The sequence below is a fragment of the Camelus ferus genome, chromosome X (assembly GCF_009834535.1).
Source record: "Camelus ferus isolate YT-003-E chromosome X, BCGSAC_Cfer_1.0, whole genome shotgun sequence".
Lineage (NCBI taxonomy): Eukaryota > Metazoa > Chordata > Mammalia > Artiodactyla > Camelidae > Camelus > Camelus ferus.
Window position 1 is genome coordinate 88,392,410 of NC_045732.1, and position 144,179 is coordinate 88,536,588.

Below are 144,179 nucleotides of genomic sequence, written 5' to 3' on the forward strand. Positions count from 1 at the left end.
GGGAAGGGGAGAACGCCTGCCAGGGTTCCAAACAGGGCGATGTGCCACAAACACCGTATGATGGAAAGCAGGTCTGAGAAGGCCAGGTGACGCTCTAGGGCCAGCTTGGAGTCCCAAGTCCCTCTGGTGCCCGCAGCGAAACAATGAGAGTAATGCCAGTGTTTCCCTCCTCCGAGCCCCGGAGCTGGGCGGTTAGGAGGGTCCTCCAGGCTGCGGGGCGGCAGCGGCGGGGAGGGGGGGGGCGGGGAAGCGGAGGTATCGAGGCAGGAGGGCTCAGTCCGGCTTTGGCCCGCGGGCAGCGGGTCAGGTGGCCGCGAGCAGAAGGCCTGTGACTCGGACATGGGCTTCGGAACAAGTCCCCAGCCGCTCGGTCCCCCGGGACTCGGGCCTCTCACCCCGGAGAAGTTAGCCTTTCCTCTCCGGGTTGGGGGCGGCGGGCAGGCTCACCGCCGCCCGGGAGGAGGGAAGGAGGGAAGGAGGGAAGGAGGGAAGGAGGGAAGGAGGGAGGAGCCCGGCGGGGCGTGTTGCGCGAGGGAGCGCCGCGCGCCCGGTGCGGCCCCCTAGGAAGTGGATTTGGCCGCTCCGGATCCAACCCCGCTTCCAGGTTTTCTCCCGTCCCGGCCCTGCGTGCTCCCGCCCGTCTCCAGCCCCCCCGCCGCCCGCCCCCTCCCCCAGAGTGCCGCCCGCTGGGCCAAGTTTGTCGAGCGTCGCCGCGCACGCCGGCCAGTCAATCAGCGGCGGAGCTGAAGAGGGCATAGCCGTGCGGCCGAGGGCAGAGCGGGCCGAGGGCAGAGCGAGCCGAGCCGAGTCGAGCCAGCGGAGCGGACCAGCGCCGGGCAGCCCGAGCCGCGCGCCGCGAGCGCCCGCCGCCGCCGCCGCCCACGCCCTCCTCGGCCCCTGCGTTGCCTGCCACCTTCCCCTCGCCCCTGTCCCGCCGCCGGCCAGTTCGCCCCGATCGCTGCCCCCGCGGAGCTCCGAGGTCACCGGCCCGCGCCTCCGCTCCCCTGGGCCGCGCACCGCCTCCACGCCCTCCTCCTCCTTCTCCCCCGGCCGGGCGCCTGGCACCGGGAACCGTTGCCTGACGCGCGAGGCCCAGCTCCACTTTTCGCCCCGTGTCTCCTGCTGCTGCTCTCCTCCAACTCCTCCAACTCCCTCGCCCTCTGACTCCGCTCGCGAGCCCCCGACACCGCGCCCGCCCGCCACTTTCCGTCCGGTCCCAAAGGTGGGAGCGCGTCCGCCCTGGCCCGCACCATGGCACGGCTCGGCTTGCCCGCGCTTCTCTGCGCCTTGGCCGCGCTCAGCGCCGCACTGCTGGCTGCAGAGCTCAAGTCGAAAAGTTGCTCGGAAGTGCGACGTCTCTACGTGTCCAAAGGCTTCGACAAGAATGATGCCCCCACGCACGAGATCAACGGTAGGTGGGAGCCCCTGGGAGGCGAGCGCCGGGACCGGCACTCCGGAGAAGGGACCTCGGAACCCCTCGCGTCTCCCGCGCGGGACGCAGGTAGCCGAGAGGGAGAAATGGGCAGGCGCGCCAGAGGGAGCCCAGGCGCAGAGCGTTTACCACGGCCGCGGCTGCCGCCAGTGCGCCGCTGGCGGAGGGGCGCCCGCGAGTTGCCAAGTGCCACTCCCGCGCTCCGCTTCCATCCCCCACCCCCTCCCGCGGTCTCTCCAGTCCCAGGAAGGACTCTGGCCCGCAAAGTGCGTGTCACCGGCTCCCTCGCCTTTTCCGGGTTATACTCCTTACTGGGCTCCCCGCTTTGTTGTGTGGGTGGCGAGCGGCCGGGTGGGGGGTGTGGGGGTCGCCAGTAGGGGTGCCTTCTAGAGCTTGCCAGATTCCGGGCAGCGCAAAACGCAGACCTTGAATTAATGTTTCATTGATCTTTAAAAACCCATTCCCCGTCACTCTCCCACCGCTGACATGGATTAGGAGTTTGAGTGGGTCCAGCGGCTTTAGAAGTCGCCTTTAAAAAGCAAACGACTCTCCACTCCTCCAGATCGTGACTTTTGGGAACTCTCCTGCTTCCCGGAAGGTGTTGGACGAGGAGGGTATTTCCCCCCCTTTTTCTTCTCACCTCACTGTAAGGGTTAATTGCACTTTAAATTACAAACCTTTGAAAGGACTGATTACAGGAAACCCGAATCTCAGTTTGGAGATGGTTATGCAAATGGAGACGACTTAGCCTGTGAAAAAGTTTACCGGATTTCGGCGCTGGGGGTGCGTGGGGTGTTTGTGAAAGCCCTTCTTGGAGCGCTGAGGAGGCAGCTTTGCGGCGGGTGCCCTTCGCCCCTCTTCGCCCGGCGGGCGGTGGTGGCGGGGCGGGTCCCCTCTGGGTTGCACTCACTCATTCGCCAAGGCCAACTGTTGCGCGCAGCCCCGCGGGCCGCGCTGGGGCCAGCGGCGGCGCAGGTAGCCTGTTCGCCCCGAGGGTTCAGAAAGAACCACGAATCTAACTGGCTGGTGGCCAGCATAACCTAACAGAGAAATGAGCGATTCGAACCCCGGGGGCCAAGCCTCCATTCCGAACCTTTCATGGAAGTGAGCAGAGCGCGCCTTTGCCTCGTGGTGTTGGTCACCCGGGTGGGGCGGGCAGGGGGCCGGCAGCCAGCAAAGGAAATAGTGTAATTTCAACCAGGCACTTCCAAAGGCTTAGGAAGACTTGGGGGTCATTTTTTGGAAGGGCTATTAATAACCTTGGAGATTAAGTGCAGTCATCAATTACACATAAATTACAAAGGTAATTGAGGGAAGTTCCCGAGCACTTTCCGAGTGTGACCGGCATCTTTCTAGAAATAGAACCTAAGAAATCATTGGAGCAGCCTCGGAGCCCACGGCACCTTGGCAATTATCGGCTAACTTGCACGTTCCTGATCAGAAACTGTTTGCCCTTGGGCTGTCTGATTTTTGGGGAGCTCCAGTAGGTCTTAAGAGCGGCACGATTTTATTGGTTATAGAGCCTTTAAAAAGCCCTCTTTCTTTCCTCTCTCCCTCCGGGCCCGCCAGAAAAAGTGAAGTGAACCAGCAGCCACTGAAGCTTGGGGGCTCCACAGGTCAGACTTGGGGTCTTTGTGCCCTGCACGGTTTGGGCCAGGGCCAGCAGAGATGATTGGCGTGAAGGTTACAGTTGTCATTCCCACATTTTGAAGGGATAGATGCAGCGCTGCACTTAATGGGGGTGTGACAAGTTTTCATCTTCTACTTCTGCAAACAATATGTGCTTTTGAGGTGGACTGGAGGCATTCATGGAGTGGGTTGTGATATTGCCCTCCTCACTTTCCAGCCTGGCTCTGTGCAGTCTCCTGTCTTCCGATGGCAGGACATCGTCCCCAGCCAGCATCTCAGGAAAAAGGAAGTTTGAAGGGTGCTCAAGGACAGTGCTAGGTGTCCCCTTTGATTGTCATGGTCCCCAGAAAACACCTGAGGAATATTTTGCATCAATGTCTCTCTGGTCATCTTCCTCCCAAAGATAGGAGAATTATTAGTGACCAGCAGCAGGAAATGGAAGCTAATGTGCTCACACCCAAAACATTTTATTCTTTTTGTCTTGTCCTTCATCTCCCTCCCAGGGCTGCTGCTTTTATTTCCCCTTTTGAATGACCTACTGGACTGCATTCTCCTGAGGAACAAAGGAAGTGCCTTTTTAGCTGGAATCCTTGGAAGACCACCAAGGACTTTAGCTCATGCAGTGCAATTTCGCACCACTTTCAACAATAACAAAAATGCATGACTGAATGGCTCAAAAATGTGGAGTGTTAGAGGCATTCATTTGAGTCTAGGACACTGTCACAACACAGACAGACCCAAGTAAATACCTTTAGACGGCCAGTATAGAAACAGGGGTAATCTTTACCATCGCCCTGGCCTCTCCAGATGCATACATTATCCTTGTCTTCCCTGGGCTACAGTCAGATAACTTTGGTCATTTTGGAGAGCATAGTCAATGTGGTGACTTGAATGAGTTAATTGCCAGGTACTTTCCTGGGTGGCGGGGGAAGGGGAGGATGTTTTCTTAAGTGCAGAAACTCCAGGACTGTGTTCCAGGCAAAGGGTCACAGGGTCTGGGTGCCTCGCCCCAGGCTTAGCCCAAGTTTAAGGTTTGACTTCCGACGGCCTTGCACTTGCCTTCTAGAGGTTTGAACAGGCGTTAAGAATACTTCACGCTCTTAAGGGCTCTCAGTCTGTTTAGATCATAATTAAGATAATTTGATGTGCTCTCAAGGGTGTCAGGGAGTACATCATGCTGACAGGGCCTCCAACCGAGGTCCTACATTGCCTGTCCGCTTGACCTCTGTACTTACCAAATAATGGGTAGCCCAGAGGCCATGATCAAAAGGGATCTTTAACACAAAGGATAGGGTTTTGTTCAGCTTTCAATGGGCATAATTTTTGGAGCACCTACTAGGTACAGTATTCTGTGCCCAGCATCTTGGAGGCAGCAAGAAGGACAGAAGAGCCTCTGCCACCGGGACCTTTCCAGGTAGTAGGGAGATAATCTGTGCACACACATGATTGGAATTCAACATGGTGTGTGATAAGTACTATGTGAGTGGTACAGATGAGGAGAGGGAGGTGCCTGGAGAGTTCCCAGGGAGAAGGGATTTGGGACTAGGGTATTCACTCCCTAATGGTAGTTCAGTAGTAAAAATAAATAATATTAATGATAATAAGAAATTGTAAAATCTTACCGTTCTCATTGTGCCTCCCTCCATAAGGCCAGGATAAAGGATATACAACAATTGGCCTTTTATTGCTACTCTAATCTTTGTTTGAAATTGTCTTGCAGGGTGAGGCAATTGGTAAGAAAGCTTCTTAAGCTTGTCAGAGGACCCTTCCACAGTGACATGGAATGATACCAAGGAGAACTTGGCATCATAGTTGCGATTTTGGAGTTTTTATTCTCCTGTTCCCATTTTTGTTCCTGAGCAGTGCACGTGTGAGCATGCACGCAGGCACATGCATACCTCAAAGGATTCTGGGAATCACGGAAACTCTGTTAGGGCTACACGGGAAAACCTGTGTTTTGGAGAGGTAGGAATCCTTTCTGATACTGAGTTAATGATTGCGTGTACGACACAACGTATGGCTTCAAGAACTGTATTCCCTCTTAACCTACTTTCAGTAGATGGGGTGGATTTTGCAGAGAACTGGTAATTTTTCTTTTCTGTTGAAATCATCAGTTTGGCTCCCCGTGTTTAACTTGAGAAGAGGCTCTCACTGAGCCACAGGGCCTGTCGGTATAGAAATCGTCCCATGTGGTATAGGAACTATGCTCAACAAAGAGCTTAGTAAAAGTTCTGGCTTATGCAGCTCAATCTCTAGTTAGAACATACAAATAGAAAATGTTTGATTCAGCATAATTACTATTTTCCTTTTTTATTTGACTCACATTGGGTTGCATGCAATTTCCGGATTAGCTGGAGACTAGAAGAATGAAAAAGGAAGTTTTTTTGTTGTCTCAACAAGGGAAACAACATCAGTGTTAATCTAAATCAGTTGGAAGCGAGTCTCTGGCTCCCCAATAACATTAACTGTTTTAGCACTGAGCTGGTTCCCATATATGTTCAGCAAAAGTGCATTTTGGCCTCATGAGAAGAGCGTGTAGCTGTTAAGTGCCTGCCCTGGGCCTGGTCCTAAATGGATCATCTCATTTAAAGTCCCCAACAACCATGTGAAGTCAGAATAATTACTATTTTCATCATGATCATCCCCATTTTATTGGCAAGGAAACAGTTAAAGGGATTTAGAAGTATATTCATAGTCTCACTGCTAGTGGCTGTTAGAGGTGAAATTTGAACGCAGGTCTTCTCTGACCCAGAGCATAGTCTGTGCTATGTTGTACAGAGAATAAAAAGGTATCTTCCCAACTCCCTTAGAGGCCTGGTTTAGGAGTATAAGCTATGAGAAGACTGGCATCTAACTAGAAAAAGACCATCATCACAGCACCATTCTGATGCTGTGGTAGAAAGATCCAATCATGTCCTTTGCCAGCAGAGGGTTGTACCCAGACAGTCTCATGTTAGCAGTAGAAGAAATATAAATTGTATTTCTTGGGCCATAGGGAGCCGATAATAGTTTCTGAGGAGGGGAAGGTCATTAGTCAAGCTGTTTGGAAGATAACTAGTGGCACTGCAAATTAAGGGTTGGTGAGGCAAAGGAGAGCTGTTGGTCAGGAGGCTGTTTTCAGTAGTTTTACTTGCCTTTGGTCTATTTCCCCCCCCCCCCCCCCGCCTCATTCCATCGGCCTCCTTTCCTTACAGTGGTGCTTTGCATGGAATCTTCATCCCTCTGCTTTGAACTTCCATGGTTCCAAGTATCAAGTGATAGTTTCATTGAGTCACTTCTGAACTTCCCAGGGTTATACGCCCTCTTCTCCTGAATTCCTTGCTTGAGTCAGATCCGTGGTCTTTGCACACAGCTGACTTATTTCATAGTGGTGTGTGCAGGCACGTGTGTGTGTATGTCTTCTTGCCTCAACTGTAAGCAATCTGAGGACAGATGGCAGCTCCTGGTATTTTGTGTGCCCTGTAGTCATAGTACCAAGTGCGATAGCGTGGTGCAGTATTTGTTAAGGAAGTGAGGAGGATGCCCTAGACAATTTTACCGCATTCTCTGACAGGACACCGATGCTATAATGAGATTATGCTGCCTTGATGATAGATTGTCATCTCATGGTCTCTTGGTCTCCTGGGCAGCCTTTGGGTCTAAACATTCTGAAGTGAAATAAATTTCAAGTAAATCTCCTAGAAATGTTGGTATAACTTGGAGAATGTTTTTATTCTTTGGGGGGAGTACTTGCCTTCACCACTTCATTAATAACCGAGTGCTATTGGGATTCTTCAGAAGGATTCTGAATTCTGTTTTTCTTCCTGCCTTGAGGTATACTTCTTAAAGAAACAAACAATTGAGGCTTTTGTGATTAGGCATTTTAGCGCAAATGTAGAAGAGTAATTTAACACATTGGATTCAGCACGTAGAGCTCTTCAGTGCACACCAGTTACCTTTTTAAAAATAAAATCTCAAGTTTTTTTTTACCAAGCTAAAGAACACAGGCTTAAGGATATCAGAATATTTTATATAAGCAGACACGCTAAAATGTGAACAGGTAAAAACTGGCATTTTCAATTCCGCTTGGTTAAACATCTGTTGCTTACTATAGAGAACATGAAAGTGCAGAAAATTCATGAAGCGATTCCATCCTGGAGGTAATTTGAAATATTATATTTAAGTTCTGATGCATTTAAATCAGCAATCTGGTGGGAGCGAGAAATCAAAGAGATCCATCAGCCAGGTATTCAACTTTTGAAAAAGAAACTCTAACAAATGTTAGAAATTAGGGGAAAAAAATTGAATGGAAGAGTTAAAAAAGTCAGTAACCTCCAGGAAGCCTGGAAACTATGTAAAAACATCTTATTGGAAGCCCAGATAAATGTGTGCCAGACATCAAAAAGACCAGCTGCTTGGGGGAAGAAAAAAAGAACCCGGCATGACGAACTGGCAGAGTAAAAGAGGCTGCTTCAGGGAAAAAGGCATCTTTCACAAAACGGAAAGAGTCTAAGGCAGGAGATGAGGGAAGTCCTCGAGGTATGGCAGGGCAGGTACTAACTGGAAATTAAGTGAGCTGAGAGAGAATTGGAGGTGAACCTTGCCAGAGATTGGAAAGAGGAGGGCCCATGAGATGATAACGGTGAAAAGGGTGGGCTGAGTCCAACCTCTCTGAAGAAAAGCAATAGGGCTTCTTGAAGGGGAAACCATGGCTGATGAACCTCCCAGAGTGGAGGGAAAAGAAGCAAGTGGATACAGGGAAACAGACATAACCTCGTTTAGACTTTCAGGAATTAGGCAATGGGATTCCAAGGCAAAGTCTGTTCCGAAAATGCATTTACTTTGAGATGGGTGGGGATGTTGGTTTATTTGAAAAGAGAAAATAATAGTGGGAGAGAGGGATGGGGGAGAGGGAAGAAACCCCCCTGTCCTCAATGGAGTAGTTTACACGGAGAGGCCATGGTTTCTTGGAAGGAGCCCTTCTAGCCTAGCTCTGTGACAGGTGAGAGTTGTCTGCTACCTTTGGTGAGTGAGGTTCTTTCTCCTGTGTTGGAAAAAATGGGGGAGGGGGGTGGCTAGAAGACTGGATTACATCAGGGATTCTCACCTCTAGCTACATGTTACAACCACCTGGAGAGCTTTTAAAATCTACTAATGCCCAGGCACCACCCCAGACCAATTAAATCATACTTTCTGGCAGTGGGGCTAGGTCATGGTAATTTTTTTAAAAGGTCCTAAAAAGTGGTGCTAATGAGCAGCCATGGTTGAGAACCATTGCCCTAGATGATCTCTGAGGTCCCTTCCATCTCTTGAGATTCTGTGATTCTAAATTTCCCAGTGAAATCCACAAAGTGTAATCTCAGAAGAGCTTTAATTTAGACTCGATGCATTCATGTTTTAATTTTGGCCAACGTGGGATGAAGAGGAAGGTCTGTTAAACTTGGAAAAAAATATTTTTTAATCAAGATGCAAGTATATGCCATCACCAGCAATGATTTGCTGAGGGTAGAGAAATAAGACTAGGACCTTGAGTGTACTTTGGAGAGAATTAGAAAGGAATCCAGTCTTGCTGTTGTTTATTGATTAAGTGTCAGTGTGCTAGGTGATATCTCTTCTCTTTCTCTTTATTGGTAAAATAAAAAAAATCTCTTTATCCCTTACTTTAATGTCCTCTTTGCCATGTGTTTATTCTCTTCAAGTATCTTATCAAGAAATAGAAGTACAGTAAATCCCTAGGCTTCTGGCCGGCACAACCATCCAGAACACAGCTGGGAATGTGGAAGTAAGCAGATAAACTAAATGATAGAAGCAGCTGTCATAAATGCATTCTGCTTGGAGAAAAGGCCTTCAGAAATGTTATCATCCGCAATCATTGATTGAATAGCTCTTCTATCAAGAGCAGAATGCTAGGTGCTGGGGATTCAAGGAGTTACTTTAAATCAAGTAACAGAATCAAGCTTTTGAGGCACTTAGATTCAAATTAGGTAGATAACATATGCCTTTAGGAAATATATTGTTTAAATCTTATATACCCCTTTTCAGATCAGCTTTTTTCGTATAGTAATGTGCATTTAAGAAGCTTCCATATATTTTCATGCCCTGATAGATTCCTTTTATAGTGCTGAATAATATTCCATTCCCAGAATGTACAAGAATATATTGTAGCAGTTCACCCACTGAAGGACGCCATGGTTGTTTTTACATTTTGTTAATTATGAATAAATATGTTATAAATAAAAAAATGAGATAGGTAGGATTTAAATGTGAGGTGATAAAAAGCTTAGGTTATCTACCTTTGCCATCCAGGGCTGATTAGAAGCAGCAGGTAGTACTGGCAGGAGAGTGGAGGGGTCAGAAAAAGGGATGATTTTTGAGGCAGACAAGACTTGACACCTGGGAGAAGTGAGGGATGACAGCGTGAAACAGGCTGGGGGCCAGAAGCTGATCAGGAGACCCAGAACTTGCTGATCCTTGGCAGTTTGAGACCTTTTAGGATGGGTTGGCACCTCTGTAACCCTAAAGGGCCCTAGTATATTTCAGAGCAGTATTAAATAATTGCATTTGGTATATTCTGATTTCAAAGTTCAGAAAGTATATTTTGGAAAGAGTGGATGTTATGTGAAATACAAAAATTGCTCTTAAAAGCAAATTACCTTTTTAGAGCATCTACTTTCCCACCAGTGCTGGGCCAATAAGGAGTCAATTCTATGTGTCACTTTGTCCTTTTCTTAAAAAAATAGGTTAAAGGCTGTATATTATTCCTTCAGTGGCTTATTCATGTCAGAGCTTTTGGGTGGTAATTTTGTTCATCTGCACCTTCTAAGTCCTCTAGAACATCCCAGGTAGATTTTGTTCCTACTGTTGTTACTGCCTGCTGTGCTCAGCTTGGGAAACTGTCATTCTGACCTGAAGTCACAAAATGCAAGTGTTGGTTTTTAGTTAGAGGTGACAGGTTTAAATATTTGAATATTGGTTTCTCTTTTAAACATTTACCAAACTCAGTAAATGTATAATCATATTTAAAGAAACACTAGAAGTTAAGGACAGGAGTGCTGTATTCAGAATGAGGACACATTTGATGGTCCTCATCTCTGAACATGTGGCTATTTGAAGCTTTAAAAAAAAAAAAGCCCTTCTCACCTGATCACACCTGATCCAGACAGTGCAGCTCGAGTTTCTATCACACTGCGAGGCACACGCTAGGTGTCTGAGACATGTTTGTGGTTCCAAAATAAGTTCTGGCATGATTTGTGACTTTTGTACTCGTTCTAAGAATGAGTATTTCTATTCATCCCTCCCTTTTTAAGTCAATTAATTTCTTTTCAGCTATTTAATTTATTTTAAAATTTCTAATACATTTCAGTCTCAGATGCCTAAGAAAGGAAAAAAGAAAGTGATTTTTTTCCCCTTTCTTTATTTTTTAATCCTAGACTGTAGTGTTCCTTCCTAGCTTGCTTGGAGGTGGGAGCTAAGTGTTTCATGTGGTTTATTTTAATCCTGGTAGACAAATGGTTACTGCTTCTGCCATTGTCTATTCCAGACATTAACAGGAACTCAGCTCTACCTGCAGATGTGCTTCTAGAAGAAAGAGCCTTTGCTCCTGTTCCTTGCTTTAACCTCTCCACCGGGTGCTTACGGCCCTCCTCTCCAGGAAGCTCAGGCTGGGCTCCAGGCAGGGTTGCTGTCTCTGTCTAGTCTAGCTGAAGGTCACCTGATCCCCCCCCTTATCCCAGCCATTCTTTTCATGCCCGTCCTTTCTTCTGGCAGCTACTTTGTCCATTGGCTGTCACAAGCCTCTGAGCATGACTTCTTTCTTGATGTTGGGCTTCTGTCTACAGGAGCAGACTGGGAAGTGGTTTCTTTTGGACTGCAGAGGTTTCTTTAGTTCTCCAAACCCTTGACGTTGGCATCCCAGCAAGCATTAAACCAGAGAAAAAATTTTTCCCTTCAGTTTTTTTTTTTCGGTTCCACCACATGGTTTGTCTCCATTGAGTTTTCAGTCTGATGTTTGGTTAGAGATGAAAACAAAGCAGTGTGTCCTTGCAAACTGCAGTGTGAAGCGTGTGGTTAACAGTTACTACTTGCAATGGTCCAGTCTGAGTGGGAGTATCATTTTTCTTGGCAGTCACTTCACAGAAAGTCCTGTTTCTTTGGTGCCAGAATAAGCAGTCATTACATTCCTTACAATTTATAGTCAAATTATTATCTACTATTGTTAAAATTGCCTTAATTATAGAATATTTCCCCATGCTAAGATTTTAAAAAGCAAAAATAAGACAGCTTTTCACTGGTGTACTTCAGAAATACTCCTTAAACATCACTGTCTGACTAGGATGTTGGAGGCCATGATAAGGAATGGTTTTTCATGTTTATGGGAAGAATTTTTTTCTAAAGGGTGCAGTGGGTTTGATTTCAACTGAATTTGAACTAAAGGCCCCTAGCTGGCTGGTTGGTTAATACTCTGCCTTATTTATCCCCAATTTGGAACTATTTTTCCCTGCCCCTTCAGGTCCAATGGGCCTGAATACATTCTGGGAAGAAGGCTTTACTGGGAGGTGGGAGGTGGATTGATCATTAAGCCATGTGGCTGTCTTGTATCTTTCAGATGGCCTTGTATCTTTCAGGTTGGAGGGCAAATGAAGAAATCGGGACCTTCCAAAATGACAGATTGTGTCAGTTTTCTTGTGATCTGACCGAAGATTTAGGTGACTGGGTGGGAAATGTTTCTGTGTAGATGCTCTTTCATAATCTCTATCTTTGGGCTCTGCTTTCAAGATGCATCCAAGAATCTGTCCTCTTAAACCACCTCGATAACTACTGTCTTGATCTCATCCCCCATCACCTCTTACCTGGATTATCGCAGTTGCCTCTAACTAGTCTCTGCTCTAGCTCTTGCTCCCTCCCCACCCCCCCCACCAGTCTGCTCCCAGCACATGAGCCAGTGTGACTCTCTTCTGTTAAACCTCCCTCAGATCGTATCACTTCTCTGCTCCGAATGCTCCAGTGAGTCCCCTTGCCACCCACACCGAAAGCCAAAGCTTGAGGCCTTGCAGGATCTGTCTGTTGCCCCCTCCCATGCTAGCCCACAACGACTTCTCTTTTATCGCTCTCCCCCTGCTCTGCCCCTCAGGAAGGACTCTGTCTTTCCTCAAGCACAGCAGGCACGTTGGGGCCTTTGGGCTTATTCTCAGTGCTTGGGACACCGCTCCCAGACAGCAGCATGGCTGGCTCCCTTACAGGTGTCTGGGCTTTGCTTGCCCTTCATCTTCATGGAGAAGCCTCTCGGGACTGCTGTGTAAAATAGACCCCCCGCCCATTCGCTCCATTCTCACAGTCTGACCTGAGGACAGGGACTTTGCCTCTTTTATTCCCTGCCCTATACCCGGCGTCTAGCACAACTGCCTGGAGCTCACAGATGTTTGTTGAATGAATGCACGACCGAGTCCTTGTAAGTAGGGTGCTCTTTACCCTCTGAAAGCGGTTTCCTAACTAAGAGCATCCTACCTGTGAGTGTAAGGCTACCCATTGGAACTTCCATCTGCAGAAAGGGGTGCCTAGGCTGAAGACTCACTCAGCAGCTGTTTACTGAGTGCCTCTGAATTGACAGGCATGGTGCTTGGCCCTGGGGATAAGGTAGCGACCAAAGAGGACATAGGCCCAGCCTTGCGTGCAGGGAGCTCCCAGTCTAAAAGGTGAGGCAGAGACTGACTCAGTAATTCTACAAGTCAGTATTTAGTTAGAATTGTGACAACCCCAAGGAGAAGCCCTCGGTCTTGGGTGAATGACGATTCAAGTGAAGCCTAGTGTTCTAGAACATTTAGACTCCTCATTTTGGCCATGGGGCTCGTCTCATTTCCCAGGAGATGTGCTTTTTACACCATCTCACCCTCCCCACCCCAGTGCAGGTACTTGGATCACAGGGTCTGTTCCTGTCAGTGGGTCCTGGGACGAATTTGGGAGGACTGGTGGAGCAGTGCAGGGGAGATGGGCGTAAGTTAGCAAGGCTTCCATGGAGCATCTTGTCTGGTTATGTACCTTGGTCATCATTTTAGGGGTTGGGCTTATTACATGGGCACCAGAAGATGTACAGTGAACTCTTGTGTCACTCTGCACTGCAATTTTTTGTTTTCGGAGTGTTCTGCAGAGGAACCACCCAGGACTGTTGTACCAAAGCCTCTGGGTTTCTGTGAAAGGTCAGTGTTCACTTTTAGTCTCATAGAGACCACAGGAATACTGGTTTTTCTGAATAGTGAGCGGCTCAAAACAAAGCCCTCTGTAGTTGACTGTTACAGTGGCATTCTGGTTCCGCAGAAATGGACCAGATGCTCCTGCCCCTGCCAGTTGCTAGCAGGATTCCTTCCTCTCTCAGCCTTTACTAAGGGCAACCAAGTGTGCAGGCCTCTGGGACAAGAGGAGGAGACCCTGGCTGTGAGAGGCGAGGGCAAAGGCTGGCCAGGGAGATAGGATTGGAAGCAGATGCAGCCCAAGTGATAAGTGTTCTGGCAGTTATCATCCTAACAGGATGGGAAGGAGCATTCCCTGCCGTTACACTGAGCCCTGGAGGACCAGGTTGTCCCCATTTCGAGAAAGAGGGTTTTTTAGAATTTTATTTGATTTTTTAAAATGGAAATAGGACTGATGGTTTTCAGAATTTTAGATGAATACTGTGGATAAAAATAGGGCCTTATTTTTGTTCATATGTTCAGACATTCCAAGCTCTAATGAGGAACCCTGAGGCTGAGTTAAGTATGGGTGCCACCTTGCATGCTTGGCAGTTTTACCTGAAGGTACATGAGTAGTCATGAGACCCCAGTATTCCCAGTGTCTCCTGGTTACTAACCAGTGGCTTTCACCATCTTCTAACCCAGACCTCTCCTGTTACACCAAGGGCAGACTATATTGTGGTGATAAAGGCTGAAGCCCCTAGCCCCTCTTTTAATACGGTGAACTGACTGCATCTGTAGTAAATGGATGCATGTATTTGTATGCAAGGGCCAAGTCTTGCTTAGATATGCAGATTACAGTGTGCTTTATTTTATATGTGAATTTAAATATGAAGATTTTGGCATATACCGTATTTTAAATAATATAGGCTTGCGCTATCATTATATAAGGATAAGTTGCCTGATTAAACATAGAAATAAGTAATTTGTTTCTCGTCCAATCAAGCAAATGGTCCATACGCGATGACGTACTCATGGTGTGGACAAAGATGTGTGAGTTCATGCCAGGGCAGACCAATCCTTAGCTATCTAAACATAGCTTTAAGTTTAGGGAAAAATGATTAATTGTCTTTGCTTTTATTTTTAAAACAGACACAGCATGTACCATTTTCACTAATAACCTCTTAGCGTGTCTTTGGGAGCCCTGGGATTTTCTTGGTTGCTTTTGAGCTCAAGAATGAAGTAAAAGACACTGAGATTCTGGGATAATGGAGGCTGAGGCTAAGCTTGTTTATCTCTGCTGGGTCTGTAATAAACGGGTTTGCTAAGCAAGTGAATGGTGTAAATATGCTATCAGGAGATGTTTAACACCTGCATAGGGGAAGTGAGTGTTTCCATACACCTCAGAAACAGCCATTTTAATTGGAACCATTGTGTTAAGTACAAATATATCTCTGTTTATTGAAGTAAGGGTCTCTAAGTTGTTTTAAAACTTCCAGCAGGGGAGGGGTGTCACTTTGTGTTTAAAAGTGTTAAGTCCGCGTTTCTTTAAAATATTGTGTAATTCAACCCATATTCCATCCAATTAGTCAAATTTATAGAAGGCATTTCTATAATTGACCATATCAACATGAGAGACTAATGGCAGCTCTGCTGTTAGGGCAGGCTATTTGTTTTCCTTCTTGAAGTCCCAGCAGCTGTTGTAGCCTCATATTTTGCAGAAAAGGAAAAACAACCAAAAAAATTGAGACGTGTTTTTCATGTGAGAGGAATGCAGGCTGATCACTAAGAATAAAGGGAAATGATTGCATTTGGCGCAGTTATTAATTTCAGAAATGTCTTTGAATCTGTGCTATATGCTTGAGTGTTATGCCAGTGCTTTGTGGCTTCCTGGGGTGACATTTAAAAACTGTGAACTTTAACTAGTGTATTTTGCCAAATATAAATTGCCTCTAGTATTAAGTATTTTTCTTAACAAAAATGGGTTGTAAAGGAATTTTTCACCATTTTCAAGTTACTTGATGTGTGATCAAACCTAGTATTTTCATAATAGTGTGTATTCATTCAGTAGTGGACACTCTTGTGGAAGAAACCTTAGCCTCAACTGCAGACAGCTTGCAAGGGACCATTAACATGGCCTTAAAGTATTTCACTTGTGATAGCCATCCTTGAAATGAAGGCAAATTTTGATCATTAATTTAAAAAAGAAAGACTAGCAGGGCATTTTTACTCCATGTAAATGTAAAATGTTGATTTCTGCAGATACCACATAACTGCCGTTATGTTTCTTAGTTGTATTGAATTCTGTCCACCGAAGCAGTTGACTTTGTGCTCTTGTTCCTTTTTAAACAATTTATTATAACCTTGACTAGGCCTTTCTCATCTCCTTTCTCCTCCCTTCCTCTCCTAGTATTTATTTTGTTTAATCAGTCAATATTGATAAATTTTTTTCCACTTAAAAAAAAAACCACCCAAGAAGCTAACATGATTTCATCAGCCCTCTAATTGCTTTACTAATGGAAATCTGTTGGTCCTTTCAACATCAAGGGTGCAGTTTTAAAAGGAGCTAGTGACCGATTCTTCAACCATATGTCTTTAATTTTTAAAAATCTGGCAGGGCCTGAAACTTTGAGAAGTCATGTCATTTTCTTCCAAGGTTTTAAAAATTTAATTGTAATATAAACCCTACCTCTTTCAGATTATTTAAGCCATATTCAATAAGATTCCTAAAAACATAGTGATAATTATTTTAATTACAATAGTAGCATTTACGGAGAGCTCATGATGGGTCTTTTTGGAAAGCGTTATGTAGATTAACCCATTTTATTTTATTTCATTTTATTTTTGGGGCAGGGAGGTAATTAGGTTTATTTATTTATTTTTAATGGAAGTATTGGGGATTGAACCCAGGACCTTGTGCATGCTAAGCATGCACTCTACCACTGACCTATACTTTCACCTTTAGATTAACCCATTTGATATAAACAGGAAATAAAAAGACACATGGTGAAAGGAGAAATGGAATAAGGAATTCCAAAAGCGAGGCTGTGACGGTGAATGGGCCATGGACACTTGACCGGTAGGCTTTCTAGGGAGCGTTTATCTGATGAAAAGGAACCTGACAGTTCTTCAGGCGAGACGTTTTCTTGTTGTTACTAAATCTAGGATTTATTATAGAGATTCTTACAGAAAAGACATTATAAACAGTGTAATAAGCAGTGCCGTCAACATGATTTCATTTCTGGTACTGATCTCCCATAAAAGCCCAAGAAACAACATTCAAGAAATTCAGCCCGGCGTTCAGGTCCCTGGTGTTATCTTCAGCCTAAAGAATTCAACCCTTCCTATCTTTATCGGTAACTGCTTCCTTTCTGTGTATGAATTCATATCTCTGGGTCTCTGAGTCAGAGCTCTCCTGGGAAGTAGCTAACACCACCATGATAACAGCACAAGTCCAGCCACCTACAGTGTTCAGAAACGCAGAGAGAGCTAACACAGGGAGAAGTGAGGGCCTGTGGTCTGAAACCGCTTTCAATCTAGGAATTGAAACCGTTTTGGGGAGTGGGACAGCATCTTTGATTCTTTAGCCATTTTCCTTCCTTCCTGTCCTAACTCGGCCCTCAGGACTTTGTACCTGGCACTCAGAATTGTCAGTGACGTTTGGCTTCCAGAGATTACTGTTTATGGTAGGTTAAATTTTTTCCAGTTGAAAAGATGATATAACAATAACAATAAAGAGTAACTTTAAAAAATATTTTTAAGTTTATTTATTATTGTATTACTTTATTTTGGCTGTGGGGGAGAGGTAATTAGTTTATTTATTTTTAGAGGAGATACTGGGGATTGAACCCAGGACCTCGTACATGCTAAGCATGCACTCTGCCACTTGAGCTAGACCGCCCCTCTTTGAGCTATACCCTCCCCCTAAGAGTAAGTTCTATATCTTTTTCATATCATGTTATATTAAAAATGGCAGATATTGGTATATGCTTCTCTGGTTCTATACAGTTCAGATTTTCAAATGGCTGTGTAATATTCCCTGAAGTTGATATACTATAATCTATTTTATATACCCCATATGGACGTTTAGTTATTTCTGGTGGTTTGTAAATGTGCGTGCTTGTGTGTACTTCATTTTATTTTATTTTTCTTGCCTTTTAAATAATTTTTAATTAAAGCATAAACGATTTATGTATTTGGTTTTGTACTGAGGACAACAGTGATCATTTTCATCCCTATATGTTGGATTTCTGTTGAATATCTTCCTTAAGTTAAATTTTATGTAAGTTTCTGGGTTTTAAACAAAACTTTTGAAGGTTTAAAAAAAGGGGAACAATCCCCTTGTGCCTGGCGGCGGCATACACCAGACTTCTGTGTTCCAGGTACGCAGGGAAAGGAAAGGAGAGGAAATCTGACTTTTAGCCCAGGGAGTTAGTTGGTCAGCAGGAAGAATTCAGTATTTTTTTTTTCCCAGCATTTCCCAGATGCACCCTCTCTCAGCTCCTGCCAGGAACCTGCATGTACTTTGGTTCCTAAAAACCGAGTTCAGCAATATTCCCAGAAACACCCAAACTGTTGGCTGGTGGGCAGGGGATTAAACCCAAAAGCGAAGAAGTTAGTTGAAAGGCAGTGCCTTTTTCTGTGGTTCTTCTGCTCTTTGATTGGAGGCGGGGTTCCTTCCCCACATGTCTGTGTGTCTCACTTTAAAAAAACAAAACAAAGGGGGAGAAAAACCCAAACAAAACCCTTCCTAAAACATTTGTCATTTAAACAGAACTTACTCAAAAGTAGTGTCATTGTTTCTCAGAGGAGTGGCTTGTAAGAACCCTCATTCTCCCTCCTCTCCCAGTTTTTTTTACAATGCAAAGATTTTATGACTATTAGTTGTGAAATGGCTTAATTCAGCTTCTAATTCTTTATGGAAAATAACTTGGCTATGCCTGATGTCCGTCTCTGGTTAAAGGGCGTTTCCTGTGTCATTGGCTTCCACGGTTTGTCTGCTTTCAGCTTTGTGATCTGGAGGGTACAGTCTCGCCTTTTAAATTGTCTGCTTCATCTTTTATCTTTCAACAGGTCCTGGAAAGAAATCATCCAAAGGCTTCTTTCCAGTGTCAGTTTTTGAAAGATCCAAAGGCTGGCTTTATTTTGACAGGTGGCTGGTGAAAGAGGTGCTTACGGGGCGGGGTAGAGGAGGAGGGGCATCTAACGGCAGGGAGAGGAGAGAGGTTAGCTGCTTCTTTGGGGGCTTTCTGACACATGGTGAGTGAGCATTATGCTCTTTTTCCTCAACTAGTCCTTGAAAGAGGACTTTGCCAACAAGACCTCCAGTTGGAAGAGAGCTGTATCCTTAGGACCATTGCTGGGTCTTTGCATTTTACTAGGGCCCCTTCTATGGGGCCAGAATTAGGATCAAGAGAAGATGCAGCTAGGTAGACGAATCTCCTGTGATGATGAACAGGAGTGATACATCATTCAAAAGCTAGGTGTCCTTATGCGGAGGAGCTGTACCTTTGGATCAGCCCCAGAGACCAGGGCAGCGTGGTGTTTCAGAGGGTCCTGGCCACCCTGGTGTTCAGGGAGAGCTCCGGGTAGTCCTGATTGGCTTTAGCCGGGCTTTCTTTAGGGGATAGCACATTGACTGTGGACTGCCTACTGGATAAGTGAGCGCTTCTTTGTTAATAACTGAAGCAACTCCCATTGTCTTTTAACCTTTGATTATTAACAGCTTCCTGAGATGGTCACTTCTAGGGTCCATGGGCCTTTGTGATGTCTTAAAGAGTTAGAGCTGTATCTGTATCCCTTTCAATCATCTGTCCCCGGCTACCCTCACTCCTCATCGCACTCTACCCCCAACTCTTCATCATTTCAGCTTCTCTCTTCTGAGCCTTCAGTTCAGTTTTATAGCTTGTCTCATTTGCACAACCCAGAATTAGACACTCATATTCCAGGTGGTTTGAAAAAAAGTAGACTTTTCTGATTCCCAGGCCCTCCCTAGGTAGGTGAACAATTTTTGGGGGGTACTGTCAACTACAGTATATTTAACGGATTACAGCCTGTTAATGATTAAGAACAAAATGTACAGTATAAACCCATTTAAAGAATTAACCAGTAAAACATCCAAAGCTACGGTAGTACATAACTGAAAGGATTTGGGATCCAGGAGGCTCTTTTCCAGACCTCCTTTTCTTTTTTCTTTTTTTCTGTGGGGGAGGGTAATTAGGTTTACTTACTTACCTGTTAATTTTTTTTTAATGGAGGTGCTGGGGATTGAACCCAGGACCTCATGCATGCTAGTCATGCACTCTGTCACTGAACTATACCTCCGCCCCAGACCCCCTTTTCTTGCTCTAGCCCAATCCTGGTTTTCAGGTGGCCTCTTGGGAGGAAATGGTGGTGATCAGTAAGGGTGAAAGCAGGGAGCAGAAAGTGGTCCACGTTGCCTTTTTGTCCTAGAACGCTGTTGTAACAAAGGCTGCTTGGAAAGAGGGCCATCTGCTGAGGCAGAGAAAGCTTTCTGCCGTGAAGGGGGATGCTTGTTGCATGGTGTTTAAGGAATTCACTGTAAATTACAGAGCCTTGATCTCAAAGAAGATGGCTCAGTCTTCTAAATGAAGGCAGATGCTGGCAGTAACAGCAATAATGACAATTACAATTTGATCGGGGAGGGGTTTTGAGAAAGACAATGTACATAGCTTTTAATTCCTTTTGCTGACTTTTGCAGAAGTTCTCAGCTACTGAGTATGTTACTAGATTTCAATATTTACATTAGACTTGAAACCGACTTGTTTTGTTTTTCCCCTAAGTGGACACAAGCTATAACATGAGCACGTAAACATAGCACTGCCAGGGGGGAGGGAGCCTTCCTCGGACTGGGAGTCAGGAAGCCTGGGCGCTGCTCCCTGCTCAGCCCCCGACCAGCAGGGTGATGGGCATTCAATAAGTCACCATATCGGCCTTGTTCCTGGTGTTCATAAAAGGAGGGCGTTGAACTAGATTATCACGAAGATCCTCTCCAGCTCCGCTAGTCTGCGTTTCACTTCCAAGGCGTTGAGAATTGATGAGATGATCTGGAAAGATAAGAGGAATACAAGGAAAGCCCTCTCCTCATTGCATATGTATTCTTGACTACAATACAACCTTGAAATGAGCAGTTCTGGGTAACTGAGCTTTCTGAATGCTTTTTGTCTCCCTCCTTGCTGTCAGCTGTCATTCTGGACTGCTGTCAGCACGCCCGCTTTTAGCAGCTCCTGTCCCTCCTTCTTGGCTGGTCCCTGTGGCCTGAGAAACCAAAGCACAACTCTCATCCGAATTCTATGCCAAGTCAGCGTACATCAGCTGTGGGGGGGGGGCCCTCTCCTGTGACCCCAGCCTGTGGACTTTGGCTGATTAGAGCCTTTGGGGCTTATTTTTTAGGTTCCAGGTAGGCGATGTGCCAATCTATCCCCTCTTGTCTCAGACTAGACATTAGATAATAAGCACGTTTCTTTTCTACAGTAAGTTGTAAGAGTAGGTGGAGGAGAGAGGCAGTTAGATTGGGGAGGGGGCCAGGGACCCATAGGTATCCCAGGGTCGAGCCAGCTGGCTAGGTGTGTCTCAGAAGATGTGTCATTTGGTAAAAGATCAAAAAAGTGGTTTGGGGTGAAGAGCTTGGCAAAGGAGCTGGTGGAGAAAGTTGGGGTCACACTCGTAGCTTGGATTCTAAAGAGAAACCTGGCCCGGGTGTGCCCCTCTGCTTGAAGTAGGATGCTGGCGAGTTCAAGCTGCCTCTGCCAGTGTGGGTATGTTTCTGGTTGGCTTGTCTGGCTGGTGTCTGGAATGTTGCACATGAGCTTCTGAAAGGCCGACAGGCTGCTCGCTGTGACTCAGTGCATAGTCCCAGAGTGGGAATTTGAACCAAGCTATTCTTCCTTCAGAAAGTTCAATGGCAAGGCCTTCACATCCAGCTTAGCTTCCTTATTCCAAATTTTCTTTCAGTTGCTCCTGCATGAGATATAAGTCAAATGATCAATCACTACATTCAGAATAGTCTCTGGCCATCAGACCAATAGCAGTACGTAACCTGTGATTCAGGACACTGGCCATATTGTGTGTCACAATACAGTCGTCTGGGGTCGATGCCCTCTACCCCCCCACTCCCAATCTTTCTACCTTCCCCGTTTTATGACCCCCTCTTCCCACACCCTGTACTCTTGTCTACATGGAGCGTAGACTGCTCATTCCCCAAGAACAGCTGGGACAGTCACATCTCCTCCTCACCAACCTTTGTATTTGTGTTCTTTCTTCTGCCTAAATTTGCCCCTCCCTATTTCTACCCACTGAGGAGTCTGCTTCTCTCTCAGCTCTTTGCATCCGTTTTCTCTAATACCCGTGGTTGGACATCTCTCCTTCCTCATAGCGTTTTGCTAGGAAAGAATAAGTGGACAAAGGAATTGACATTAGAATAGTGAATTATTCATTCATTTATCCTGTAAGCATTTATTAAACATCATCTGTTCTGCTCAGCTAAGTGGCAGTTACTAGGGATATAAAAATGAATAAGACAGATATAGTCTTAGTACTCAAAGAAATAATCCTCACCTTCTATTAAAATTGACTATTGGTTTTATTACCTCTCCAGATTTGGAAGCTCCCTGCAGTCAGGCATCCTGTCTTGCTCAGCTCTGTAATCTCCCATCACGCCTTGCACACAGTCCCAGGGCCCAACAAATGTTCCTTAGCTTGATTTGAAAAACACCTAATTTTTTTCTCCATTGGAAAAAAAAGAGGGGCCTACATTCTCGGAAGTCCTTTCTAAAGTGTCATCTTTGGTGTGGTGCTTTGATCTAACAACAGCAGGCATGTTAGACTTTGAAGCACATACTTCTCTGGACATCAAGTGGACTAAAGACACAGAGGGTTAAGGCCAGTCACTGCCAGGTTCAGGAAGGGTTTTCTTTTTACTATAAAGCCTCCATAGTGAGGACTGCTGCCCATTTGGACTCCCAGATAAGTGCACATTCCAGCCAGTCACTTGTCTTGTTATGCCCAGAGTCGCTAAAGTGCTTTAGCTGCAAGCCGGTGCACCTGTTGAAAAGATTTGATGCCATCTCCTCAGCTCTAGGAGAGTCCAGCAGTAGGATTGTCCCAGGAAGAATGAGGCTCTTAGACCACACAGCGGTGTCGGAGGAAACAGCTTCCAGTCATCTACTTCTTGAGCTTAAGTCTGGCGTGAAAATAACACAGCTAGGGATCATTTACACTGAGTGTAAATGGATGTTCAAAGTTAGGAACAGAAGGGGAATTCGGTTCCAGCATTTGAGCCCTTCGCATCAGTGCTGCATCGTGTTAGGAAAATGAAGGGCTGCAGCCTCCCAGGTCCTCTGTATCACGTGACTAATCACCAAACATTTCAAAGTATGCTGATGAAATTAAACCCAGCTCTCATTTACAGGAAACCCTGCCTCTCTCTAGTACAAATTATAGACTTATTAGGTTTATCAGGCAATGCCTGTCCTTTAAGTGCTATATAATTATTCCTAAACCTTTCAGGAAAGAATTTGAGAAATAATATTTTAAACCCATAAGCTATAATTCACTAACAAGGTGGAAATCTCATTTAGTCTTCTGTGCTTGCTGGCTGGCGTGCTTATTTATTTATTTAATGTTCAAAAATTTCACCTTGACTCACCAGAATTGCTTGCAGTTCTCTGCTGCTTCCACTCTGGCAGACAACCGTAAATAACAGGGAATTAATATCACTACAGAACGCTTCAGGACAATTATTTGCAGCATATAATTGAAACCCACTGCTGTTTTCATGCCGCATTACTACAATAACAGGAAATGCTGGGAGACCAAGGAGAGGCGTTCAGCCCACCCCAAGGATGACTGTAGCCTTGTGAACTGAGGCTGATGTGTCACGGCCAAGTAAGATTTAGTGGACACACTAGAAAGCAGGCGCCTGTCGGGACACAGCTGATCAGCAGTCATAGGGCAGGTCTGAGCCACCTGTTGGCCAGCGGGGTAGGTACCCCTCCTTTATGTGCTGCAGATTGCAGCTCCTGCAGCCACTGACAGGCTGGGTTGCATGAAGTTTCTTGATTGAACTCTCAGAGGGAGAGACTGGGGCCTTCTGGCTGCTGTCCCCCTCAAGTCCAAAGACAAAATCTGGTCTCTAATGGCCATGAGAATTAGCTTGGGGTCCAGAAGCACTGGGTGGATGAATGCATTTGAGTTTTTTCCCCCTAAAATCTAATTCTGCATAAAATGAGCTCTAGTCTCAAAAACGTAAACTAAACGGACTAGAAACTGGAGGCGGGTGGGGGGAGTCCTTTGTACTCAGAGAATAGGTACTTTTACTTCAAGTGTGTCAGCACGAATTAGGACTATTAATGCTTTAACAACTCTGCTGGTTATTGAGCTGGTCCTTAAAACAAGGGAGGCGAGGGGGGATCTGAATAGACAGATCTCTGACTTAATAGCCACTTCTCAGGTTGTTCTTTAGTCTCTGAGTATATGCACCTGCCTCCCATTTCCATTAACGTCATTAAGAGCTGCAGATCCTGTAGAATACAGGACTATCAGGGTCTTTATTGCTGTTCTTTGAAAGAGAATAAAATCATGTCCCTTTCATTCGCCCTGAAATATTGCGTGTTAAAATTAAGAGCCCTTGTGCTTTGCCCAATTACTTTCCAGATAAAGTTTCTTGATAATGTGCCTAGAAGTAATTTCAATTTAAACAAGCAAATATGTATTCTTTGTTTAAGCATTTTCCAATTCCATTTGTGTCCCTGGTAGAATCCTCTGAAAGAACTGCTTAGATTAAAAACAACAAAAAGCCCCCCCAAAACTCCCCAAAACCAAGTAAAATGGACCCCAGTGTCCTTCCTGCTATTGAACAGCCCACCCCCTCCCCACACAGCCCCCACATAAAACGGGCTGCTACACAAAGAACAAGCATCGGTGCGCTCAGCAAAGCTGAGCTCCCAGTCCTGCCCCTCTGCCAAACCGGTATTATTTTAGGAATGTCCTTTAATTTTAGCATTAGCTTAATAATACGTACACGTAGATAATCCACCCACAAATCAAACATTAGTTTTGGTCCCCCTTGCTTTTTGGGATGTAGAACGTGGGACAGCAGGAGGAGCTCAGCTGTTAGGTGACCTGCATTTTAACTAGTACTGAGGGCCCATTTTGGGATAAGCTTCGGTGAATCTTTTTTTTTTTTCATGAAGGTACTGAAGGATTGAACCCAGGACCTTGTGCGTGTTAAGCACACGCTCTACTGCTGAGCTCTACCCACCCCTGGTTCAATGAATCTTATGTCAACTTCACAAGCATCTTGGAAGAGAATTTTTTTCTTCATTTTTCTGATCAGAAATGGAGCCTGTTTTTCTAACTGTAAAATAGGATACTACATTCAGGGCTTTTGGTGAGGACAAAATAAAATAATTCATGTGAAGAAGCTTTAAGTGTCATATGAATGTGAGGTGATAAATCAAGACAGCTACTTCTGTTATACACATATCCTTTCGAGTAAAAATCCAAACCATTTCAGCCCGATCTTTTGACTGTTCCTGGTGTTTAACAATGGACTTCGTTAGTGTTGCTAACATTTCTCCTAAGAGCAGATCGATTACATTTTTATACTCCTTTACCCCTGACCTGCCACCCCATAAAAACTGATTTGTAAATGTCACTGCAGGTCACTCCGTTTGTAAGCAATACTGAGTCCTTAAACTAAATGCTCTACTATAAAATCAAAAAGGACATGTTCCTCAGAGGCAGAGGCTGTGTTACCCCAAATGCATTTTCTTTATTCACTCGCAAGTTGGAAGGGTGCAGGGAATTGGTAAGGAAGTAATGCTAGGCTCTTGGGGAGGCATCATTGACCTGTGTTAAGATACATGTTACATTTTTAGGTAAACAGATGTGCATTCACTAGGAGTCCTGGCTCTGGGTTCTCTGGCCCTGATCTGAGGTTCCTGTGAGTTCAGAAGGGCTTCTGAGGGGATCTTGAAGGGTGGTGCTTCCGGCAGAATTAGACTATAGTGAGACGGCCTTACGTTTCAAGCTGGGTCCCAGTATTCTTCCTGTTTCATGGGGAGTGAGCGGAATGGAGAATGCTGGCTAGCAAGAGATTTGCTAGGGGTGGAGGGGTGGGTAGGGTTGTTGTATGGCTGTGCCTGAGATATGACATCTGTCCTGGTAGCTTAGGGCCCCTGATTACTCTTAAGATCTTTTTTCTAAATTTAAAAAAAAATTTTTTTTAATTGAAGTATAGTCAGTTTACAGTGTGTTAATTTCTGGTGTAGAGTGTAATGTTTCAGTTTTACATATATATATATATTCCTTTTCATATTCTTTTTCATTAAAGGTTATTACAAGATACTGAATATAGCTCCCTGTGCTCTGCAGTGGGACCTTGTTTATCTCTTTTATATGTAATAGTTAAGATCTTTGATGACACCCTTTTGGGGAGTGATGTCTGACCTGGGACCTTTCAGGGTTCCTGCTTGTACATGTAGTTCAATAGCCCAAGGTCTGAAGCCCTCTGAAGCCTTCTGGAAACGCTCTACATGTGCCAGAGACAAGGCCCAGAGTCTGCTTTTGGCTGGAGCTCACTCCTCCTCAGGTAATTGTGCACCCTTATGTAACCTTTAAACTGAAGACTGAGACATTTATAGCAACCCTAAAGTTCCTCTCATCTCTTCTCTCTTTCTTTCCTCTTTCAAAGTTTGAACTTTGAGATCCTCAGGGGGGAATCCCCCCCCCCTTTTTTTTTTAAGAAATGACTTTAATTCACTGCAGATTTAACAACAGGGTATGGCCCTCCTCCTGGCTTCAGCTGAAGGACATGGCTTTATTTGACAGAGATCCTAGAGACGTATTCACTTAAAAAAAATTGATAGCACGATTCCTTCCAGGCAAAAAGAAAAAAGAAAGATTGTATGGGTCCTTTTCATAAAGGAGTTCAAAATTGTCACAATTAGGCCTTTTTTATTTTGTGCACGGCCATTTGCTGTGGGTAGTCGGGTCCTATGGACGCATTAAAGCGCAATTCTTTGTGCATTTTTAGTTCTCTGAAGAAAATTCTCACGCTGCATTGTCACAATAATAAGCATAAATGTTTTTGAAAGAGCCTTTTAACTTCTGTTTAAGAGCAACTCTTAATATTTTTTAATGGACTTTATTTTTTAGAGCAATTTTAGGTTCACAGGAAATTTGAGCAGAAAGTACAGAGTTCCCATATACCTCCTGCCTCCTCACGTGCACACCCATGGTCAACATCCTGCAGAGTGGTCCATCTGTTACAGTCAATGAGCCTACATTGATATATATCATTTGTACCTGAAGTCCATCCTTTACATTAGGGGTCTTTCTTGGTGTGGTACGTTCTGTGGGTTTTGACAAATGTGTGATGACATGGATCTACTGTTAAAGTATCACACAGAATAGTGTCATTGCCCTAAAAATCCTCTGTGCTCTGCCTATTTAGCCTTCCCTCGTACCCACCGTCCTCCCCCAACCCCTGGCAACCACTGATCTTTTTACTATCTCTAGAGTTGTGCATTTTCCAGGATGTCATATAGTTGGAATCATACAGTATGTAGCCTTTTCAGATTGGCTTCTTTCACTTAGTAATTTGCATTTAAGCTTCCTCCATGTCTTTTCATGACTTGAGAATTCTCATTTCTTTTTAGCACTGAATAATAGTCCATTGTCTGGATGTACCATAGTTTATTTATCCATTCATCTACCAAGGGACACATGGCTGCTTCCAGAATTTGGTAATTATGAATAAAGCTGCTGTAAACATCTGTGTGCAGGTGTTTGTGTGGACATAAGTTTCTAGCTCCTTTGGATAAATACCAAGGAGCATGAGTACGTTCAGTTTTGTAAGAAACTTCCAAACTGTCTTCCAGAGCGGCTGCACCATCTTGCATTCCCACCAGCAATGAAGGAGAGTTTTTTTTCCCACAACCTCATCGGCATTTGCTGTTGTCAGGGTCTTGGATTTTAGCCATTCTAATCAGTGTGTGGTGGTACCTCACTGTTTTAATTTGCCATTCTCCAATGATGACGTGGAACATTTTTTCAAATGCTTTTTTGCCACCTGTGTATCTTCCTTAGTGAGATGTCTACTCAGGTCTTTGCTCAGGTTGTTCATTTTCTTATTAATATTTTTTTCATCCTGCAACAGATGATCATTTGTTCTCATAAATGGCAGCTGGAAATTTTGATTTTGGTTATGTATCATACCTAAGATATGTAGGATTTAAGGCAGATCATGCCTGGTGTATGCTCCCCTGGGCTTGCTGATGCACTTTTGTTAATGTGATGCTGGTGAAAGGGAAAGCAAAGAGTTAGTAATAAACTAAGTGTGTGCAGCTACAGTTAACCTACTGAATGTACAAACTTTGTAGGAAAGTCCAGTCAGTTCTGCTGTAACACAACATACTCATAAAAATCCCTGTGCTGTGGCAGAATCAATGGGGTAAAACCACAGCTCTCATGGGAATATTGGGATTAGGGTACAGCATTAAAAAACTGCACCAGTGGCACATTTAAAAAGCGAGAAACTTAATAAAAACAATAGCATAGTTTTATACATGCTAAATGATTAAGAAATATATGAAAACTACAATAAATACGACACTTTACCTTAAAGAACACCTGAAGTTTGCTTGTGGACACAGGGGTCAGAAGGGTTACAGCCTGTGAGTCACTGTGAAGTGGTAGAAGGAAGGTTATCTGAAATCAGATGGAAAATTAATACTAAATGTGAATGGGTGTGGCTCAACACAGTGAACCCAGGGAGCTGTTGCGGGGGGGGGGGGTGTGTCCATGCACGTGTGCGCATGTGCGCACATTTTGTGGATTTTCCTACATGGTGTGTTTCAGTGGGTTGCCGTTTTCTGCTTTTACCTAGTGTTTCTTGAGGATGAAGTCACGAGTGAGCAGTGTGTGAGCTGTGAAATTTGTATTATGACCAAATTGTTTCCTAAAATATCAATTGCACTGGAAGAAATTCATATTTTCAAAATAAGCATTAGAGCATAGTGGACTATAGTTAGCATCCTTTGTTGCATTCTTGAGTGGGGGCTCCTTGCACCCGCATAGTAGCTGCTCACATGTGACCTCCTTTGTATGTGCTGCCCAGAAGTGCTGCTCCAGCGGGCCCCCCACTGACCCGGGCTCTTATCACTAGTCTGGCCCTCCACAAGGGGCCTCTTGTCCTGCTGGGGAGGGCCAGTTAGCATGCGAACATTTGACTTCTGGTTTCATATTGATGGGAGAGTGCTGGCTTGTTTAAGACCTATGGCTTACTCAAAATTGCTGTGGATGAAGCATTGGCCAGCGCCAAGTGGCAGAAAGGCTTTTCCCTAGAGCCGGTCTAACTAAGGCTGGCTGCATATTTGAGCCCTCAAATGGACTGTCTTCCTAGAGTAATTAAGAGCATATTGAAAGCAGGTCTTCTTTCCAGTCTCTGGCATATATTGTAACAGAACTGTATGCCATCGTGTCTGCATCTCTTTTCTGTGCACTTTCCCCCTTGTGGGTTACAGAAACTGTCTCTTGCTAGGGAAGCTTTCTATCATGTCAAAGAAACTCGTTTTCAAAGGGAAAACAACTCTTTAGAGAGGAATTTATTTTCAAAAATAGACATTCGCATGGCATATAAATATATAGACAAATGCTCTTCCAACAACAAAATGCTGCCCTTCTGTTCTGGGGAATAAATACATTGTTTTCAGTTTGGAGGGAGGGATTCTTTGCAAAATACAAATGCTCTGCTCTATGTGTATTTTCTATAATCCCCCTCACTAAAGATGCTCTGGACTCAGAGTGGCTCTATTGTTCTTGGAAAGCTTTGGGTTTTTCTGTAGGTTGGCTGAGATAGATCCTTAGCCTTAACACTTCTCATGATCTGGGAGCTGCATCAGATTTTTGGGGCTACTGTGCTTGATTGGGAATGGGTGCTTGGAATTAGAATTTGACATTTTCAAAAAGGTATTGTGAAGAAAATCGAGGACTCTCCCATCCCTGAAGCACCATATTTCTTTCTCTGTTTCATTTGCTATTTAGGATCTACAGAAAGTCCTCCTGTTTCAGCACCAATTTTCAAGTGTTATCTCCTTTAATCCTTGCAAAACATTGTAAAATTACTCCCCCCTCCCCCATTTTCCACTTAAGGGAACTGAGACTATTTTTTTTTTTAAATGGAGATACTGGGGATTGAACCCAGGACCTCATGCATGCTAAGTACTCACTCTATCACTGAGTTATACCCTCCCCGCCCCACCCAGGGAACTGAGACTTCTCTAAGTTACTTGCACATGATCAAGCAGCATATGATTTGAACCCAAGACTTTCTTTTTTAACTTTTATTTTTTTTTATTGCAGTAAATTTCACGTAAGTGAGACTACCATTTCAACCACTTAAAAGTGTACAGTTCAGTGGCATTGAGTACATTCCACAATATTGTGCAACAGTTGACACTTTCATTCTAGAATATTTTTCTCACCTCAAAAGTAAACTCTTTTACTCATTAAGCCACCATTCATCTACACCTCATCATGAATCTGCTTTCTGTCTGTGTGCATTTTATATTCTGGATATTGCATATACATGGAATCATACAATATTGAACCTCATGTCTGGCTTCTTTCACTCAGCATAATGTTTTCAAGGTTTATTCCCATGGTTGCATCTGTTGACATTTTATCCTTTTTTATGGCTGAATAATATTCCATTGTATGGACACACCACAGTCTTTATCCATTCTTCATTTAATGGACAATATGTGTTGTTGCTACCTTTTGGCTATTTAAACAGTGCTGCTGTGAACATTCGTGTACAAGTGTTTTATTTGAACATCTGTTTTCAATTTTCCAGAGTATATACCTAGAAGTGGAGTTGCCGGGTCATATGGTAATTCTACGCTTAACTTTTTGAAGTGCTGCCAGACTGTTTCCCATGGTGGCTGCACTATTTCCCATTTCCCATTCCCATCGGCAGGTGTGAGGTGAGCACAGGTCTTTCTGACACCAGAGGCTGTGCTCATTTTCTGAGGCCATATTGTCTCCTAATAACTCCCCAAAGGCTCCAGCAGCCCCTGTGCCAAGGCTCACTTCCAGCCAACAACAGAAGCACGTTTCAGGGTGTCTCATGTTGGGAGGGGAAGTTGTTGGTAATATGAATTTGGCCTGGGGAGAGAACAGGTGTTTGTGATTTATCAGTGGACATCCTCCTCTTCCTCAGTGTCGGGTAATAGGTAAGAATGAGGCTTTAGAACCACATAATGGATGATTCCAAGTATTGTCTAGAATGGGCACATCCCTAGAGAGTAGGATCAGTGGCTGCCTAGTACTTAGGGAGTGATAACTAAGGTATGGGGTTTCTTTTTAGGGGTAATGAAAATATTCTAATATTGGCTGTGGCAATGGTTACACATCTCTAGCCTAAAAACCACTGTGTGGTCTATTTCGAAGGGCTGAATTGTATGCTCTGTGAATTATATCCCACCAAAACATTAAAAACCAGTGTTGGCCCTGGGACCTTACTGCCACTTACTAGCACTGACCTTGGACAGGTTCCTTAGTGACTCTGCTCCAGGGTTCATATGTGTAAAAAGGGGTAAAATCATAGGCTGTACCTACCTCATAGAGTTGCGAAGATCAAAGGAGCTCATATGGATAATATACTGCTTGGCACTGTGCCTGACACGAAATAAGTGCTCAGTGCATGTTGGTAACTATTAATATTAGCATCATAAAATAGTTTTTGAAGATCCAACTGATAGACAGTGTTTGTGATGGGACAGTGAAGACAGGAAGTAGGTAGAATTCCTCTTAAAATTTCACTTCTTAGTTCAGCCCTGCTGCCAGGGAAACAAGTGATACAGGACAGTGTAATGAGGCAATAGTCGGGTAGTAAGGGGAGGTGAGGTCATGTGGTCGGGGTGTTGGGTAGACCTAAGGGCTAGAAAAAGAATAGTGGTGCTGATGTGGGAGAGGAAATTGTATTAAAAAGGCTGCTCTGCCCTCACTGACAACAGATGTTGGGAGGTCTTGGGCTCTGGGCTCCAGGGCCTCTGACCCCCTTGAAATTCTCTCCAGTTCCTTTGGAGGTCATGATCCCACAGTCAAAGGAGTCCTGGTGTAGATTAGCTTCCTTATATACTCTCTCTTTGCCTAATGCCTCCCATCCCCAGGGGCTCGAGGAACCTGGAGGTAGGTGCTTACACCAGTCAAGAAACCAGCAGCTTTTCAAGGGCAATGGAGGAAGAATCTGGGATGGGACGGAAGGCAGGAGTCTAAAAAAGACAGGGATCTGTGAGTGAAAAGAAAGCGGAACAGAACACTAGCTGCTCGGCTGGTCCAGTGGCTCTCAGGCTGGAGCCCTCTAGAAAGAGCCCTCCCCACCTTGTCTGTGTTCACACTACCAGGTGTCAGGGCAGACGAGAGCAAAGATAGCTTCCCTCCCCCTAGTACTTGAAGGGACAGACCCCAAGCAAACACAAGAAGGGACTGAAGACAACTTTCAGGGAACGAGCTCACGAGTGCAATGGACAGGCTGTAAAGCCCCGAGCAAGGCAGCAGGGTTAATGGTTTCTGCCCTATCTGAGCCTCCTTTCCACAAGCCGGTGTCATGTGTGGACCGATTTGTGTTTTACAGCTGGGAACGTGGGCTACCCACCCGCTAAGTAATTTGTCTCGCAGAGGACGTTCCGCGTTGATGTCCCCTTCCGCGAGGGTATTTGTGTTGGATCCTATCGCGGAGGTAGGAGTGCCTCTGCCAGCGGAAGCTGCACGCTGGCAGCACGCTGTGCCCAAGCACGTGCCCGGGCCATCGTGGCAGATGCGGGGATTTCCTTGCCAGGAGGCTGGCGATTGTGAAATGCCACTGGCAAGGACTGGGGGCCGGAGTGGGCAGCCCTTGGTACCCGGGAGGTCTCTCTGGGCAGCAGGAGAGAGCCATGGGTCGGATGTGCGGCTTCTCCCCGCTCCCCGCCCCCCAGCCTGCTGCCTGTCCATCAGCTGCGGGACCGAGCACGCGGGCTGCTCCTTGGCTTCAAGCCAGTGGCGAGCTGGGAGCCTGTGACTTTGAGACTTGGCCCTTTTCAGTTCTCTTTGTTCAGAAAAAAGTTTCATCCTGGCTCTCTTCAGTGGCTGCCGAGGATTAGGAGAACCCCGGGGAGACTTGGCTATAGGACAGCTCTCAAAGCTGTGCTGGGAAATTTGAAGAGGGGCCATTTCTCTCTGTCTTATTTCAAGTGACATTCTTCTCTCCCTTCCTAAACGAGTTTTTACTGTTGCAAACCCTACAGCATAATCCCCTCGTGTACTTTTGTGATTCCGCAGCTATGGAGAGGATTAAAGCAGTATCTGGACCAATAAAATATGGTAAGGACCGTTGAAATGGACAATATGAAGGAACGTTCAAATCTAAGCGCTTGTTTTTAACAGTTGCACCAGTCAGAGCCGCTGCTCGCTTTCCTGGGTTAGCATTTCTCATTCTTAAAAAAAAAAAAAAAAAAAAAAGCCTGCTTTTCAGTGCCTTGGAAAGAAAAAGAAGGGAGGCTTTGCTCTCCTGAACAGAGCTTGAGAATTGGATAGCTAAACGGCCAAAGGCTATGGTATTTCCAAGTACAAGTGGGCCATTTTCAAGAATGTGTAACTACTTGTACTTTCTCCAGTTTAATATTCTTAAGAAATGGAAATTGCCCCAGTTGTAAAGTGGTTTCGTATTAAGCTTTCTTTTATTAGTGTCAATGGCTTTTACCTTAAAAATACTATTTATTCCATCACTATGAATAAATTGCTTTTTGAGAATCTGATTATTAAAATTGATGGACAGATTTTTACATTTTCCATAAACTACCCTTTTGTGTAAATGTACAAAAAATGCCTCTATCCATCTTGTTAGCATGTTTCTTTTGGTATCTTGGGGAGAACTTAACTGTGAACTGCTTCCATTAGAATTATTTCCTTGAGGACACATTAACAAATCAAAAAGCAGTAGACTAGTACATATACACATACCAGGGGTGTGTAGTTTGGTTTCTATAATCCCACAATACACGAATGTTGGCAGAATTTCAATGATTGTATTAATCCTGTGACCTACTTTGTCATGCATGCTAGCCGGTATTTACAAATTGAGGTCTGAAATTGTCAGAGGCCTTGAAGATGCTTTATTAGGCAGTATGTGGAAGTGAAAGTGTTTATATTACTTGTTTTAGACTATATTGGCCAACCAGGCAGCAAAAAATACATAGCCTCCTAATAGGCTGCAACAATTTCATAACAAACCTGAAGGTTCCTGGGGAGGTTTTACAGCCTAAACCAACAAAGTTTTGTCAAAGGTTTTGCCAAGGTCTTAAAACCCTGTGGACGGGTTTTTACTATCTCCTGTGAAGTGTTAGTCCGTTTATACGTCACCTACCTACCTGTTGAATGGCTTTCTTAGTAAATTTCTGTATTGTGAGCTCAGACGGAATACGATAGCCCTGCTACAAGGAGCTCCTGGTTCTCTAAGGGCTCCACTTGATTAATGAGAGAGGATTTAAGCATAATTAGGAATCACGTTGCGTTTGAAGACTGGAAGGGGAAGCCCAAGAAGGGTCACTGATTTGTTCTCAAGGTCATAGAGTCAGATTGACTCACTCAGTCTTGCTTCCTCTCCACATGTGTAACAGACTGTATGTAGGTTGCTTTTGCACTTTGCCCCACTCTCCCGATTGGATACCTTTACGCTTTTAAAGGTTTCCATAATCAAAGAAGTTCCTGGTTCACCCTGGCCGGTGCTTTTTGTGACTTTTGTACATTTCCCTTTTCTTTCCCCCACCCTCCTTCCGCTTTGTCTGTTTTTTTCTCCACTGGTCTTCTCCCTTCCTGTTCCTTCCATTTTGTTGTGGTTGTTGCCCCTTTCCAGAAAGTCTCTTGGTAGTGTTCATCAGTTTTGGAAGAGCATATAATACTCTAGGTACAAGTGAATTCCCCTTTTGTTTGCATACAGTGTAAGACTATTTTTCTCCCCTTTGGTGGCTATAGGGGGAGTATTTGTTTTGATTTTTAAACCCTTCTCCAGTCACAGCAGTATCATGGATTTTGGGGTATTTTTTCCCCAGCTCTATTGTGATGTAAGTCATACTATGACATTTACCCTATTAAAGTGTGCTATCTCATGGTTTTTAGTATATTCACAGGGTTGTGCAACCATAAAACTAATGGTCTATTTTAGAACATTTTTGTGACTTCCCCCAAAAGAAACATTTTTCGCAATCAGTCTCCCCTTAAGCTCCTGTCCCCCAACTCCCAGCCTCAACCCTAGGCAACCTTGAAGCATCTGCTTTCTGTGTACAGATTGACGTCTGGAGGGCCCAGGCTACAAGTCATTTCCTTGTGATAAGAGGAGTCATGTAGCTGCTCACTTGCCCACCTTGACAGTGTGGCCCTCCTGATTTTTGCCTATTTCTCCTCATTGGCTTGACCAGTCACTAACTACTTTTGAGTCCAGTACACTTGGAGATATGTGCTCACCACTCCAATTCCCATTCCACAGGCTCCAGAATGGGACCTGGGAGAGCCTCTATGTTGAACTCCCTTTCTGATGTCTGACTTCCTGCCATCTCGTTTTTGTCCAGTGATGGCATATCCTTCTCCCTGAGCCCTGGTGATGGGAAATCCCAAGACTGGAAGCTTCCTCAAGGCAGAGACTCTGTAACCCCAGCTCTGAGCCCAATGCCTGCCTTCCGCATAGGAGATGCTCAGTGCTTATTGAATGAGTGAACTTCGCACTGATATTAATGAAGACTAAATTACCCTTGTATTTAGACACATACCTGCCACTGTAACTAATTGAGGTCATTTATGCTGGTGTGTGTGTGTGTGTGTGTGTGTGAGAGAGTGTATTTTAATAACCCAACTATGGAATCATTTTAAAAATAGCATATAAAACTGATGTCAGTAAATTCTGGATGTTTCCCACTTTGTGTACTAATGAGACATGTATGCTTTTCTCTCTACCTTTTGCTTCTTGTCTTGTGAATCTGGTTCCCGTGGAGGAGCAAACAACACGATGCTCTGTTTTAAGGGAAGAAAAGGAAGGATTTAGAGGACATAGTGTAAGGACTAATGCTGTAGGAATCGGTACTCCAGGTAGCTGCTTTGGTTCTTTTTAGCACTTTTCTTCTTTATCTGAGGATAAGCATCTGGTAAGGAATGCTTTTACTTGCAGTCGAGGACATGGCTGTTGTGCATGTACTCAGAAAATAAGTGGGAGTGAAGAGATTCTATCTCCAGTTCCCCTGATTTGCTGTGACAGCAGGCCTGGGGTAGAAGTTGAGAAAGTGTCAATAAAACGTTCATGGAGAGACTCAAGGAGTTCAGGGCATTTTGAAGCTCAGCACATGTTCACATCCCTCTGGTATCAGTGAAGATTCCAGAGTGAAACCCGGAGGGTCATTTGGTTTTAATGTTGCCCAGCAATAGGATATTAAAAGCCACACACTAAGGAGCTGAATATTGAAAATTGCTTTGAACTTTCAAAGCTTGCTATCTAAACTATCCCGGCAACTTTCAAAACGTGATAAGCAGGAAGTGCAGCAGTTCGAAAGACATGTGCTTGCTCTTAAGCAAACGCCTCAAATGCTCCTAATTTGTACCAGAGACCTTATCAAAGGCCTTGGCAAAACTTCCAGTTTGGCAATTATGAGTATTACTTGAGATTAACCTCCCAGTCGAGGGGTGGGGAGTGGGGGCATGATCGTTTCATTCTACTTTCTTGTTATGAAGGCAGGTGGTGGACCCTCCAAACGGACAGTGGACTGGTGGGAAAGGAATTGATAAGAAAAGGGGAGGGAATTCGAGAGGATCCTCTTTTCCGAGCTGGCACAACTTTCCCTACCGTGCACCGTAGACCTGGGAGTGCATCATAAAAATGGGGACCCCATCAGTGAGAACGTGGCTTACTGTTCAACTTTGTTCAACTTTGCTGCTCCCACCCTCGGGCCCCATTTCACTGTGATACAACTAGGAATGCAGCCTTTCTAAAGAAATTGCTTTCATTGTTAATTCTTGGTTAAAGAATTCGTAACAGTCCAGGAAACAAATTCCGTGTTAAGAAAATAAGTGATGCATATCTGGGTATCTGTGACCTTGAAGTAATGACTCGTTTTCCTAGAATTAGGATTTGTGGTTCTTGAGAAAAAGCTTTTAAGTAGATTGTAAAAGAGTGGATCAGAGGAATAATTTCAGAGATGCAAAGTATCTAACTTTGTAAATAAAGTTGTCAGCAACCAGAATTTTGAAATAATGCGATCTTCCTCTGGAAAGATGATGTTTGTCAGTAAATGAAGACCGCAGTTGTTTTTCTTTGACATGTGGCAGTGGAGGAAAAAATCTTTTACTATCTTTTGGCATTTAGGAAAATGTTATAATTTGCTTTTTTTTGGAGGTATGTGAACACATTCCTCTTTATTATATCATGTGTCTCGATTTTTAATCATTTCCTGAAAATGTAAGAAATGGGAAGAAATCGGAAGGAACCAGTAAGTAGATGTTCTTGTTGAACCAGAAACTGCATTTGCTGGGGTTTTCTGTGTGAACATCCCAGGGCTGTAGTTGCCAGGAGGAATCCTGAAGCTGATTGGCCGGGGAGGGGAGTCCTCAGTCACAGGTAGGTGTAGATGACTCTGGAGAGAGGGCTGTAAGTGTTAAGCTTTAGAGTGGGTCAGGAGATTTCTTTCTAGAAAATGAACACCAGCATGTTATGATTACCCTTAATTTATACCCTTGGGGCCACCTTACAAAACAAAGAGACTTTCTGAAATTTAAAACCAGAATTTGGGTTATATGTAACCTCCTTGGAGCTGTTAAGCCAGAGCCCTGGTGGAGCCGCTTGGTGTTGAAGGAATGAATGCCCTTGGCTCAGTTTTAGAATGATTTCTAGAATGTTCTGGAAAGTAAGTTACTTATCTTGGGGGCCTCAGTGTCTGTTGGGTAAGTTGGATTGCCTCTCCCTGTGAGAAACCTTGTACCTCGCATAGTAGCCTAAGGTTTCTTATATTAACCAATTTGGAAAAAGAGAAATCAGCTCAAGCAGATTTTTTTTCTGCCAAAGAAATGGTGTGCCCGTTAAGGACAAGCTTCGGGTATAAAGATGGTTTTATTTGTATTTAGAAATGATGGCTGCAGGCTTTTCTTTGATGACTTTGTTTAGATTACAAGACCTGAGCTTGTTTCAGCACTGGGGGCAGGGAGGCTGCTGACTTCCCCCAAAAGACAGTAGTGATTTAAGTTAAAGCAAAAGAGTTTGAAGAAATGTGTGTGTGAGTTTTTTGTCCTGAAACTGAAAGTAATTTAAAATAACGAGCGCCATGATTCAAAGGACTGCGTATTTGCCTTAATATAACTTAAACTGAGCGGCTTCTTAGCAATTTCCAGTTACGCTCTGTCTCGTTGGTTCCAGGGGTAATGACAGACCCTGAGAGAAGAGATAATTGAGGCTAGTTTAGGCCTAGAAGTCAAGAATAAAGTAGGCTTTGAATGAAGAGTTTTAAAATTTGCCATAGTTTCCAATTACATTTCTATTTGAACAGGAAGAAGGCTTAGGCCTTTTAATTTCCTAATGATGCTCATAGAACACACTGAAGGGGAACTTGCTTAAAGACTAATTTCATATGTGTGTACACACACGTGCACGCGTGCACACACAAGACACATCCAGACATACAGCAACTAAATTGGGATGCCACAGTTTGATGAATTTTTCAAATATTTTAGCAAAGGTTTCAGAGCACTCATGAAACAAAAGCATTAAGGATTGCTTGTCATAGCTAATAAAGTTTGCTTGGATCTCACTTAATTTTTCTGCTTCACTTCACAAAGTAATTGAAACTTCCTTTTTGCTTCCAGCTTTCTCCCCTCCTCCCCTCCAAGAGCTACAAGTCTTAAAAGAACATCTCTTTCGGTTAGCAGTTCTGTGGAATTTTTCTGAATGTAGGACTGGGTCCTCAAATAGTTATTGAGCTAATGGTCATTCAGTCCTTGGGAGGGAAATTAGTTAAATCTGTTAAGTGGCTTCTGAAGCCTGAAGAACATCCAAGGAGAAAAAAAGGGCTTGTTACAACATGGAGCATTTAAAGCATCTCTAGGGTAAGCCTGGAGATGTGATCCAGGTTGAAAAGTAGAGAAGATGGAACTGTCCCCTGGAACAATGAAAGTGTGAAGAAAGAAACTCCAATCTACAAAAAAACCCTGCGGAACTTTATAGGTGGAGGAACCATCAATTGATGCAGATTAGTCAAAATAAGGAGATTTCCCAGTGTCCCACGTCTACTTGTTTGCTTCTTTATTTCAAGTGGTTCTCTAGTAAATTGCTTTTCTCCGTCAAATAAACCAACCCGGAACTCTTAACCAGCTCTTGCAAAATAGCGCCTCCCTCCCTCCCTCCCTTCCAACCATGTTTTGTTTGGGGGTTAACAGTAAAAGACCAGACTGTTGACTTTACCAGAAAATTTGGGGGACAGATTTGGCTGCTGAGGTGAACAGAAACCTCAGATTGTGTATCCTGTATTCTCAGGGCAAAAAAAAAAAAAAAAAAAAAAACAACCAAAAAACCCAACTTATTTTTGGAGCGATGTGGGTGGGTTTTGAGGAGCTCTTCTGTTTTTGTTTTAAAGCATTTGGTAAGAAGACACTTGACTTTGAAATTTTATTTTCCTATGTACTGGCTTGAGAGCCCTGACCTCCCACCTCCACTCAGTCCACCTTGTCAGCCTTCATTTTTAACTCAGTAATCAACTAGTTGACATAACTTGCTTATTTTAAAAAGCAATCATATGGGAGTAATTTGGCCTTTTTTTTTTATCAAGTTGAGTGTTAATTATTTTGATCTGCCTCCTGAATGGTGGGTTGTTAATAGTAATATTAGTCACAGCTGGGCTGGGAGTGCTCGACTCCAGATTCCTTAGTTGGATGCTTCATAGGTCACTAAACAATTTTCTGACGAAAATGATTTGTTTAAACCCTGATTCTCGACCTCTGTCTTCCCCCAGTGCCTTAGGATAATTAAATGCTCAGTACTGTACCTCTAGCTAGTTACTTGCTGTTCAAGAATCCTCATTTCAATGTTCATATCGTATGCAGAAAGATTAATCCTTTGTAAACACTGGGGTGTTTAATTCAATTTAAATTCATTTTGAAGAGAGTAGTACCATGGATTGAGTGCATTATAATTCAGCATGCAAAAACGAAGCATTTGAAAAATATTTTGACATTCTTGACTAGGGTTCGTGTCATTCTTTATCAAATGCATCATAATAGTATTAGGTTTCTTTGCTTAGCTCACACTGCCTAATGGTACACGTTTAATATCATTTAAGACAGACACTAGTTACCTAATGTAAGTGACAATGGTTCTGTGAGAACTATAACTTAAGGACATAGGAAAAACAGGAACTAGGGTCAAAAGCCCCACAGGGTATAAAAGGGTCATAACCTTTCTCAGCGGAGGCAAACTTAACTGATAGACTAGTTTTTAAAGAGCACTTGATGACGTGACAGAATGTAGTAACAGGACTGAAAGCAGACATTTGGCACTAATAAAGATTAAATTAATTGTGTGTCCTGCTTTTCGGGGGGTGGATGAAAGGATGTGGTTTGATACAAAATTATTTAATTGTAAGTAGGATAAAAATTTCCTGGTTTTGCGTATCAAACGGTCCAGATCTTCCTCAACTTACACTAAGTCAAAAATGCATTTAATACGCCTCACCTACCCAACATCACAGCTTAGCCTAGCCTACCTGAAATGTGCTCAGAACACTTACAGTAACCTACAGGTGGACAAGATCATCTAACACAAAGCCTATTTTATGATAAAGTATTGACTAGCTCAGGTAATTTATTGAATACCGTACTGGAAGTGGAAAACAGACTGGTTGTGTGGGGACAGATGGTTGTGAGTGCTATCGGTGGTTGACCCTCGTGATCGCGTAGCTGACTGTGAGTTGCAGTGGCACCTTCCCACATACCACTAGCCCAGGAAAAGATCAAAATTCAAAGGGCAGGGTCTATTGAATGTGAATCACTTTCACACCATCCTAAAGTCAAAAAAAATCACAAGTTGAACCATTGTAAGTCAGGGACCGTCTGTACTGTATTTTAGGACATCTTTCATGTATACATCTGTGAATAAGTAGGATTTACACTTGGATATTTGAACAAAATCAAGTCATGTCAAAGTATAAAAATGTGTCACCCAATATTATATTACTTTATATTGACATAATGTTCTCGAAACTTTCATAAATGATACAATTACCATGCTCTTAAAAATCTTGAGAGTGAAGCTCTGGATGAATCAACAAAATCTTTTAGATGATAAGTCGTGGGGGTACCAAACACACTGAAAGATGGTTAATTTTATTAACAGTGCTTTTGTGAATGGAAAACCTCCCGTTCGACTTTGGTGTGGAGGATGGAAACAATGAGGTGTGGTCAGCTTGGATGTTGGCAGTACTGTAAAATACCCTGCATTGCCGACTCCAGGGTGTCTTGTTCAGGGAGGCCTGCATCCTTATCGAAGGACCTAAATTGGCCTTTCGGGTAACTGAGATTAAATTTAAAAAAAAAAAAAGCACATCCAATTCATCTCCAGTACTGTTTCAAGATGATTCACAGTTGGAAGATAGATGTCATAGAGTTTAACAGCTATGCATTTTTTTTTACCCTTTTATCTGAAAGAATCTCAGCAAATAGATACTTTACTTGAAATATTATAGGGAAGGGAGGGGCTCATTGTTCCAGTTTGCCCAGCGCAGCCCAGGTTCACACCTGTCGTCCCAGCATAATTGTTAATAGCACCTCCTTTCACTCTCAAACGTGTCCTGGTGTGGACTGTAATTTATGGTCACCCTAAGGATAGGAAACGGTGTATTCACGAATAGAGCTCAATAATTTAAAATGATTTGAAATAGCTTTGCTCCAAAAAAAATGAGTAAGCGAACTTTAAATTATTTGCTCAATATGACTTCGCCTAAGGCTGAGGAATGAAGCAGCAGCAGGTGGACGTCCTGGCTAAGCAGGTTCTGTGAACGTTTGAAGGGCACTATTTTTTTGGTGGGGGTGGGAGGAGGAGGTAATTTGGTTTATTTATTTATTATTTATTATTTTTACTGGAGGTACTGGGGATTGAAGCCAGGACCTTGTGCATGCTAAATGCGCACTCTACCACTGAGCTATACGCTTCCCCCTGGAAGAGCACTTTTCAAATAGGCAAGAAAGCCATATATACAGTTCCTAAGAAGAATCACTCAGAAGAGAATTGACACACGCACAGTAAGGGTTCACACCCTGGGAGGAGCTTTGTGGACAGACTCTTAAGTATCTGCATCCCTCCATATAGCCTCTGCCTGAGAGGTGAATGCAGAATACACAGCTGCATTCCTCCAGGGCCCGCCAGTGTTTTTGTTTTTGAAATGACCGATAAAGCGAATCTTTTATTCTTTGTGAACCTCTTTCCAGGGAACAACAAAGAGCAGCAAAGAAGCGCTCTTTGCTGTTGGTTTGTGTGTTGTGTGTGAGTGTGTGTGTGCGCGCGTGCGTGCGCATTTTTAAAAAAATGGTTACAGGGCTATAGGGCGAAAGTATGAATTATGGTTTTGTGCCCAGTGATCGAATCTCGTCAGCCTAGGGAATACCATAATACCCAACTTGTACAGAAACGTCCACATAGTGCAGAATAGGTGTTTTCAAATTCAGATTTATGTGTTGATTATTATGACATGTGGTTTAGTGGTCTTGGACCTAGGAGACTGATTCCTGGGCTATATTGGATGACCTTGGATAAATCACTTAATCCTTCTGTGCTTGAGGTCCCTTTTCTACCTTCTGAGGCTTAACAAGGCTATGTAAATCCTCTTCTGGGGTTAAAGGAGTGAATTGCTTGCTTCCGGGAGATGTGTTCACTCACTCAGCCTTGTGTCTCACTTGCTAAAACAGGAGAGGTCACCGAGGGCTTTATAAGTGCCTTCTGCTCCACTGTTGCCCCGAGCAGAATGAGATTCAGAATGTGGAGAGTTCCTGGATAAGAATGTGCAACCTAAGTGTAGTGGGAGGCAAAATGGCCTGGGACTGGCCAGCCCGCAGGCCAGCAGGACTATTTTTAGTTCTGGGGCACTAGGGTGGGTCAGCTCCCTTTCCAGGGCAGTGTTTTCAGCTGGAGCCTTGAGTGGTATGTACCTCTGGGGAAGCTTTAAGTTGGGCCAGGATGGGGTCCCAGTCCAGCCCTGACTGATGATAGTAACACTTAAGTTATTTGGGCAGTAGTCGGTAGGACAGTTCAGTTACTGACAGGCAGAATGTCTCAGTTGAGAAAACTGAATTACCTTGTAGCACTTTCTAAGTGCTTCTTCAGCAGTCTGGTTCAGAGAGACCACGACAGAGAGGCAAGTAGCAGGGATAGACCCGCAGGTCCCCGTGTTTTGAAAGTACCTCAGCTTCTAAAGTCCAGACTTGGGCCATCTCAGCATGCTTTCCATGGAGCACTCTGCCCTTGTGGTTCATGGTCAGAGAACTTGTGTGGACCTTTATTTTATATATTATATAAATATATATTATAATAGATGTATACTAAAACACTTATTTCTTAGGACTTTATTACCTTAATCAATTGCAAGTGATTTTCCCTGGATTCTTTTATTTTTTAATTTTTATTTATTGTATATGTATTTTTTATGGACGTATAGTCAGTTTACAATGTGTCAATTTCCGATATACAGCATAATGCTTCAGTCATACATGAACATACATATATTCGTTTTCATATTTTCACCATAAATTACTACAAGATATTGAATATTGTTCTTTGTGCTATACAGTATGAACTTGTTGTTTATCTGTTTTATATATATTAGTGTCTGCAAATCTCAAACTCCCTCCCTTGGATTCTTTTAAATGAAAAATTAAATAGAGAAAGACCACAGTACATCAGGACTAGGGGAAATCGCGATTCCAAAAGGTTAAGTGCTTTGCTTGGATATGATCTGTGAAGTTGGGCCCATGGACTTAGCTGTGTCCTGCTAGGCTGGCACGGAGGGTAGGTTAGTCTGGCAGTGGCCATGGGAAGAATGTTTTGCTTTAGTTTATTACTGTTTAATTCATTACTGCTTTTCAGTCCTTTCCCCTTTGATAGAATGGGACTCGTATTCTATTTGTCAGTGGTATAAGTTTAAAATTGGCTTCCAAAGCCAGAGTCTGCAGAGGGTCCCCGTTTATTATCTCTAGAAATGTCCCCCCATTAGGCTTGGCAGGCCTCCAGCCTTGCAGACGTAATAGACTGAAAAGTCTGCTGGTTCCCAGCTTTTGGCATTCATAGATTGGAATGTACAAACTGAACCACCCCACAGAGGTAGACATAACTTCAGCCTCATAAAAATACAGCTACTCTATTTGGCCTGCTACTAAATGCAGAATGTAGAAATTCCCATTGAACTCAGAGAGGCAGAGTTAGGGAACAGAAAGTACACTGCAGAAGGAATCCAAAATGATCAGGAGATCTTCCTCTGAACCTCTAAGGACCTCCTCTGTTGACTATGAAATCGGAGTTTTGGTCTTCATCTGTTGCTCTGAAGGCACTTCCAGCCCTCATGTTCCTCTGAGTATTTATGGAGAACAACCCAACCAGGTACCGTGGCTCTGAGGATGCTCAGGTCCACAGGAGGTCTCTGGGTGCCCCTGAGAAACAGAATCATGGGAACATAAGATCTTAGAGCACTCATGAATTTTGGGGCCAGAGGGGAAGTCAGAAGTCACTTGACAGGTGAGGTCATTGAGATCCAGACGGGGTGATACTTGGCCCCAAATCACCACACTATCTTGTGGCAGAGTCAGTTTGAGGACCAAGGCTTCTGATCATCTTCATCATTGCTCTTTAAATGATACTGTGCAACACTGTACTCTTTTTTTTTTGGCCAGAACAGAATATTGGTTTGGTGTCATCCATGGTGGCTGTTTGCTGAGTACGTGGTGAGAATGGTTCACTATCCTTTCAAAAGTCACTTGGATCATTTGTCTTAAGTGCACCAGCTCACTGAGGTTTACCTGCCACTTTTCCTGCCCACACAGCCTCATGAACTGGCTAGGTTCTGTTCCCTGATGATTCATGTGCCCTACTGCTTAGGGTAGGCTGCAAGGGGTCACCTTTTGTAGTCTGAGAAAACTGTAGTGTGTTCTGTAAGTGTGGGACAGGTTTCAGTGTGCAGAAAGTACTTGGCAGACCTAGAAATCTGTAGATATTTGGAGATAGCTCTAAGACCCAGAGGCTGGGAACCACTGAACTGAACCATTGAAAACATGTGTGTGCTTTAATGTAATGATAACATTTGGAGCTTTGGTCTTGGAACTCAGTATTATGATCTGAAATGCTTTTAGCCTTGAATCATCTCAGTGCATACCTGATTCGTGCCTTCATTACATACTTTTGACCTGAAATGCATGAAGCCGATAAGGACTTGGGAAGGCTGCTCTGATAGCATATAAACCCTTGGAGGGTGGATGAATGTCCTGCTGTAGTATTATATCCTTCTTGTCCAGCTCTTGAGGGATTGTTTATTAACATTTCATCATCCACTCATTTGCCATTACTGATCTTACTGTCTAAAAAGTGTGCCCTCTAACGTAACATTCAGTACGGGATGTTGCTGCATCTTTTTGCAGAGAAAAAGCATGCGAAACAGCTGCAACTATTTAGGGAAGATGAGTAATGCAGAAAATAGTGCATTTTTGCAGGTTTTAACAGGCTTATTTCCTTGTCTAACAAAAATAAAAAAGGAAAAATTACAGCCTATAGATTTGGAAGACCTTTGAAAAACAAACTCATTCTAGCTTTGGTTTATTAGGTGAGGATGGAAATTCGGAAGACTCATGTTTTGAAGAGATTTCCCTATCAAGGTTAATTTTCAGCATCAGAATAAAAACGGAATCATTTGATGATAGAACAATAAGTCAGAGGGTCTCCTGGGAACAGGGAAGGTCAGGGTGCCAGATCTTAAATTCAACAGGCTCTCAAATAGATAGTTTTGACATGGAAGCTTGGTAAGATACTGTCATAAGTAGGATGGAAATGGGAAGGGGTGGGTGGGTGAAATAATCCATACTAGACTCTCAGTTCCTTTCGGGCAGAGTGTGCTCTTTTTTTATCCTCAGCATCTGGCCCCATGCCTGACATGTATAGGTACCCAGTAAATGTTCACTGAGTGACTAGAAAAAGACAAGACAGGTAGAGCAAGCCTGGTAGTGGTGAAAGGCTAATAAAATTGGGATCAAAAGGTGAAGTTTTAAAAATTAGGTGGAAACCACCAGGTGTGTATACAGGCCGAAACTACTGTTGAAATAGAATAAAACATTAAGAAAAAAATAAATTGGAGAGATTGTAAAAAAAATTACTTATTTGGCTTTTGGGTTACAGATCTGCAGCTGTGATCAGGGAAAATGCTCTGCCCAGCACTCTGAGTAATGAACAATAAGAATTTTCAGAATGAAAATAAATCAACAGGCTCTGTGACTGAAGGCCAATTGCTCCCTCCCAGCACCTTTGACAAGAATGACATTTTACCCACCCAAGCCATTCTCCTGAAATGACTCGATAATGTTTGCATTAGTAGGAGCTCTTGTTAGAGAGTGAGACCATCTTAAATTTCTTAGTTACTCTAGAAAGCACATTTTTTTAAGCTGTATTGGGAACAGTGGATATTCTTAGGTTTTTGGCAGCATTCATATCTGGATATCTTTGGGATAATTTGTTGTGTTTTGATCCAGAAATTTGATTATACTTTTTTTTAACCATTTTTGAAAGATGTAATTCACATGAGAGTTATTAAAGAAAGGGGGGGAGGAGTATCTGATTCTTATTTACTATTTCATTCCACTTTTACAACTATGTGTGTATATTGAAGTTCAGAACGCCTTGGCTAAATTTTAGGATGAAAACAGGAAGCAGTGACTATATTTAAGTGTTTTCTTATTTGAGGGATTAAAACCCATGTTTTGGAGTTTGGTTTTTTTTGGTCATCACTCCCAATTTAAATGTCATTGTTGTTTCTGGTTGCTGGAACAGCTTCTGGAGACCAATAACTTGTATCTGAGGACAGTTCAGATGGAATTCTTAGCTCCAAAATGTCTATGGGTGGCAGTCTCAAAAGGTTCAACATACTTCTTGGCCTGTATGACCCAGTAATTCCACTCCTAGGTATATACCTAAGAGAATTGAAACCCTTTGGGCAAAGAAAAAAAAAAAAGGAAGAAAAAACTGTAAATTTGGAGATTACTGAGATTTTAGTGTTATAAAGATGGTTTCCTATTAATGTTTGTATCCAGTATCAAAATAAAGATCTGATAGTGTAATAAATAATTTAAGTATGTTTCTGACAACATTATTCATAGTTGCCAAAAGGTAGAAACATTCATCAACTGATGGATGGATAAACAAAATATAGGCCAACCTTGTTTTATTGTGATTTTCTTTACTTGCAGATATTGTGGGGTTTTTGTTTGTTTGTTTTACAAATTGAAGGTTTGTGGCAATCCTGCATGTGGAGCAAATCTGTCAGCACCATTTTCCCAACAGCATTTACTCACTTCGTGTATCTATGTCATGTTTTGGTAATTCTCACAGTATTTCAAACTTTCATTATATTTGTTATGGTGGTCTGTGATCAGTGATGTTTGCTTCTATTTATTGTAATTGCTTTTGGCATTTTTTAGCAATAAAGTATTTTAAAATTAAGGTGTACACACTTTTTAAAAGGCATAATGCTACTACACACTTAAGAGACTACAGAATAGTGTAAACATAACTTTGGTATGCACTGGGAAACCAAAAGATTTGTGTGACTTGCTTTCTTGTGCTACTCACTTTATTGCAGTGGTCTGGAACCTAACTTGTGACATCTCTGAGGCATGCCTCTCTGGTATATCCGTACGATGAAATATACAGTCATAAAGAGGAATTAGGCACTGATACATATTACAACATAGAAGAACCTTGAGAACGTTATGCTTTGTGAGAAAAGCCAGTACAGAAAGACTATATGTTGTATGATTCTTCTTATGTGAAATGTCCAGAATGGACAAATCCATAGAGACAGAGAATGGATTACTGGTTGCCTGGGGCTGATGTGTGTGTGCAGCTGGAGAGGAGGGGGTGATGGTGATTAATTTCATACTAACAGGTATAAAAGTTTTTTTGAGGGGGTGAGGGAAATGTTTTGGAATTAAGTAGTGATGATGGTTGAACAACTCCATGAACATACCAAAACCCAGTGAATTGTACACTTTAAATGGGTGAAGTGTATGGTATGTGAATTGTATTCAGATCTTTAGGAGTGAGGGGTGGGAATGGAAAGCAGCATGTTAGCATAATTTCCGATGTCCAGTTTTCAAATGGTTGTCAGGGTTCACCCGACTGATGGGATGGAAGAATTCCAAGCAGGAGACCAAAATTCTAGTCCTAACCAAGTAAGTTAATACTGTGCCACCTTGAACAAGTCCATCCACATTTGCAGGGAACTTCATTTCCTCTTCGATAGACTGAGGAAATGAGACCCAAGATTGAAAGTTCCAGTTCTTCATGGTTGGAAACTTTGATAGCATTTTATTTACACGCAACCTTATTTCACTGTTTCCCATCCCCAGAGAGTGAAGGGTGATGTTGGGAGGCAAGGAGTGGGAAAAAATAGCATATCCTTTTCATAATAAAAGGAGTGGGGTATCTGGGGAAGGGTGGAAGAAAAAGGAGTTTGTCTTAGCTTAGGCTGCTCTAAGCAAAATACCATAGGCTGGTGACTTAACAGAAATTGATTTCTCACAGCTCTGGAGGCTGTGAAGTCCAAGATCAAGGTGCCAGCAGGTTCAATATCTGGCTAGAGTCTCTGGAGTGTCTTTTATAAGGAGACTCTAATCCCATTCACCAGGGCACCACCCTCATGACCTAATCATCTTTCCAAGGCCCTACCTCCAAATACCATCACATTGGGGATTAGGTTTCAACAGATGAGGAGGGAGGAGGGGGGAAGGACATACAGTCTACAGCAGAGCTATATGTGTAAAAACACAAACGTTATTTCTCAGACCATTGCACAAGGGCATGCACGTGTGATTAATTCCTCTTACCAGTCCAGCCCGGATATTGACAATGGTTTACTCAGCTCCCCCTTGGCCCCTTTGCCATGGCATTTCCAGCTCTTGGCCGTGCCTCAACTTTGTGTCAGAACAGCAAGCCATCACCACCATTGCTTTTACCAAAAGGAACACTGTCTCTGCCCGCCTCCCCTTCTCCCCAGACCCTGGCTAGCCTGACTTGACTTACCTGTTCTTTGTAGTGGGAGACAGCTGTGCAGTGGACAGGAGCTTGGTGGGGGAGGTCCGGACTCACAGCGGCACCCATTCATCGCTCTGAGAGGGAACAAGGAGTTTACAAGCTTTCCCTGAAAAGTCATCATTGTGTAGGTTTTCATGAAATAAAGATTATGTGAGCCATCACAGAGGGCTGTTTTCAGGACGTCCCTCACAGAGGATGTTTGTTCCTCTCAGAAATGCTGGCAGCATATAAGCTTTTCATCCCTTCTTTAGCCAGGCATTACTCTGGCACTTCTAGTGTCTGATCCCGCTAAGAAGTAGGAGATGTTAAGAGGGCATTGTTCTAAAGGACTGATCTCCGAGTATCCGTGCTAAGTGTCATCTATGACCACATACATGTCCAGTAATAAAATGCCCTACAAGACTGGGAGCAGAGATGGGTTTATATCAAAGTTCAGTCTCTAAATCAAGGCCATTTAAAATTGTAAAACCGTTCTTAATTGGTTCTTACAGACAGAACATTTGTATTGTGTGTGTTAGAGTGCAGGGACGGCGTGTGACATTAGGTACACTGGCACTTTTAGAATGACAAATAAGTGAGCTGCTGTTTTTTCCTGCTGCCTTCCTTACCTGTCGGTTTTCTTCAAGGTTTCTGTTTCCATTATTGTATTTTGTTTGCTTGGGGGTCTTGTCCTGCCTTGTCACTTGTTCTCTCTTTGGTGAGAGCCGAGTAACTTTTGCGGTGGGGTACTCTAAAATACAGGAGAATGAATGCTAGAATGTATACAATTTTGTTTTCCAGAAAACTTGGTTGCTTGGGCTTTGATCCATTTCACTTCCCTGGAGCACTTAAGACCAGCAGTGGTGCTTTTCTGGTGTGTGTGCAGTGGTTTCTTCTAAGGCATGTGGTTTGCGAATTGGCTCTACTTAAGCATCTCATGTTTGCTTTCTTCTTGGCCGTTTCAGATCTATTTCCTTCGCCAAGCCCAAGTTGTCTTGAGAGGAATGAAGAATGAAGTGCAGTTAGCTCAGTCTCTCTTCCCAAATGGGAAAGTTTATGTGTTTGAAGAAATAAACAAGCCCATTTTAAGGAATAAACCTTTTTTTTGTGTTTACTTAACTCTTTTCTTCTAAATCTTCTGGGATTAATATTTTTGGTAATAAGAATCAGCTGTTATCCTTTGAAAGGAAAAACAGCATTACTTACTGCGTGGGTCCACTCTGATCAGTTGTGTCTCTGGCCAAGGACACCACACTCAGGTGTGAACTTTTTTTTTTTTTTTGAACACAAGATCTAAGGATCTCAGTGTATACAAAACAAGCCAGTTTTCCTTAATAAATCACCCCATTGATCTGCTCTCTCTGAATACATCTAGAACTTCTGTGAAGCTCTTGAGTTGCAACCTCTAACAACTGTTAACCTTAACACTTGTGGCCTTAAAATGTGTCTTAGTTGTTTGGTTTCATCTGAAAAGGAAATATTTTGGGTAACAGACTTTTTCAGATAATTGTTCTTTTACATAGCAAGCAAACTTTTAAAAGTGCTCTAAACATTTCACTGAAAGTATTTCTGTAATATTTATTCCCCTGCCTAATTGAACAGAAGAATAAAAACCATAATTAATTAGTTAAAGAAGACTCAGGGTCATCACAAAAATCACTCAATAAATGATGCTCTAATGCAGTAATGTCCTTAGGGCTCTTTGAAGTAAGAAGAACTTGAAGTAAGAAGAACTATTTGCCCCTGAGCTAAATGGCCCCAGACTGTTTTGCCTCTGTTGCTTCTGCCTCCCTTTTCAGCTGTCACTTGTGCTGTCATTGATTTGGGTTCACTCTTTGTCCTTTTTAACCCAGGGCAGGACTGAACGTCTAGAAATCAGACATCAGAGTCAGTTAAATATGCGACCAGAGTATTTGTGTGCAAAATAAAGGCTAGGTCCCAGGGGGTGGCTCCAATATTCTACAGTAAATTTCACAGACTTTGAATGTTCCTTTTTTTCCCCCTTTTTTTGTTAAACCTAGTCTTCCCTTTCTTACTGGGTTGCCTCAAAAGTTGAAGCACTGTGTAAGTGAACCATTGCTTCTAGGGTTATTTATGGAATAAGTTCAGTATAGCAGAGATCTATAAAGAGAATACATTCAAAGTCTATCCTTATGTATGATTAAAAGAAATAATATTCCCATCTGTCCACACTGAACCTTAATTTATTTTCCTTTGTCTCCTCCACCTCCCCTAACTTTTTTTTTTTAAATCTAACTTTTTCTCTAACTTTGAAATTTTGCTTAGCTCTTTTGTATCTTAAGATTCAGGGCCCAGTATACAGTAGTATTGATACATGATAATGCTTTCTGCTATTTTTTTAAATTTTGTGGGGGGAGGAAGTAATTAGGTTATTTACTCATTTGTTTATTTATTTATATGGAGGTACTGGGGATTGAACCCGGGACCTCGTGCATGCTAAGCACACGTTCTACCACTGAGCTATACCTCCCCGCTGTTTTTAGCACCCTCCTTAAATTGTATAGTCAGGGTTCCCTTTTTTTTCAAATGCATATTCTCCTTGCCTCCCTGACCCGGCAGGCTCTGGTTTATTAGATGAACAGGATTTTTCTCCTTTGCGAAAACATTTGGTTTTATGACTGCTCCAAAGGCTTTATTTTTTGTAAATATGCAGTGGTTTCACCTTTATTGTGAAGTTGGCCAGCCTACTTGATATGGAAATGAGTCTCACTGGTCTCTACTTCCCAGGGTCCCTTCTGGAACCCTTTTTATGAATAGGAATCACATGAACAAGCACTGTGGCTGTCTGTAAAGACGGCCTACACATGTTGGCCAAAACAATTTCACCCTTGACTTACTTCAAAACTGGCTGGTGGATACCATCTGGTCCCAGTGATTTATCTACTCCTGGTTTGTGATTAGATGCAGAGCATCGTGTTTACCACTATTTGATCTAGTACCTCTGACCTGGTGAGTTCAGTGTTCTGATTTGGGAATGTGAATCTCCTTACAAAACAAAGAATTCATTCAGTCTATCCACCTTCTCCTTTTTAGCTCTGTGACTGTGATTAAGTGGGTCCTCGGATGCTCTCAATGGCTTCCTCCCTTTGATAGAAAGAGCCTCTTACTCTGTTGGCTTTGCAATCTCTTGCAAGTTGCTCCTGCCTAATTTTTATTTGTTGTCTAATCTACTGTGCCTCTGGGGGCTTTTCTCTCTGCCCAGTCTGTGACTCATCAAAGTTACTTGCACTTCTTTTTACTCTGGCCTTTTAGCCATGCTGAAGGTTCTTTCCTCTCTCCCCAGCCCTCTGCTCAAAATCTAAGCACTTGGGAGCACTTAATCTGAAGTAACAGTAGGTAAAGGTCCCCGCCCTCTATTTTCAAACCAGTCTCCAGACATCTTGCAGGTTGTTTACTTTTTGAACTTTTTCTTCCTCAATAATGTCTGGTTTTGTCATAGCTTCTTACTCTAAAATGGGAAAAGCACGTGTAATGTGTTCTGAGTTCTCTTTTCCTCTCCCATCGCGTTGCTGAATTTCATAGTGCTTTGATCCCCATTACAGACTTGTTTATCCGGTACCTCGGTCCTAAGTTCTATATACTACTCAGGACCAAGGCCAGGGCATCCGAGGCCCCTCTTCTCCCCTCCCTCCCTGCACCACCCCCCACCCCCATAGAAACATTTGTTCAGGAAGCATTCGTTATCTCTCCATCTTGACAGGTAAGTATTATGTTGATGTATTTTCCTTTTCTCATTCATGTCCGTAAATCTTACACAAAATTGTAAGGAGGCAATGGAGGGAAATCTGTGGCACCAGTCTAAAACCTAGTAGAGGAAGACCTATTTGACAGAAATATTAGAGAAATAAAGAGAGTATAAGGAGGCGATCAGGTGATAAACTGACAGACGCTCTGAGGTCGATAGACTCTCATCAGCAACATCAAAACATCAGCACTTAAATGCATCACAATTGTGCAGGGAGCTGTCATTTCCATCTTTGTTCTCCCTTCCTTTGATGTGATAGGGAACAAACTCCCTTCATCTCAGGGTGTGTTTTTTTCCCCCCTGGTTTTGACACACATTTATCCTTAGATATTCTAAATTTCTGAATCATCCACCTTTATTTTATAGAATGTTCTTTGAACAAAAGGATTGGCTATTAGGAAAGAACTGATCATTTGCCAGGATAGTGCAGTGAACATAGTACCTACTCTCAGCACACATTTTTAAAGAAGATGTATATTTAAGTAAGTAAACAGGAGTGTCTTATTTCAATCTTTTGAATGGTATTCATGAGTGCAGGAGTTCTAGAATGCAAATGATTTTGTAGTTTATATGTGGAAATTTGGGGGCGTTGATGCAAAATTGATCCCTCAAAATGTTAGGCTGGACTATGTGAAATTGATGATGTTTCATATTTTTGGCCTGAAATAACGGCAACTTCATATGAATCAGCCTTTATTATTTTGTTTTTCATTAATCTCCAACACATAACAGAGCCATTTCAAAACTAAAGAAAAGATTCTCTAGCCTGTAATCCTGGAGTGATATTGCTATAGCCTGAATTGTTACCAAGGGACAGTTTGTGTTTTGGCTAAATAAAGCTAAATTGCCGGTGACTTCTGTAATTTTTAGAAATGATGCTTCCTAAGATGACTACTAGTAGTAGCAGTAAGTAGTAGTAGCAGTAATAGTGATAGTAGTGGTAGTAGTAATCACAACAGGAAAAGCACACTCTTCCTTTGATTAAATATAGCTGAACCCTGAGTCTTAGAAAGGACCCCCCTTCTGAGGAATATATAGTGATCCCTTGGGATGGGAGGGTTTGGTTCCAAGACACCCGCCCCCACCCCCACCCTGGGATCCCCAAATCCATAGGTGTTGTAGTTCCTTATAGAACCTAGCACATCCTCCCGTGTACTTTAAATCATCTCTAGATTACTTATAATACCTAATACAATGTCAGTGTCATGTGAATCGTTGCCTGGTATGCAACAAATTCAAGGTTTGCTTTTTGGGCCTTTCTGGAATTAAAAAAATTTTTTTTCTGTCCACAGTTGGTCAAGTCCACGAATGTGGAACCTGTGGATCCGGAGGGTTGACTGAATAGCATCTTCTGATGTCAGTAGTTATAATAATAGCTACTATTGAGTGAGGCACTATATACATTTAATGTTTGCAACAAATCTATGAAGCAGATTCTGTTTCTGTCTTTATTTGACTCAGAAGTAAAGAGACTGACCGGAAGTTGCACAGCTGGCTAGCAACAGAATTCAGCTCAAATTCAGGCCTGCTGAACTCCAAAGCTTTTATGCTTTCTGTATAACCTACTTCCTTAGCTCGAAGACTCAGAACAGGTACTATGTGTAGGAAGCTTTTGGGTCTTCTTTATTTATTGATTTTCCTGCTTGTTGTGACTTTATTCCTTTGTTTTATACTGAACGGGTCTGACTGAGGAACCTTGGTGATGCTGAATAAGCCAAAGCTCTTGGTTTTTAAAGAGCCCGAGCCTTCCTGTTCTAAGCTACTGGTGAGATAAAAAGAAGCTTGAGTTCTGTATGCTATTCCAGGGCCACCAAAGTTGTTAACGTAAGGGTTTTAACCAGTAACCTCAATGCATCACGATTTTTTTCTTAACATAGGCTCATTTTGTAATAATTCCTGACATAATTTCTGTTTATGTTTGTAGCCACAATTCACAGCAGCAGGGCAGTTCATCTCACGATAATGGAATGGTGCCTTTTTATGAGTACACCCACCCAGTCATTAGGCCAAATGGAGACTCAGACTTGTGTCACTGAGCACCTCTCAGAGTGTGTGTTTATGAAACTTGAGATTGAGCTACAATTCTCTTCCAAGCTTACTTAATTACAGTATCATCGCTCTATATGATTGAACTTATACATAGTAGAGTTAAACTTGGATTAGATTAATTGGTCTTTTCGTGTTGGGCCGTGTTCATTGTAATATGTTAAATATAGAAACACCCATGGGCAAAAACAAGTACCCCCCTCTCCCCCCGCCCCGGTCTCCTGGTTGAACTCATTCTAACTTAAGCAGTTCCTTTGCAAAACCCAGGGCTTATAAGACTGGACATTGAATTTTGCTTCAGCTTTTGAAATGGCTTTCCCCCTCCTGCACTGAAACTGATTCCACAGTGTGATTTAAAATCTTGCACCGTGGTAATGCACGTGCTCCTTTAACGTTGGATATAATTTGGGATTATGCCACCTTGACCCAGTGTTAAAACACAAGATTAGGTAGACTTTTTTCTTAAATGTGACCTTGCATGGTTTATGATCCTAGGAAAGACAAAAAGAACAAAGTGAGCTATTCTGTTCTTTCTTTCATACGTCTAGTCACCAGTACCCACTTAAGTACACTAAAATGTTTACTAATTCAGACAGATGAGCACAGCACTGCCACGTGTTATCTTTAAAACAAGATGGACGTGTAATGTCAATTGCCGTTTGTTCTCATCCTGAACAGTTTAAAAAATTGCCTCTTGTGGGTCCCTGTGGCATCTGCAAAAACTAGGAGCTTGTGCACAGATACGTGTGTCTGCAAGGAGAAGGTTCCTTTAATTTTTATTTTCCTTTGAAGTACCTTTAAGTATATTCTTAAAATATATTCTGAACCACATACCATTATTCGTTTTCCACATAGGAGAAAACAGCTTCAAGGAGAGGAGCTGAAAACAAGTATATTAAAGTGACTTATTCTTTTCTGGCAGAAGGTCCTGGTATGAAATAGGGTCCTTGAGTCTTCCAAAGGAGGCTGTATTTATTGCCCGTCTTTTCTAAGAAGGGCCATTTTAGTAATTTTTGCTATCACATCAAAGACTTTTCACAATAATTATAGTCAATAATTGCAGTAGTAATGCTGTGTGCCATCTGCAGGCTTTGTGTAATGGAAACTAGAGAGAAAAACAGGTCCCTCTGCTTGACGGGAGTTACTGTGAACTTGAGGCCCTGGTGCCAGGTTGCCACTAGCATCGGCTTTGGGTGGCCCTCCTACTGCTCAGCCCTGGGTCATATACCATCTTCCTTTTCTTTCTCTTTCCCTGGGCCCGTTTCTCTTCAGTTCTCTCTCTCTCTCCCCGCTATCCCTTAGTGGCTGCAGTCCTGAACTTCCCCAGCCCCCTTGGTTGATGCTCATTGTAAAGTAACGGATGGCTCTTGATGATGGGTCACATTCTGGGACTGGAGAAGTAATCGGAACTTTCTTGGGTTCAGATATTTGACCAAATCGGTGCTTTATGAGTAGTTGGCCCATGACCCAAAAGATTTATGAAAGGCAAGTTGAATACTGAAATAATGAAACAGGTACCTACTTCCCTGTTGCTCCAGGTCAGGGAAAACTGTCTGATTCATTTAATTTGTGGACATCAGGTCTCCAGCTTATCTCTTGGCCAGATTCTGATGCTCTGGTACCTCTCTTAGGTCTCGTGACAGACAGCACCATTCTTTAGTGACTCCAACATCCTCCCTATCTGTCTTCTTAGAGGCTCAAATGAGAATGGCCTCTCTCCTTTCATCCCTACCCAAAGCAAAAATGGTAACAGACAACCCCTTTATTCTTGGTTATCTGACAGTTCTGCAGTAAAGAGTCAGGCTGCCTCCAATGCACTAGTTACTTTATGAAACATTCCTCTCCATCTCTGTGGCCCTGGGGTGACTAAGAGGACTCTGATCTGGCAGGCCTGTATCTGAGGATAGTCAAGAATTGAATAGGCCTGTAGGGACTTGAATGCGGAACAAATGACTGGTTTCTCTTTTCCTTGTCACTCGCTGGCAAGAGCAATCACTTTTCCATCTTCTTCTGTAAGAAAGTAAATTTTTTGTGTGTCATAAATAAGTAATCACATTAATCCATTAATTTAGTGACCAAGATCTGCCCTTATTTTTCTCCTCTCTGTGATACTTGTAAGAAACCAGAGGAAAATGGTAGATGGCTGGCAGGACCGCCTAGCTGAAGAATTTCCTAATTAATACTTACATTTAACTTTAAGTCCCTTTTAATCGGAGTTTCAGAGCCCAGAACGAAACAGGGATTATGTCTAGCATGGTGGAGAGGAATTGTGTAGTATCTCAACTCCTTTGCTGTTTCGTGTGTCAGTCAGTTGAGGGCATAGAAACTCCTCCTGAGAGCTCAGCTGCAAAAAATTGAAGGGGGCAATGCCAGTGATTTATTGACTATTGGAATATAAGGTTAGGGAAACTCATCATCATGCGATCAGAGTTAGATTTAGAGACTTTAAAAAATCAAGGGAAACTCATCATCAAGCGATCAGAGTTAGATTTAGAGACTTTAAAAAATCAAAGCATGAAGATTGCCTGAGAGATGGGTTTTTTCATTAATTCAAGTGTTTAGTGACCTGATTTGTTTTACATATTTTATATATATATATATATTATTGAAGTATAGTCAGTTTACAGTGTTGTGTCAATTTCTGAGTGTACAGCACAATGTTTCAGTCATACATGAATATACATATATTCATTTTCATATTCTTTTTCACCATAAGCCACTACAAGATATTGAATATAGTTCTCTGTGCTATACAGTATGAACTTGTTTATAAGTTTTATATATATTAGTTAGTATCTGCAAATCTCATACTTCCAATTTATCCCTTCCCACCCCATTCCCCATCTGGTAAACATAAGTTCGTTTTCTGTGTCTGTGAGTCTGTTTCAGTTTTGTAAATAAGTTTTTTTTTTTTTGAAGATTCCACATCTAAGTGATATCATATGGTATTTTTCTTTCTCCTTCTGGCTTACTTCACTTAGAATGACAATCTCCAGGTCCATCCATGTTGCTGCAAATGGCATTATTTTATTATTTTTATGGCCGAGTAGTATTCTATTGTATAAGTATACCATAGCTTCTTTATCTGGTCATCTATTTATGAACATTTAGGTTGTTTCCATGTCTTGGCTATTGTAAATACTGCTGCTATGAACATTGGGGTGGAGGTGTCTTTTTGAAGTAGGGTTCCTTCTGGATATATGCCCAGGAGCGGGATTCCTGGGTCATATGGTAAATCTCTTCCCAGTCTTTTGAGGAATCTCCATACTGTTTTCCACAATGGCTGCACCAAACTGCATTCCCACCAGCAGTGTAGGAGGGTTCCCTTTTCTCCACAGCCTCTCCAGCATTTATCATTTGTGGACTTTTTAATGATGACCATTCTGACTGGTGTGAGGTGATCCCTCATTGTAGTTTTGATTGGCATTTCTCTGATAATTAGCGATAGTGAGCAATTTTTTCATGTGCCCATTGGCCATTTGTATATCTTCATTGGAGAATTGCTTGTTTGGGTCTTTTGCCCATTTTTGGATTGGGTTGTTTGTTTTTTTTATCATTAAGTTGCATGAGCTGTTTATATATTCTGGAAATTAAGCCCTTGTCAGTCTCATCTTTTGCAAATATTTCCTCCCATTCCATAGGTTGTCTTTTTGTTTTGCTGATTTGTTAAGCCAAATAGCTAAAGCATTTATGTGACATGTTTCTGCTTTGAGGATTGTGCTTTATTGACCAAGAAAGGCAGCAGAACTAGATCCCCAAGGACTTTGCTCATTGCGGGATTCTGCTTTGAGCCCAGGCTGATACCTTTAGTTTGGAATGACTCAAAAAATGGCCACCGCTAGATTATATTTATGTGAAACTCTCCCAGTTCATGCGAAGGTACCTCCTAAGGCACATCTGTTGAAGTCCCAATGTAAGAAGCATGGGTTGGGTGGGTCTGCCTGGGATAGTGTCACCTCTCCTGTCTTTTGAACTTGAGTTGTTTCAAGATCAGAGGGCCTCAGAGATCTTAGGGCAGAAGGTTGGGGATTGGAGAAATTCAGAATATACAGTAAGAGGGAGAGGGAACAGCCTATAGAGAACAATAAAATCCACGCCTGTTCATTTTGTAACTTTCAAGAGGGTTGTGACCAAGACGTTTTCATTTTCTGCACTGATGGATGACATCTAGCATGTAATAGGCACTGGATATATACTGCATTGAGCACCAGCAATTTTTTGTGTTGCCAAATTGGGTCAAAGGTTAGTTTGGAAGTGAATCAATTCTTTGATTTAGACTTGGGGAAAGTTTTAGGGTAGGGTTACATTCCCAGATAATCTCTTGCAGTAGACTGGCTAAAGTAACTGGTTGAAGTAACCTGTTGAAGTTGACTGGTTGAAGTAGTAAATACACTGGCTTTTTGAATCCTAATGGACAAATCAAATGCAATTAATCACCAGGTCTGCTCCTAAAGGAAAGATTCTGAAAAGTGAGATTGGGGAATTGAATGGTGCCAAGGAGCTAGTCAGTGGCCATTTGGAATAAATCCTGATCAGACCTGGGATGCCTCACTTAAAAAGGCAAACTGGTAGAATCTACAGTGAAGAGTGGGAACACTGAAAACTTAAGCAGACCCTTCTAGGAAGGGCAGCATCATTTCTATAAGGAGAATCTGTACTTGGCTAATGAGCTTGTGGTTTTCAAGGGACTAAAGCAGATGTAGACAAATGGAATCCAGTGAATGTGACCTACTTAGGCTTTCAAAAAGCTCTTCATGGGATTTCACAGCAAGCCAAGGAAAAATACAATAACTGGCATCGCCCCAGAATTGTGGGACTATTCCATCAGATATAATGATTGACTTCGAGATGCGAAGCAAAGGATAGGGATGAAGTCAAGTCTCTAGAGAGCGACATCAACAGTGGTATTCTCTCCAAAATTAGGCTGGAGACAAATTTTACTTAAAAACTACAGTAAATGACCTAGAAGAGGAAATGTACATTGAAAACTTGACTCTTATCAATAAAAGGTTTCCTAAAGGGGAATCAATTCTAGGGTCCATGCCTGCAGGGTGGCAGGCCCAGGCATTAGGGTACTAGATAGTGGTGAGGAGGAGCTTTTTTGAAGGTTGGAGAGACTCAGCCTTGTGAAGCGAGGACTCTGCCCTTTCTCCATCCGCCTGTGCTGAGGTTGAGAATTTTTCTTTCATGTTATAAAAATTAACCCCTGTTCAACTGTGGCCCGGGTGTGTGTCCATAGGAATGGAGCTTAATTCAGAGTCCTCAAATGCAGATCTGTTTTAGATCTGTAGTAAGCTGTAACTTAAACTGTGATCTTTAACAAGAATTTTGTGGAAGTGGATTTTAAGGGATGTAATTAAGTGCAAATATTAAAAATGTAAATGTTTCTTTCCCCCTCGGCGTCTCATTGATGCCTGGGTAGAGTTTTAAAATAATGGTTCGTGTCGCTTGAAATCTGATGTTAGAGAATCATTTTTCTTTATGTGAGGCTTTGCTATCACTTCATGTGAAAAAAGCTGTCTGCATAGCCATTTGGAGAAACGTCTTTGGGTGAATTCCTGATGAATGACTGGCTGTTGTTCTTCGGTATACTTTTCCTAGAAAGTATGTTTTCGGAAAACCTATTCTCACACTGTATGGAGGGAGGAATTTTACGTACGTCATGAAAGGGAGAGTAAAGTGAAAGTCAGGAGGGCTAGTCTTTTTCTTGCTACTCAAGCTGAAAAGAAGTATGAAAAAGGAGAAAATAATGTTGAAAATGTTCATGTCCCACATGACCCGTGAAATGTGTGTAAAATGAAAGGTGTTAATATTTGTATTAGAGCAAGTGTCTGGTGTCTGGCAGCCTCCCGACCCACCAGCTGTATTTTCTTCTACACTTGGAGTAAACTTGGTACCCAGCTGTTGACCCTTTCCCATCTTGCTGTGAAGCTTAAGTGGGGCAGGTTATCTGAGAATGGAGTCCCTGGGGGTTTCTTTAGAGATTATTAGGAAAGAATAAGGAAAATCGCTCCCTGTCAGAAGTCTGGTGTTGGGTCAGCCCCCTGGGAGGAGGAGGAAAGGAGTGTCTCCAGTATCTTTCTGAGGATGCCCTCCTCTGCTTTCCTGAGGTCTGATGTGATTGCCTGCAGGAGACTGCTCACAGGGGCCATCATGAGACTTCTGCACACTAGGGATGCAGAGAAAGGACACAGTGCCAATGGCCAGCATCCCCACCCCCCACCCCATCCCGGGAATCCCTGTTTCCCTCTGAGCCTGGTCTATTTGCTATCTTAGATATGACCCTCCCAAAGCCTTGATCTACCAGGAATTAGAACACGTGGCTTGGATACATTGGTTCCAGAAGTACTGTTGGGCACCAAAGGGAAAAAAAAATGTCCTAGCCAATGGTGTTTCCTCTCTAGGCTAATTTTATTTGTGACTGAATATGTAGCAGGCATTTGGACTCAGGCATTCTATTAAGTTATGAGACTAGTGAAAATCACAATTGGTATTTGACAGAAACTCTCAAATGATGCTACTTGAGGTGTGCGTGTGACAGGAAAGATCTTTGTTAGTTATAAAGAGAGTAAGAGAGCTCCATCTTTTCCTGCCTGCCCCTAGCTATGCTACCCCTCCCCCCCTGCACCAAGGTCCCCAACACATTTCTGTGAGCCTTTTATTAGCACTGACTGCTTAGGTAGTACTTATTGGAGCCTCAGAATTCTTGAAGAGATTTGGGTTAATTGCCAGTATTATTATTCCTGTTGAGTCCTGGACCTTTGAGTGGTTGTGAATGTGCAAAATAGATGCAGTTGCTCTAGCTGCTCTAAAGTGATGGTAACATATGATCACAGTTTGCATTTTAGGCCATCTACTCAGTAGGTTGACGGACCTTACTTTAGGAAACCTTTGGTACAGTTAAACTGGGATTCTAAGATTGTAAGATAAAAACTTTGGTTCATAATTTGCTTATCATTATAAAGCAATAAAAAGCCCTGCTTGATTTCAATCTGCAGTGGATTTTAAAGCTGTTGCAAGCTCACTGAAATGAAGTATAGAGTTTTAAAGTAGCAACCCTAACTCTTCCAGCTACACAAAGTATTCTTAGGAAAATATAATAAAACTGATTTTCAAAATGTATGTGTTTCTGATTGGTCTTCTCTCCTACCTTGCAGGATTAGTGGACCTAAAAATAATTGGCAGTTAAGCCCTCTAGAGCTGTATTTTGGCAAGGTTTTGCAAAATGCTAACTAGCTGCATTTCTCCCACTGATTGGTAGGTGATCTCAAATCATACATCTGCATAATGACTTAATTTATGTGCTTTATTATTAAGCTTTAGGTCAAATGACTTCAGGCTTTGGATGTGCATAGCACATTACAGGCAGTAATTTCACTCCTTTTCGCAAGGGGAGGGGAGGGTGGATTAATGTATACATTCCCCCATCCCCCTGGGATTATTAAAAACCTTTAGAGATTTGCTTTCTTTGTTCCCATGAAGCAGAGCATTGTGTATTCCTCCTGGGGTTCTTAGGTAGCTTGGAGGGGCTGGAGTTACTCAGCAACCTGCGTTTTCACTCACTTTGTGGCTGCCTGAATTTAGATCTAAAAAGTGAACAGAAACTATTTCAGTAACTCTTTAGACCAATGGCAAGGAATTGTTTTACTTTCAGAACAAATAAAAATTAGGAAAAGAGTAAAGTAGCAATTGAGGGATTAGGAAAATTACCCCAGCAAATAATAGCTTAATGTAGCTCCCCAATATTTGAATTACATTAAGTATTTGATGTAATGTTGATGACAGCCCCCCCCCACATATTTACCCTTTTTTACTTTGAAAATTGAAGCTTGCTTTAAAAAAAACTTTATCTATCCCTATTATTAACATCATTCATTTGTGTGGTGCAATGTCACAATTGATAAACCAATACTGGTGCACTGCTGTTATAAGGACCGTATCTTACTCTGATTTCCTTAGTGTTTTTTTAAACTAACAGTTTCATTGAGATATGATTCATATCCCAAACAATTCACCCATTTAAAGTGTACAGAGGCTTTTAATATACTCACAGATGTGTGCATTTATCACCAATACAATTTTAGAACATTTTCATCATCACAGAAAGAATATCCTTTAGCTGTAACCCCTCCCTTACTTCTCATCCCCCCACCCTCCCCTCTCAGCCCTGGGCAACTACAAATCCACTTTCTGTCTCTAAATTGACCTATGCTGGATGTTTCGTATCAATGGCATCATACCATATGTGGACTTCTGTGAGTGACTTTCACTTAACATAGATTTTCAAGATTTAGCCATATTGGAACACATTTCAGAACTCCCTTCCTATGGCTGACTGATATTTCATTGTACGGACACACTGCATTTTGTTTATCCATCCATTGATGGACTTCGTTATAGGAATAAGGCTGCTGTGAATATTTACGTATACGTTTTTGTGTGATTTCCTTTGTTTTCCCCTAATGTCTTTTTCAGTTCCAGGATCCCAGCTAGGGTACCACATTATAATATCTCATCATCATGTCTCCTTAGGCTCCCAAGGCTTTGCTTTTGAAGGTGCTTTAGATAAAGTCTGTGCTTACTTGTCAAGAATTCCCTATCACTTGTGCGTGCCACTCAACTCCTAATTGATAAAGCTCTCCCTTCTGGCAATCTTTACTCCCCTAAATTCCATTGCCAATGAGAAATTTTCCTGACTTAGCTAGGAGAAAAAAGGGTGTGCTCTTCTGGCTCCTCTCCCTCACTTACTACAAGTCATCACAAAAGTCTCTTTATGGAGAACTTCAGTAGCTTATCCGAGTATAACAGATGCCCTTCGTTCTGGTCTTGGTTTTGTAATTGCACTCTATTCATAATGCTTCCTTCTTTACAGAGGGCTTCTCTAGGCTCCAGTGGGTAAGTGACTTGCCCAAGAGCCTCCAGTGCATCAGGTAGAGCTGGGACTCAGACTTGGACTCCTGACTCCCCAGATCAGTCTTACCCCTAGACTGCCATTAGCCGTGCAGAGCGAAAGACTCAAATGGTTGTCAAGTATTTGGAAGCTTTTAAATTCACTTCTTAAAAACCTGTCCTAAAGAACTAAGTTTTGTCTAAAACCCAAGTGAGGTACTCAGTTTCTGCGTGAAAGGCCATTGCAAAATCATAGCCTCCTACACTGGCAGTTTTCCTTAGTGCTTTCCAGTCTCTTCTTAAATGTCCCTCACTGCAGCCCTCACCCTTAGGGTGCCATTTGTGTCCCTGTTATTTACCAAAGGCATTTGGTTGCTTTATTGGTAAAATGAGGTGGGGTACAGAGAATGTCTGTCTTACAAATCATGCTGGTGCCAGCAAGCTGGGTTCCCTGCTCTGTGTCCCATAAAGTTTCTGGGTGTTGTTTCCTCCCTTTAGGACGCTGGTGGAGTAATCTCTAGAGATTTACTTTATCTCCTACAGGTAGGGAGCTAACCCCCTAGTGGTAACTACAAGTATTCCTGCATCACCATCTCCCCCAAAACTTGCGAGAATCCAGGGGACATCTTGGCTTCTAGATGGACTTCAAAATAAATTGTCTGAAAGAGACGTTAGCAAATGGTGTAAAATACAGTTAGAAGTAGTCAAGTGGATAGTAAATAAGCTGAGATCTGACCTGAGAACCTAATCACCATTTAGAACCTTTTCTATGGGAAGGTAGGTTCTGAGTAGCTGAAAATAAATGGGCATTGGCTGCACAGTGTTTGTACATCAGAGCCAGCCTTTGGTGAGAGGAGTAAATGAAATAAAATGAGAACGCCCAGTTCTCAGAGCCCTGTTAAAGGATGGAAGAGTTTCCTCATATTCAGTGCTTGCTGCTTTAACCATTAATTTGAAGTGCTTAAGAGAAAAAAAAAAGGCCAGTACACACCCGGCAGGATTGAGCAGTAATTTATTGTGATTGTCTTTGTTCACTTTGAAAAGTAAGGCATTGATATTAAGACTAAAGAAATTACATAGAGCTGGTGTGATTGAACAAAGTTTGGCTCTTTCGAGTGATTTTTTTGTTGTTGTTGTTTGTTTTTAATGCCATAGAGTTAAGCTTTAAAAGCACGCTTCGTTGAGTCTCCTCCAAGCCTCCGAGGACAAGGCTAAAGGACCTTTATTCTTTTGAGGGCCACTGACCCACAAAGCAAAAACCTAATCAAGGGCCATGTACAAAAAGCAACTTAATTTAGGTGCTTCCTTAGAAATCCATAAAGCCGTCAATTCACCTGCTTTTAAAATTAAGAACAGGGAGCTCTCAACCAGTGTAACAAATAAAGAGTCCTTTGGTTTCATGTTATGTGCAGTTAAAAGAGGTGGAGTGGGGTGAGAGAGGACGGTATGAGTAGAGTAAAGAGAGTGGAAAGCAGATGGGAGAGCTCAGGGACTAGAAGAGGTACATGGAGAGGAGGCATTCCAGAGCAAGGGTCATGGAAGCAGGAGGTTGACTTAAGGAAGGAGAGGAGACAGATGATAGTCCTAGATCATAAGCTACTGTTGACTTGAGCTGTCGGATTAACTATGATTCTCAGCTCTTCTGTGGCTCTAATGCTTAAGCCTTTCATGTTATAAATCTTCAGGAATGGTGTGTATTGGAATCACCTAGGACCCTTAAAAAAAATGTGCCCCCTGCTCTCCACCCCCCGCAGTGGCTTTCGTCTACCTGTCCCACATTGGATTCTGTTGTCCCTGAGCTCAGTTCTTTCAGCCTAAAGAAAAACTTGAGATATCCTTCTTAGATGAGAAGTATATGGGAACACCAGGTACAGAACGGAGATCTCCAGAAAGAAAAAGCACTTCCCATTGACACGTAGCATTTTAGAAGCAGTCTCCAACAGACAAGACAGAATGTCTTTCCATAGCTACGTAGCCCTGGCTCCTAATAGAAACGGCTTCTGGGGTTAAAGTAGAAATATTAAAGGTTTTAAAATCAAGTGAATTTGAGTAGCTTGAGTTCTTCCCAGAGTGCAGAGCTCTAGTTTCATTTTCAAATGTTCCGAGACCTGTCCCCCTTTCCCTTTTTGTCCTTCTCATCTGCAGAAACTGGTTATGGCACTGAATCCCCAGTAGCCTAAGTGTGGCTGGGGATTGAATTCACAAATGTGTCTTGGACATGTGTGTCAGGTAGGGCTTTTGGCAAGAATGTCATATTACGTTTGCAAGTAACGCTTTTTAGAAATGCAGAAATTTTGTGGTACATTCAAGGCCTATATGGGTAAAAGTGGCCCACTGAAGTGGGCTTGTCTGTCCTGAGGGGAGGATGGCTCTGCCAGCAGAAACATTAGCCAAGGAGCTACCCTCTTGTCATCTTTTACACAGGCAAGCCTTTTGTCATTAGACAAAGTCTTCCTGGAAAGATCTCTCTAAAATGAAAGTAGACTCTTTTTTATTAGGTATTGCCAAAACAAAAATGTACTCCAATGTTCAGATATAAGCAGATCCCCTTAAGGTTGTGCAGAGGGCCCCTTGTGGCGTCTTCTTAAATGTAGAAAATTATCCTCTCCTGCTGTCTTTGAATTTTCTGGCTTTAGGCTGTGGATGTGTGTGTGTGTGTACATTAGAGGTGGGAAAAAGGGGTGCTTTTCCTTGGTCCTAGAAGCCTATTTTGATAGGATCCAATAAGTGACCCTTTAGTTTATTATATGTGTAAATCTTGTTAAGACCAGGTGAACATAGATTTTTCCCCCCAGATTCGTGAACTGTTCTGCCATGGGAATTCAATACATACTGCAGCTAGGTCTTTGGAGGGACTTGGAATTCACCGGCCTGTGATGAATTTTAGCCTGTGACAGTTTTAAAAAGCAGCTGCAGCTTTTCTGTAATTCACTTACATGGTTCTGTATGTCCTAAGTTGTCATTTGGAGCATTTCAGTTAATTTTCTGTGTGGGGGGTGTGTGTGATACGGACGATTTATACAGCGACAGCAAAGACTGTACTAGTGGGGTCCTTTGTATGATTTTGTGTTAAGTAAGATTGTGTTGGGGGAGACACTCAGCCCTGAAACCAGCCGACGACTGGCTATGTCTCCATTAATTATCTGTCCCAATACCAGCAGCTGCTGTGAACTTGTTAAGCCAGTGAAGAGGCGGTTTTGTTTTTGGTTGTAACAAAGGTGTTTCCAGAAAACGGAGCCTTAGCAAGCAAACCTTCTTCTTTCACTAATGAGATCTAAGATAGTCTGCAAGCTCACAGCTCTAAACTTTTTCATACAAGGCGTGCTGCGCCCCCCCCCCCCCACCTTTTTTTGTTAGAATTATCTGTTGACCAAGGGTTTCAGAAATGCCAAAAGAAGCTTTTAGCGGTTTCTGGGTGAGGAAGTTATTTGAAGATTGTTTCCCTTCTCTTCTTGAAATAGTCCTTTAATGCTGCATACCCGGTTTTTGTCTGGCAGTAACACTCTTCCCTACTTTTTAATAGGCCAAGAAGGAAGAGTGATCAGGAATATATATGTTATATAATTATTCGCATATGTGCTGTTGACAACCCTAGTGTTAGTCAAATACAGCGTCAATACAATGTCATCTGAAATATGCCCCCTCCCCAAAGCTACTTTGGTATCTAGCTGAGGGGGAGACTTATTTCCTATAAGCACACACAGCCAAGAAACAGCAGTGGCCAGCTCACGACCCATTTCATTCCCATGACTAGTGTTGTTAAAAAGGATTTGCTCTTCGTTCTTCTTCCCTTGACCTACTGTACACGTTTACCACTGAGGCTCCTATGTCTTCAGTATACTCCATCCTGAGTTCCTGAGGTCTTGGTTCTTTGTAGACCCCCTTTGTCTCACATGGAGCATGCACAGCAATAGCAGAAGGAACAGTGAAGCTGAATCCTTGTGAACATCTGTACAAAATTATCCAAGGGCACCTGTACTGCACCTATCACTGTTGGAGTGGCTGAAGTGATGTTACCCAGTGGGGCTGATTTTTTGAGGGCATCATGTCTCTTGGTCACTGTAAGGGAGAGATATGGTCTGTTCCAAGCACAATTTTTGTTCTGTGACGGGAGGAACAGGGCATGGGTGAAGTTCAGGATTTATAAAAAGAAGCTGTCCAAACTCACACATCCAGACTGTATATAGTTGGTGTAGGGGAGGGAAATAGTTTGTGCTTTGAACTGCTGCGGGGTGAATGTGTCTTTGACATTTGTCTTGACCCTTAAGGCTCCATCACTACATAAAGATTACATCTACTGGAAGCCATTAGTCTATACTGGGATGAGTGGCGACGCCACACACAATCATAGGGTCAATACTATAGTGTCTAACATCTGTACATAAGACACTGGACAAGAGAGTCTTTTTGTTTTTAATTTAATTAGAAAAATTTTGGTGGAGGAGAGGTAATTAGGTTTGTTTGTATTTTTAATGGAGGTACTGGGGATTGAACCCATAATCTCGTGCGCATGCTAAGCTCGCACTCTGCTTCTGTGCTATATGTACCCCACCCCTGAGAAAAATCTTAAAACTGAGAATCATTGAACATCACCCTTTGTGACCCAGTGTGAACGTCATTGTTTCCTCTTGGCTGACAACCCCTTAAAATGCACGTATCCCTTTGCTTTCCCACATCTGCTCCTCATGTATTTGCTCAGTTTTTGGTTGTTGCCACATATTTTATAAACTCTTCTTCATTAAGGATGCCCCCTCTGAGTGTGAGCCCCCCACGCTAGCCGAACAATGCCTCATTTACGCGACATGCATAGCAGTTAGCATCCACTGTCAAAGAATTTATGAGAGTCTTGGGTTGATATTGAATGATACTCCCTTTACTGGCCACACGGATTTTCCTCTGCTGTAATCTTCCTCATTGGAAGGTTCTTTTATCTCATGGAGGTGGCTTTATTTTATTTTTCCAAGAAGGGCCTCAATAGTTTTAGCTTAATGAAACTATTCTGGTACACACGAGGCCTGGGCCTTCGCAGGAATCTCATGGACAGAAATAAAGCCAAGCATGTGCACCTAAATCAAACTCATCCCTCTTGGACTTGATGAGTGATGATGGAGACTGATTGGCCTACATTTTATCTTCCAGGTGATCATCTGAAGATCTGTCCCCAGGATTATACCTGCTGCTCTCAAGAGATGGAGGAGAAGTACAGCCTGCAAAGTAAAGATGATTTCAAAAGTGTGGTCAGCGAACAGTGCAATCATTTGCAAGCTGTCTTTGCTTCCCGTTATAAGAAGTTTGATGGTATGTATTGGAACCCTGGTCAGCTTACATATTTGCTTTGCTCTTGAATTTGTTTTATACCTTTGAGTCAAGTCACATTTATTAGCTGACAGTGAAGTCACTGATGATCGCTCCTTTCTTCTCTCTGCGCTTAAGTTTTCTCCCAAGATCTTCTCCTTGTTGGATCCCAGGGGCAAGTTAGCCTTCCAGCTTTATTGCTAGAATCCTTCCAGATCCACGAGGATCTGTATGGTATGGTAGCCATTATGGAAATATGGTCACCAGGAGCCAAAAAATAGATTAAAGAAGTTTAATTTAAATGCTTTCATTTATTTTCTTGGGTGAACACAGAATAGTGTTGTTGACGCAAGTCACTTAAGAAAAAATCTCCCTAATAAAAAGCAGGCCTCTAAAAACTTAGACTCATCATAGAGATTCGGCACATGCTGGACTTCAAATGCAGTTTCAAAATGGATCCCCCAAAGACAATCCAAATTTCTTGAAGCTCTGTAGAACACAGGCAGGATTAAAGCTCAGTTCTTGAGTTTCCATGCAGCATGGACCCAGAAGTAGCACCTACCCTGTGGAGTCTTCCTGAAGCTGGGCCCCAGCCCCAGCCTCATTTGAGTCCATCCTTGGAAGGCCACGACCAAATCCAATTCAATCCCCGGTGCCAAACACGGATTCTCTCTTTTCACGCACACTCTCTTTTCAGAGTGATGACATAGCCAGCGTGAGCCAAGTGAGAGGCACTTCAGGCATCCCTGAAGCCAAGTAACAGATAACAGACTTTAAAAACTGGAATCTGTGGTCCAAAACACCTCTGAGTCTTTTTTTTTTTTTTCCTGGTGCTGTTCACTCAGTTTGAAGATTGTTATGAAGTAGATTTAATTTTAATAGGAATGATTTCCTTTGTGCCTGTCTTAAAGGCCATTCTAATTACATAGTACCTTTGAAGCGTGCTTTTCTTGACATTCTGTGTGGGGAAGACGTACAAGGCAAATTCGCGAGATGTGAAATGTCTTTGAGTCTTTCTGCAAAGGGCTCATTACCATGGTGAAAAGTTGGACTAAATTAGATTTGATAGAGCTGATAAGGCAGTCCCTAGCTAAAGAACAGGTTGTATTTCCAATGTTAGCTTTGAGATTTGTTATTTGAAACTTATAACTGATTTAATAAGCATGGGTAGGTTCCTAGGCCAGACGACGAAAGCATAATTTCATTTGTAATGTAGTCAAACTAAAATGTTTGTGTCCTGTGCCATTTATTGTGCTATTTTCCCCCAACACTGTGTATGCAAAGTTGTGTTAGTCTTAATTTTATCTCCTTTCCCTGGATGGATGGAAGTAACTTATGTATCTAGAAGTCCTGTTTATTATCCCATACTTCCCCAACGCACAGGCTGTAACAGTGAAGAATATTTAACAATATGTTAACACCACGTGAAGATGAGTGTTATTGGCAAAAGACACCATCAGACCACCTCTGTCTCGTGGCCACTAAATTATCAGGATGATTACTGGAAAGAATGGTATTGTTCTTTGGACTATGGCCTTTCTCATCCAAGATGGTAGCTGAAGCAGTTTCTTTTCTTTGAGGAGAAAACTTAGAAAGATAATCAGATGGTCATCTTTGAAAACTTCAGAAGCAGGTACTGAAAAATTACCACTTGGGGGTTTGGTAATGGCATTTAGAAGGAAAAATTTGCTGCAGCTCTTTGGAAATGGCTAGCCTATTGGTAGCATGATGGAGTGAAGATAAGGCTAGTTCCAAGGTCACCACCTCCAAGCCACCCCATTTCTTGTTAGACGTGTCTCCTCCTGGTGTGGAGTCCATAGACGTGAGTGACTTTCTGTTCTTTCTCCTTCTCTTTCCCCATGGTTTTATAGTCCTTCTTGTATGACTGCAATGTGTAGTTTTTAAAAAACCATACAGAGAAAGTTTATCAGTAAGTGTTAACATATGTTTTTTTTGAAAAGGACTGAAAAAATTTCCTTTGCCCTCCCCTACCAGGCTTCACATTCAATAAATCTGTTTAACACTGTTTCTTTATCAGTTTGAAAACTGGTCATGAAAAAGGGTTACGAAACTCCAGTTTGTTTCTTCTGACTTCAAATTAAAATATGGCATTGACAAGACAGGTAGTGAGCATAGACTGAAATTTTTTTTGAAGGAGTAGTAGCTGAGATGTCTTTGGTCTGGAGCTCAGAACAGAACTGGGATACTTTGTGTATTTCCTCCAAGTCAGGTTTTCAGAGACAATGAACTGCTTTATATGGTAAAACTTAAGTTGACTGGTGTCCAACAAACCATAGTTCTCCAGTGGGTGCTGCATTTATTGATTTTTTTTTTTTTAAGGTTGGCAACTATGACCTGCCAATACTGCACAAGGCCTAGAGAGGATGTTAAGTGAAATGGTATAGGGGCTGTGGTGGTTCTCAGAAATCCAGAGTGGGGATGCTTTGATCGAAGAATTGTCCAAGCCTTTGTAAAAGCCAAACCCTGGGTTACTGATGTGAATGGAAGAGAGGAAGTTGGTTGGCAGAGTACCAAGATGGCACCTGAAGACCCAAAATAGGGGCAGCAAGGTGGCCCAAAGAAGGCTGGGGATGAGGACTGAGGAGATAGCAAGGGACACGTGGGGACATAGGCGATCAGACAACCTCAGAGGAACATTTTCGGCTGTCCCCAGGCTTAACCGTATACACGTGAAGTGGTGCTGCTGACCTCAAGCAACTTCCTCGGTCATCAAAACTTCAGTCATGTTTATGAGATACCCCTTCTTTCTAAGGCAGGAACACTTTTTTTTTTTTATAAACTTGCAGATAAAAGTAAGGTTTAGAGGCTTTTAGGGGATTAGCTTTCCTTTAAGTAGAAATCATCCTATTATGCGGCCGCACTGAGCTGTGGTCAGAGTTTGAACACCAGCTCTGCTCCGTAGTCCCCTTGTTTCTAAGTCCATTTTTGTTCTGCATGTTTGACTTTTTACTGCTTGCACATACAAAGAGAATATACAGTGTATAAGGCGGTTTTTAAGTTGTAAGCTGCATGCGTGCGTATGTTTTCAGACCTGGCTGACCTACAGAAGAACTTTAAGCAGCACGTCCCTCCCCTGCTCCCCCAATCTCAGAAGTCCCATATTTTAAACCTGTACCCCTGAGTTTAAGGACTCACCTCTTTATTTTCCTACACTATAATCTTTATCTACTCTTTACCTTAGAATATTCAATACCAGAAATCTCCCATTCTAGGCTAGAGACAGACAGCCAGAAAATGGTAGTGACAGTGCTAGCTGCTCCCCCTCTTGGCCAGTTTTGGGAATTTTTCTTTTTTCTTTTCTTTCTTTTCTTTTCTTTTTCTTTTTCTTTTTTCTTTTTTTTTTTTTTTTTTTTTTTTTTTGAAGTAGAGCTGCTAATTAACATAGCTGAATCCGTTGTCTCATGAATGTGCTAATCAGATACTTACTTCAGGGGGCTTTGAAAGACTTGCTTGGCAAAGGGAATAGAAATAATGGAAGTGGGGCATAATCCGTGTTTGGGGACCACAACATAAAGACCCACCCCAAAATGTCGCATTTTGTGAGAGGCTAGTTGTTTTTGAAAGAAGCATAGCTAAATCAAACAACGCAAATAGATTAAGAAGATTAGAGGTGCCGAGTTATAGTTCTGAATTACACAGTGAAAATGATGTTAACAACTACAAAGGTGTATTATTGCCTGCAGACTCCCCGAATCAAATTATTTGCCAGATATTTTGCATTTTAAAAGAAAATTTAAGGATAAAGATGTTGTCTGATGCCTGTCCGTTGGGAAAACTTTTAATTTGCGGTTTAGGGAGCAAATGTAGCAACTTTGGGCAGGAGGCAGAGTCCACGGAATTGTCAGCCTGGTTCTGCTGTGAACCCAGTGTGACCTGGGGCAATTAACTGGTCTCAGTTTTCCCATCCATAAAATGAAGGGGTTGAGCTTGATGCTCTGTAAAGACCCTTTCAATTCTACAAATTCTGTGAATCTTCTAAACATGTGACTAGACCAGCTGCTTCAGTGAAAGGTCTTACAAGATGTTAATTAGCCGTCTGCATGGTACCCTCTATTTCCCTTCTATCATTTCTTAACTCTCCGCTACTTTCCCCAGGTCTTTGAAAACCCTCCCATGAGCCCGAAGCTTGTTAACTCGAATAATAGTAGAAATGTTCTGAATTAGCTTAAAACGCACATAAAAGAAATAATTGTCTGTCCCATCTTTCTGAAGAGTGCTTCATGCCCTGCCTTTGTGAAATGATAGAAAACAAGGGGGTTTGAGAGCTTAAGGGAAGGGTGGCCACTCTTCAGATGTAGCCAAATCTGTGTTTTAATCACTGACTAAAACTTTTCCACGGTTCATCCTGACCATTACTTTATTAGGCCAGTAGGGAAACCAGTGTGGATGCTCAGTGAATTGAAAGCATTAGAATTCACGTGCCTATGAAAGACAAATAGAGCCAACTAAGCTTCATGGCCATTAGCTAAGCTGAAATTTCTGGAATTTTCCTGACCCCTGCCCGTAAGTATTTTTCAACTACATGCTTTTATTATTGTCCTTTGCATGGCTAGACTGACTTACTAATGAACTCCTGGGAGGTTTTTTAACATTAAAAAAAAAAGTCTTAAACATCCTCAAAATAAATGTGTCATAGAAATGTATAAAATACATATAACAGAGGATTGATTTTGACCCTTACCTCAGATTTCATTCATTAAGACATCTTTGTAAAATTTGTTGCTTTTAAAAAAAAAAAACCTTCTATAGCTCAGCAAGTAGGCAGAATGAGTAGCCACGACAGTACAGAGAAAGCCACGAGGCCTCTGGCCTTCCCGCAAATGCAGTGTTCCTTCCAGATCATACCACGGGTCTTCGATTTGGTTGGAAAGTGTGGCTAGTCTGTGTTTTACAGTTTCATTTCCTGCTTTTTTTTTCCATGAAAAGGAGATGAAAATGCTGGATATTTTGGGTAATTCTTTGATAATCTCTCTATGAAACGATGAGAGTGAGCCCCCGCCAGCTTACTGGAATCAAATCGAGAGCTCAGACTACACACATGCATGGCTGTATTGATGGTTTTCTGCCGTTTAAGTTGTTACCTCAAGTGTGACCGGTTGTGGCTCTGGCGCGGGCTAGCTCATCGGACTGAAGATGCTTGTGAGGGCCCCAGGGAGCCCGGAGCACGTTCACTGTTGGCCCCTGCTCTTCACTTGGACTTCAGAAGAAGGCCAGGTGTCAGCAGGAAGCAGGCGATCTGCTTGGAGGCGAGTAAACACATGGAAGAGCTTCAGCTGAACTGCCTTTATCTACTGTGTTGGCGTGTTGCGCTTTGAGCCTGGCGGTTTAGAGCCTTGTTCATCACTTCTGCTCACCCTTTTCCGTGCTCCTGCCTGTCCAGGCAAACAAAAGGGCTTACTTGATCTAGCCGGGACTCCAACTGATAGACTGAGAGAATTCCCAAGCCGTTCAGGCCTTCCTTGGTCATCATCCTGGCCCATCTCCATCACCCCCTCTCTTGAAAGGGTTGGCAGAGCAGTCAAAACTCTTGTAATAACTATGACTTCAGCAGGGGGAGGGTGCTGCCTCAGCACACCTTTTCTGGAGGTCCGTTTGGCAATGTATCTGAAGTTTGGAATAGGTTCATACCCTTTGATTCAATAGTTCTAGTCCTAGGTACCTTTCTTTCTCAAGGAAAGAGATCTGCATACAGATTTATGTACTGGGATGTTCATCTCAGCATTATGTATAAGAATCTACAATAGGAAATCAGCCTAAATGCCTCATGATTGATTACCTTATGATCGGTCCATATGGTGATATAGTAGGCGATTGTTAAAAATGTTTCCAAACACCTTAGTCATATAGGAAAAGCTAACCGTACAGTGGTACATGAAAACAGAGTATAAATACAGTATGATCTCAACCATGTGACAATATCTATCTTAATAGAAAAAGACTGGAAAGAAATTCAGTAAAGCTTCGTTGTTCTCTCTTAATCATGGGATTCTGGGTAGTTTGGATTCATACCTTTCCATATTTTTCAAGTTACTACAATTTGAAAGGAAGACTTAATAGGAAAAAAATGTATCTTTATGAAAAATGTAAGAACTGCTTTGGTGGTGGTTTACGTTTGGTGTTTTTGTTTTTTTGATTTTTTGTAAGTATCACAGTGCTCACTGCAGACAATTTGGAAGAGGTAGAAAAGTGCATCAAAGCCTCCAGCATTTCAGTTGAATGAATAGAATAAAAGGGAAATAAGTCAATTTTGAAAACATGAGGTATATTATTTTTCTGATTATAAAATATCACTGAAAAATTGGCATGAACAAAAATTGAGAAGCATATTGAAAAAATAATCATGCCGGGTCTCCAACACCCAACCATCACCATTGTATTTACCTCACCTTTTTTTGGTTCAGGTAGATAACACATACTCCATACGTACAAATTGGAATCATAACTGATGATGCTGTTTTGTGTCCTGATTTTTCTCTTGCTATTAGATCATGAGCAGAGAGGCTGCACTGTAAGGTTGGTATATGAGGCTATATCATAGATCCACTGAGGGGTTAGTTTGTGGAACACTTGGGATGGCCCTCCCCACCCCCCATTGCTTACTCACCCAAGCCCCCATCCGTCTGGGCACTTTCCAATGAGAAGGGGTGCAGATGTGCTTCAAGTGACTTAGCTAGCTGGTGTTGGGAGTTAGTAGAAATGGAATGAGGTCCAGTGGAAGGGACCTTCCAGTCCTGAGCCAGTGTCCCTGGCCATGTTCGCAGGGAGAAACATGAGGAGCTTTTGCATTGAAAATGAATTAACTAATAAAAGTAACCTTGGGAAGAAAGGGCTGCTCCTACTTTGGCCGGGTCCCGAGCCCTTTTTCATATGTTAACAGCCCCTAGTAAGTGCCACGCCTGTCGTCCTAGGAGAGGTCTATTGTTGTGCTACATTTGACGAACATCAGTCAAGTACATGCCCTTTTAAAACATGGTGCCCCAGCAGGCACTCCCGAGGAGTGAGATTTTGCCAAGCTAGAGGAAAGTGCCTGTTCAAAACTTACACAGACTTTACCCAAAATCTGAGACCCGAGGAGGAGGTAGTCATAAACCAAAGTTGCGGTTTGGTTTCGGTCAGTTAGAGGCTTGCTTAAATTTCCTTTTCTCCTTACATCTGTAGATGTTTCTGTGAGCTGTTCTTCATCAAATTCTTGATCTGGGGTGAGAGAATGGATGGGTATAACTCTTAACAGAGTTTTAACAGTGTGAGAAGTATGATTTGTAGCATTTGCAAGGAGGCTTCTTTGTTAGGAATTTTGTTGATGTGGTAATTGAACATTTGCACGCCACCCCAGGGCTGTGAAATACAGCCTTTACAGTAAAGAGGAAATGAATCTTTATATGTAAAAGGCAGCTTCCTAATAATATAAATACAAGGTGGTAATTTATAGCACCAAGCAAATGGACTGAATAGAAAGGGCTCCCAATCTCTTCAGGTCACAGGTCAATTCTAGAATGCATTCTAGCTCATTAATCAATAGCCGGTCGATTGTTTATAAAGCAGTAACTAATGGCATTTAATAGCAGAACTGAGGGCCTTTTTGACCTGTTTCAAGAATTTTGAATGTTTATTTGATGCAAGACAAGTGGCTGGGAAAAGAAGGTCCAGAAGTACATGGTGTTCTTTTTTTAAAAGACAGGATATTTACATAGAAAACTTTTATATGGAAAAGTTTTGCCTTTTCACTCTAGTTTTTTCCCATGTTAAATTGGTACTACTGACATTAAGAATGATCACATTTTAGCGCTGGAAAATACTCGCTGTCTCCCTGTCTCTTAGCTCAAACCTTGCACTGAGCTGACTTCTGGCGAAGAAGGTAGTATGTCCATGAAACACAGGGCGAGGGCAGGGCAGTGCCCTGCGGCTTAATTCTTAATTTTCCTTTCCCTAATTCTTTGCCTTGATCTTTTTAAATACATGTGCTGTGTATGATACTCTCCTTTAATATCATGTAAAATCTCTTCCCTGGCTTGAGGTTTCTCTATTTCATGGTTTTCACTCAGGGGTCGCTCCACCCTCGTAGATGTCTGGGACATTTCACGGCCTTGGAAGTTAGCTCCATGGACTATTTCCTTTGGATAAACTGCTCCCAGGTTTATAAGGCCTCGGGTCTCGGGTCTTCTTACCCAATCTCCAGCAGCTTGGGCCTAATTTATGTTCCCCCAGATGGATAATATATGACTCTGCCAGGAAAGATAAAAACCAGCCTTGGAAGATTTTTTTTTTTTAATGACTGTAGACCTAAAGAAGCTCTGAAGGTGGCAATAACATCTCACATATTATGAATAGTGTCCATTTATTGGGCATTTGTTGAGTGCCAGGCATTATTCATATGAGGTGAGCAGTAGTAGCCCCATTTAATGGATGGAGCAACAGAGTCTCACATCTTCTGGCCAGTCAAGGTCACCCAGCTCATAAATGAGACATCCCATGCTTTTCCCACTGTGTCATGCTGTGTCACTTAGATCCTGGTGTGTTACGGTGTCTATTTCCATTCCTATGTTCAGTGATTGTTCATGAGCCCTAGCAGTAGCACCGGGTTGCTCGATCCTATTAAACATAAATCCTTAAGCCCCCAAACTGAAAATTGAAGAAGTAAATCCTGATCACAGACACCATATTTCAAATGCTCATCAACTGTCTCCTCTCTGACTCTTCTTTCAAGACACCAATAGCGTCAACTTAAAACAGACTCCCTGAGCAGCAGTTTTCATGAATACAGGCAGTTGCTGCAAGGGAGATCTAATTTCCAATTAACTCAGCTTCTGATCGTTGGGGAGCTCTGGTTTACACCGCAGCTGGCCGCTTCTCTCTTAGCCATCAAGTGTCTTATCATTGGCTTCAGGCGTAATGTTTATTTAGGGATGATTGCTAGATGTGTCAGGCCTACACAGTTTTTCTTCAGCAGTTATGGTCTGAATCTGAGTTCTGAATAATGGGGCAAAAAGTGGAGATGAGCATTGATTAATGAAGTTGCGATTGGTGGCTGGAGACCAGGTCTTGAATGTCTCATTTGTGTTCTGTTCTCCATTGTAGAGGGGAATGTCATGGGAGGAAAAAGGGGCATGGGGATGTGAAGGAATTACACAAAAACATATCAGAGCTGTGCCTTTGATAAGAGGAACAGATGCAAAAGGTCCTCCCCCCCCCCAACCTTTTTTTTTTTTTCCCTTACAGCCAATTACTATGCTTCGGTTGATACTGTATCTCAGTGATATGGATTTTAGAATTTAAATTATGTCTGCCATCCTTAAAAGGCCTCTGAGGCAAGAAGCAGAGGTAGAATAGTCCCATTTAACAGGGCCAGCAAGGACAAGTCTAAGGAGAAATGAGTTGGAGTTTTTTAGATCCCTTGACTTTTGTTCTGTTGACTTCTGTAGGTGAAATAGATGAATATTTAAAAACTTGCTTTCGGAAATGAAGGATTAAGGGTTTTATAGATGCTTTAAAAATCTCTGGTTCACTCATAAAACTGTCAAAGTGTGTGGAAAGTGGCGGTATAGTAAAGGTGAATTAGATGGAGAAAATTGGTCTTTCTAGAAAGTTTCATTTCATTCGGATTGGATAGGAGAAAGGTAAGACATATGGTAAAACTGTGTGCTTTGATTTGAGCCCATAACACCCACTCAGTACATACTCGTCAAATCGCATTGCCATTTGGAGAGATTGAATTATCAGATTTTAAACTCCTTATATCAGTTTTATAGAATTTCTATATATAATCCTCTCAAAGAATCTTTATATTTGCCACTTACATGGCCATGTTAAAGAATCTTTTAAAACATAAAGGAAAGGAAATTAATTTTCTGAATGATTAAATGAATTAGAATTTAGTACGTATATAGCTCCAAGCTAAGCTCTTTAAATATAAGCTAACATCACACACACACACAGACACACAAAACCTCCCTATACAGAACTTGATTCCCAGGAAATAAACTAAGGTCCATGGAAATATTGGATAGAGGGCATGTGGAGTTGAAATCCATCCTGTTCTTCATTGGATCATTGGGTCATTCCTCCTATACTCCAAAGTAGCTGTATTTTATATACCTAGACCCAAACCCAACCCATAGGCTTTTGACCTGAATGAAGAACTCTAAGAATGTTTTCTTTTCTTTTCTTTTTTAAAATTTTTTATGTTTCTTTGACCTGGAGGACTTTCGAGCCTAAAGGATGAACTCTGACATTTCATAGACATTTTCAATTAAAACTAAGCTTGACATGCCACTCTGGCTCCATCCTTAAAAACGGCACAACTGTAGGTGCCATTCATTAGAAATGCAAGTGAGTATTCAGAATTACTTATTTAATGAGTCATGAAAGCACAAGTCAAATAATTCTCAACATCCCGTTTCTATACTCAATGATGTGTGCCAATTTTATGAGTGATATAATAAAAATCCAAGATAGGAAGGACCTAAGTTTGCCTTCGGAATCTGCTCTTTTGGATGGTAAAGTATTAGTAGCACTGGATTGATGCAAGGCTTCCGTGTTCATCTCTGTGACCAGGCTTTCTTTTTCCAATACGGGTGAGCGATTTGGGCCACACACTGGGCATGTCATAACACAACCTGGTGTTCCTTCTTTCATGTCCTCGAGGAGCCAGCACCGCCTGGCAAGGATGCCAGTGATTCAAGTGCGGTGTGGCAAGTGGACCAGGTGACATTTAAGGTCTTTTCTCACCCTGAGACTCCCCAACTTTGAATTCCAGAAAAGTGCTACCTGCATCTTGACTCTTAGTTCAGACACTCTTCTACACAAGGAAATTCATGCCCAAAATATCTTCAAGAAATGACACCAAAGAATGCAACACAGGTTTTTAAAAACCCGATTTGTTGGAAATCTGTTTTCCCTTAATTAAAACATTAACGCTTACCCTGAATGCTTCACATTCAGCCCATCTCACTAGCTGGTTGCTAGTGAGAGGTAAACTGGGAGATGCTTCATTGGCTAGAGTCTTGGTTCTCAATCTTTCAGGTAGAGCAGAGTCCCAGATGGCTAGACCCCACCCCCAGGGTTTCTGATCCAGTAGATTTTAGGGTGGGATCCAAGAGCTTGGGTTCTGGTGATTGATGTTGGTACATGCCTGTCACGTGGGACCACACTTAGGACCACTTGGGATTTGGGAGAGACTACGAGGCCTTCCCAGGTACCTGATTTGCGCAACTCTTTTCATGTGGTTCCCCTCGCCTCCTTGTGTACTTTCTGGTCTTCTTCCAGGGAGAGAACTTGGGTACAAATGCCAGGCTGTGCAGTTGTAATGGGAATTTCCCTTTCTCTGAAGAAAGGCCAGGAAATAAAAGGCAAACGGTAGGAAAAAGAAAAAGTAAACAAAAGGAAAAGGAGAGGGCGCCTTCCCTCAGACACACACAGACACGCACACAAAACACATCGTTTCAAAAGCTGGACCCCAGAGGACTACGCGTGGACTTCGGCCCCAAGCTTCGGGGATTCAGTCCAGGTTTTGAGAAACTATTTGGAATGACTTACCAGCCTCTGATCTGCCCACCCCGCGTGAGAGGAGAATGGTTCTGTGGAGCTGCGGCATTTCAGCAGGCTGGCCGATGTCCTGGCTTTCGGGGGGGGGGGGGGTCGTGTTTCTGTTGTGCTCCCTGTTCACTTCGAGGTGGTTGCTTTCCTGCTGTGGTCCTTATATTTTGCTTTGGTATTTATTACATTTCCTGCTTACAAACTCGGTATCCTGAGGTGTTTATTTTTATATCAGACATAGATTTTTGAACAGTGGTTAATGTTACAGATATACCGTTAGCCCCCCTCTCTTCATTGAACTTTCTGAGGAAAGCTTCAGGACGAACTCATTTGTATTTAAGAGATTAAAGTCTTAAACATTTAGTCTGTGTGAGTATGTGGTGACCGGAGAGTAAACCTGAAAGAAAAAACAGGTGTTGTTTTTTTTTTTTTTTCCAGTTATTTTTCCTTGCTGTCTGATAAATACATCAAATCTATAGTTGAATCTGTTATTCATTTCATTTCTCTCTCTCAAGGGAGACTGGAAAGAATCTCATGATGTGACCGTATGAATCCTCTAGGAACTCGAGGTCACTCTGGACACCCCAATTTGTACAAATGTCACAGGGAACATCTGAGAACTTATTTTCTTGATTGTGGGGAGTGTTTCGTCACGTTTCTTGGCCTCAAGCATTTCCCAAGCAGTTTTCTGATATGTCATGTAGATGTAAGGAGGAGAAAAGAAAAAACAATCATGTCTAAGTAAAACAGCACCTTTGGAGAACACCGAGAACACCTGTGCTGGGATCAGGTTACAATTAGAAGGCATTAATAACTTCGGTTCAGATTCTTGTAGTGAAAAGTTCTGGGAAACCTCGTGTTTTCGGCATTCGTTTTTATCCAGTTCTTTACCTTGTGACTGAAGGAGAGAGGGACAGAGGGAACAGGGAAGGGACGGGGAGACAGTTTTATATTGGTTCCTGAGAAGTCACTGGTTAAAAATTTCATTTTTCCCCCCTCTCTTAGACATAGACACATATGTAAGTGACTCTGTGACATAGGTTTCCTTTCATTGTCAAACCATCAGAGCTGCCAAATTACCCAGAAACAAGCATGTTTTCCAATTTAATTTCATGATTTTTTCCCCAGTTTTCAAATGTATGTGAAAATCACTCCATTATTTAATGACTGAGAACGCTTTCTTTTTTCTGTCTTTTTTGGGGGGGTTGTTTTTAGAATTCTTCAAAGAACTACTTGAAAATGCGGAGAAATCCCTGAATGACATGTTTGTGAAGACTTACGGCCGCTTATACATGCAGAATTCTGAGCTATTTAAAGATCTCTTCGAAGAGTTGAAGCGCTACTACGTGGTGGGAAATGTGAACCTGGAGGAAATGCTCAATGACTTCTGGGCTCGCCTTCTGGAGCGGATGTTCCGCCTGGTGAACTCCCAGTACCACTTTACAGATGAGTATCTGGAATGCGTGAGCAAGTACACGGAGCAGCTGAAGCCCTTTGGAGACGTCCCTCGGAAGCTGAAGCTCCAGGTTACTCGTGCTTTTGTGGCAGCCCGTACTTTTGCTCAGGGCTTAGCAGTGGCAAGAGATGTAGTGAGCAAAGTCTCGGTGGTAAGCGCTCTTTGCATTCTGTGTTTTGGTTTGGTTTGGTTTCATATTAAAAGAAAGTCGGGGAGGCAGAGAGAGATAAATCATTAGAATTCCATTGCCTCAGTAACAGTCCTCTTTCTTTTCTGTTCTATCTTTCCCCTCTCTTCTCTCCTACACTTTGTCTTGATGCGTGTACATTATATGGTTATAAACAGAACTGTGACGGACATCTTCATATGTCACCATCATTCTTTTCAGTGATTTCCTTGGTAGTTATTAGAAGCAGGATATATGTTCACTTTGGAACCTGAATTTTAAAAATAGATTTAAAACTCCATGTTTTAATGTGACAATGATTATATGTATATGCACAACTGGGACATTATGCTGTACACCAGAGATTGACACATTGTAACTGACTATACTTCAATTTAAAAAAACCTCCATATTTTTTTCATCTCCTATTCTACTTTTCCTCCGGAGAAAGAAACAGATACAGATAGGCTCCACATTTGGTTGTTTTGAGTGACTCTGTTTGAGTCTGCTAGTTACAGTCTAGAAAACTATTTGTTTCCTTGTTATAAGGTGTGCTCAGGGCCCTTTAGAAGACAGAGCTTTCTATGACAATTAATGTGGACCACCTGCTCTCGACTAAGGGCTTTGCTTGCAGAATTACCAGGAGAGAGAATCAAATTGTAATACGTGGGAAAGAGCAGATGAAATGAACCACATTCTCCCCATTTGTAAATGAAAGGAATTGGACTAAACCAGTAGTTTTCCGACTTCAGTTCTCTGAGCCAGCTAAGGAGGTGTTTCAGGGCCCTCCTTGAGGATGGGCAAGGGAGATACAGGTTCTTCTAGTGGATGAGACATTCATCTGTGCCTTGACCTCCTGGCTGCACCGGAGAAGCTTGGCTTTTCTCACTTTTATGTAGTAGGGGCTTTTTTTAACTTTGTTTTTTATTGAAGTGTAGTTGATTTACAGTGTTGGTTTCAGGTGTACAGCAAAGCAATTCAGTTGTACACATATAGATATATTTTCAGATTCTTTTCCATTATAGCTTATTATAAGTAATTGAATATAGTTCCCTCTGCTATAGGAGGTCCCAGTAGGTCCTTGTTTACCGAATTTTTTTATTACTTTTTTTCCATTTTTTTAATTGAAGTATAGTCAGTTTACAATGTTGTGTCAATTTCTGGTGTGCAGCATAATGTTTCAGTCATATATATACAAATATATACTCATTTTCATATTCTTTTTCATTATAGGTTACTACAAGATATTGAATATAGTTAGTTCCCTGTGCTATATAGAAGAAACTTCTTTATTTTTTATGTAGTAGTCAGTATTTTAGTAGGGTTTTGAGCAAGATTTCAAGGGGGAAAAGTTTCTGTGGCTCCTTCACTCCCCACCCCACCAAAGACGAAATTTGTAAACTTCTTGAAAAGGCCTACCCTTCTGTGACTCAGTACCAGTGAAGAAATAGAATATTCTGGAGCAAAGTTAACTTTGCCTGACTGATCTTAGTGCTGTTCCATCAGGTCCTCAAAGGAAAAGCCAAATTTGAGTCCATTGCTAAAAAGTCCAGACACATAAGTACAGCACCTTCTGCTTAGGTTGTTTTCAGGCCTGGAGGAAATCTGGACAGCGATGCCAACACTGAAGTATCCATCTTATTGCCTGTTAGAGAGTTCATGTAGAGTTAGGGTCACCATGTAATTTATTGCTCAAACCAGGAAGTGCTTAATAACAATCATCCCCACAATATGTGCCACTATTTTTTAATAAGCAACCAGGACTATCTTGGGCAGACCAGGATTCATGGTCACCCTAGTTAGAGAGGAAACATATATTTACCAGCATGAAGATAAAGATTCCAAAGAAGTGTGTGTTATGAAAATTAGGTGCTTCTCGATGTTTCCTGTTAGAATTGGCTGATAGAAGTATTAGCTGATTGGTGGCACTCACTGTTACAGTTTTGTTTGTTCTCATTCAGCTCCTGGCCATAAACTATCAGGAAACAATTCTTTACAGCATGTTTTGTTCACTCCTTTTCCTCCTGATATTTCCATTGTAATCTGCAAAAAAAAAAAAAATTATTGGCGTATGAGGGGCAGGTGGGAGCAAGTGGGGAGATGGTGGTTATAATTAAAGGAGTAATAATTAAGGGATCTGATGCCTGAATCTGATGCCAGCCTCATCAACCATGATTAACCTTGGAGATGCTCATGTCAGAGTCCCTAAACAGTGCACAGTTAATCCAGATCAAAGTTAACTACATCATACATAGTTCCCCTAACACATCTGCCCTCTTTCAACAATTCCTCGCATTTATCCTTAGCTGAATAGGCAGAAAGGCTCTGCTGTGTGGTTTGAACATCTGTGTGTTTGTGTACATGTATGCACACTGGTGCCAAAAAGAAAGGCAAGGACTCGAAATCCCTTTCTTTGCAAGTGTTTGAAGGTAGTTTCTTTACTTAAGCATCCCCTCCTCCCTTTGAGAAAGACCAGGCTGACTCAAGCCTGCCTTCTGTTAGCCTCACTTGGCAAGGTTGGGGCCCCTTTAGAGAACTGAGATTCCAGAACCCCTAACGGGAGGGGGAAGGCGGTGGTTGAAACAAGGAAGCCCTTTAGAGACTTCCTTCCAGGTTGGAAGATTCATTGCAGGGTCTAAGAGGGATAGAAGGCTTGCCATAGTCCATGTCAAGAATACCCCCCTCCCAAGATAGGGAGAAATAAGCAGTTGTATGTTGCATTCTGCCTGACATGGTTCTCAGAATTCAACTGCGAGAAATGAAGAAGATTGACAGTACTTCCTTACTATGCAGTAAAGGGTATGTGACCCAAAATGAAATCATCACAATTTCCAATGTTGCTTTTGGTATGAATTTTTATAAAGCAAGCAAGAAATTTCTGTGTACCTTAGTTTTGTCAAGTTGTTTGAGAAAGCTGCTCTCTAAATATGACCCTACATTTTTTGACAGTTGATCCCTATTCTATATTCCCTGTATGCTCATATCCGCCTAAGAGATATTTGCATCATTAAATGAGAATACAATGAATACAAGCTATAGGGCTCCCTTTACTTGGTGGTTGCTTAGTGGAGAGTGTTAGTGTATGAGTATTTTAAATGTCGTGTTTGTAATTGGAAACTACGAAAAATAATGTTTTGCTTCACTACTGAGATTCTTCTCAACTTCAGGACTGACTTGCAATCAAACCCTTCGACTAAGTTGAGTTATATCTAAATGACATAATAATAAGACACTCAAACATCAAATCAGTTTCTAAAGGTGCCAGAACACCAATTATGTAACAATCGGTCATCTACGTAATGTCTCTTTTTAGCAGCATGCAAAAGAATACTTGCACATTTGAAAAAATACTCATTGCAGTAGTTGTTGGAGTATGACTACCAGTTAAACAGAGGTTTTGATTTAGGGCACAAAAGGGACAGTGGTGTGAGGAAGACAATGAATGACCTGACTATGGATCACATATTTCAAATTGAACTTGTTGAGAGATTTACATTTGATTAATAAAATAAACTAGCAGTTTGGGGACCCAAGCAGTGTTTTTTTTCATATGGATTCCCACCCCTGCCAACTGTTGTCCACGTGTCGTTTGCAGGTGGAACTAGAGCAGGACAAGAAATAAATGTTCCTTATTTCAGTGTCCAGTAGGGTTAAGTAATTACCCTGGGCCTGAAAAAGACCTTTCAGGATGGAGACTGTAGTTCCTAATTAAAGAGAACCACCTCACCCTCTTCATCTACAAAGAGGTCTTTAAAGTCAAATATGAAAACCATTGTGGTCTTGGGGTGAGTTATTGCCTACTTAACTCAGAGACGTTCCCACTTTCTCTTGGTGAGTGGATGCCCTGCTTTCCCAGTTTACTTTTGCAGCAAAAGGGTTGCGGTTATATGTTGAGTAATGGTTTGATTATCACTAAGCTTTTTAAAGGCCATTAGCACCAGCAAGCTTAACTTCAAGAGAAAGTCACTTCTTAGTTGAAGTATACTTGCCTTGCTTCAGTTTTTCTGGGCACAGACATCCAGTGATTTCAGCTTACCCCACTGAGCCTTGCAGTTCAAACTTTAGAAAAGTCCGTTTAATTAGGAACAGATGGTTTCAGAATACCCTGGTGCTGCACATCTTTCTATTACTTATTCCATCTTTACTTGTCATGGTTCATGATACATTTCTTATTTACCTGCGTGTGGCAGCAGTTTTGCCTGGAAGGGTGAAGTCTGTTGTGGTCTTTCAGAAATGCACAAGTGGTTACATGCACCGTGAAAATTAATAGCTCCTCTGCCAGAGAGAGTTGCATTCTCTTGGTTTCAATTAACACTGACATAATGGGGCTATGTCTACACCCCACCCCAGACTGCAGGGACTATAATTAGAAATCGGTGCCTTAGCACTGTGATGTCTAAATGACTGTCCTGCCTTGAGAATGATTTCCATTGCTCCCCCTTCATTTCTGTCTAATTCGTAATGCCCTGACACCCACAAGAGTACTACACAGATTATTTCGCCATTTCCCTAAATCATTGTAAATGTCTATTAAATGGTCAATACAAAAAGCTTTTAAGTGTAGATATCTATTCTACCCTTAATATTCTTTTTGACTCAGAACCTTAAGGACTAGAATTGCAAACAGGAAGGTGGGAGGTGTGGGGTGTATGTATGTATATGTACGTATGCATATATATGTGTTGTGAGGGTGGAGATGGGGATGGAAGGAATGTGGGAAGTGTCAAAGACATAATAACTGGAGACTACATACTCTCAAAACAATAATAGAGCCCTCTACAAGGGGGTCAATACAGTGATACTTTGACTTCTAGGTCATACCTGAGTCTAATTTAAAACAAAACAAGACATTTTCAAGCATTTATGCAGCTTCAGTTTTATCTACAACGTAGCTCCAAATATTCCTGAATAAATCCTAGCTTGTTTTATATATTCCCTTATATCTTTAAAATTCTATTATTGGGGAATTAGGGAATCTCCGCCTTCTTTCCTTGTGCGCGTGCATGATAAAGTCAGCCCTAGTTCAGAAGTTGTTGAATAAATGCTTCACATCCCCCGGGATGTTTGAGTGCCCTATCTCTCTCTTTTACCATAATTTTGGGAACGATCTCCTGTTATTTTTATTGGGTGCTTATGTTACCAAGCAACAGATAAAATCTAGACGTTTTCTGTTTGTTAGGTCCTATTGGCAGCGCAAGGGGGAAAAAAGGGTTGCAGCGAATGTATGTTAGGAACTGGAATAAACTAAAAGGAAATGTGTTTTTAACTTCAGTGCCGCCTGTTGCCTGCCATCACTGTGTGATGTGGCTTAAGGCTCGTTCTGAATTACTGAAATGAAACCCAGGCTGCGTGAAGAGTTCTCCAGCGTTGCCCTTTTTTTCAGGCTGTGTGCGGTAGTTTTTAATGTGGTGTTTGGAAAATGCAGGTTATTTGGTAGAAAGTCTCGATCTATATTAAGAGAGTCTTTGCAGAAAAAGGACTTTGCAGAAATATTGAGTCCACATGATCTTCCCTTTCTATCATACTGGCCCCCCAAAGTAAACAAATCAAGCCATCTCTAGTCCTTCATAAATAATGTCAAAACCGTTTTCTTATATAAATAATATCCCACTTTCTAGTAGAAATAGATAATCTCTCCTACACTTAGGGCCTGCATTTTTTTTTTCAAAATGTGAAAACTTCTGTAAAATATGTATCATTTTCTGCTTCATTCAAGTAAACTCTTCTCTCCAGGTCTAGTGTTTAGTTGAGCTTTTGAATTCTTTGTGACTAGGGCTGGTGAGTGATAGTGATTTATGTATTTTTTTCTCACCCCTATAGCATCTTGAGCCATTCTAAGGACATAGCATTGACTGCCTAAGTTACTGAAGTTGTTGTTTACTAAACAATATGTCATCTCATCCAAGCTGTCCAGGCAAATATTGTTCCATGTAGAATAGTTGCATCCTGACTTGCCCTCCAGCATAAAAACTCGTTCATGTGGTCCACAAATTTGAAAACTGCAAATTCTCACTAGAAAATACTCAGCCTCATAGCTGAGGGTTCACTGTGTGAGGACACCCAGCGCTAGGTCTCGGAGCTATGAAGAGGGACCAGCCCCATGTGCTGCCCTCAAGGTTCTTGGCAGACTGTTACTCAAAGGAAACCGGGTACATGTTAAGGAAATTGAATCTATCTGCTCTAGGACCAAACTGCCTGAGTTCAAGTCTTGGCCATTTATTGTAAGATCTGGTGTGAGTCCGTTAATTTCTTTGGGCCTCTGCTTCCTCATCTGTGAAATGAAAGGACATTCCTCTCCAATAATTAGTTTGAAGCTTAATGAGTTAATACATGTAAAGTACTTAGAACAGAGCCTGGCACATAGTAAGTACTCTATATCATATAAATCAATAAAATCCAGTAAAAGCTCTCAGTAGAAAGTTAATTCTGATGTGGGCAGAATGCTTTTCTCTTGAATGTTGAGTTGACATTCAAGACCTTCATGATCATGAAACCATAGAAACTAAATAAGCATTTTCTCTCTGAGGCCATTAATCTATTCTTTATGTTAGTGGTTCAAAGGAGGAAGGGAGGAGTATACAGCTGTCCTTCCCCTGTTCTTTCTAAATATCATTTTGAGAAATAATGATTTAATCTCTAAGAGAAGTCTGGAAATTCTGAATTTTGTAAAAGCCATCATAACTAACCCCCACCCTGACTCGTAGCCCAGCCCCAAGGTTTCTGGAAGTTACTGGCATCTGGGCTCAACAGAGACCCTTCTAAATAAAAGGAAAACATATCAAACATTGGTCAACAGCTGTGACCCAAAGGAATAATCAGATTGATCCTTTTAAGTGTCATGCCATGCCACTGAGAATCAATACGTAACTGCGGATTAAAGGAAGACTTTAGAGTATGGTTACCCCTTTCATTGATCCCCATGTGGCATGATCTACCACTCAGTCTTGGGTCTTCTGGAGTAAATCACTTCAGTAGATAAAGTTATTTCGGGACTCGAGAGAAGGAATTGATTTTGAGTGTTACAAGAGAGTAGAATATGAATAAACTTGAATTTATATTCAAAATTAGTAAGTCTCCAGAACAACATATGACTTAGGCCACTGTAACATTCGTTGATGGGTGAAAGGTTTGCCCCTGGTAAGGTAGAAAGACCACTGAGAGCATGGAACGGAGCTCCCACAGGGCCTGGTATATCACGATGTGACAGCAAGATCCACCACTGGATTGAGGAGATGCTAGATTTCACCAGAAACTCCACAAGAGAATTTGAATCAAAGTCCTGTATACTGTTGTTCTTTTTCTTCCCTGTGGCAGTGGTATTCCTTTGGCTCTTTTACCAACCTACCTTGCTTCTTGTGGAGAAGCCCTGGAAGATGCCAAAAGAGAGGCAGCCATTTTGTTTGTCCACTGGGGCGTCCAGAGTCAGCAGGTAGAGCTGGTCCTTGGCACTCTGGGTTCCCCATCCTGACCGCTGTCCCCTGAGAGTGGTCACCCAAGGCTTGGGGAGCAGTCTCATTATTGGCATTTTTTCTGGGGAATGAGCAACACAGGGAACCCCTATATCTTTAGTTCTCATGACTGTTTTTAAAACCCTCCTCTTAATACCAGGGCCTCATCCCACACAAGGGGTTTATTTCCCAGGTTCGGAATTCCCTTCATATAAAATACTGCGTGGTGGTCTGATTCGTGGTTGAGACGAAAGACAGATTTTTCTCTAACTTTGGTATTTCGTGTGTCCTTTCTCATCCCAGTTTTCTTATAACTTCCCCGTCTCCCTCCTCAGTTCTGGTATTATTTAGTGTTTCTATAGCGTGTTATAGCTGAGTTCTTTATGATTATTTTTGGTAGTTACACAGCCAATCATGTGCAGAACATGAGCCAGTACTTAGCCAAAGAATGAAATGGGAAAATCTCTGCCAAACCCAGCTTCCTAATCTTCCTTTAATAAAACCCTCTTGTGTCATTTGATTTGGTCTCTGTTTGTAAAACTTGAATCTCCATCAACCTATTTTAGGAGAAGGTGCTATTACCAGGTCTACTGCATAAATGATTTGACTTATAGTCAAACCAAGAATACAGTGAACCCCATCCTAGAGTTAAAAAGGAGAAAGAAGGAGAAAGGACTAATTTGGGGAGAAAATGTTTCTCAAATAGAATTGTGGGGTTTAAAATGTTGGCTTGTTTCCTTAAGGTCTATACCATTTTGAAACCTCTTTTTTTTCTAGAACGGGTTCATATTCTAACCTAGCAATTCCTTCTTGCCTAGCTACATAATTACAAATACATGGCCAGAGTAATCCCTGGCACGTAGTAGGTGCTCCATAACTATTTGTTGACATTTGAGCTTTCTGCATGTTTCTAATAGGCATAGTAATCAAAAAATGCCATGTGCTAGCCTGGCTTTCAGTAACTCTTCACCTCTCTAAAAATCTAACCATTTTAGCAGTCTCACCAATGTGGACCTTCAAATCGGATGCAGCAAGGTGACTGCCTCCAAGTCAATTAATCCCTTTGGCTTTGGTTTAGGTCTTAAATGTGAGAGTGATCTCTAGGGCCCCTTTTCTGGCCACCTCCCCTCTGCAGGCTTGTTTGCTCATCTGTGAAATGAGGAGGTGGAAAGTATCAAAGTCCTAACTCTCTGTGACTTTAAAGGCGTGTTCTTTGAGCTGTCCAGGAAACCTGTCCTGAATGGCTATTCCTCCAGGGTGTTGGTTCACCAAGATTTTACTGTACATTAATACATAGTTAAAAGGACTAATTTAATGCCTAGGAAGATATTTGGGACGGGTTAAAACTGTGCAAAAGCCCTCCTCCTTTATGGGGAATGTTGGCTTCAGTGGCCACAATTACCGTCTTGGTGGCTGTTCCTCCCCCTTTTAGGCTAGAGTTCTGTTTGAGATAAGAGGGTGTGTGTGTATATCAGATAGGAGCCTAACAGTGTTAAGTTTTTCTCCTGACGGTGCTAATCCCGCATTCCTGTTCCTAAGGCTACTGTTGATACGTGGTATCCAAAGTTACCCTCCAGAGCAGGTGAAGTGCACTGCTGGGCTGCCCAGCATCCCTGCATCTGTTCCCTGCAGTGCTATCTGCTTTCAAAAGTCTGTATGTGCAGAGCCGGTGGATACTGCTGGAGAGGAATGCACTAATCCTCTGACACTGACTCCAGAGGAGAAGGGTGGGGCAGAGAGAGTGAGAAGACAGGAACTCTTGGTTAGCTGCCAGCCTGTGATCCTGGCCATGATCCTTTCTAAGCATTGATGGAAATGAGTGACAGAATGGAATCAGCTCTTTTATACCCAAGACAGTTTCACCTGGTAGAAGCAGAAAGATGAACCTGTGCCTTGTGGCTCTGCAGAGGATGGCTGGCCTTCTTCTGGCTGTTCGCCTTCCCCATGGGCTGTTAGTGGCCTCCTTTGTCCTGCCATTTGGGGTCTTGGTTTCTGCCAGGTGTTCAGGCCCCTGTACATTTTGACCACATCCACAGTCCTTCCTCTGCACAGCCAACCTCATTTCCTATCATTCCTCCACCCCATTCTAAGATGCCCCGGCATGCTCGCCACATTCCCTTGAAGCTTTTGTTCATTTTATTTTCCCTGACTTGGGGTCTTCTCCTTTCATTGATCATTTAAATCTAACTCCTCTTTCAGAATTTACTTCCCACTTCTTCCAACCAGTGTCCCCTGAGCCCTCTGCTTTACTGCTCCCAAGCCTTGGAAGGTCTTCACAAAATCCCGAGTTCAAATGTATTCTTGTTCTTCCCTGTACAATGCATTCATTTTTGCCTTCTGTACAGCTGTTGCCACAGAAGGGCATCCACACTAGGCGCCCTTCTAAACCATCACTGGGGGCTTACTTTGGAAAAGGCAGTCTTGCAGTCATTGTGCTGGAAAAGAAAATGCGCTTGTGTTCAGTACAGCGAGGCAAACACAGTGATGGGAGACCCATAGCTGGCCACACGTGGCGGCAGGTCAGGGTCACCTCTGCTGCCTCTTATGGCTGATCCTGGAAATTTGTTGGTAAAAGGACTTTGAAATAATTGAGCTGTTTGAAATGAGTGAGAGTAAAACACTATCACAATTCTGGGGGGAGGGTATGGCTCGGTGATAGAGTATGGGTTCAAGCCCCAGGACTTCCGATAAAATAAATAGATAAAGAAAACCAAATTACCCCCCCAAAACAAAAGGTAAAACAAACAAAATGTTTTAAATAATAAGAAAAGTAAAACCTAAAGTGAGTGAGAGTAGTATGTGTACATGTGATATGCAACTTGCTTATTTAAGGAAGTGGAGTGTTCATCCCTGCCTCCCCGCCCCTCTTCCCAGCATACCCCTTTATCTAATCTTGCTCTCCTTCACCTCTCCAGGAAGCAAGCCAGGCCTGCTAAATGTGATCCATCACAACTCATTCTTAAATTCCTGGCCAAGCCTTCAGCTTGATAGACTTGTGATCTCTGTGTCTATCTGTGCCCCACTGTTGTCTTTTTTCTTCTCCCAAATTAGGTCAATCCCACGGCCCAGTGTACCCATGCCCTGTTGAAGATGATCTACTGCTCCCACTGCCAGGGTCTCGTGACCGTGAAACCGTGTTACAACTACTGCTCGAACATCATGAGAGGCTGTTTGGCCAACCAAGGGGACCTTGATTTTGAGTGGAACAATTTCATAGGTGAGCAGACGATGAATGTATTTCTGTCACTAGCAATAGCTCAGCTTCCAGCCACAAGGAGTATTTTAATTGTCAGCTGTGAAACTTCTGTTCCTTATGGAGTGTTTGCCAAAGTTCATAGTTCATGCCACTCTCCAAGGAAATGTTACCTTGAACTAATGGTGGCATTTCTGAAGACATTAGGTCCAGTGAATACCAAGTTCTAATAACCAGAAAGTGACTTTTTGACATTTTCCCCCTAAAGGTAAGTTTTAGTTACACATCATAGACTTGTATCCACATAAATGCTGAAATACAGCCACCACTGAGTTGTGAGAGCAGCTTTTAAAGTGTCATATCTGTTCCTCTGTAACCGAATCTTCTGCACCCTAGCCAGATACCCCCTTGGATATTTGGATCAGGTGAAATCTGGGGAAATTTTGGGGTGATGTTTCTATAGAGGATTTAACACTAACAGATTACTCTGGTGAGAATGGAAGGACTTTTTCTGCCCTAATAATTTTAGAGGTAAATGTTCTCACATACACCTAAGACCGTGAAAACCATTACTGGAACCCAGACAGCAGTGTAAGTGAAGTGGCCAGGTCCCTAGAGGGTTAATTATGATTTGTGGGAAAGGACACATTAGGGCTAATTTAAATATCCAGTCATCAACTCCCTCAATGCCTGCTTAATGCATATGTTAGTCCTGAAGCATCAGTGGCCGGTGTTGAAGCTCTTGGTGCTGAGTGCTAGCGGGGCCATGCGCACAGACGTAACAGCTCCCCAAAACAGACTCTCGGATTTTCCTCCACCCCGACCCAAGTCACATTTGCATAATTGCAGAAATTGAGTGTCTTTGTAAGCACCTATTTTTCCCTTATTTGTCCACATCATGGGAACATGTATGCAATTTGCTAAGGGTTTGGAAGGGGGAGGGCGGGGGGGTGGAGTTGGGGAATGCTTTTTAGTCTGCATGAGAGCTAATTACCATATTAACTCTGTTTGAAAGTGCATCACTAAATTGGCTCCAACAGATTCTTGCGAACACTGACACAAGGGGGAGAAAAAAGATGTGAATATTAAGCACTTCAGCACAATTGTAGGCTAAATAGCTCAAAGCTAGAAGACCTGAAAAAATCTTTTACACACAGAAAAGCAGAATCCCATGAAAGGGAAGGCATGAGAGCAGCAAAGACACACGCACACAAACAGCACATCATGCCCAGAAAGGAGCCATGGGAGAAATTGTTGCTTGAAGCTCACTTCCCATGAAAACAAATCCCATGGCATTTCCAGATCTCAAGTTAATGTTTTTTCTTTCTCTTTTTTAATCCCACTCTCACCCCCACACCCAAATGTCAAGCTTGCAATCCATTTTTGCTAAATTCATATTTAAACAACAAGTTGGTTTGCCTTTTCACTTTCCTTGTACGAGTTCTCTGTGCAGACCAGTAGCCTTTGCCATTCAGTACCCAAGATGTCTGGTGACAGTGATCTAGTTTTGCTAAGTTTTCTCCAGGCACATCAGGAATAAAGTGCACTTTTCTATTCTAATGTCTCTGGCAGAAACTATAATTCATATCCTCATCTTAAAATACAAATCTTCTATGTATTTTTTTCTGAGAGTTTGCCGGTTCATATCAAACCTGTCCTCTGGCTTGCTTAATTAATGTCTTCAACCAGGTGCTCTTAAACCAGGAGGACTTCTGTTGTTGCTGCTGTTCTTGCTGTGTTTTACAAATTACATTTGTTATCACTCAAGAAACAAAATTAAAACCGAGTGGAAATTGGTAGGATTTCTGAATCAATTTTCCTCAGTTATTTTAAGTGATACTTTTTGGAGGGAAGAGGAATATAATTATATCTAAACCTGATTTTTAATGGGTATTTTATTCTTTATTTCTAATAAGCTGATATAAAAGGCCAAGAGTAATAGACATTGTTAATCTCCAGTGCTGTGTCATGGATTTTCACAAGGGTTTAATTAATTTGCTCTGTGGTTGTAGAATTCAGTTCCAATTTACATGCCTCTGCTGTAAGTTCTTTTTTTTTTTTTTTTTCCTTTGCAAGGAATTTTTCTCTGACCCTTAAATGACTGCAGTTAATGAATGGTCAAGGGCTTTTTTTCCCCACTTCTTTAAATCAGATCTTGGGGTTAAGTCGGGAAACTGCCTTTTGTTCTTCCAGTTGGGTCTTGAGGCTGAAAATGTGGGTTTCTGATTATCGGCGGCACAGTGCAAAAGGAATCACTTTCCCTAGTGAGAAGAGGCTGCTTTGTTGTTGAGGTTCCGGGTGGGGGGCGGGTGTATCCTAAGCACTAAAATCCTGAAGTCAGAACATACCCTTTAGGAGACTAAGGATCAGTTTTCCAAATCTGCCTTCTTGATGCCATGCCCTGTGTTTAACTGCACCTATTAAATTTTTACCAACCTTTATCAAGGTGGATCCAAATAGCCAAAAACACTCTGGACCTGGTTTTGTAAGGTTGGGTTTTTTGTATATATAATATATATATGAATGCTTGAGTTTGAAACGATAAACCAAACACTCCCTTCTACCACCACCACCCCAAAACTCAGTTTCTGGAGAATAATAAATTATGCGTAGGTGCAACTGATTCTCCATCGCATGCTGGAGTTGTGTTTGTTTGACTCCCAGCCAACCTTGTTAATGTCACGTGGCGCTGCCAGCAGGAATTCAGTATTAGGGGATGGGGATTGCTGGCCAGGACGCCAGCCAGTTCCTGGCAGGAGGTAGGAGCCAGTCAGCTATCCCTTGAAGAGAGACCTGCAGCCTAGATCCATCTGAAGGAAAAACACCAAACCAGCCATCGCTGGATTTCTCTTGGGGCTTCTAATCAGGGCTGAGCTGCGGCCCCTCTCCCTGGCTGCAGGCTCCCGGCAGAACACACCCTGATTCGCATTCTTCAGCCGTGCCACACGCAACGCCATGGCACCCGCCCCGACAAAGGCCCGGCTTCCCTCTCCATTCCCAGGCCCTTGTGTACGGCCGGCCAGCTCTGAGTTTACAAAGACACCAAGCAGCCAAAAGAATGGGGGTTTATGTTCCCTTTCAGTCTTTCACAAACATGTTAGTGATCCGGCCTTTCTTGCCACTAGGGGAATAAGTAGTGACAAAATGTGCAGGGTTTTTTCTGGCTTAAACTTCAGCGTTCGGGCTGTTTATGATCTGTCTCTTCGTAATATGTTTACTTGGAGCCAGCGACTTCTTCTCGGCTCCGAAGGAATGTGCTTTCTGTCCGCAGCAGCCCTGATGCTTTGACAATGATGAACACGTTTGAGTTATGCTCCCTTGTTTACCAGCCTCCTTTTGCTAGCACATCAAAAGCGTTTTTTCTCTCCTCTAGCACAATGGTGTATATTCATGCTGGCAGCCTTCCCTTAGAGATTGGAAGCATCACTTTATTGGCCCTTCTCACAATGCCATGTGAAACTTCATTTGTTATTACTTTTTTTTTTCAAAAATTGCATTTCACAGAAATCTATTTGTAGTTTGTGACATCAGGAATGATAGTTGAGAAAAATGACCCCATGCTTTAAAATGGTGGGTTGCATTGGCTCTAGGTTGAAGGTGAAAGTTTGATGATGTAATTTGGGTTCATTGATACGCAGATGATGGAACCCCTTTCCACAAGAGAGCTTAGGTGTGGCCCGCACTGGTCTTTGAGAAGGACACACAGTCTTCTAGAAACTAGCCCTTCTTTCTGGCAGCTGTCCTTGGACACGACCTGAAGGCTGGGGATAATGTGGGCCTAACTATCCTTGAAGGGCGGAGAACAAGGTGAAAGTTTCTTGTTTGTCGGGAATGAAGCATCCTTTTTCTCATTTGGACATGACACTGATGATTTCTTCTAATCTTTCACCATAGGTATCAAGCAAAAAATACTTTAAAATAATTAAATAATATTTTAATGAAATAATTAAAAATAATCCCAACAACCATGGATGGCAAGGAAACCAGTATGGTGCATCCTGTTTGAGAGATTCAGTGTCTACCAGAAACCTCTAGACTCCTCCAAAATGTGAAAGTCATTTGCAGAGTAATTAGTGAAGACACACACTGTGAGCACATGGTTTTTGCATACTGTCTTGGGCTGTCTTCACTTGAACAAAAAGAGGGACATATTTTACTTTAAAATAACTCAAGGCCCTTGTATCTGAAATGGGAACTTTATCTTAATACAAAAATTTCTGCAAATTTTCATTATTTGGAGTCATTTAATTCCTTGGAACACTTTCATTTGTATTTTCTAACTGTGCACTCAAGGATCTGAAAGGATTTCATTAAAAAATGAAGGAAAAGAATTGGTATGCCAGGATTTCTCACTGATTTATGTTTTTGACTCTTGTAAATGGAACATGAAATGAAAGGTCCGTGGAAGTCTCTGGAGACTTCTTTCATTTCCAGCCTTGGGTTTGTCAGCTGGGAGCTAGCTCCGAGCCAGATAGTGACAGCCACTGACACACGGGGGGATGGGTGATCAGTGTGTTCCGAGATTCCTGATTGGGTTTCCTTGCTGTGGATTAAAGCCTTCATCTGGCCACTGCACACCAGAGAGCTAGTGGTATATACTGACTGGATGCGGTTTTGTGTAATAGAAATAGATATAAAAGCATGAGTTAATGACGATCATGCCTTCCCCCGAGTGCCCTCCACGGGAAACAAAGAGTAAAATAACCAGACTGATTACCCAAGGCCAAACTAACAATTTATTTTTCATGCTGTGTTGTTCTTCCGCAAACCTCATGTTAGATGCTATGCTGATGGTGGCCGAGAGGCTAGAGGGTCCTTTCAACATCGAGTCGGTCATGGATCCCATCGATGTGAAGATTTCTGATGCCATTATGAACATGCAGGATAATAGCGTGCAGGTGTCTCAGAAGGTAACGAAGTCCGGGACTGGGAAGGCGAGGCGGGGGCCCCCTCCAGCTGGTTATCTCATGTGACCACACTCGTTCCGATGCAGGTGTTCCAGGGATGTGGACCCCCAAAGCCCCTCCCAGCCGGACGGATTTCCCGTTCCATCTCTGAAAGTGCCTTCAGCGCTCGCTTCAGACCCTATCACCCCGAGGAGCGCCCGACCACAGCCGCTGGCACTAGTTTGGACCGACTGGTGAGCCCTTTGGCAGGAATGACCGTGTTTCATGACAAAGAACTGAAAACATTTGCTCGAATGCGTTTTTATTTGGAAGGCTTCTCAGGGTGGGTCTTTCAGGTGAAGTTTTTCCAGCAAATTGCACGGGAATGTCAGTGAGTTTGCCTCTCTGATTTCCTGGCTCAGAAAGTCCATCCGTAGTCGAGGAAATGAGGTGCACTGAGGCTTATCAGGACGCCTGCCTTTTGTTTCACAGGCTGGGTAACCTGTAAATTAGACCCTGAGTTATAAAAGCCCTGAGAGGAGAGACTGCATCTTATCATTGTATCCCTGGGGCCTGGGACCTCATGGGCCTCAGATGGTGGTTCTAATGAGGAGGCAGAGTGGATCTAGGCAACTTCTTCAGAGCTTGCATTTCAACTACTAATTCACTTGGGTGATTTGATACATTTGTGGATAAATTTGATCTGCATTTTTCTCTTGTGACTAAAGAGGTACTCTGGGGATGCTTCAGAAATGATCAAAGGGCACATCTGTAGGTAGTTTTGTGTTTTTATAGAGGTCTCTTTTTTTTCCTCTTTCTCTCTTAATCAGGTTACTGATGTCAAGGAGAAACTGAAACAGGCCAAGAAGTTCTGGTCCTCTCTTCCTAGCAACGTATGCAATGACGAGAGGATGGCTGCAGGAAATGGCAATGAGGATGACTGCTGGAATGGAAAAGGCAAAAGCAGGTTAGACTCCATTGAAAGGATTAGCATTCTCTCCCTTTTAAATGCCTGGGGACCTTTCAGACAGGGTTTTCTCAATTCTCAGTTGAGGTGTCATGAAGCATTTCACAGTAGCAACAACATGGAAGGGTTGGCCAGAGAAGTATTGGGAAGACATCCAGCTATTTGCAAAGAGTACTGGGGCAGAAGTTTGTTCTAATAGTGTCCTTAGTTTTATGGTTTAATACCTGTGGTCTTTTGCCTGATGGCTTGGCCTCATCAAGTACCAGTTCTCAAAGCTGTCTCATTCTCTGACTTGATGATGCTCTGTGGCCCTCCCCTCCTAGTACCTTAGATCAGTACTCTGACCCACCAACCTCTGCAAAATGGATAGCTTTCAAAAAGGTCACAATTAGATTAGAGACACAAAATGTGTACCCGGGAAGAGGAGAAATTCGGATTCTTCGAAATGGAAGCACTTGCCATTAATTGTGCTCAGTGGAGATTCTAGAATCTAGGCAGAGATCTTTGAGCTTCTGTAACTTTCCGTTTTCCTGATCATCTTAATGGGGCCCTTTCTCACATTTCAGGTACCTGTTTGCGGTGACAGGAAACGGATTAGCCAACCAGGGCAATAATCCAGAGGTCCAGGTTGACACCAGCAAACCAGACATCCTGATCCTTCGTCAAATCATGGCTCTTCGAGTTATGACCAGTAAAATGAAGAATGCTTACAATGGGAATGATGTGGACTTCTTTGACATCAGTAAGCATCTGTGCTTCGAAAGTACGAATTGTTCTTGTACAACTTGTGATGAGAACGAGAATGAAATCTGTTTCACTCTTTTTCCAAAATAGGTGATGAAAGCAGTGGAGAAGGAAGTGGTAGTGGATGTGAGTATCAGCAGTGCCCTTCGGAGTTTGAGTACAACGCAACTGACCACTCTGGGAAGAATGCCAACGATAAAGCCAGCAGCGCTGGTGCCCCCCCTGGGGCACAGCCCTACCTCCTCACTGTCTTCTGCATCTTGTTCCTGGTAATGCAGAGAGAGTGGAGATAATTCTCAACCTTAGAGAAAAAGTGTTCATCATCAAAAAGTTAAAAAGGCACCGATTATCACTTTTATACCATCCTAGTGACTTTGCTTTTTAAATGAATGGACAACAATGTACAGTTTTTACTATGTGGCCACTGGTTTAAAAGATGCTGACTTTGTTTTTTTCATTCAGTTTTGCGGTGGGGGAAGGGACTTGCACATAAAGTCAGTTCCTCCTCCCCCAGAATCATGTTAACTGTGGCTAACAGTGTAGGTACAGAAACTGTAGTTAGTTGTGCATTTGTGATTTTTATCACTCTGTTTGTTTTTTTTTTCTTTTTGTTTGTGGGTTTTTTTCCTTCCATATGATCTCACCTTGTTTCTTACAAGCAAACCAGGGTCCTTTCTTGGCATGTAACATGTACGTATTTCTGAAATATTAAATAGCTGTACAGAAGCAGGCTTTATTTATCACGTTATCTTATTAAAAGAAAGCCCAACAAGCAGTAAAATTGCCATTGATCCCTGTTGTTTTAGTTGCCTTATCTGGAGAGAAGAGGAGCTGATTTTGTGTTTTTTTATTTTTACTGTTAGAACAGAATGTGAAGGCACAGGGGGACTTCTGAGCCCTTTGTCAGGTTGTATTTGAGCATCAGTACAGAAGAAGGTTATACTTCATTTATAGCTGGTGACTGGAAGAGACTGAGACTGCAGACTACTCATCTTGGTTGAGTCGAATTGCATAAACTAAGATCACATAGCGATAGGTCCATTTCTTAAAGCCACTTATACTTAAAGTGTAACCCATCTAGAAGATTCTTAATGCATTCTCCCTAGAAAGACATAAGGCATTCAGCATATCCCGGTTAGTTTGAGGTGGGTTGGGTGGGTTGGGTTTGGTTTTTTTCAATCCAGGCACATTAGCAAGCCGCTGTGTGCTGGTCTTCGCGTCCACACTTGACCCTCTTTGGATTAATATCCCCACGACAGAAATAAGTGACCAGCAATCTCCTTTGGTCCCTCTTGTTCCAGATTTCAAACCCGGTCATGCTGGCTGTCCGGGGCCTAGCCAGAATTAGAGTACAGCCTGGGCTCAGAAAATAGCTGTCAAAAATAGCAAAGGTTTTGTCTGTGTGTGTATTTGCATTTGGTTTTGGATCCCAGGTTTTTAAAAGGATGCTAAGATGTCTTATTTGAGTCTTTTTCTTGCCCAGCCCCCTCTGATAAGGAAGGCAAAGGACCTGCCATGCGTGGCTCACAGCTGTGTGCTACCCAGCAGTCAAGCAGCCCACCTGGGGAGAGCTGAGTGTCCAGGTTTTTTTAATGTGTTGTTGGGGTTTCTTTGTGGGGGGGAGGAGTGGGAGTAGGATAACACTGAGAAGCCTCCATCTTAGTGGTGGCCCTCAGCCATGTCGGTGAACTAGCGTAGGCATCTCTTGCCCCAGGCCAAAGACGAACCACTGCCTTGGTCCCGTAGGAGCCCTTTCCTTGTATCCTTTCCAAATGACGGCTCATAAAACCATGAGAATGTAACAAATCACTTTAAATGGAGTTCCCAGAAGTCTTCAGAAAGAAGAAAATTTCTGCAAGTCTCTTCTTGCTTTAGACAGCCATTACCATCCCAACCAACGCTACAGAAGCTGAAACCCACGGGAGAGGTTGTTTGTGTTATTGTTCGATCTTCAGTTGTAAAAGTAATTCTCTATTTTTATATTGAAACATAATTACTTGATAGCTCAGGGTCTACATTTCATTCAACTTTTTACACCAAATTCTGCAGAATGGTCAAAATTGAATATTGGGGGCTGTTGTAAACAGAGGCTTAATTTTATTAGAAGTAGCCAGTTATTTATTAAAGCATGATGTTAATAAAATAGGCATATTCTGGCTGGTGTGTGTAAGTGTTTTGTTTTGTTTTTTTAAACAAATCACAGAAGGCATAAAATTGAAAAGGCGCTCCATTTATGTATGAGGAAAAATTGATTGTAAATAGCTAAACTGCCTTGTGAAAACTTGGAAAATGTGCTGATACTTAGTAACTACCTCAGTTGTGAGGAATTTCCTTTTTAGCTTAGACTGCTATTACTTTTACTTGGTAGAAATGAATCTGGTCTCCAAAATGTGGCTCAAAGAGTTATCCCCATAGACCTTGTTAGATTGTTTTTAATTTAAAACCTTGAACTCTGCCCAGCTGTTTTCTTTCAGTCAAGTTCTTGAAACCAATAATATTTTCCGAATTAAATATTCTTGAAGGTTCTTCTGGAGTCTAACTGATTTGTTTTCTTTCTTTGCATTTTTTTCCCTGTTACCCTTTTATTATTTAAATTGTCTCTTGCTTTTGAACTCGAACTAAGAAATAAACAAATCATAGATTTTTCCATTCAGGTCTGACTGGATAACTCTTGGCTTCTGACCAGCTGGCAGGCTCACCCCATCCCCCACCCCCGCTCCATCCTCCCTCAAATAAGAATAAAGGCAAGTTGAATATTTTAAAACCTTAAGAGTTCAGAATATGAGGGAGGTAGAAGAAAAGCTGGGTGAGGAAACCTGACTTTTCCAAAGTCTCAATTAATTGCATGTGAAGGGTTTAGGCTTTACAGAGTCATTCATGAATTATTTTTCTTTCAAACACTTCACCCACTCTGTACCTTAAGGGACAACATTTTACGACTCTTAGATTTATATTTTATTTCAAAAAGAGTCAGTAATTGGCACCTGCTATTTTGATAAAAGAAAAAGTACAAAGAATTGACTTAACATTTTTGAACTTTGGTTCCTGAGTGTTAGAAACCTAACAGTTTAGATTTAATTTTTTTTTAACAAAAATTAACACTTAACAATTTTAAGTAAAATTTATCACATGTGATTACAGAACCACTATAAAAATAGATATAGATGGTGCTACACAAAATTCTTCCCCTTTTGAGTTGACAAAATATATCTATTTTCAGGGCTAAAATGTAGTGTGTTAATGACCGTATCTTCCACAGGAGGCTTCTGTGTGTGTGTGTCCTTGCTCTCAAGCAAACACCAAACTACCAAATACAACTTTCTGTCTTTTGAAATAAGAAAAAAAGCATTAAACTGAGAAAATTCTTCCACCTTAGAACTTACTGGGGAAAATACAATTTGGCCATGATATATATATCTCCATGATACACTTTAAAAATTGAGTTTCTACTTTTAAACTCCTAATTATTTTCTTCTAGAAATCCTATTTCTATATGTGAAAAATACTTAGAGGATAACAGGTAATATAGGAACTCCAGTCTGTCGGTAAAGCAAATGCCATTTAACATTTGCACGTCTAATTTAGTTTTAAATTGGTAATACATTGACAAGGTTTAAAAACCAAAACACATACTGTAAAGGTAGAGTGATAGTTTCTGTCCTGTTCCTGCATCCATTGGCCCAGTTACCCCCTACAGCCTAGATAAACATCTTCCAAAGTTTCGCTGAACATATACAAGCAGATATGAATAGAGATTTTTCTTTCAGACTTTTTTTTATATGAAAGGTAGCATATGCTCAATAATGTTGTATATTGTTTAGGTGAACTTTAAAAAAATATTGAGGAGGAAGAGTTCCTAAAGATAAGGATTCTTGTTCTAAAGTCATGGCTTCTCCGTGCTGTCACAGTTTGGATCTTTATAGCATTTTGGCCAAGATTAGGTAATTTTTCAAGAAACAAACGGAATGAAACGAAGAACAATTTGGCATATTAGTGCTATAATCCCAGAATGCCCAATTAGCATTCTCTCTGTGGATGTGAAGGTTCATTTTTGGTACCTTGTGTCCATATCATCACCAGTGAAGAACACATTGGCCAAAGCGATTGGGAAGATCCTCTTAGAATACAGCACATCGATACCAATGTTAATGCTTGGAAAAGGTTCAAAGAAAATGCTATGCCTCGGAATCGACTCATTCTATTAAAGTACTCTTAATGTTTCCTCAAGCCCAAATGCCTTGAAGCAGTATCAACCGCCACGTAGGGTGCCAATGAGAGTATTAGGAAAATGTGTGGCAATTGTCTGGCTTACCTCATGAATTAGCCTTCCAGTGGTCGAATCATCAGGATATGTAAATGTCCAAGTTCAGTTTTCATGTAAGATTGAATTTTCACTCATCACTGTTTGAAGTCACGTCTAAATTCAGTATTAATAAGTAAAAACTACAGAAATCCATTTCTTAGCATGAGTTGTCCATGTCTGGAACAAAATGCCCATTTCCTTCTACTTTTGACATTTCTTAAAAGTTAGGAATTCTGGGGGAAAAAAGTACAGGATTGTTGAAAAGAAAAAGATTTTCAATCCTACCAGGTCAAAGCTGCTGAAAGGTGACAGGTATAGTTAAAGAACTGAAGAAACAGCGCGTGTCTGATGACCCAAGGTGCCTTTCTAAAGCATTTATGGTCTTACGGACTTTGGTCAAAGCTCTCTGAGCTTTGAAGAAGTTTTGCAACAACTTCCTTGCCCCACTGTATGTTATTGTGTTTCTTACAGTACAGGGTTGGAAGTCCTGTGTTCGTGTGTATATACACGCGATCCTGTGTACACACAGAGGTGTATTCGTGTATTTTCAAACACTTTAACTCCCAGGTAGACCTTACCCTCTAGGCTAACTACTGTCTGTTGCCAGTGGTGTGTGCTTAGGGAACGCAGACTAATTTTAATAATAGCCTAAAGGAAACACAATTAGGAAGATAAGTTCTGCCAAGGAAAAAATTACACACACAGCACATATAAAATGCACTCCAGATAGAATTTCTTAGATTTACCACTGCCTGTGACTTTTCTGCACCACCATCGACAATCCCAAGCTGACTCTAACCCGCTGTTCTTGGTGACTCACCACACAGGGCACTGGGTACCAGGTTGGCCACAAAGAAAATCATGGTCAGCAGGCGATTTTCCTAAACACACACCAGGGTCTCAACTCTACATTGGCCTTTAAAGTAATCTTTGGTGCCCCTGTTCTCTTGTCTCTTTTAAATGTAAGGAAAAATTGTCTTTTACTCTCCTGTTTGAGTTCTGAATACTTTGCAGCAAGGTCTGGCAGCAGCAATGAGCAGTTGTTTGGACATATTTACTGTAAAAAGAAAAGTAGCTCCTTACTGTTTATAAGAAGTATATAAGTCTGTTCCTTACTGTAAATAAACCTGTAAAAAAACTGAGCAGCCAGGCGGGAGGAACCTGTGTGCCTGGCACTCGAGCTGGGCTGCATCTGTGGGCTCACATGATCCTCCCGAGGAGAAATCCTTCCATTTTGCTGATGTGTCAAAGGACCAGAAGATGGGTAAGTCGTCCAAGTGGTGACAGGTCAGAAATGGGCTGGATCTGGAGTGGAGGTCGGTCTGCCACAAGATCCTGTTTGTTTCTCTCAAGTGCCGTTTTTCCTTCGAGCACCTTTTTTCTCATGTTCCGCGTTGTCCGAGTCATCAGGAAGGGCCAGGACTTGTGTTTGCACAGGTAGAGCTGTCTGGGTCCTGCTGAAGGGCAGGGTAAGGATCATGGCAGACACTGGTAGACTTTGGTGACCCAAGTACAGGGCAGGGAGTCAAGGACCACCTGGAGACAAATCTTGATGATGCGAAGGTTCTGTAATGTCACATAGTGGGTCCTTGCTCAGTGAACCTCAAAGCAGAAAGAGCTTGGAGGACAGTGCAAGGGGGACCATGTGGTCTCTACTTGCTGGTTGTTGAAGAACCGACATTGAGTCAAATGATGCTGTCCATCCTCCCCAGGACAGCCTCGGGTGACCCTATGTGAAAGGGCTCTGGGGATGCCTTGACAGTTGCGTTGCTGGGAAGGGTCAACTTGCTGAACACAATCTGTTGAGAAAAATACCATGGTTTATGTGGGGAAAATTCATATCTGTTTAATCAGCCGGAGCTTTGTGAGGAGGTAAATACATCTTGGGATAAATGGGGCCCAGTGAATGTTATCTGGGCTTCTTAAAGAGCCCTTGACAAGGTTCTACCTTAAAAGTTCCACCTGCGTTAGCGATTGGACACAAAGAACCGAGGTAACAGGCACTGCTCCGGCGGGGGGAGTACCACAGCAGCTTCTCCTGCTGGACTGCTCTTTGTGCACATTAGAAAAAACCATCTGAAGACAAAATCTGTGCTTTAGGGACAAATTCTGACTGGCCATTTCCTACCCTGGGTGGGGGAGGGGCAGGTGGGAGAACCTGGGGGCTTTTGTTGTTTCATGAACAATATTCCCATCAGGCAGTATGTGCTGAAAACCTTTGGGAAGTTCCTGGTCTAAGGGTATTCAGACTAGTGTTTGATCTCAACCTTGATACAAGGTCCAGAGAGACATCAAAGACCAATAAGGACTGCCAGCTCTGCATCACTCACTGCGGGGAGAGAAACAGAGGAATGGGACTCCCCTTTAGAATCAGGGCCACGAGAAGGGTGAATTCCTAGAACTAAAGGCAAACCGCTTTCTTAGACTGTGTGAATGATTCATTTTGAACAAAGAGTTCTCCTTACTCCGTGAGTAGTGACTTGGTTAAACCAAGGATGATGTCGGCTGATGGTGGCCAGCTGATGGTGAACAAAAGTCCCTGGACTCAAGAAGTGGATCAGAGTGGTATGGGGGAGGGAGGCAGCATCCGAGACGGTTGTCAGAGATTAGTGTCGCTCTTCTTCAACCTGTCCCTTGGACCATTGTCCCCCACACAAGTCAGGGCTGGATGGATCCTTATGTGCCCTCTAAAATTCCCTTTTGGAGAATTGTAATTTACGTCTAACCAAGGAATTTGAAAGTCTTTGTCATATTGAAACAAACTCCAAAGATGAAAAGCTGGAGAGGCAGCTCTTGGTGAGCAGAAGTCTTTAGTGGCTCTGGATGTGTGGCCCTCCAATATCACATGGGATCTGAGGCAGTCATGTGATCTGCGACGTGTCTGGCCTCGGTTTCTGCATGGGAAGACAAGGCAGCATCCTTGTCCTCGGGAAGCCATTGTGGAGACAGGCCACTCAGGAAACATGCCGGTGAACACATCAAGTCTTTGTTCTTGTGCAGGTCGAGGGATGGCAGTGCACTCGGTGATGGTCAGGGTGATTTCCTGTGGGAGCCCGGGCTCTAGTTGGATTTGATGGGAGGGGAGGAGGGGGAATTCTCTCATGAGCTCTTAGTGGGCAGGACCCAACACTGGCTTTTAGTACCCTGAGTGCTACAGGTTGCTTCACACACTTAGTCGAGCCCTGGCTGGTCTGGAATTGAAGGGGTAAGGGCAGGGAGGTGGGACTAACGGTGGTCTGGGGATGGTAGTGGGATAGATGTGGATAGTGAGGGGGCAGAAAGGAAATGTGTGTAAAAAGCAGCGGTGTTGGGTTTGCTAGTATAGGACTAGGGAAGGGTGGGATCAGCATATGAAGCCCTCAAAAGCCAGGCAAGGCGATTTAAAACTGAAGTGGGCACAATCTAATGCAAATGCTTGAATAGGGCTTGACCTGAGGCCCGAGTGTATAAAGACGATGAACACAGTAGAAGTATGGGGTCGTCCTTGGGCTTGGCAACGTGCTAGCACTGTGCTCTACAACCTGAAAGGGTTCAGCTCCCTTTATACCCCATACACTCTAGCCTCCCCCAGACTATCTTGATTTGGAGCTTTCTGGTGAAGACAGCCCAGTTCCACCTAGCGGTACTTTTCGGGCATCCAGGCTCAGAATGCAGCCAGGCACCTAAAAGTGGTCGTCCCAGACTCCCACCGCTTCATACCCTTGGGTTCTGGCCAGCCACAGGTGCTATCTTGTCTGTTTCTTCAGGCACTGCCTCCAGTTCATCTGCACGGCCCTGCCCCACAGGCTCTGAGAGCTCCTGGGCATCTCTGGCCAGTCCCTTCTGCTCTGGTCTCCTGGCTCTGGAGAGAAACACAGAGAAGGATCCCCAGAGTCTGGGTTCCCAGACGTCATCCTGCGGGGACCTGGGCTTGCAAGGGGGTGGGGAAATCTCTTCAAGCATCAGACAGCCAGCTAATGGGATGAGTGGTACCAGTATATATCAGGTTAAGGAGGAGCCACTGTGATAAAGGGGTAGGAGGGGCAGAGCCCTGCCAGCTGGCCTCCTGCTGTCCCAGGTGGCTTATGTCATTTGACCCCTGGGGTGAACAAGATCAGAGTTTGAAAACTTCAAAGCAGCTGCCTGACTTCTTTTTGGGCTTTTCTCTTAAATGAAATCAATTGCTGCCCTGTCTAATGCACAAGGTGGTTACGAGAAAATCCTGGGAAAAGATACACACACCAGGACTTCGGGGGCTGGCGAGTACCATGGTGTTCCAAGGTAGGGAGCACCCTTCTAGCGGACGACGGCATCGGGAGCTGCTTCACCCATCACGGGCCTTTGCCCAGAGCAGTGGCTGACTATGTCACAAAGCCTGGCTCACCAGGCTGCAGGGCCACTAAGACCCCTGGAGGCAGGCTGACTGCATTTCTGGGGCCTGGTCACTGAGCCCCACCTCCAGTAGTGGGACTAGGTTGGAGCCTGGACAGGAAGGTGCTCCAGCTGCTGGGATTCTGAGATCCTGGCCCCAGCTGCACCCTGGGTGCCGTCTCTGTGGGCTGCACATGGGCCACATTTAGAATGGAGCTGGCCTGTACACCTAGTGTCACCAAGTGATAGCAGGAAAGCTGCATTCAGATCAAAGCCTTAGGCTGAGGTTTTCTAGAAAATGAGCAGATGGGCATGAGAAGCCTGGTTCTTCCCAGCAAGAAAATGGTCTAACTCTAATAATGACACATTCTGATTTGGGGGTTCAAAACAGGGGAATTTCCAAAGGGTCTTTTTACCCACCCTTTCACTGTTCTCCGTCCCTAAAACACCCCTCCTTCCAGTCTTCTCTACCAGTGCCGCTAGGGGAGAGGACCTCCACACACGAAGCCTCTTTCCCCGGAGGCAGGCAAGCAGGACACTCGGGTGAGCACCTCGACTGCCCATCCCCAGCCCACTCTCTCCACTTCCCTCCCCAATCTCCCACCAGACTCCGAGATCCTGGGGCATTGCCATCTCCTTGGTAAATAAAAGCTCATCTTTCTTGGTCACGTAATGAAGCTGCTCCATCCCTCTGGTTCCAGACTTGACAGGGAGACAGGAGAAAGTGATGCGGAAGTGTGTCCCGGTACCAAATTCCCATTTGTATTTCCCAGAAGAATTCAAACCAGTCTTGGAAGGACAGGGAGTGATGGGGTGAACTGGTGCCAACAAAACATCCTCTGGGGCTTTTTAGGCTCTTTGGCATGTTTCCCCTTAGACTGGCCCTGTGGTCTTCAGTGTTATGCAGAGTCAAGGCTTTGGCAAAAGTGAATAAAGGAAGGTGTACTTCAAGACACAGCCTGTAGTGAGCAGTAGCCCCAATGCACATGGAATAATGCAAAGCTGTCTTCATGGCTGATGTCAAGTTGGGGAAAATGTGAAAGTCATTTTATCAGCTGTACCCAGCTTAGAGAGAAAACATTGTACAGTTTGAACATGTTAACTGATTACCTTAAGAAGTTGCTGAATTAACATGGCGCAAAATATGCCGTCCAATAATTTACGTGGCACTTGAGGACCCTTCTTCACCCACTCCACCAATGTTAACGGAGGACATACTAAGTGTCAGGCATTGTTCTGGGCACTGCAGATGAAGAACAAAGCAAAATAGACTTGGTGTCCACTCTGGTGGAGCTCACCACTAGTGAGGGAGAGAGATACACGATCAAATAGTCGTAAAAATGAAGGCATAATTACAGAGTGAGATGGGACCCTCACACTATAAAATAACCAAGTTAGAGCCCTGGGAAGCCCCCGCATCCCCTGTTACCGGTCACGGTAACAGTAGCCAAGGTCTAGGGCAGTGGTTCCCCAACTTGAGTGAGCTCAGAGTCTCCTGGAGGGACTGATGAGCTGTAGATGGCCAGGCTCCACCCGCCAGGGTTTCCGAATCAGTAGATCTGGGACCAGGCCCGCGAATTTGCACTTCTACCAAGTTCCCAGGTGATACTGACGCTGCCAGTCTGGAGACCACGCTTTGAGAATCACTGGCCTCCACAAAGCAATTTTCAGTCCGGTCTTGAACTGAGGACAGGCAGCCCTGCTGGGCACTCAGTCAGAGGCACCTCCAGGGAGATACTGGGAAGAGAGGAATTGAGTGAATTGCCACACTGACAGGTTAGGCTTTACTATTCTGAAGCGGACCCCAAGCTCTGTCCACCGTACCCCAGGCTCCAGAAAAGGCCAGGCACGTGGGGAGAGTCAGTGAGGTGGACCCACTAGAGATCGCGTTTTCTAAGAGACCAAAGAGTTACCTGTGCACGATCACACCACAGGGAAAGCTCCATTCAGGGATGGAGATGCTTCTAGACCAGGACTGGGGTGAACAGGTGATTCTAAGTAATCCCCTCGTCTCTCTTTCCTGCAATCTTCTGGCCTGGACCACATGGATTACGAGTGGTTTCACCACCTCTGTAACAGATTGAGAGGACAAGATCTCATCAGAGACTGTGGTATAAGTTAAGATGCTTGTGGCGACAAGGAAGAATAAATCCAACTTAAAATGATTTAAACAATGAAGGCTTGATCATCTCATATAACAAGAAGCCACAATGTAGGGACACTCCAGAGATGCTTATTTCTAACATTGTTATCAAGGATCCAGGTCCTTTCCATCTTTCAACTTTGCCAACTCAGCATGTTGGATAGCTTCCCTCATGGTTGAAAGATGGCTGTAAAACCTCAATAAAGCTGAAAAATAAAAGATGGCTGTCACAATTGTAGTGATAATACAGCTTCACATACAACTTTGTGCTGGTAGCAATGAGACTTTTTTTCCCCTCAAGTCTCTTTTGAAGACCTAATACCCTCTTCCAGCAGACATCCCCTCAGCTCTCACTGCCTAGAATCAACGTCCATGCCCTGACCTGTTGAATATAAAGGCTGAACAAGATTCACGCCCTGGGCAGAGGCCAGTCTTATCTGAAGGATGTAGCTGCAGGGAGGAGGATGAAGGCTCCACTAAACGAACTGGGGGATGATCGACAAGGAGGAAGGGAGACATGGCGATTGGGCAGGCAAACCACTGGGTTGGCTACACCTGGGTACTACCAGAGGGTAACACTGGCAGTTGTTTGCGGCACCTGCGCTACTACATCTGGGATGGAGACACGCATGAAGCATCAGCAACGTTGGCAGGGACAGAAAAGTGCGTTGAGCTTCAGGGATTCCAGAATGTAGAAATGCATAGAAATAAATTCATCACCTCCTAGACATATAGCAGCTTAACTCAATTCCCATGGTCTCTTAAAGGACATCCTGGTCAATCTTGATTCCTTAGTGATCGGTTGTCTTCCCTTATAGTCCTGCCAAGTGGTTGCCCAGCCACTGCTTGAACACCTCCAGTGGCTGGGATCTCACCACTTACAATGGTGTTATCTCCAGGCAGCTCTAAATATTAGACAGGGTTTTCTGCCGACTCTACAGTGTCTGTACATGCATTGTTTGCTCAGTGATTGAGTGGAAGAGCCTTTGAAGGTGCTGTTGGTGTTGACTAGAAATGGAAGTTTTCAGATGTTTCTAACTAAAATTTCCTCACAGATTCATATGTGTTGCCAAGAAATACTTAAAACAAACAAACAAACAAATAAATAACTCTGGGAAATTTTTGGCTTGTCTGTATTAAGATCTGTAGATAACTTCTCATAATTCAAACCCATTTTGGTTTGACTGGTTTAAATTTTAACAAGAGATTAAACCATAGCACAACCTAATAACTAACATTTTGGGAGGAAATGTTTTAAGGAAATGCCTTGCAGTTTTAACGTTGAAGTAGTCAGTGTGTGGGAGTCCCACGGTGCTCCTTCCCCAGTTAGACTGGAGAAGCCGAGCTGAACTCCTGGTTGTCCCTGTGGCAGGAGGGGTCATTTCCCTTGGTGCCACCTCACACAGTGAGAGCAGGATGGTGTATTCGGGGTGTTCACATGAATCCAGATGAATAGGCAATAGTAATGGCGCCTGCCTTGGCCAAGAAAGTTCAAGAGCGTTGATTGCAGTGGGTGGGGGTTGGAGAGTGTGTCCCAGGGAAGGCTGACGGTAGAGATTAAGGGACTGTTTGTCCCCCAGTGACAGTTCTTCTCTGACTACACAGATCACCACTGCCTGACCAGAACAAAGAGAGTTGTCCAGGTTCACCAGAGTCATGGATTCTAGTTAATTGTTTTAAAATCTCAGTATGATGCTTTGGGAATGTTTTCTCTATTTCCAGCTGGGAAAGAGTGCCCATAAGGACGCCTTCATTGTCAGAGCATTCTCTGCATTGCCAGAGACATGATATTATCTTTTATTTCCAGGTGAATTCCATCTGGAATGTTACCCCTTCTTTTCACCACCCTCCTGATTCATGTTCCTTTCCTCCACCAGCGACTCTGAAGCCACTATCTTGGCAGCAGCCCTTCGCCACCCTTCGCCACCCTTCTACCTCCCTTCTTTGGGCCTGGCCACCCCATGTTCAGACATGGGCTTTGGATTTGGTTTCGGCTTTGGCGAAATATAGTTAAGGCAGATTCATACTTCTCTAACAGCAGCCAAGAGCTTGACATAGCCTGTGGAATCAACCTACAGAACATTGCTCCCACTGCCCAATAGTCACACTTGACCTTTCTTCTCCTTTAACAGGTGTGCCCTCATTTTTCCAATGGTGTCTCTTTAGCATGTTCCCTCAAGACGTTAGCCACTCACTGCTCCTGCGACTCCATGAGGAGTGCCTTCCTGGCCTGTAGCACACTTGGAGTCACCCCTACTTTGGGGCACATCTCCTAACTCTGATGATGGATATAATTTTTTGTAATAGCCAGAAGTTAGTAAAGACCAAGTCTGAAGCACTGACCAAAGGGTTCTGTCACCAACTAGATCCTTTTGCATGTTACATAGGTGCCAAGGAAGCCAAGTTCTCATGGGGTGCCCTCAGCCTCAAGGTAAGTCATTTTGCTCAGAAATGAGATGTGATTATGAAAGAAGAAGAGTGATTTCTCACGTGGCTCGGAAATGGGGTCCGAAGGCAGGTCACGTGAACAGTGCTTCAAGTCACATAAGTCTGACAATATGGTGGAGGCTGGTTGACAGCCTCCCAAGGAATCTCTGGACAAGTACAAACCCTGCTTTTCTGTTAAAGTCACCAGTTTCATGACTGTATGGACACATGGTGGCGGGTGTGAGGTGGCTTCAAGAAGTCCTACCCACTTGATGGGAAGCCTCATCGTTTGCTCTTATCCAGCTTCTTTCAAGGTTGGGCTCCGTCATCTTGTCACCCATGACCTGCTTCTCTGGTGGTCACCGCTAAAGTGATTAGACCCATTGGAGCCCCCATCTGCGTGATCTCTCACAGAAAGATTCTGAATCTGGAAAAAAAGGTGAGGAAAGCCAGGTTTGTCCCCAGCCCCCTCAGCCTGCTGGATATCAGTCTCTTCCTACCGCCCACCCCCGGGCCCCAGAGGCTCTGACGGTCTGCTTTCCCTCCTGGAGCAGCTGTATTTCCACAGGGAGCAGAGGCTTTAGCCGAAGCAATGACATTGTCATTTAGGGATCTGAGGCATGGGTGGAAAGAAAGGGCAGGGCGTGGGGGCTGTTTCCAAGTTTCCCAAATCACTCATTAGCTCCAAAAAAAGCCACTGGACTGTTTCGCATCCTCAAAAGAATGTGCCACCAAGATGGTCTCCAGAACTTCATCATGACTGACCCAGAGGAAGATGGATTCCATTTAGTTGACACTTTTGGCTGCTCCCCACAGGGAAGGCATGGCTCGTCCCATTCCCTGCTTGAATAAGGGCAGACACCCGTCTGGTGACTTGGCCAGACTTGTCAGGTGGCTGTGTGGACTGCAGATGAGCTGCGTGTGGACTCAGGGTTGAGGGCACCGCGAGGGTTGGCAGCTGGACCACCATGGCCCACGCAAGCTGGTTAGACAGGCGGATCCCTGCTCTGGGAGGGGGTTGGGCTGGGCTGGTAGCAAACTGGAGGCTGCTTCGGCCATGGACCTAATTTGAGGCCTAAGGAAAAATGTGCACTTGGTAATGGAGACACTCATATTGAAAACAGGTGGTGTTGGGGCTTTGGCCCACTCGCGAAGCTGGATCGTCTGAGACCCACAGTGCTTTTCTGGCTCCAACGTCTCAGCCTGTTGTGCGCTTGGATCTCCGCTGAGGACAAGGCCTGCTTGTGCCTTTGCTCCGAAGGAGGCTCCCTGAAGGTCACCAGGGATGTGGGGTTGTCGTCGAGTCGCAGACCTTACCTCATGGTGAAGTGCAGGCAAAAATATGGGGGCTGCCTATAGACACAGCAGGAAACCCAACTTCTGTCCTGTCGGTCAACAGGAGTGGCCGAGCTTGCCGGGGGCAAGTGACTGAGCAGCTGCAAAAATTACTTTGAGCCTCTTCTACCTGCCAGGCCCCGGGTAAGCACGCGGGAGAGAGGGAGCTGGGGCTCACGTGCTCGTGCAAGACAGAGCAGGCACGGAAGACATCACAGTACGAGGTGCTGCAACTGCCCACCAAGCCGTAGGGACTAGGGTTTTCCAGACCGTTCTCTCAAAGCTTGCTATAGAGCAATGGGGGTATTTTATAAGTAGAATCGATTCGTTGGTGCATTCCTTGATGCATTGATTTCTTTATTCCATAAACTCCTCTTCCATGGAGAGAGAGGTCAATCACATGAGAGCATGTGTGTTTTTTTTAAGCGAGGACTGCTGGTTTTTACTTAAGTAATGCATTTCCTTCTTTTGCTTTTTATTATTTTTATTGAAATATAGTCAGTTTACAATGTTGTGTTCATTTCTGGTGTACAGCATAGTGATTCAGTTATATATATATATATATAAATATATATATGTATATATTCCTTTTCATATTCTTTTTCATTATAGGCCATTACAAGGTATTGACTATAGTTCCCTGTGCTACACAGTAGGACCTTGTTGTTTATCTATTTTATATATAATAGTTAGTATCTGCTAATCCTGAACTCCCAATTTATCCCTCCATCTGCATTTCCTTTCTTTTTGTCTGCAAACCCATCATCTCATCGTCACCCAGTACTGTTTATTTTTAAGTGCAATCAAGAATAAGTCAGAAAGTGACCTGTCCAAGTATTGCTACCTAGAAACAGAAAGTTGATGCCATTTGTATGGCCCATCATCCATAATACACTGCTGCAATAAGTGATCTAATTTTTAATAGTTCATCATTTTTTTAAAGATAAACAATACTCACCATTGCACACTGATCACAACTGGTCAGTGAAGGGCTTAGTGGGAGTTTCTGTGGCCTGGCAGTTGGTGTGCTGGTTCCGTGGATGTGGAGGTAAAGCTCAGACAGGTTGAAAGGAGGGTGCGGTGGGACTCCCAGCCCACTCTGGAAGCCTCATTTGGATCAAAAGGACCATTATGTTTAGATAACCCTTGGGTGCTTGAATACAATTTCTAAAGTTTCTATGTGCTCTAAATATTAGTGATTTGAAGACAACTCGATGGATTATAGTAGTTGTACACAGTTGGGACGGGGTAGCCAAGGATTTAAGTGTAGCCTTATTGTTAGCATCACATTTGATTGCAGCTTATATTAAAAGGCTTTGAATGCAATGAAGAGAATACATTTACTGTGAGATTTTCCAATATGTTGGGCCACATTTGGCTATCCATGGAATTACTGGGAAAATTACCCACAAGACTGGTCTCAAATACTTACCAGAATGCAATGAAGACAGAATCATGGACATATACAAATCCTGACGAATCTGCAGAATAGGTATCTGCTGAGTGTTCAGCAGTGAGCTAGGCAATTGTCTGAATTTAGTTCCCAAACCGGGTTCAACCCCAGCACTTGGTTTCGTGTAAAAATTCGGGCAAACTTGGTGTGGCTTTCTGTTTCCCATCAAAATGCCCTGGGGGCTTTCTGGCTCTCTGCAGTCTGTGAGTCTGAGCCTGAAGTTGGACAGCAAGGCTGTGTAGCCAAAGGGGACCTGAGATTGGAGGCCATTTAGTTTATGACCATCTTGGGGTCTTAAACCCTCATGAAACTGAATGGGTCTTTTTAATTTTGTTGCTGATTTGGTTGGGTAATTGCTTCAAATTCCATTTTGTTCTGGCTGGGGACTCATGCTCTTGTTTTTGTTTCTTGAGGACTGTACTTGATTTTCTCACTTGAATTCTATTAAGGTGCTGTCCACAGTGTCCCCTAGGGGACCAATCTTTGACCATGTTCTCTGACACCTGCTAAACAACTAAACAGATTGATCCTCATCAGTGACTGGATGCAGGATGCAGGAGTGGAGGATTTTGGTCCCTGTCGTGAATCTCTCAGTGGACTCTCCTGTGAAGCCCATCCAGACTGGTTCTTGGAGGACGCCTCCTTATTAAGGAAAGACCAAACATCTGAAGGTCCCCTACACTGTATGTGACCAGAGGGAGGAAAATGGGGTGAGAGGTGCTTCATATGCCTTTTGGGAAGATTTCTCTTTGCAAATAGGTGTATATAAACATATACATGGTGAATTTGCCGTCTCTAGCACGAACTCACCCAAGCTAACCCAAGTAAGGAACTTAGAGACCATTTGAAACCTTTTCTGGTTTCTTTATGTGATGTTGAAATTCCCAAATAATTAGTCATTCATTTTTTTTTAAATCTAGGATAAATTAGTCATATTTGTAGGTGAAAAGCTTGAGAAATAAAGAGTAAAGGGAAAAGTTAAAAAAAAGGTCAAGGACAGGCACAGTACATGTGTTTCAAATTCTTTTTTCCTGAGACTCTGGAAAAGAGAAATGAAGTTTTGCATTTACCAAGTTTATTAGGTTTTCTGATTTCAGAATAGGATAAACTGGGTTTTTCCTTCCCAATTGTAAGCTAGAATTTAAATTGCTGCCAACCACGTCATCTTGGACTTGGAAAGTATTTTCCAGGCAGAGTATTTTAAGGCACAAGTTTCCCTGTAACTGATCAGTATATACAAAGATGTTTGAACAAATGCCTTCTTTATTCCATGGCAAATAAGGTGCTGATAAGATACAGGAATAAAAATATAACCACCTGTTCAATAAGGAGTTCCAGAGGGGAGAGAGAGGGGAAGAGAATGTGTGTGTTCTTGTGTCCTCAACCCAAGGACTTTCCCAGTTCAAATGACCTCAGTTACTAAAGGAAAAGGGGGATGGGTCACCTTCACTATATTCATAAAATTTGTTGCTTTCTTAGAAAAAGTTACAACCAAGCTGCTTGGGCATTGTTCATGGACTAGTTTGCAAAAGTAAAGTGAATGAGTTGCCTGAATCTCCTTTGAAAAGTGCTACGTAGGCCAAACTTGAAGGAGATTTATCCAAGTCATTGAAGTAGCTTCTAAAACAAAGGAAGGATGTAAATGCCTAAATTGTATACACCTAGGCCATGCAGGCTGGAAGGCAGCCCAAGGCGAGGCTGTTTTAGAGGAGCCAGCATCTTGCACTCACAGTCCCTTTGTCCTCCTTTGCCTACCTTCTCAGTAATGGATTTGTCAATGACAGGATTGACCTAAAGAATTTCCTGAGAGCAACGGCCATGTTAGCCAACAATTACAGAAACAATGTTGAGTTTTGAGCTCCAATTGTATTTTGTTACACCGACTTCCTTCAGGCCTAAAGTGAGTATGGTAGGTAGAGCTTTAACATGAAATGATCTCTACGAAGAATTTCATTTTCCCAGGATCTTTGAATGAAACAGACACCGATCCGCTATTGTTTTCTCGCAGGCCCTTCCCGGAGAGAGAACAGAGGAGCTATGGAAGTGTGTGCTCCTCTCTTTCTTTGGAGGAGAGATCAAGCGGATAAGAGCGAGGGCTCTTCAACCAGCAGGGACTCCCCTTCAGAGCAGGGGTGTGAACAGGTCAATCCTTCCAGCTTTTAATACCCAGTGTCTCAGGTTAGGGGTTTCGGTTAGGAGTTTGCGTGTCTTTGCGTGGATAGAATTGGACAAGCTAGCCCTCTCAGCTTGGACTCATAAACCAATTTGATCAAGGGGCTCTCTTTACTTGTATCTTTCCTTGACGAAGAATGTTCACTCGCACAGGCCTGGAGTGTCCCCATCTTCCCTCCAGCCTGATGCCACCATCCTTCGATTCCCAGGGTAGAGTTGGTCTAACACGTGCAAACCTCCTTAAATACTATTGTCCAGCCCACATTTCACCATTTTATTGACGAGACTATCATGGAAGATAACACAGTTTAGAACACACAAAAGATCAGCAGAACCTAGAGCAGGCAGGTACAGAACAGTATTTACTGGACCAGAAAATCTGGAAAAGGGGCTTCACTGTTTTGTAGGTCAGAAACGAGTTAAAAGTCGGTATCAGAAACTCACTATAAACTATTTTAGGTTGCTGTTTTTATTTTTGTGTAAGTCTACTGTTGCAAAATATAATCCATGCTTGGATTCAGTCATTCGCAGTACTTTCCATTATCTTCATGATGTCCTGTATTTAACACCTCCTCCAGGTATGGTTATAGAAACAAGAACACTATGGCCCTTCCTGCTTCCTGTCAGCAGACATCAGCCCTTTGACTGGAGCTGCTCAGAGCTTTCCTCTTTAACCTTTTCCAGCCCAAGAGTGTGTGGGCTCCGCATTCTTTTCTAAATATGCAAAAGCCACCTGTTTGATAACGTGGTCCAGAATATCACTGGGGCTCAGTGTCAGCTTCATTGCTTTGCAGTTTCCGGAATCCACCCATATGGGTATCTATATTTAGTCGCCACCATCAACATTTTCCGTCTCTTACATGTGAAGCCAACTTTTGTGTGGGCTGTTGCTTTGACCTTGCAGTGGAGTTCTAAGCATGTAGGGGACCCAAAATAAATAATTAAAAGATCATTTGTTGACAGCAGTCAGCAACGTCTTCAACCTATTTCATTTCAGCTATGGTTGGAACTCAAGCCAGGCATATGAGAGACCAACAGCTCCTCTCCTAAATGCCTGATAGGCAGCAAGTTAGCCAATGGCTTTAGGTGGCTGAGGGTCCTGTACCTGCAGCTTGGTTTTTTTGCCCTTCAGCAGAAATGCTCCCCTACACATGCATGCAGGGCCCCGTCCACTCGGGAAGGGGTGCAGGCCGTGAGATGGGGACTGGTCACAGAAGCCTGGGCCACAGCATTCTACAAAAAGCCCAACCCTCTACCCACTTAGGGCAGAAATTGGTGACAGGGACTATTTCTGGGAGATCCAGAGGGGAAGGAAATGACACTGTGTCAATGGCTCTTGTTTAATAGTTTCCTCCATAAAACCTGCTTAAAATGAACATCCAGAGAAGATTAGCCGGGAGAGAGGATGTTACAAAAGTCGAGCCTTCAGGGGCAGGGGAGTGTGGTGAGAAGGCAGAATCCATAACAATGCAGTTCTCAGCTTATTTCTGGAGCTCTGCATATGGACGGCCATACGGTAGCATCTGGTACAATATCCCTCGTTGAAGTGGCAGAGAGGGAGAGCGTGTCGCAGAGCAGGCCCTGGATCGTAAACTCCACCCAGATCTGTTTCGTTCACAACTGTAGCCCCAGTGCCTAGAACAATGCCTGACCCGGAGTAGGAGATCACTAATTATTTGTTTAAATCCATGACAATAAATAGGATCATAATGTTGTTTAAAGAATAAAACAAGAACAAAAACATCAATAAATTCATTGGTCCCCTTTGAAAATATTAAGTAACTAAATCATCTGAAAAGTGACAGGACTGGGGCGTCAAGATTTTGCCTCCACGAATAAGTCAGTGGGTTTAGGCCTTGCTCATCAGTCGCAGTAGCATCATAAGAAGAGTGACAAAGCAGACAATGCGTGCTTCCTGGTGACCTCCACAATGCCACTTACGATGTCGTGAGCCAAAAGAACTGAACCTGACCTGACCAAGCATCTAATTCTAACTTCCAATTGATAGGAAATCTAGGGAACAAGAACAACCAAAAACTGGACAAGACAAAGGCAAGAGGGAAAAAGGAGAGAGAGAGAAAAGGAGGACCTTATCAATTTTAGAAGGCTTAAGAAATTTATTGATTAATTACAACGAATGAATTTGAGTTTGATCCTGATTTGAACAAATAAATTGTTTTAAAATGTTTAAAGAGAGAGAGAAATATCTGTTGATGAATGAATGAACGGTGGGAAGTTGACAAGGACGTCTGTGCTCACAGACTAGCCCAAGCCGGAGGGGAGTGGGACTAATTTTAGTTCCCACCTGCTGATGGAAATAGGGCTCTGAATATTCTGCCAGGCTTGATTGAAATTAGTATATGCTCCATTTCAAAGCTGTAAAAAATAGAGGGGATGATTCGTGTGAGCAAGAGACCATGTCTACCTTACTGGCTGCTGTCTCCCCAGTGCTTAGGAACAATGCGAGGCACAGAGTAAGTGCTCTGAATTATTTGCCGACCTGGGAGAGCTGGATGTGCATCCTGTCTGCACCACTAGCTATGAGATAGGCAAATGATTGCTCCTTCTCTGGGCTTCTGTTTCTTCACATGTGTAAAGAAGGGACTGGGAAAACCACTTCCAGTTCATAAATTCTGTGATTATAGAAGAGGCACCTCATTTCCCAGAAGTTTGACCAAGCTTAACCCATGGGAATTCTTTCAGTGAAGCCAACACCATAACACTGCCTGCGTCACACCATCAAACATCCTCCATGACCCCAGGAGAAAGACAACTGCCTTTGTCCAATCATTGTGCACCGATGGAATTCTGGTTTTCTTGTGAATTTCCAGTTTGCTTTCTGTTCATAGGAAAGGGGCCGCACGATCCAGAAGCATTTCAGCTTGTTTCCCCCAAGGGAGCCTGCGAGTAAGTGTCGAGCACCCAGCCAGGCGGTGTGAGTGGGCTGGAGCTCATTAAACCAAATGGTGGCCCTTCAGAGTTTCCAGAACTGCTAAACAGCTGAGCAGGAGCCTTCTGATCCAGGGAGCATGCTCACAAGGATTTCCTTATCCAAGCCTCAAGCTAAGTCTGACTCTGAATCCAGAAACAGCTCCCAGGGTCTTCAGTCAAAGGAACTCCCAGGGAAGAGTGAGGACCACAAATGCCTGGAAACAACTTCAAGCTTCCCTCACCCCCAAGCAGGGCCCCGGCTTCCGGTTCCTGTTTTTTCATGGCTGGGAGCTGGGGGAAGGCCAGTGATCTGAGCTGACTCCTCCAGGTAATAAGAACACCTTTTCGTGATGGTGGTTTAACTGCACCCCATGTAGAGGCTAATTCAAGGCCAGTTATCAAATCCCCCAGATAAAAACATCTGTGACTTCCAAGGGTTGTGGTTGAGAATGTGTTGTGGGATCCCTCTGCAGTGAGAATTGTGAGTCTAAAAGGGAATATTAAAGTGGAAAAAGGTGTCAACATGAGGCGGCCAAGTTCACTGGAGAGAAAATGTGAAATTTTCCCGGCAAGTGATCCGTGCTGACTCGCTCGACTGATGGAGGTGTAACTGTGATGACGGTTACCTTCCGTTCTGGCAATGGAGCATCATGATTTTCTGAATTGCGCTGGTTCCAAATTAATTTTCTTACCTCACTTGCTTATTTAGCCTTTGGTTTCTACCCCGAGCCCCTTCCCCCAAAGGATCGAGGCGGCTTTCTTCCCTCGTGAATTTTCAATGCAGGACCCATTTTGAAAGACCTTTTCACACAAGCGGCAGCAGGAGCCGGCCTGGCTGCGGGAGGAGGGCCAGTCCCCCAGTTCTGGTTACTGAACTATTCAAACACGCCAAGTATTTACGGGGCACCTGTGTGCATAGTTCCGTGGGGTGACAAAAGAGAAAGAAAGGCTGTTTCTGTCTTTTCTACTTGGCCCAATCCACTCCCAGGGCCTTGGGGAACTTTAAGGGGTGGGGAGCAAAGGTGAGAACCTCAGAACAAAAGGGAATATGTGGCAATTAGGAACTCGGAAGCCTCCTATAGAAACTGAAAGATGGCGGGGCCCTTGTAGGCATCACCACCTGTGCTTCCCAAAATGAGGTCCGCAGACCCCTAGGGCTCCAAGACAGTGTGCTGGCCGTGGGGTGGGACTTGAAACCACCGGAGAAACATTGTGTCTTCTTACTTAAAGACACTGATTAGAAAGTGGAGGCAGGGAGAGAATGCTTCCTTTTTTTCTTTTAGGCCTGTTATTTTTACATTAAAACAAGCACATACACATTTAAAACCTGAAAAGTGGGATTTCAAAGAAACCCCCTGCTTATGGCAAACTGCTTCAGATTAGGCTCTGAAGCAGCCTCCCCCAACCCTCTTCGGTGGTACTTGTGTAGGCTTTGAGTGATATTTCCGTGGGAAAATTTAAAGACTCTAAGACGACTGTAATCTGCTGCTGCCCAAGAGAAATACAATGTGCACCACATGGGTAATTTCAAATTTTTAGTTGCCACATTAAAAAGAAAAAAGGAACAGGTGAACTTGATTTGGGTAATAGTTTTGCTTGAACCTGATATACCCCAAATATTATCATTTCAACATGTAATCAATATTTTAAACATTAGTCATGAGCTAGTTTACATTCTCTTTTTTCATCCGAAGTCTCAGAAATCTGGTGCGTATTTTACACTTACCACATATCTCAATCCAGACCAGCCTCAGATCCAGGGCTCACTAGCCACACGTCACCAGGGGCAACTATACTGGACAGTGTGGTCCTCGCCTGTTCATTTCACAAACGAGGAAATAAGGCATGCCCAGAAGTTACAGTTTCTGGTCTGGCTTTCTAAACTTTTCCCACAAAACTTGGGTTCTTTTCTCTTTCTTTATGGTGTGATTGTTCTCTTTGAGAGAAAGGCAGAGAGACAGACAGACACTGGTGCACGCTCATGCGCGCGTGCGCGCGTACTCACACACACACACACACACACACACACACACACACACACACACACACAGTATTTGCTCATATGCTTTGCTTTTTGCTTTCCACACTCCCTTCAGCATCACCTTCCTAGTCCCACACAACCCAAAATGCTCTCTCCTGTGGCCTGTTGCCCCAGGGTCCAGTCTACAGACTTACAAAGCAGACACTCTCACCCCAGGTCAGAAGTTCCTGGGTGCTAATGGGCTCCCATGTGAAACCCCCCTCCGTCCCCACCTCAGCTCACTCCACATGCATTCCTGCATTTTCGAAGAGGCCTTCTGGAAATCGGCACCAATTTTACACATTAGGGCTGCGGCCTTTCAGGGTGGGGTGGTTAAACACTATTCCAGAGCCTGCAAAGTCATTGTGACAATAAAGGAGAAAATTCAGTGACTGTAAGGAAGAAAAGGAGGGGGAGGGTATGCTCGGTGGTAGAGCACATGCTTAGCATGCATGAGGTCCTGGGTTCAATCCCCAGTACCTCCATTTAAAAATAGAATTAAGTAAATAAATAAACCTAATCCTCTCACCGAAAGAAAGAATGAAGATATGGGAGGGGTAGGGATAGCTCAGTGGTAGAGCGCATACGTGAGGTCCTGGATGGAAACTCACTCACACTTCCTCTCTCCAAACACAAGCACTGTTCCTAGTATTTCCTGCCTATTCTGGGCTTTTTGATGGGCCTGAGACCCTTACAAGGAGGGCCAGCTGTGATTGGAGCCACGGTGGCAGAAACGTCCTCTCCGTGCTTGTCCCTTAGCACGGGCTACTGGCAAGGGCGTCCTAAGGAAGGGGAACCCTCTCAGCCCCTTTCTACAGGCATCCATCCCCTCCTCACAGACATGAACTTGCACTGAGGTTGTCCCACTCCATCCTCGGCGCAGGCCGAGGCAGGAAGCGCCGGCGGGGCTGGCATTGTCCGTCTCCTCCCAGGCAGGGGCAGCCCGCGGAGGTTCCTTGACCCCAGTGGCCCCGGGCTGACCCCCTGCCAGAGGAGAGGAGCCGGACTGCCAAGAATGCAGTGGAATCCCGCTGAGGCTGGAGCCGCGGCCCGCGAAAATGTGCGGAATGCCATTTGTTCAGACACACTGGCCTTTGCGCGGAAAAGCTCTCTGAGCTTCAATAAAGGTAAGACGCATTGTTTCAGGACTAAGGGTCTGATCCAAGTTCACTTCAGTCGGTCTCAAAGGGAGGACGCGAGCTCATTAAAAGCAGAGCAGAGCAGCGGTGCTGCAGAGATGACTTGAACTTGACAAAGTTCCCACCCTGTCTCGATTTTGAGATTGATGTCAAAGCGCACGTTAAAAAAAGAAAAAAAAAAAAAAAGAAAGAAAAGAAAAAAAGCCCTTGGGCTGCTCACAGAATGGGTATTCTTATAAGCATAATACCCCTGTGATCTACAGTGCAAGGAAAAGATTTTAGAAATCTCTATTATTTCGAAAAGTACTTACTTTAATTAAAAAATTATCCTTATGACTAAGTTGCATTAGCTTGAGGGGATTCCATTTTGGTGGCGGGGGAGGGTGCTTGCTGGTGAGAGGCATGTGAAAAAGTCACATCAGAACTAGACTGGGGCTGCCGAACCTTTCCCTAAAACTTTCCAGTAGACAAACATTTTTAAATAAAGTAATTTTTCATGTATTTAAATAAAGTCTAACCCTGGAAATAACCTAAGGGGATATGGGCTGTTATTGTGGTGAGATGAGGAAACTGAGGCCACTAGGAGTTGAAGGGACCAGCCAATGGGGGCAAGGCTTCGACAGTAAGAATAACGTTAATAATACCATCATCATCATCATCCTTCTACTGCCAATAACAGTTGACACGTCTAGCCCTTCTCCCGTGCCAGTTACTGTTCTAAAGGTTTTGAACATAGTTTCTCATTACACTCACCATAGTCCTATGGAAGAAAGTATGTATTATTATTATTCCCATGTTATAAATGAGGAAACAGCTGCACAGAGATGTTCAGTACTTTGCCTGAAGTCACACAGCTAGGATGTGTCAGAGCCCCTATTTGAACCCAAACCTCTCCTACCCCTAATCCTGGCTCCTGTCACCTTTTCTCCTTAGCAGAGTGGAAAGAGCATTTGAGGAACATGGTACATGGTTATTGGTCCATGGCAGCTCTGTCACGTTTGACCCCCAATACAGATTGAGTGACTACTATATATATGGTTCTGCGTGTGTGCATGTAAGGGAGATGGTGGTGGTGAGAGGTGAGAGAGAAGAGATCTTCAAGAAATGTACTTATTTTCTTATTATAAATGTATTTCTCTCTTGTTCCTGTCTTCATCGTGTTTATGCTCCAGGGTGGCGGACAAGTATGTAAACATCTAGTGAGATGGAATGCAAAGGGAGCTCTTGGTAATCTGCTAGGGGACCCAGTGCCTCAGCTTAATGTGAGAAGGGGAGAGAAGGAATAAGTTTCCCCCTGGAAACAGCCTAAGCAATTAGGTGGGGACAGGGATCCACGTGACCAGAGTCAGACCAGAGGGGAGCAGGAAGTTCCAGGGGACTGGAACACAGGGTGTGGGGAGGCTTGAAACAATGAGAGGTGAGTCCAGAAGGGCAAGTTAGGGGCCACATGCTTGAACGGAATGCTGAAGAGTGGGAACTTTTATCCCTTGGGTGATGGGGAACCATTGAAAGATTTTGAGGAGGAAAATGAGAGAAGGAGGCCATGTGCTATGCTTTTTAAGGAAGAGGATGGGGGAAAGCATCTCTTTTGGAATGCTAAAAGAAGATCCTGAGTTCCAAGTGGCCTGAGAGCCATCAGATACTTCCTATCAACTGCAACATACACCTCCATCTGCCACCTGTGCAAGTCCAGCTTGGAGGAGTAAAATCATGGCAATTTATTTATTTATTATTATTATTATTAACTCATTTCTTAGAAAGAAATGAACAGGACCTACTGGAGGACATTCCAGCACACTTGTGAGAAAAAGCTACTTTATATTAGTTTCCTAATTTTGCTGTTAACAAATTACCATGAAGGTGGTGACTCACAACAACACAGATTTATGATCTTAATGTTCTGGAGGTCTGAAGTCCCGAAATCAAGGGCTCGGCAAGGCTGTGTTCCTTCAGCAGTCTTCACCAGAAAATCTGTCTCCTTCCCTTTTCCAGCTTCTAGAAGCACGTCTTAGTGGATGAGCCCTTCCTCCACCTTCAAAGCCAGAAACCCAGCATTTTCAGATCACTTTCTGACTCCTGCTTCCATTGTCATACCTCCTTCTCTGACTCTGAGCCTCCTGTCTCTCTCTTACAAGGACCTTGTAAGGACAGAGGGTCCCCCTGGATAATCTCGGATAATCTCCCCAGCTCAGGATCCTTAACTTAATCACATCTGCAAAGTTCCTTTTGCAGGTAACAGGTTCTGGGGATTAGGCTGCGGGCATCTTTGAGTGGGCATGATGTACCCTGCCACGCCTAGGCTCCTTTAAATCATCTGTTTCTCGAGCACCTGAGAGAAAAATGGGTGTCCGCCAACTGTAGTTATTTAGCTTTTCTTCCTGGTACTTGAGGAAATGTCAGTGGAGACATCATACGGGCCAATAGTGGTACACTCCGTGGTTCTCCCGTACCACTCAGAGGACCCTGACAATGAGACATGGTCATTGACCTCAGAAATGAGCCACTTGGGGCTCATGAGCAAAGAATTATGAAATTAATTTAAGAATTAAGGGAACCTCAAAACAGCTTAATTCAAAGACTTTCCCTGAGCTGCTTTTTTTCTTTTCTTTTTTTTTTTTTTGCCAGGAACTGTTAGCTGCTAGAGATGTAACAATGAATGAGACTTGGCCCTGCCCTCAAGATGCTCACAGTCTAGTGGGGAAGGCAAACAGACTGACAGTGCAAGATCATATGACAAGTGTCTCTGTGGCTGCACAGTTTCCAGAAGGCTGAGGCCTCCTTGAAGCCCTTGGGAAGGCCTGGAGATGTTAAGCTGACCCAATGGAAGGAGGAACCAATAAAGAGCACACATACGTTGAGACCTTTACAACTCACCTAAGCACTTTATGTATGTGAACTCATTTCACCCTCGTGAAGCACATTATGCCTATGTTACAGATGAGAAAACCGAGGCGCAGAGAAATTAATGACTTGTCCAAGGTCACACGAGCGGCAAGTGGCAGAGCTGGGATCCAGGCAGACTGGCTTCCAAGACCATGCATTTGGGGTGGGGGATAGCTCAAGTGGTAGAGCACATGCTTAGCATACATGAGGTCTTGGGTTCAATCCCCAGTACCTCCATCAAAATAAATAAGTAAATAAGTAAAAAATAACTAATTACCTGTCATCGCCCCCCCCCCAAAAGACCATGCTTTTAATCACAATGTTATACTGCTACCTAAATGAAGATGCCACGCTTGGGTTGGCTCCCGGAGGGCTGAGATTACTGAAGTAACTCTCCAGACCAAAGCAGAGCTGCCCCTGACTTCAAAGTCCCTGGAAAATTTGTTCCCTAAGACATCCTTGCACTGTGGCCTGGGAGCTGGCATTCCCTGGCCAGCCCTGGAGGTGTCAGACAGCACAAACCTGCAGGGCTCCTGTGAGTGATCTAGCCGCATTGCAGCCCGTTGGGAATGCCAGGCCTTGGAACTTGGCCACTTGAGTTTTCTAGCCCTTTGGGAGCGCTGGGACTGCAGACCGGTTTTCTTATTTCACTTACTGAAGACCAAATAGAAAAAGTAAATGAGGTGAAAACTAAAATTCACTGACTGTATCTCTGAAAAAGGACTGAGCTCTTTGAGCACTCTGTGAACACGTCTCCCATTGCGGGGAGGGGGGTAACTTTTAATTGACTAGATACATATCTTGACTGTACACTGGAGCCTCTAATTTAAACCCCTTCCATTTGAATTTCAGACAAGGGTTGAGTTAAAGTTTCTTTTGCTCTGGCTGTGAATAAATGGTTTGCGGAGCAAAGTAATGGTGTCAACTCGAACGCTTGGATGAATTAAAGAGAACAAATGTCTCACCCCCCCGAAGCCCTGCAGACATGTACACTGACATAACAAAACCATATGCTGATTAAAAATCCTTCTTACTCATTCAGTGGATCCTCCAAGGAGATCCAGGGAATCGTTTTGTTAAGCTCCACCTAATGACTGTATGAAAATAATCTTGGAACCAGTTTATGGGGTCCGGCACACCCCACCTCTGCTTTAGATCCCTTTGTGCGTGCATACAGTAAGCTGTAAGGGCTTTAGCATTCCTTGACATTTAGTTTAGCTGTTTCATCAACTGTTTTCAAAGGGATCTTTAAAAGACTTCTCCCCCCACCCACCTCATATTTCATGGCATTATTTGAACTAAGTGTGTTTTGAATATATTGCAGCCGAGCCTCTGGAAATAAAATGGAAGATTCCGAATGGTGTGGGCTGCTGGGTCTAGACTGGCCTTCCCCCAGACAAATCTGTCTTTGGAGTCAGCCAATGGCCAGTCCTCCAATGACTACCCGGGGGGAATGGGCCCTCTCCGCCTCTCCCATGCGACTTTTCTCACAGCCCCAGCCCCACCTCCCTGCCCATGCTTTGTGTACATGTCTGTTTCCTTCAGAGACTCTTAATGCCTCCTGGGCAGTGGCCCTTTCTAATTTTTTTCTAAAGCTTTTAACAACTATTTCAATCATATAACTAATACCTCGAAACAGTTTCATTGTTAAAAAAAAAGAGATAAAACATTTCTTCTCTATCCCCTTCCTTCCACATCTAAATCTTGTTTTGTTTTTAATTTTAATTTTCTCTTTAATTGTGCTTACAAGCACCTGATATTAAATTTACCGTCTTTTTTTTTCTTGTTTTTTTTTTTGTGGGGATGGTTTGGGGGAGATAATCAGGTTTATTTACTTTTGGAGGAGGTACTGGGGATTGCACCTGGGACCCTGTGCTTGCTAAGCATGGCGCTCTACCACTGAGCTACACTCTCCCTCCCATTAAGTTTACCATCTTAATCATTTTTAAGTATATAGTTCAGCAGTGTTAGGTATAACCACATTGTTAGACAACAGATCTCTAGAATGTTTTATTCTTGCAAAACTGAAACGCTATGCCCATTAGACACTATTTCCCCCACCTCCCCCCAGTCCTGTGCAGCCACCTTTCTACTTCCTGTCTCTATGAATTTCATTACTTTAGGTACCTCAGATAAATAGAATCATAGTCCATTTGTGACTGGTTTATTTCACTTAGCATAATGACTTCATCCATGATGTAGCATGTGTCAGAATTTTCTTCCTTTTCAAAGCTGAAAAATGTTCCATCATATGGCTGTACATTTTGTTTATCCAGTCATTCATCAATGGACATTTGAGTTGCTTCCATTTCTTGGCCATTATGAATAATAAAGCAATGAACATGGATGTGCCATTATTTCTTTGAGACCCTGCATTGAGTTCTTTTGTATATCTACCCAGAAATGGGATTACTGGATTACTGGATCACATTTTTAATTTTTTGAGGAAATGTCATAACGTTTTCCATAGCAGCTGCATCACTTTACATTCCCACCAACAGCACACAAGTGTTCCATTTTCTCCACATCCTTCCCAACACTTGTTTTCTGTTCTCTTGGTAGTGGCCATTCTAACGGGTGTGAGGTGATATTTCGTGATGGTTTTGATTTGCATTTCTCTACAGATTACTGATGTTGAGAGTCTTTTTGATGTTGGCCATTTGTACATCTTTTTTAAAGACTTGTCTGTTGAAGAATTTTACCCATTTTTTAAAACTGAAGTATAGTCAGTTTACAGTGTGTCAATTTCTGGTGTACAGCTTAATGTTTCAGTCATACATATACATGCACATATTCGTTTTCATATTCCTTTTCATTATAGATTACTACAAGATATTGAATATAGTTCCCTGTGCTATACAGAAGAAACTACTTGTTTACCTATTTTATATATAGGAGTTAATATTTGCAAATCTCTAACTCTCAATTTATCCCTTCCCACCCCCTTTCCCCCCAGTAACCATAAGTTTGTTTTCTATGTCTCTGAGTCTGTTTCTGTTTTGGAAATAAGTTCATTTGTGTCTTCTTTTTTCTTTTTTTTTAGATTCCACGTATGAATGATATCATATGGTATTTTTCTTTCTCTTTCTGGCTTACTTCACTTAGAATGACAATCTCCAGGTCCATCCATGTTGCTGCAAATGGCATTATTTTATTCTTTTTTATGGTTGAATAGTATTCTCTTGTATAAATATATCACAGCTTTATCCACTCATCTGTTGATGAACATTTAGGTTGTTTTCATGTCTTGGCTATTGTATATAGTGCTGCTATAAACATTGGGTGCATGTATCTTTTATCAATTAGAGTTTTTTCTAGATATATGCCCAGAGGTGGGATTGCTGGAACATATAGTAAGTCTACTTTTAGTTTTTTGAGGAATCGCCATACTGTTTTCCACAGTGGCTGCACCAAACTGCATTCCCACCAGCAGTGTAGGAGGGTAACCTTTTCTCCACAGCCTCTCCAGCATTTGTCATTTGTGGACTTTTGAATGATGGCCATTCTGACTGGTGTGAGGTGATCCCTCATTGTAGTTTTGATTGGCATTTCTCTGATAATTAGCGATATTGAGCATTTTTTCATGTGCCTATTGGCCATTTGTATGTCTTCATCAGAGAATTACTTGTTAGGTCTTCTGCCCATTTTTGGATTGGGTTGTTTGGCTTTTTATTATTAAGTTGTATGAGCTGTTTATATATTCTGGAAATTAAACCTTTGCCAGCCACATCATTTGCAAATATTTTCTCCCATTCCATAGGTTGTCATTTTGTTTTGCTTATGGTTTCCTTTGTTGTGCAAAAGCTTAGAAGTTTAATTAGGTCTCATTTGTTTATTTTTGCTTTTATTTCTATTGCCTGGGTAGACTTCCCTAGGAGAACATTGCTAAGATTTATGTCAGAAAATGTTTTGCCTGTGTTTTCTTCTAGGAGGTTTATAGTGTCTTATGTTTAAGTCTTGAAGTCATTTTGAGTTTATTTTTGTGTTCTGTATAGTTCTGTATATGGTGTGAGAGAGTGTTCTAACTTCATTGATTTACATATGTGGCTGTCCAGTTTTCCCAACACCACTTGCTGAAGAGACTGTCTTTTCTCCATTGTATATTCTTGCCACCTTTGTCAAAGATTAATTGGCTGTAAGTCTGTGAGTTCATTTCTGGGCTCTCTATTCTGTTCCATTGATCCATATGTCTATTTTTATGCCAATACCATGCTGTTTTGACAACTGTAGCTCTGCAGTATTGTCTGAAGTCTTGGAGGGCTATTCTTCCAGCTCTGTTCTTTCTCTTCAGTATTGCTTTGGCAATTCTGGGTCTTTTGTGATTCCATATAAATTTTAGGATTATTTGTTCTAGTTCTGTGAAAAATGCCCTGGGTAATTTGATAGGGATCTCTTTAAATCTGTAGATTGCTTTGAGTAGTATGGTCAGTTTAACAAAATTAATTCTTCCAATCCAAGAACATGGGATATCTTTCCATTTCTTTAGGTCGTCTTTAACAATGATCAAGTCATTCCTTAATCAATGTTTTGTAGTTCTCTGTGTATAAGTCTATCTATTTTGTATATAGTAGCTTGTATCTGCTAATCCCAAACTCCTAAATTATCTCCCCACCTGTTTCCCCTTTGGCTATAAGTTTGTTTTCTATGTCTGTGAGTCTATTTCTGATTATGGTAAATACTAAGAGGGAAAGAAAAAAATCATGTGATGACTTGGCCTGGAGGTTGGAAGGTCCTTGAGCTGGATTGGAAGGCTTCAAGGATCCACGTGGCATGTAAATGTTTGCTGAATGACTGAATGAATGAATAAGTAAATGAAATATTGACAGGATGAATAAATAGAAGTAAGTTGGTTTCTAGTATGAATATGTGTTTACTATTCCATACTGTATATGGCTCTGTATAGCTGTACTTGTCTATAGAGAGTTGTGTCTGCTAAGAAGTTCCAAGATTAGATGCTGCTCTAACTCAAGAAGGAACCTAGGTGAGTCAACTGTAAAGACCAGGATTTTTGCTCTTGGGTAACTTGAGACTTTGAAACTCATGGGCCAGTGCCTTTCTCCTTGGGAGAGGGTTTGAAAGATGAAGCACCACGAGCTTAGTGTGGATAAAGTCATCTGCACACCACTACCTGGTACAGGCAATTACAGGATGTGTACCTGAAGAGAAGGTTGGATTGGGAAAGAGGGGTGAGTTGAAGGGTAGAGGAAAAAGTGAGGAGGACCGGGGTGGCATCAGACCTTCCCAGAACCGGGAAGATCACAGTCTCATTTCCCTCTCTATCTAAGGCTGTCAAAGACTGAGAAAGCCCCTACTGAGTCTCCATTTCCTCGCTCAGTGGGAGGGAGGCAGAAAGGAACAGCTCTGTCAGGAAGGTGGGTGCGCTAGGGGAACCAGAGGAGGCAGAGCTGATGTCAGAGCCAGAAACACTGTCCTCAGTGACACCATTGCCTCTTTGTTGCTGTGCACCTGGGAGTGGCTATGGTCTTTGGGTGGCCAGGCCAGAGAACCTCCTGTGGCTCTATCCCTAGAAGGATGACAATAGGCCAGAGGTGAGACTTCTCCCTTGTTAGGTGTTTGTATAACAGCACTTGCGGATTTGGCTGGGCTCTCAAGAATCACTAACTGGACAGGGAATTCCTGTATTTCCCTTTGTATCCTAAATGGAAGTTACGTGTTCATGGAGACAGACATGTATAATCTCTGAAACGTCACTGCATGACCACGGCCCTCTATGTGTATTTCCTAATAATCAGGCATGGATTCAAACCATTTGAAGTATGATGCCAGTAAAAAATCTGCATCAGGAGTTGCGAGTCCTGGGTCTCAGCCTGTGACATTTCACATGCCACCCAACCTCCTTGGACAGTAGTTTCCTCATCTAGAAAATGATGAGGCTGGACTAGATGATTTCAGCTGCTCCTCTCAGCATGGGAATTCAATGATATAACTTTTGCAAATGTGGCTATTTCTCTGGGGCCCATGGTGATTTTGTGAAAACCACAGAGGTCAAATGGGTCCAAGCCTCTTGGGTTGGGAGAAAGAAATATAGTACCCTATTTACAAAATTCCCTAGATTCTGAAGTCGTTGGGTTTGTCAAACAGCAATGAAGAAGGAAATTAGAAACACAAGATTAAACATGAAAGGACAAGAAGAAAAGATCAAAGCCCTGGAGCTTTATTTCCCAGTTGCAAAGTGCACCTGTCGGGGACTCCCCTCACTCCCCTCTAACCCCTCGCTCCCTGCACTCCCTGCCCCCGGTAACTGGAGACTCCCCACTGAATGGACTGCTGAATAAGGGCCTTAGAGCTGGGTCCTATTCCGTGGTGCTTCCCTACCCTTTAGGGACCATGAGAGCACTTCAGCTGGATCCTCAGACCCAAGAAAGCCTCTCATTCAATTGCCCCTTTTCCTTTATTCCTGATTCTGTAGAACCAGGCTTCACTCCAGGCCAAATCCCACAGAATAGGTCAGTGACTCTGGTGGTCAAAGTTTGGGATATTTCAAGTTTTTCCATTTTGGACTCATGTACTCCTGATGGTGTGAAAATTTACTTTCAACAAATATTTCCCTTGAATGTTCTGTAGTAATAAGAGATGGCTTACGGAGTTCAATCTGGTTCTCCTCACTCCTGATGCATCTAAGGTAACATTTAATGAAACTATTTTGTCAACGTAATGGAGCAGGAAAAAGAAAGGGACCTCTACCCCCACCCCTGCCTGAGAAGTTAAGTGCAGGGAATAGAAGATCCAGAAACAGTTTTTTAGAGGTTTTGAACCTTTGCAATACACTTTAAAAAAACAATAACAGTTGGGAATGTTCTGCTTGTTATTTTGATGTCACTTAGGTTGAGTAGGAAGCCAACCATGGGGGCGTGCATTCCATGTAGGCCATGGGGTCTACACTGTGAAATTGAGGAGAGGGTGCCAGAAGCTCTGGGCTGTGGAGCTGCAAACCTTGCTCCTGCTCAAGTTGGGAGGCCTGAGCCCCCCACAGTGAGACTCAGAAGATCAAATCCTGCCAAAGCCACCTGTACTCACCAGATCCAGCTCTCTTCAGGGGAAGCCCTGCAGTCTGGGGCATAGCAGCCACAGGAAAGGTGAAGCCAAGAGACAGGAAGTGGGTCATCTCAAGAAGCAGCTATGAGGGTCAGGGGCTCCGGCACCGCTGATCCCAGGGTAAGAAGGAAGTGATGACTGGAATCTCCCTGGATCAGAAAGTACTCGGGGGAACATCCAGAGGGGGAAAGAAGAAAGAAAGGAAGAAGTGTATGGGGTGAGGGAAGCATGCTAATGAGATGAGAGCCCAGGAGGAAGGGCAGGAAAGAGATTCATAAGAAGAGAAAGAGAGAGAGTGATGATGGTGATGATGATGTTATCAAGTCCAAACTTGTTCTGCTCATCACATGACAAGCCAATAAATCGGGAGGCGAGGTGTTGGGGAAGGGATGATGACTTGATTTGGAAAGTAGGCAGACTGAGAAGATGGAGGACTAGTGTCCTGGAGAACCATTTTCCCCACATCAGAATTCAGGCTCCTTTTATACTAAAAAGGGGAGGGGGTGTGGTTGGTTGGTGCAAACTTCTTGGTGTCGGAATCCTTTGTTCTTGCAGCTGTCCACGTGGGTCAGATCACTGTGTTCCTGTAAACCTCCAACAACACAAATGTTCCCTGTTCTGCAACTTTTTATCTCTATATGAATGGAAGAGTGTTCTACCCTTCAAGGTCAGAGCCTTGAGAATGGGCTATCATGTACATTTCAGGCTCTAGGTAACATTCTTTTACAGAAGGTGCAGAACCAGCATGACTCAGCACAGGGTAGAGCTAAAGGAACAGATCTAATATGGAGTCAGACTTGTTCTTCCCTATTATTACAATGATGCAACTCAAAGAAATTAAAACAAAGTAGAAGCAAACTCATTTACTTTTTCTTCAGCTAGGCTAGAGAGACTTGGAGGGATGTGGCTTCCAGGCCTGGGAGGCCCCACTCACACTGGCCTCCTTCCCCATCTTGCCCGCGCCTGCCCTGACCCTGAGGCTTTGGTTGGAAGATTCTCTCAGTTCTGACCTCCTCCCCCAGTGCCCTGTAAGTCCTTCCTCTGCCCCTTTCCACTTCCAGCTCCTTCTGCCCTTCTTTTCCTTTCTCTTTCTTTGGCTTCTTCCTCTTTTCCTTTCTCTTTCTTTGGCTTCCCCCTCCACCCCTCTTTACCACCAGCCCCTCCCCTCGAGCTGGCCTCTTGTTCCCCATTTGCAGTGGGTTGAACAAAACTCGAAAGCTCTATGTTATAGTGACAGAGTTCCAGTTCAGGACATGGGCTAAGTTGCGTGGTCAACATGGATGTTGGCTTTTCTCTGCAAAACTGACAAGAACTCTCATGCCTGCGGAGTCTGTCAAATGTAGCTCTCACCTCCTGGTGAGATCCTCCGGGCCTGGCGTGGAGACATTTCTGACCATTGGCTCTCTGGCTCCCTGCAGATGGGTTTTAATAAGGTCACGCTAATGGTGTTTTGTCTGTTGCAGTAAGATTTGTAGACTGCCCAGATTGGCAAACGGAGGGGAACCCCCCCAAAAAAACCCGAATTAAGATCTACTTCATGTTTACTAGCCCAAAGCAAATGTGCTTTATAGACTCCAAATGTGAAGTTCAAGGTTGCCAACTCTTCATGCCTCCAGCTGACTTCCTCAGCCCCGACTCCCTCAACAAGCTGTGGCCCTGCAGGAAGTGACAACTGTGAATAAGTTCACCAAAGGGTGGCAGAAACAGGATGGTTTATGAGACCTCAGCTCTAAAAAGAGGGTGAGCATGTTTCGAAGTACTTCTCTCAAAAAAAAAGAAAAACTCTGGAGCCACAGTGCGACGGAGCCAAGCGTGCTTACATCAGCGACCAGGGGAAACGTTTGAAATTGGGACTGTTGTATAAAATACAAGACATGGGTTTGCCAGAATTATGACAACCACCACTTTCCAGAAACCCAGAGCAGGGCCTCTGCAGGGTTGCCAGGGTCCCTTTGGAAACCCGGTCTGAGTTCCTGTGGCTCTGTTCCCCACCCCCACCCCCCTTCTCATCCTCACTCAACTTTTGGTGGCATTTCGAAAGCCCTGGTAATCACCGAAGGCCAATGATAGAACACAGATTTCAAAAAGGATAGCTTTGTTACTGCCAACATCATGGGCATTGTTTGTTAGAGTTTGTTGTTTTTGGACAAGGACAAGGAGGAGGTAGAATTCCACCAAGCCCTTCCAGCTAGAACTCTCTGAGCCGCAAGTCCCACTGCCTCCTGGGGCTCGCTGCCGCCACACAGAGGCAAACACACAGGTTCGGAACAGTTTTCAGGCCCCTCCTGCCTTTCTTGCCACATAATTTAGATACCTTAAAAGCAAAAAAAAAAAAAAAAAAAAAAAAGGAAGAGCAAAGTTAAGTTCCAGAGAAGTTCTTGTGAAATACTGCATTGTAGACAAGGGTTTCCTGGTAGAGCAGTGGGTCAGGTGTAGACGAATGTCCTAGAAAGTCTTCCACCATGATTGTTCTAGGAGTTTGATGTCAGTGTATCCCACAGAAGCGAAAAGCCTACGCTTTCTTCAGGGAGAAGAATTTAGTCATTAGCATTGATGTTTATCATGAAATGATGAAGACTATTGCAAACTTTTCATCCATTTGGGATGTCACACATAGCGTGTCTGTGCATATAGGTGTAACAGAGTTACAGCCTGAACTTGAAGTCCCACCCACGATTGGGGAGATTTCCTAAGAATCTGATATTTCTTCAGATAAACACTAGGTGGCATGGAGAACTTAATAAACAGAAAACACTAATCTCACAAATTGGAAAACAGACAATGACCTGCTCCTTCAATTTGCAACCGTTATAAAAATCTCCCCACGGAAGTTCAACAGAAGAACTTCAGCAATACGGCTAATGTTACTTTTTAGAGGCATTCCCAAAGAGAACTGGGCTGAAGGAATTCCTTCGCAAAATCTTCTTTTATAATCTTTTCTTGAGTATCATTTTATAAACATGATGATAAATTCAAAAATATAATTGTTACCATGACCAGATTCCTTAATAGAAAACAGTCTATTTCTGTCAGTGTGGACGTGTTTTTCATTTGAGAAATCCTGACAGACTTGTCTCCTCCCTTTTTTCCTTTATGAAATCAGCCAAGGGGGCTGGGGGTGGGGTGGGGGGAACAAAGCAGACTCTCATCACTGTTCTCCAAACATCCCTTTGGATAAAGAGGCAGGATTATGCCTGCCATTTGGACGTTCACAACATGTTTGTTTCCCTGTGTTTCGGGCCAGGAAGAGGAGTGAGCATCCTTCCCATAAGGCCGAGTAGGAAAAGATAGATCACTTCTGACACGACTGCATCCTCTCCTTTGCTTAGCAAATCCTACAAGGAAAAGCAATACTCCATCACACAAGGTCCACCGAGTACTGATTATCAGAGCCTGGCCTCTTTAAAAAGGGCCTCTCGGGGCCTTCTAGTAGTGGGAAGTCCTAAAACACACATAGTTCCCAGCTGTTTAGCAATACCATGGTCTTGCCCCTGCCAGACAAGCAACAGGCTAGTAAAGGGAGAAGTCAAGGTCAAGGTTGTTGCTACTTAGAGTAATGGAGAGCGAAGCTTTCCAGGTTTAATTTAGTCTAAGACAAGAGCCAGGTATAAAAGTGAATACTCCAAAAGGCTTCAGCTATGTTGAGGAGAGCTGCTTGTCATAGCTGACAGCCATGCTGGACTAGCTTGACATCTGCTTTGTCTCCCGTGGGAAGTAATCAAGACATTCAGGTCCAGGCTCCATAGAGATAGCAGTCAGGTGCCAGGCGATGTGCGTTTGTGGCTCTGCTCTTCCCCTGACCGGCTGCTTGACCTCTTTGACTCTGAGCCTCTGCGTTCTCATCTGTGAAATGGGCATTATAACAGGGTTGTATGGAGTAGCACATCCAATGGGAAGGCGCTGTGGGGCCACAACGTACCACAGTATCGTTCTCCAAACAGAAGAGGGAGAACCCAGGCTCTATGTCTCTTTGTCTTCTGACTTTGAACAGAAGCAAGAACAGGACGGTCCAGTTTTGCTGGCGGATCCCAGCAGAGTGAAGCTCCATTTTTTGCATTTTTAATTCTCTTGCTCTCATTCCCCCAGAAAGGAAATTCTACCCACAAGATCTCTTTCCAACCCACTTTAATGTGCATATTTGTATCAGTCCACTTTTTGTTAATTAAGTCATTCTAATTTCCAAAGAAGAGCATTTAAAACACATGCGCATGCACACACACACCCCCACCATGTGCAGAAGTTAACAGGCATTTAAAACTAAAGGAATATTTTCTTTCTTGAACGTTTTTGGGACATTGTGTTAAAAACAATTATAATTTGGTTACATTTTCTCTGAGATTTTGAACATCTCTGTATTTCACGTTCCCTCTCTCCCTGGGAATGAAGAGTCTGCTGATATAATTTCACTGAGGGTTACTTCCACTTCATTATTGTCCCACACTCCTCAGAAGGGATAAACTTATTGAAAAATGAATCAGGTAAATCCTGTTCCATAAAAATTACCATCCCCTCAATGATCAGTTTTGCAAATGTGGATTTTCTTTTTCTGAGGAAGATTATCCTCTCCCCTCCAACAGTCTATCATGAAAAAATTTAAACATACAGCAAACTTGGAACCACTTTTACAGTGAACGTCAGTCTACCTAGCACCGTCTCTCTGCCATCCACTAATAATTCATCTTATGCGTTTGATGTGCAAGTGTGGAGTTTGGCCTAATCCAAAATACGAATTTGCTCAAAATGATAGCCATCTGCTGGGACTCTCGCAAAGCGTGCACTCTTTTCCCTTTTACTTAGAAAGAAAAATCGATGTTCGCCTGAAGACTCCCTTCTCCCTGGTGAGCTGGCTCTGCATAGATACAAACATAGTGCCCTTGTGCTGGCTCGGTCAAAGGACACAGTGCGGCTCTGCGGATGAACTGTGTGCCATGGCTCAGTGAGCTCAAGGTCAAACCGCCCCAGTTCTGGGCTGTGCCTCTGGCTCAGACTAAATGAAGGGTTTTCCAGGGCCCTAGCGGCTTGCATGAGCACGGGTAACTGGGTACCAGCATGTGCATGCTCTTCCCCTGCTTCCGCTCCATTTTCCTTGAAGTCCAACTAACCTTCAGGCCCACCGTCATTTCTCTAGGTTAGGCTTGGGCAGCCCACAGCTTGCATCCCAGAAGTGTCAGGCTTTTATGATTTTCGCTAGCCTGTAAGGACAGCTGACAATCTATCCTGGGTCTCTGAGCGTCCTACGTTCTCCATTTTTATACTTTGATCTTGCTTCCTGATGGTCCTTCTTTATCTTACCCACAGAAATGTGTGATGCCCCCCGACTATCTACTCAGAGCTACCCTTCCCCCAATACTCTAAGCTCTAAAGGTACATCTCAATAAAAATTTTCATTGTCACATTGTAATAGATCTCAGATAAGAGAATATTACTGAGTATTAACTAAAGATATTGAGTAAAGTGTGAAGGCTGATATCCTACCAGAGAGTAATTGCGTTTTAAAAGAAAGAGATGCTTACCAACTCAAATGGATCTTGGCATGGCAGTGTATGTAGGATATCATTGTGAGGCCCTCATGGTGACACTTGTCTGCTTCTAGACCTGTGCTCCCTGGGTTCCCTTCACCCCTGTGTACACAGAACAAGAATTTGTTATGTCTGACTTTTTTCAGAGACATTGCCAACTCTTGCTCTAGACCTTTAGCACAAAAGGCATACTTTTTTCTCCTTTGATTTGAGTTTGTTTCTCTGTGCCAACGCCTTGAGTAAATAACATCTTAAAGTATCTTAGGTAGTTTCTGTAAAGTTTAGGAGTTTTCTAAACGTGGAACAGATGCACAGAACATCTGGGTGGTAGGCTCTTGGCAATGCTTCAAGGGTCCCATTGTCACTGACAGCTGGGGCCCATCTGTCCGGGTGGGCATTTGGAAGTTCCTCAAGTAAGAAAGTCTCTTTTTTATTGGTTTATCTCAAATGGACTTTGAGGGACATAGATCCCCATAGAGTGCTCAAAGTTTCTGCCCAGATTTCCTAATCTTCACAGCACACCAACTGCTTGTTTTTGGAAAACATACAATTTCTGTATTAGAAATGTTTATTCAAGTGTCATCGACAACAGAACCATAACATATCCTACAAAACCAAAGTAATTATAATAATCTCTTGTCCTTGTTGTGATATGTGGTTCTTGAAGTACTCTCATACGTACGTCATCTCATTTGGTATTCACAGCAGCACCGATGGATAGGCAGGGCATAGGTGTCCACTTCAGAGATGAGAAGAATGGAGACCCAGAGAACTGAAATGACTTGCTCAGGGTCACACAGCTAATGAGGGTCAGAACTTGATTTCAGATATTTTAACTCCTAGATTAGAGAATCACACTGATTGGATTGATAGGGAGAGTCAACTTCTGAGAGTACTGCTTGTATGAAATGGAAAGATTTGGATTAGGGGGGCTGTTGGTATGTGGTCTCCAAGATTGAGCTTTGGATGGTGGCCCTTCCATTCTTCCTCAAGAACTGAGCTTAATAATTGTTCAAACTCTGAGGAAGGCTCCGTGGCTAAGAATTATTACAGAAAGAGAGAGCATGCTGAACTCCAGGACCACATGTTACATGAGATCTGGGTGGAATCTCTGTGCTGTCCACTCCTACAAAACAGGATTAATCATATTCCAGCAGATGACTCACTACTGCTCCTCTGAAGACAGCAAGGATTAATAGCAGTCCAAGCCCCTTGGCCTAAGTAATCCTCAACTTGGGTCACCTTGTGAATCTCAGACTGATCCCTCTACCCTTTTTAAGAGGCCCAAGGCTCACAAGATTTCTACATTCTCTGCAAATAAGTACCAGCTCTGATCAGTGACACAAGTTGGATGCTAAGAACAAACTGGGGCAGTTCCAATTTCCAAAATCTTCTCTGAAGGCTCTGTTGCATCCTGCCTTCCCAAGAACCTCTCACCTGCATCCAAGCCAAACATTTCAGGTGGGATCAAGAGCAACACTCCCTTGCTCTAGTTTCAGAGAGAACTTTAAAAGCAAGTCCGGTCTCTTATGGATGACTTTTGAGTCGTTCTCTACTGTTGGGTAGTTGAAGGGGAACAAATACAGATTATTTACCTTCAGACTGAATCTATCTGTCATCAAAATAATTGATTGAAAAGTAAAAAATGCAGCTATGGCAGGTTTTGGGGGCATCACCTAGCCAAAAATTCACAGACACATTTGGCACCTTCACACAGAATCAGGAAACTGGTTTGTTTCCAAAGATGCAGCCTAATTTTCGAATGCATATAGTCCATCAAATAGGACGTTTGAAAGAAAGTTACTAGTAGATACACACTACTACATATAAAGTAGATAGACAGCAGGGACTTACTGTATAGCACAAGGAACTGTATTTAATTTCTTGTAGTAAACTATAATGGAAAATAATCTGAAAATATACATGTATGTGTATATATGTATATATATATGGGTAAATCACTTTGCTGTACACATGAAACTAACAGTGTAAATCAACTACACCTCAATAAAAAATAAAATTAAAAAAAAAGAAAATTACTTCTTTAGGGGTGAGTCAGACAAATCACACCGGAAAAGAAGACCTCTTTTTAAAGATATGGAGTTATCAACGCTAATGAAAAGAAGAAATGTAAGCACCATGCTCAACTCTGAAACCCAACTCCTGCCGCTTGGCGTCAGAATCTGTCTTCCATGCTGAAAATCTATGTGATTAGAGTTGATCTGTGTCTTAGCATTTAGCAGAAACCATCAAGTCAACTGGCGATCCAGATCATTCAGATACCGTGCAAGAAACCAGTCATGGAAAGCTTAATTTTTTTCATCAAAAAATGTCTCAACCTCATTTGCACAGAAATGGAAAATGACATTTCAAACTCTAATCCCTTAATATGTACTCTGGTTCTTTCCAAAGGTTGCAAGATTTCCAAGTTCTGGAATTCATAACTAACCATATGGAAACAGAATGTTCTACATCTCTTGGCTTCCCAAATATTGTCAGAGTATGAGTGACTCTCGTTGACACTGTGCAGGACCATATGTGCAGGCAGTCACCCCACTTCAGCTGTGCTCTTTGCCAGGCCAAACCCTTTTGTCTCATAAGACTAGTGTCCTTAGGAGCCCAAGCCCATTGAATGTTAAATTTCTACCCCAAGACTTTGTCCTTGCTGCTCCCCCACCCCCACCCCATAAAGAGTGCTTTCTCTGCTTATCTTTCCAGATCCATCTCGGATTCCACCTTCCCATGAAGCTTTCTTTGATTACTCCAGCCAAGAGGGACCTCTCCAATCTCTCCCCACTGATGGCATTTATTATCCATATCACACACTTGAGCCTCTTTGTTGGGTTTGCAGTCCCCACCCACACTGCTCCAGTCCATTTTCCAATCATATCACACTGCCACGGCTCAACACCCAAATTCATCTCTCAGAGAGCGAGAGTAGGCTTGAAGGTCAGATGGATGTATCTTCAACTTGGGGCCCCTCCACTTTCTAGCTGTGAGAACAGTTTAACTACCTCTCCCAGCCTCCCTCAGTTTCTTTACCTACCAGGAACGATGGTATCTATTTTAAAGTGTTGGGAGAGAACATTTGCGATGGGCCAATAGCATGGTGCCTGGCACCTAATAGGCAGGTGATGAATGGTAGATGCGTGTGTACTTCTCCACAGTATCTACTCCCAGGGCCCACAGTAGGTAATGGATCATGATTGGATGAATTCATACATTGGTAATGCAGTATCCCTGAGAATTAGATAATAAAATAATAATAATTCTAGAGTTATGAGGCTGAGAGCAATCATAAGAAGTCATCTTACTATGATGTATTTATTAATATGGAAATATGTTCACTATCTTATTATTAAGACAAAAAGGCAGTTTCTTACATAGGATGTTGGGGGTCTGTCTGTATTTGTGTGTGTATGTGTGTGTGCATGTATGTATATGCACATCCAAATATGTGTGTGTGTGTGTAGTTTTTAAATTGGAAAGTATGCATTAAAACCCTAACAATGATTATCTGTGATTGGTAGGATTATAGACAGTCTTAATTTTCTTTTTGTTTATCTATTAATTTTTGTATTATGAATATGTACTGCTTGTGTAAGACATAATAAGTGATTTTTAAAATATCATCTGTGTATACAATAAAAGTATGAATGTAGATGGGGTCTGAGAAGGAAAGAAAATGCAAAAATGAAAAACAATAGGGGTCGTGAGATAGAGGCGCTTTCTCCCCTCCAGATCTGTTTTTTTTTTATTGTTATTGTTGCACTATCTTTAAAATAAAGTTTTTAGTTTATAGAAATCATTTTCTAAATCATTCCTATACTTTTATGATGGTCAAATTCATTTCTAGTCAATAAATAATTGGCTGTTCTTAACAGACAGTATTCTGAGTGGGGGATCTTCTCTAGCACCTAAGAATCACCTACATTTATTAAATGGACCAGCTATGTCTTGACCCGTTTATGAACTTGTTTCTTTTTGGTGGACCCCAATTATTTTGACTCTGGTACTCTGTGCCATGTGGATCCTACCAAGACTTTCTGAATTGTTTTGTGGCTCTGGGAATCAAGACGCTCTTGTTCTGGTGGCCTGGGTGGGAGCATTGGCCTCTGCTTGTGGGCATCAGTCCACGTGGATTTCCTTTTTGTAAGGCTAGAAACCCACTGCCTATCAGTGAGTCCACCTGGGATGCAGACTGGCCTTTTTCTCCATCATCTGATACCTCGACAAATTTCCCATCCTAGACAGTACCTCCTTCTCCATGCCACCTCATCATGGTGGCCAGCTCGGGACTGGGATATGGAGCTCTGACACTCACTCCATACAGTCACACAACCTGGATTTGGAGCAGAGGGAGAGAAGTAAGTGGGGCCAAGACCAGGAGATATGGGCTAGCAGCGGAGGAGTCTTGTTCCTTTCTCTGTTGCCTTTAGGAACAGCCAAGCATATGTTTACAACTGTCACCCAGATTTTAAAGTCATATTGCTTTCCAGTTAGCAACAATGGGAGCAGAAGTCCTTCCTCACTGCTTACTATGTGTCAGACTCTCATGCATGCAATGGAGCCAACCAGTGAGAAACCAGACACAACTTCCTTCCCTCTTGTACTTTATATACTCGTTGTGGAGCCTCTCTCCAACCTGGTGCTGCCTCTCCAATTCCAATCAAAAAAGGAAAAAACACGATTAATAGAGACCAACTCTGGGTTAAGAACCAACTGATTACACTCCACACTTCTCAGTGTAGTGGCAGCTCTCTGGGGCTTCATCTCCTTGTTTCATTTACATTGTGTTTCTGCCAAGAAATCCGCATCTTCATTATGAACACTTATTTTCATCTACTCTGTCTGATCATTTCACGAAATAACTCCAGAGACCAAGATTTCAGCTTTTGGGACAAGGGTGAGCACTGGGGCTGAACAGACTTCCTACCTTTCCTGATGAGGTGGATGGAAGTACCGTCCGTTTTACTATATATCGTGTGTACTGCGGGGAGTACAATTGTCTAATAACAGGAAAAGAGGATGCCATAGAAGGTATGCTGCCCACTAAAGAAGAATTATGTGATATAAAACGTGACTGTGTTACAATATGATTCTTGCCCAATGTTCTGATTAAATTTATATTTGGATTTTCAGTCTGCTAATGAGTGTGGGAGTTTGCAGTGAAAATTTGAGGTGTCCCATGTTTAACCAAGATCTTTCACAGTTTGGCTTGGAAAATGATGGATCAAAAGGTATAGGTCCATTCTTGGACCCGTTTTCTTTGGTGAGGGTGTGTGTGTGTGCCTGTTTGTGTGGGGGGGGGGCGGGGAAAGAAGATATATCTAAGGATATGGAGAGTCATTTTGTTTAGAGAACTTGGCCTGAAGCTTATAACAATGCCTTAACAAATCTCCAGGCACTGGAATCCAAACGTTGATTTTCATTAAACTTTGGAGCTTTTGCAGTTCTCACCAAGCTGAGGTCAGAGTTGGCGGAGCACG

At 43.0% G+C, this 144,179-nt stretch overlaps 1 protein-coding gene across 1 annotated transcript; it reads left to right on the forward strand.

Annotated features, from left to right (window-relative positions):
- The first annotated feature begins 682 nt into the window (after positions 1–682).
- GPC4 (glypican 4) lies at positions 683–101,484 on the forward strand. The gene is made up of 9 exons (XM_032474484.1): positions 683–1,411; positions 68,391–68,549; positions 81,315–81,706; positions 92,221–92,386; positions 97,142–97,272; positions 97,356–97,502; positions 98,079–98,215; positions 98,782–98,957; positions 99,050–101,484. Exons 1-9 carry the CDS (start codon positions 1,252–1,254, stop codon positions 99,250–99,252), a joined length of 1,671 nt encoding a protein of 556 aa, XP_032330375.1. The 5' UTR covers positions 683–1,251; the 3' UTR covers positions 99,253–101,484.
- The last annotated feature ends 42,695 nt before the right edge of the window (positions 101,485–144,179 follow it).

Coding starts and splice junctions, on each gene's coding strand:
- GPC4 (XM_032474484.1), top strand. CDS start 1,252: ATGGCACGGCTCGGCTTGCCCGCGCTTCTCTGCGCCTTGGCCGCGCTC. Junction 68,550..81,314: donor CCGTTATAAGAAGTTTGATG/GTATGTATTGGA, acceptor GGTTGTTTTTAG/AATTCTTCAAAGAACTACTT. Junction 97,503..98,078: donor GCACTAGTTTGGACCGACTG/GTGAGCCCTTTG, acceptor TCTCTTAATCAG/GTTACTGATGTCAAGGAGAA.